The 111,399-nt window shown below is 39.0% G+C and overlaps 2 protein-coding genes and 1 long non-coding RNA gene across 13 annotated transcripts; 1 reads left to right on the top strand and 2 right to left on the bottom strand.

Annotated features, from left to right (window-relative positions):
- Nucleotides 1-216: 216 nt before the first annotated feature.
- parvg (parvin, gamma) lies at nt 217-35,721 on the bottom strand. 8 transcript variants are annotated; one of them, XM_073059163.1, is made up of 16 exons: nt 35,605-35,721; nt 32,955-33,174; nt 31,452-31,540; nt 29,228-29,309; nt 28,751-28,823; nt 25,480-25,544; nt 24,585-24,687; nt 21,784-21,927; nt 18,225-18,340; nt 14,778-14,833; nt 13,723-13,754; nt 12,003-12,061; nt 9,810-9,878; nt 7,459-7,560; nt 6,364-6,436; nt 217-583 (listed from the first exon to the last, which is right to left on the bottom strand). In XM_073059163.1, exons 5-16 carry the CDS (start codon nt 28,812-28,814, stop codon nt 510-512), a joined length of 957 nt encoding a protein of 318 aa, XP_072915264.1. In that variant the 5' UTR covers nt 28,815-28,823; nt 29,228-29,309; nt 31,452-31,540; nt 32,955-33,174; nt 35,605-35,721; the 3' UTR covers nt 217-509. The 8 variants fall into 8 exon arrangements, with proteins under 8 accessions (XP_072915264.1, XP_072915265.1, XP_072915267.1 ...); XM_073059164.1 differs by lacking the exon at nt 31,452-31,540 and adding an exon at nt 30,481-30,601; XM_073059166.1 differs by lacking the exon at nt 29,228-29,309.
- A 3,967-nt stretch (nt 35,722-39,688) lies between these two features.
- Nucleotides 39,689-109,928, bottom strand: LOC140734743 (beta-parvin). 4 transcript variants are annotated; one of them, XM_073059157.1, is made up of 13 exons: nt 109,703-109,928; nt 72,287-72,376; nt 71,916-71,986; nt 69,946-70,048; nt 67,235-67,375; nt 65,146-65,261; nt 61,376-61,434; nt 59,654-59,673; nt 58,076-58,137; nt 56,380-56,448; nt 50,110-50,211; nt 48,093-48,165; nt 39,689-46,255 (listed from the first exon to the last, which is right to left on the bottom strand). In XM_073059157.1, the coding sequence occupies exons 1-13, from the start codon at nt 109,818-109,820 to the stop codon at nt 46,179-46,181; spliced, it is 1,101 nt and encodes a 366-aa protein (XP_072915258.1). In that variant the 5' UTR covers nt 109,821-109,928; the 3' UTR covers nt 39,689-46,178. The 4 variants fall into 4 exon arrangements, with proteins under 4 accessions (XP_072915258.1, XP_072915261.1, XP_072915259.1 ...); XM_073059160.1 differs by lacking the exon at nt 109,703-109,928 and adding an exon at nt 92,183-92,296; XM_073059158.1 differs by lacking the exon at nt 109,703-109,928 and adding an exon at nt 80,129-80,217.
- Nucleotides 80,339-87,741, top strand: LOC140734118 (uncharacterized). Its single transcript, XR_012100481.1, has 3 exons — nt 80,339-80,454; nt 80,951-81,026; nt 87,319-87,741. It is a non-coding gene; the product is annotated as an uncharacterized lncRNA (long non-coding RNA).
- Nucleotides 109,929-111,399: the final 1,471 nt, after the last annotated feature.

The following is a 111,399-nucleotide window of genomic DNA, read 5'->3' as shown; positions in this document are numbered from 1 at the left end:
AATTCCTCACGTACTCGGCTAGACAGAACAGTCTTTAAAAATGCTATTTTAGAAAGTCACAATACAATTAAACTCATTGCAACAGAAACAGAGAAAATAGAGGTGTGTTAAATCCCACTGACAATGAGAGAAAAAATTAAACAAAGACTGAATTATTTACTTTTGTGAAATGTTATTCAGCTCTTAATGATCTTAGATTAACTTCTGCACATTAACTCAGTAATTTGCCATTAGATTTTATTTAAAATAGATTTAACTCAGTTTGTATAAAATTTATATGAATTATACATTGAAGCAAATTTGTCCTACAGTTAATTTCAACCAGTTGTGGGGAGATAATTAGGTAATTGTTTGAATATTTTAAGCAGAGGATGCATGAAACCTTACACCACAAAAATGTCTTTAGCATTTTATAACACAAGTCTCTTTCCTTTCACTCTTCTTCTGATGATCTTCAATCAACTCAAATGAAGTTTCCTTTCATTCTGCTTGAAATCCTGAGTCCGTCTTCACTTGTCCTTATACTTAGCAAACAAGCAATGCAAGATCCGCATTGTGGCTTTGACGTCCAAGTTTATAATGTCTGTGAGAAAGGAGAAGGGAGGATTTTAAAAGTTTAATCACAAGCACAAAGGGATGACTAAGCCCATCTTCACTTCTCTGATCAATAAGAATCTCCTGCTGATCAAACCATCCAGCTCGCTATATGGTTTACTCATCACCAAACTCACCCCTAATGACTGATTATTTGTTTCACAAGTGAACATGTTCTGACCTCAAACCTAATTTTGATTTTCAGTCACGTCCCCATAACTTGCTTATAAATGCCTTATAAAACCTTATTTTTACCATGGACGTCCAGTCCCTATATACCTCTATCCCCCACCAGGAAGGTCTCCAAGCTCTCCATTTCTTCCTGGATTCCAGACCCAGCCAGTCACCCTCTATCACCACTCTTCTCCGCCTTGCGGAATTAGTCCTCATCCTTAACAATTTTGGCTCCTCCCACTTCCTCCAAACTAAAGGTGTAGCATGGGCACCCGCATGGGTCCTAGCTACACCTGCCTTTTTGTCGGCCATGTGGAGAAATCTATGTTCCAAGCCTACACCGGTATCTGTCCTCCTCTGTTCTTGCGTTATATCGACGACTGCATCGGTGCTGCTTCCTGCACACATGCTGAGCTTGTCAACTTCATTAACTTCGCCTCCAACTTTCACCCCGCCCTCAAAATCACCTGGTCTATTTCCGACACCTCCCTCCCCTTTTTAGATCTTTCTATTTCTATCTCTGGAGACAGCCTATCCACCGATGTCTACTACAAACCTACAGACTCTCACAGCTACCTAGACTATTCCTCCTCCCACCCTGTCTCCTGCAAAAATGCTATCCCTTTCTCTCGATTCCTCCGCCTCTGCCGCATCTGCTCTCAGGATGAGGCCTTTCATTCTAGGACAAAGGAGATGTCTTCCTTTTTTAAAGAAAGGGGCTTCCCTTCGTCCACTATCAACTCTGCCCTCCATTGCATCTCCCGTATTTCACGCACCTCTGCCCTCACCCCATCCCCCCCGCCAGCCCACCAGGGATAGAGTCCCCCTGGTCCTCACCTATAACCCTACCAGCCTACAGATCCAACGTATAATCCTCCGTAACTTCCGCCACCTCCTACGGGATCCCACCACCAGACACATCTTCCCCTCCCCCCCACTCTCGGCTTTCCGCAGGGATCGATCCCTACGCGACTCTCTTGGCCCTTCATCCCCCCCATCCCTCCCCACCAACCTCACTCCAGGCACTTATCCCTGCAAACGGAAGAAGTACTACACCTGCCCCCACACTTCTTCCCTCACCACCATCCTAGGCCCCAGACAGTCCTTTCAGGTGAGGCACCACTTCACCTGCGAGTCAACTGGGGTGATATACTGTATCCGGTGCTCCCGATGTGGCCATTTATACATTGGGGAGACCCGCCGCAGACTGGGAGACCGTTTCGCCGAACACCGGCACTCAGTCCTCCAGCAGTGGCGGGATCTCCCTGTGGCCACACACTTCAATTCCACAGACCACTCCCACTCCAATATGTCTGTCCATGGCCTCCTCTACCGTCAAGATGAGGCCACACGCAGGTCGATGGAGCAATACCTTATCTCCCGCCTAGGTAGCGTCCTACCTGCCGGCATGAACATTCAACTCACAGACCTCCATTGATACCCCTGCCCCCCCTACCCCATCCATATCTATAATTTTAGTCTGGTTCTCTTTCTCTCTCTTTTTCCCCCCTCTCTATAATCTCCCCCCAGCCCTACCTTTCTTTCTCTTTTATTTCCCATAATTCTCCACCTTCCCCCAGCCCATTTCCCTTCAGCCTATCACTTCCCAGCTCTCTACTTTATCTCTCCCCCCACTTCTTATCCCCCCTCAACCATCCCATGTTACTTCACTCCCAATGAAGGGTTTCGGCCCGAAACGTCGTCACTACCTCCTCCCATAGATGCTGTCGGGCCTGCTGAGTTCTGCCAGCATTTTGTGTTTTCCTTATAAAACCTCTGCCTGGTTCCCTTCATTAATGCATTTCTGAGCAAAATACACAAAAGCAATCAAACGTAAAACTCCTCTCCATATCTTCTCATGAACTTGCTGCCAAAATCAGGTCTACATTTTGACCCATCTGTAGGCCCTGAGCATGGAACTTCAGGCTCTGTTGCATCTCCCTCCACTCATCCCCAAACACCCCTTTCTGTTTGTCAACGTCAGAATCTCAGACCTTGCAACCTTGCACCACCACAGTCCTTTCTACAACGCCAGCTGGGAAGATTGATTAAACTGGTGGGCAAAAAAGGTGAGGAGTGCGATAGGTTAGGGATGTAGTGTATAAATATCAAGGCAGAGACTGAGCGAGTCTTGGGGAAGCAGTGTGGGTGTATGAGGAAGATCACTTTGTGGTCCAGATAAAGAGGTGCAATGTCAAGTCTATACTGTATTATATCGGACACTACAGCATCAGTCAGTTTATAAATTGACTGATGAGAGAATAATCTGGCACATTGAGGGGACACATAAAATGATCTCTGCTATGGATATGCTGTTCAGGGATGAAATGTGAATCCACAGTGACAGTGAGTATGGTGGTGCCTCCTCCTTTGTTCACAATGATGTCTCATGTGGTCCCTGAAAGCATTTTTGGTGGGAAAGCACTCAGTTACAAGGGACAAAAGGCACAAGATCAGTTTAATAATGGTAGAAGATGATCATAGGGTGGGGGGAGTGCTCAGGGCCACAAAACGGTCTCAGAAATGGATGGAGGTCAGGTGGATCCGTGCCACGGCAGTGCATATAACACTGTTCAAATGAACAGCCGTCCCGTGAGAATGGTGGTCAACACACAGATGAGTAGGTTGAGATTCCACAGCATATTTCACGCGTGTGATCCAGGGTGATCATACAGTCTGTAAAAGGACGTGGTTAGGAAGTTACATTGAATTGGCACAAATTACATAAGCCAACAAATATTGATGAGGAAGGACTGGCTGGAGAATTCATAAATTGGATAGAGCTAGAGTTGTACAGCACAGAAACAGCCATTCGGCCCACCATATTCATGCTGACTATGGTACCTATTGATATAATTCATGTGCACACATTTTGCCTGCATGTGTCTAGGCCTTGCATTGTCAAGTGCCTGTCTAAGTGTCTCTTAAATGTTACCTTCTTATCCACTTCTATTACTTCCCCTGGCATTCCAGGCAGCTACCTCAGCTGTGCAAAAAACATGCCTCACAAATCTCCTTAAGCTTTCCTCTTCACCTTAAAACTATGCCCTCTGGCAGCTGATGTATCTACTCTTAGGAAAAAGACTGACCAACTATCCTATCTATGGCTCTCATACCTCAGTTGGTCAGGTCACTCCTCAGTTTCCAACTGTAACCCAATCGACGTTTGTCTCCTCTTCTTATCGCTGATACATTGCAACTACCAACTAAAGCACTCTTAACCAAAGCCCACCCAATCAATGCAACACCCTGGTGAGTCTTGTCAGCACCCTCTCTTTCCGATAGCACGGCAGCCAGAAATGCATACAGCTAGGGGAAGGTACCAGAGAGTTTGCAGAGTTTTTGGCATTTCTCTGGCAACTGACCATTGAGTTACAGGGTTGTTGTTGACAGAAAGCATGCATGTACATTATTCCATAGTTCAACCCCTCCATTGACAGCTGAGACGAGGTGACTATGCACTTTAAGTCACAGGTGAGAAGCTGTACTAGTTTGAAATGAACGGGCAGTTGAAGGATCCATGTGGCAAATGGACACTCCATTTAGAGTAGAAAAGATGCTGCAATTATACAAGGTCATTCCGAACAGAACTGTTGATAATGAACAGCACTTCACAGCATTCGCTTGAGGAGCTAGCAAATTTTCAATTGTTTTTTAAAAAGCTGTTTCTCCTTCATGTCAACACAAAATCAGGGTTACCTAATCATTAACACACAGGTCGTATGCTTACTATCTGCATGACTTTAACCTTGAGGCACTTTGTTGTTACCTCTGGATTACTCCATTGAATACTGCGCATTCAAGTGGAACTGTGGATATGTTGCCATGGCACCGCGTATCATTCCAGAATATTTTAATGCTATGGTGATTTGTGTCATCAGCTATATAAGCAAGAGGAAAGGGAATTACTAAAGCACTAAACAGTCACTGAAATTGCCTGACACAGCCATCCTCAGATGTCATTTGGAAGATCAAAAGATTAATGGCTCACTCAAATTCTTTATGTTTGTAGCTAATTACATGGATATGACACTATCATTTTGTTGTCCATCAAAAGCAATAAAAATGATTGTTGTAAAAGGATTTTTAAATATTATTTTCTATATGAAACCTTTCCATTTCTAATATTTCACACATTTCCTTGTCTCCCAGAGCCATCCCATCCCTCCCATTTATTTTCCTGTAACCTATTTTGTCACACATGCCCATTAACATCATCAATTTTTCTGTCAACACTTAGTGCAGTTTACAGTAACTCATTAACCTTCCAATCTGTATGCCCTTGGGATTCAAGATGAAACCTGGGAACACGGAACAAACCCTTGAAATCAAAGGAAGAATGTGCAAACTCCACAAAGTCCACGGCAGAGGTCAGAATAGAACTCAGATAATTGGAGACAACTGCACATATTCAATTTGGAAAGATCGATTAGTCCATTGTCAGATAATAAATAATTCCTCAGGTATACCAAAAAAACCACTTGGGTAGAAACAAGCATATTGTCTTCATTTTCTTAATCAATAACTAGGCTTCCAGTAGGCTCAAATCGGTAAAGCTACATTTTACTCAGATAAGGCAAAGATATTATTCATTGCTACTGAAATATTGACAGAACCCAGCAAAGTCTAAAGTTGTTGTAAAATCTTCATATCACATCATTCGTTAGGGGAACAGGTTACGCAAATATAAAGAAGCCTGGACTGACACCTTGCCCTATTATCCTGGTTCTTATTTATTGTAATGCCTGCACTATTTTTGTACACTTTACGCAGTCCTGTGTAGGTCTGTAGTCTAATTTAGCTTTCTCTGTGTTGTTTTTTTTTACGTAGTTCAGTCTAGTTTTTGTACTGTGTCATGTAACACCAGGGTCCTGAAAAACATTGTCTAATTTTTACTATGTACTATACCAGCAGTTATGGTCGAAATGACAATGAAAGTAACTTGACTTGACTTGAAGAAAGCGTAATAACAATTGTTCTATTGGCAGTGTAATAATAATAATGAACTTAATATTGAACAAACAAGAGTGAAAAATTACCATCTTTCTTTTCTAAATGTAACGCGCTGTAATGCTTCATACTAATGCAAGGCTTCTCTTGTAGCAGCAGTGCTTGGGTTATGACTAGAGATAACGGAATGTGCATGGGCCATTGAGGGAAGATGTCTTCCTTTCTTGTGTGCCCGAGTGAAGGCTTTGTGGTCTTTTGTTCTGCCGAAGTTGGAGAGAGAAGATGCCAGAACAGGGAAGTCGTAGTCTGCAGGACGGAGTGGACTTGGAACGGGGTCAGGAGTCGACACCCAAGAGGAAAATCGATGAAGAACGAACAGACGGGAAAACTGTCAGCTCCAACATTACGCATTGCACTGTTTCATGAGAATGGGCTCTTTTTCTTTTGTGTTTCTTTACTAACCTATAGTCAAATTAAAAATTACAAATCACAATCGATATTGCGTACTGTTTGTTATTTCAGGGTACTGATTTGTAACGGGGGAACACATCACACAGTGTCCACCCAAACAAGATTTCTCAAGTTTGGCTGGGCCCCTAGATTAAGCCACTAGGCGAACCGAGAGTTAGATAAATCTCCACTGACCTTGAGGATTGATTGGATAATTTAACAGTCCTCTGTCTTCAAGAAGCTCCAGCACAAAAGAGATGTTGTGAAGCTGCAGTGAAGGAGAACAGATAAATAAAATCTTGACTTAAATCAAATTACTGGCCAGGTGACATCCATGGGGAAACAGCTGAAATTTCATTTCAAGAACCACTCAAAACTGCTTCCAGCATTTTCTATTTTTGTATAAAATCTCAGAGCACAAGGGAGGGTAATTGGCCAGGATTTCACTCAAGAACTGTAGAAATATTCAACAGAATTTAGATTAAAAATCTGGATTGACTCCTAGGCATTGCACTGAGATTTTGCAGAACTCATGGATAGTTTAATCAATTAAGCCATGCAACTAAAGAGGAGGGATTTTAGACTGAAGGTATGCAGTCCTGAATTTAATTGCCATAAAAGAGGTATACTTTATAGACTTCATTCCACTTCCACTTGCCGTATCATCGATATGTTCCCACAACCTATGGACTCATTTTCAAGTCTTCATCTCATGTTCTCAATATTTATTATAATTATTATTAAATATTTATTTTATATTGACATAATTTAAAGCCTTTTGCACACTGGTTGAACACCCAAGTTGGTGCAGAATTTCACTGATTCTATTATGGATTTATTGAGTATGCCCACAAGAAAATGAAAGTTAGGGTTGTATATAGTGACATATATGCACTTTGATAATAACTTTACTTTTAACTTTGAACCTTCATCGTTTAAATCTACAACTGAATGGGTGAGCTGGAGAAGTCACATATGAACTAATATTTTCAACTGCGTATCAAGTCTGATCGACATGGTTTGCATTTGTGTATTAACTTTTCCCAAGGGAGTTGCACTCTTATCTTGACCACGAGGCAGAAGGCTATGAAACCGAGCAGAAGGATAGGGGCTTCTTCCCATTCAGGGTGTGGCAACGTACCAAATTACTCGGTACACACGACACCCCCATCAGAAGACTACTGCAGAAACTTGATGGAGGTTTTCCTTTCACCTGTGCAGTTAAGCACTGTGGCAAAAAGCCTAAAAGAGACAGGTGCAAGGGGGTCAGGACAATTTTTGTCAACTCACCTTTTCTTTGTCATCTGAGGGGCTTAAATAGTATTTGCTTAGATGAATGAAATAGCCTTCCAGCTGTCCGATTAATAGAATCAAGATTACTCCATTGGAAAACTGGTAAAATAGTTAGAGAAACAATTAGGAAAGGTCAAACAATTTATTTTTATATAATGAAACAACTGTTTAGATGTGACAAAATTCTGCTTGGATAGAAATGGGCAAGCCATAGAGTATTGTTGGTACTGAGTTAAACAATGTACAAGTCATATAGAAATTAAAACTATACTCAAACACTATTAGATAAAATCAACTCTCTTATAAAATAGTTGTGTAGGAAAGCCTGCAGGAAAAATGACTAAATATACAGCACTTGCAGTAATGGGGTTATGTGAGTCTATATGTGCTCGACACCAGGGAAGAGGATGTGCCATAATTACCAGAAGCAGAATCAGATTTATTATCACTGACATACAGCATGTAGTGAAATTCATTGTTTTGTGGAAGCAGTATTATGCAGTACATAAAATATATCACAAATTATAATAATAAATATAATTTTAAAACATATATAAATGGTACAAGAAGAAAGCAAAAATAATGAGGGGGTGTTCATGAGCTCATTGTCCATTCAGAAATCCAGTGGTGGAGGGGTCTTACTGACTAAGTGCAAGGTTGTTCTTGCGATACCATTCAACCAACCGATCTATCTCACTCCTGTATGCTTCCTTGTCATCATCTGAAAATCAGATGTCTAAATCTTTTTCCCCCAATCCTTTCCAGTCCTGATGAAGGGTCATGGCCTGAAACATCGATGGTTTATCCCTCTCCTTAGGTGCTGCCCGACTTGCTGAATTTTGTGTGTGTTGTTCTGGAGAGAGTGCATGAAATTTTGTATTAAGTCAGAGTGGAAGTTACAGTTACTATTGCTTATGGCTGTGTAGTTTACCCTAAGCTTTTTGGAGCTTAGAAAAATAGAGGGCCATGGGGAAGTCTAGTAATTTCTAAGGTAGGGACATGTTCAGCACAACTTTGTGGGCTGAAGGGCCTGTATTGTGCTGTAGGTTTTCTATGTTTCTAAAACCAACACAGAAGAATGATGAATTGGTCATGCCTTATCAGATGACTGGCATCTGTAAGCAGATGAAGGATTCAGCTCATAGCAAGGTGGGGTAGAGAAAAAGGAAAGGTTATCCTTCTGTTAGATGCTACATTCAGAATACTCTAATCTCTTAAACACGAACAAAAACATTTCACCACAGAACTTTCCTTTTTGCTATTTATTCAAAGTTCCTGGTCAGCATTTCTGTGCAGCAGTCCTACAGTGGACCTTTTAAAAATACTATTCTATAGTTTATTTCTTTTTCATGACCAAATATCAGTGGCCTGTAGTATGGAAGCACCCAGGAAATAAGGTGTGTACTGGAGTAACCTCCCAGTTCATACTTACAGATCACTGATCTGTTCACACCTTGCTCCAAATGCACAATTTCTACTTGGACCAAGATTCCTCTACCTTTCTCTGTTGCTGAATGGAGATGCACCATAAATAAACTGTGCTGTGTGTGAGATGCAATGAAGCATCTAAAAGCATATTTTTAAGTCAAAAAATGAAATTAGTTTGGTGTCTTTCAAAAATCAATGGAACATCTTTATGGAGTCAGTCTGAAAATATAAAGAAGCAAAAATGTTGATTCTTTCACAATGAATTCTGGGGTTGGTTATCATGACAACACCACACTATAATCTCTTTTTACTTCCACTGCTGGCAGACATGCTTTGGAAGTGCTCTCTAAATTTCAACTCCACCTCTCTGCCCCTTTTAAAGATGCCGCCACCACTTTTGGACACCTGTCCCAATGCCTTGGAGTGTTTTGATTTGTTAAGAGTTCTACATATACCTGTCTGGACACGCCCCCCCCCCCCCCCCTGCTGACTGCTCCTGTGGCTCCTCCCACAGACCCCGGTATAAAGGCAATTGGAGCCACAGACCCTTCCTCAGTCTCCAGGATGTTGTGTGGTGGTCGCTTGCTGTTTGTGCTTTCTTCCAGCCAATAAAAGCCTACCTTAACCCACGTCTCTGAGTTATTGATGGTGCATCAATATGAATGCATGTAATTGTTGTTTCCTGTCATTAGAGAAGCAGTTCTAGAGATTACTGGATGCATTTACTATTTGTCTATACTGCTTCCATCATAATATTTCTGAGCTAAAAGTATAAATCTCTTGCTGGAGTCACTTCCAAAAAAAGTTTTTACATTCAGTGTAGGAAGTCCCAAAGTTACAGCAGAAATGTTAGACCTTCCATGGGCTTAGCTGTGATTAACTGTACAAGCTCACCAAACATTTCTAAAGGACATACAGACCTGTGAACCAAGATCCTTCACAGTCACACCAAGCCTCCCCACGTGCTTGTTGACAAAATGAAGCAATGCCTAAAAAGGAAAACAAAACAAGCAGTTCAGCTCTGCACCAATACTGACTCAGCCAGATCATTAGTGCCTCTCAGATCTAAGTTAAACTATAGTGGTTTCAAAGCTTCAGTGACTTCCAAGATCACGGCCATTTACCCAACTAAACAAAGTTAAGTCCACGTTAGCTCCTTGTAGAGCAATCCAGAGAGGGCTATTGTATTCCATGGTCCTGAAAACTATTTTCTGTATCTACTAACTCTGATTTGAAAGTATTGATTCAATATCCACTTCCCTAATAGGCAGAGAGAACCATTCATAACATCGTCTGTCAAAAAGTGTTTTTCTCCCATTTATTGTCCATCATTCAAACCTATGCCCCATCTGCTGATGGGGTCAGCTTCTTTCCGTTACCATCAAAACCAGCCATCACCCAAATTTCCTTTCAACCTTCTCTGTTGCAAGGAGAAAATCTACAGCTTGTCCAATCTTATCTTGTAACAGAAGCCCTTCATCTCTGGGACAATACAAGTAAATCTCTACATCCTCTGTTCTTAAAAGGTCACTCAAGAGCAATAATGTCCATCCTGAGTCTAGAGCCACAGATTTCACGGCTGGACAGGTAGTGGTGGACCATGCAGGTGGATGGATACATTGTGAGGTGGTCCATTCCTTCCACCACAAACACCGGGCCTCGTGCTTCTGATTCACAGTCCCAACATTCTCAGAACATTCCCAAATCCTACTTGTCCGCTTTAATTAATAATGGGGTAACAGAATTCCAGAACTCAGGAGGCATGATCATGGGGCAGAAAATTCCAGGACTCAAGGGGTTTTTAACATGACTTTAAATCTATTCCTGTCACACAACTTGGAATAGAGAGCCTTTCTGTGAATCTGGCATCAGCCTTGTAAGTGACAATAACCTGAACAGCTGGGTGTAACTAGGGCCTTAGTACTGGGGGTGTTGACCTTTATTATCAGAGGATTGCAAGACTACAGGCTCTGCATCTCTGCCCCTACGTTCCCAGCAGTTGGGGATGCATCCTACGTCGATCAGCTGACTTAAAACACAAAAATACAACTGCAGATGCTGTGGATCAAAGAATATGTACGCAACGCTGGAAGAACTCAGCAGGTCAGGCAGCATCCGTGAGAAAAGAGTAGCCAACGTTTCGGGCCGAGACCCTTCATCAGCTGACTTATTTATTTGAAACACAATCAGCATTTCCTGTATGCATACCCTAACAATTCCAACCCCCTCCCGTGCATTATTTCTAACACTCAGTATTAAGATAAGCTGCCAAAGTCTCTGACAATAGTAGTCACACAGGATGGAAATGAGCCCTTGGACCACATTTCCACACTGGCCACCTGGAATAACACTACAAAAATCCCATCAAGTCTTTCTCCTTCTTGTCGCTCTTGACCCCCATGATTCTCCCCCTCTTTCATTACACTCAGGGCAACTTATGAAAACCAAGTCCCTTCCAACCTACTCAGCTTTAGCTTTTTGGAGGAAACTGGTGCACCAAGTAGAAACCCACAAAGTTACATGCACAATAAATAAGCTGAGGGTCAGGTCTCTGGAGCTGAGAGGCAATAGGCCATCCCCAGTGCCAAACTGCCACTCATCAAAACAAGCAAAGGACATTGATTGGCAAAAAGCCCTTAACATTTTGACTTTGGCAAGGCTATGTACATTAAGCATGAAGGACAGTTGTTACTTGCAGGAATAGATTAATTTGTGCAAACATTTCACACTTTGCCAATTCTTTTAAGTAGGTTTAACTCGAGAAAGGGGAGGGAAATGACCTGCAGAGTGTACCCAACAACTGCTTTATTCTAAAATCATCAGGTTTTAATTTGATCTCAGTACAATTTCTCTGCCAAGTGGATGTGTATCTGAATCAGTGTGTATGGGCAGGATTAAAGTCAGCAAGTGATTGATTAAGTGACTTCTCAGTGGTCACCACCTAGGCACGAGTTACTCGAAGGCTGCTGTTATCCAAGGAACTGTACACAAACAATAATGTGCACTTCAACATAATCAGAAGTCAAAGAGTCTGTTCTTAATGTGGAAATGGGGGGGGGGGTGAGAATAACATTAAAAAAGGCATGAGAAGATTTAAAGTGAAAATACAGTACCTGTTGCACTACTTTTATTTTGTCAGGCTCGAGCTTAAATAGGTCGTTAATGTTGTCTGCTTCAAAACATAAGTATAACAGTGAGAGTAATATCTCTACACAGAACAAGTACATTTTATACGATAGTTCAAATAGTCAGAATTCAATGTGAAAGTAGCAAAGTTTCTAATTTGTAAAGCAACTCCTATAAACCTATTATAGAACCAGCTATCCTAAGCTTGTATACTTATAAAATACTAGCAAATCCACGTTAGTAGTCATTGCTTGTAAATGAGACGGACATAGGAAAATGTTGTTTGAAGCAGCACATTGCATCACAGCTCAGTTTGTTTTAAAATATTAATTAGCTAATACTAAAACCGAATTTGAGGAATCATACTTGAACAGTTTCTTGGCAATATGGGTATGTTGCATTTATTCTTGTAGAGTTGTAAAGAAATGGGCCCTTCAGCTCACTACGTCCATGCCTACTTTTTTGTCATCAACAAGGTCAATCAAAAAACATTCTTAAATTTATCTCCCTCCAGAGTGTGGCAATGAATGTCAAATTCAATGCTTAACATTTCTCCCATCATCTCACACATCACAGTATTAAACTGACTTTATTTCTTACATCCTTCACATACATGAGTAAAAATGTTTACGTTACGTCTCCATCTAAATGTACAATGTGCAATCATAGTAATTTATAATAAATAGAACAGTAAATGTAATATAGAGTACACTCAAATCAGCATGAGTTCATCAGTCTGATGGTCTGGTGGAAGAAGCTGTCCCAGAGCCTGTTGCTCCTGTCTTTTATGCTGCGGAACCGCTTCCCAGATGCTAGCAGCTGAAATAGATTGTGTTCGAGCCCTTTTTACACACCTGTCCTTGTAAATGTCCTGAATCATGGGAAGTTCACATCTACAGATGTGCTGGGCTGCCTGCATCACTCTCTGAAGAATCCTGCGGTTAAGGGAGGTACAGTTCCCATATCAGACAGTGTTGCAGCCCGTCAGGATGCTCTCAATTGTGCCCCTGTAGAAAGTTCTTAGGATTTGGGGGTCCATACCAAACTTCCTCTAACGCCTGAGGTGAAAGAAGCACTGTGGTACCTTTTTCACCACACAGCTGGTGTGTATAGACCACGTGAGACTCTCAGTGATGTGGATGCCAAGGAACGTGAAGCTGTTTGCCCTCTCAGCCCCAGATCCATTCATGTCAATAGAGGTTAGCCCATCTCCATTCCTCCTGTAATCCACAGCCAGCTCCTTTGTTTTTGCGACATTGAGGGAGAGGTACATGTGCAATTTGGAACCCATGGCCATCTGGATACTCTGACATGGCAAACTTCAGTGAAAATTAATCCAGCCACCTGGTAAGATACCCCCTCATAACACTCCAACAAGTATCAAAAAATCAAGAGAAAAAGGCTCTAGTTCTATTTCATACAGATCTAACATAACCATGAACCCTTTATTTCTTAAACATTCAAATCCGACATTGCCTTTAAAAAAATATGAACAGTGGACCTACATTCTGCAGCAAATAAAACATAGAAACAATATCTTCTACAGGGTTTGTGGAGTGGAATTCTGCGTTATCATCTATGCTTCAGTTCCTGTGGGAATTTTTTTTAAAACTTTGTTCTCTAGTTTAAAGTTTTCGATTTGATTCTAGCTTCATTTTCTACTTTGTAAACAACGAAGTTTGGATCAGCAAAATGTTAACATCTTACCCTGTATTTGACTTTGTTCTTTATCATCTGCCCTGGAAAACAAAGTTGTTTAAAAATGAAAATCCATTTCAACTTATTTTGTGGTCTGTGAACAAAACATAAAACATTTACAATCAGAGTGCTTATCAGTCATGCTCAGAATGCACAAGGGGAGCACTCAGCAAGACTTAATACTGTACTGATCCTCATGACCTGTGTTATAAAAAATACAGTTGAGTTCTGAATTTACTGAGGAAGTTTTGGAAATTTATTGGCTTTTGCTTGTTTAAGCGAATACATTTTATCAAGGACTTGCAGCTAATCTACAAGCTTCAAAGCAGATCAAAGGTTCACTTTGCTCAAACTCAGGCACAGTCCCATAAATTCAGAAATTTATCATGTACCATGCTAGTGTGATACTTTCTATTTCCCACATTAAAATTTCCACCGGCAATCTGAACAAAACTGCCTATATGAAGCAGACTTAAGCAATCTAAAAACAAATACTTTTTTACCTGTGATTATATTTGCACAAGGGGAAAGGTTGAGTCTGCCAACTCCATTTCACGACTAATGGTTTTAAACATTATTACACTAATAGAGCAAGGAGATTTCCAGTTCATCACCTCAATGATAAAAGGATCAAGTTTGTGAGAGTGCAATAGGTCAAATATATTTGAGTCAGATTCACAACTAGCACCTTGGTGAAAGGATATAATCCACTGAATTACTTAGTTTACCTTTAACATATTAATGAACAAACTTACAAATTAAAACCAATATGGATTAACTTTCATCTGTGATGCTTACAAACTGGTTTATTTATACTGAAGAAAATATTTAAATTCAACTGGAAAGCTAGGTAAATAAACTCAAGCATAAATATAACAACAGGAAATGGCGGAAACACTCAGCAGATCAGATAGTATCAGTGATAAGAAAGGATCAGCATTTCGAGTGAATGACCTATTGGACTCAGCTTTTTCATTGTCCACCTTGAACAAATATATTTTTATTCCAATCTGACAGGTTGAATTTTCCATATTTATGAAATGACCATTTAGATCCTATTTTACCTTTCCTCTGTGATATATTCCAAGTCTTTTGTTGTTTTTATTCCTGTTTTGTCAATCTAGAAAAACAAAATTAACAACCAGCTTAAATTATTGTGGACTTGCAAGTACTTCAAAATATTTCTCTTTATTTAGTGATTAGTTCTTATGCTGCAGAGTTCCCTATAAATCTCACTTGTCAATGAACTATGTAAAACTCCTCTGGATGGAAATGATGGAATATTCTAATATTGGATTGAAATTCCTTATTTTTTAGTCTCTGTTCCACAATTTAGTCACGTTACATAATTTCTCTTCAGGATCATTAGTAAACTTCAATATGCCATTTTTTATGATTGGAACCTAGGATGAATCCAAACTTCATGAGAACAAGTTCCATTCAGCAATATATCAATGCTGAGATGATTATTTGTTGTCCTTGATAAGGTAAACTGACCATTTCCTTGAATGTGTAGAGTTTCTTTATTGAAGTTATCTTAGAGGTGTTAGGAATTTCAGGTTTATGACTCAAAGAAAATGAAGGAATGACGATATATTTTCAGTTCAGGATGTTGACGACCTTAGGAAGACTTTCGAGATGGTGCTGTATCCATTAGACTGCTGGCTCATCAGTCTACATCTTGCTGCTTGTGAATACAAACTGCTTATTGGACCGGTTGGAAATTAAACTAAAAACTGGCCAATAAGCAGTGAGCACTTTGATTTCTGATCATACTAAGGTCATTGCAGAAGTGGCAAAAGGCAAATGGATGTAGAATATCATTCTGAGGAGCTTGTGCATTGTTGCCCACACCTACCCTCCGACACACACAGCTACCTTCCTCGCCACTAGATATGAATCCTGTTACGTTAGTGTTTAACACCTGCTTTATGGTGATTTCAATTTTACCAGGACTTTTTGTACGCCAATGGTACAGATATTTACCCATCAGTTCTGAAAATCATACTTGGATCGGTAAAGGAATAAAGTCCAAAACTGTGTGGACCTGTTGTACCCCTGAACCCAATGAGCTGCACGTGGTTGCTGTGTAGCAAATTCTGTGATATTTTCTTCATTTTTCAATCTTTTTATTGATTTTCAAATAAAGAATATACAAATCAGAGGAGGAGTTTAGCAAACAGATAATATAAAAGACATAAACAGCAATTAAAAAACAGAAAATATATAATGTCAAAATCAGATAGGTAAAATATTACACTGTTATATATACAATGGTCAAAAAGAAACTACAACCCCTCATAGCAATCATAAAAAAAGGATTGGAAATTTTATTTGATAAAGGAAAAAAAAACCCACCAACTAACTAAGACGAAAGAAAAGAAAAAGAAAAAAGAAAGAAAAGGAAAGATTGGGCAGCCCAATTGAGGATAAAATTTAAAAAAGAGAGAGAGGGGGGAAAAAAACATCCTTCCAGTCATCTCCGAACATTCACGGATAAGGATTTTCCGAAAAGAGTAAAGAAAAATAAATATATAAAAAAATAAATAAAATCATCTGAAAATATTGAATAAAGGGTCACCAGACTTGTTCAAAATTAAAGGATGTATCAAATGTCCGGCTTCTAATTTTCTCCAAGCTTAGACATGACATAATGGAGGAGAGCCAATAGAAAACAGTAGGTGGGTTAGATTCTTTCCAGTGTAGCAAAATAGCTCTCCTAGCCAGTAAAGTTGAAAAGGCTATCATATGTTGAGTGGAAGCAGACACTTTGCTTGCTTCCTCTGGAATAATCCCAAAAATTGCTGTAAGTGAATTAGGTTGAACATCCACATCTATAACTTTAGATAATATTCCAAACACATCCCTCCAAAAATTGTTTAAGCTTACACATGACTAAAACATATGAGTTAGAGTAAACATGAGGAAATCTGCAGATGCTGGAAATTCAAACAACAACACACACAAAATGCTGGTAGAACACAGCAGGCCGGGCAGCATCTATAGGGAGAAGCGCTGTCGACGTTTCGGGCTGAGACCCTTCGTCAGGACTAACCAAAAGGAAAGATAGTAAGAGATTTGAAAGTAGTGGGGGGAGGGGGAAAGGCAAAACGATAGGAGAAGACCGGAGGGGGTGGGATGAAGCTAAGAGCTGGAAAGGTGATTGGCGAAAGTGATACAGAGCTGGAGAAGAGAAAGGATCATGGGACGGGAGGCCTCAGGAGAAAGAAAGGAGGAGGGGGGGAGCACCAGAGGGAGATGGAGAACAGGCAAACAACTAAATATGTCAGGGATGGGGTAAGAAGGGGAGGAGGGGTATTAACGGAAGTTAGAGAAGTCAATGTTCATGCCATCAGGTTGGAGGCTACCCAGCTGGTATATAAGGTGTTGTTATATAACAGTAGCCACTTCTGCGTTACATCTGTCATAAATAGGGCTTATATTAGGAAAAATATGTGCCAATTTATCTTTGGACATATAGGCCCTGTGTACTATCTTAATGATTAATAGCTATCATTTATAAACAGTTAATGAATGCTCGCATGTCGCCTAATGATAGGGTTCAACGCATCTGGGAAGTAGAACTTCAACACTCACTTTCAGACAATCAATGGAGTAAAATTTATTATCTAGTCAATAATTCATCTATCTGCGCACGCCATATCTTAATTCTGTGATATTTTCTATCACTTTACTAATGAATGGCTGGGAATTGATTCAGATTTTTTCAGGCACATCTTCATCCTCATTGCATAGTGCCACAGTACTAGACCAAATTGGCCAGCGGCTATGATAAGAACTGCAGAAACCCAACACTACCCTAAGACTGTATCAGAGCCTGCTGAGCAAGATAAGTTGGAACACTTGATACTGAGATCGCTTGCAAGGTTCAAATTTTCCATAGCAGCAACTTTCCTCTCGTTATCAACTAGATTTAAACTAATTTGCCAGAAAGGGCATTAGAAATGAAGATTTCAAATGGCAAGTAGCAACTAGCATCTTTGTTACCATTTAAAATCATCTACAGAAAGTGAAAGGGAGGATATTTCAGGTCTACTTTATCCTCTGATGAAATTCATTCTATTTGTCTCTTCACAGATAATGTCTGACATTTTGTTATTTTCAGGTCATCTGTTTTCATTGTGTCAAGATCTTCTTGCAACTTTTAATGTCTTGTTAAAAAGGGACTGGTCAGGGTAAATTTTCAGGAGAATCCCAATAACATACAACAGCTCACAATATCCATCCTGTTGAAGGAAACCTCACTTAGAGTAATGAAAAATTACAAGCTTCAAGTCATTTCTGTCAATGAGGTATGTGGAGCAGATGGCATTGAAACCATTTTACAATAATGCATACTTTACTTGCAGAAATAAAACAGCCTGAGGGGATGCATCTTTCTGTTAGCGTTGCTGTATAAAGAAAACTAATGTTGAATGAGCAGTAAGATTTTCAGTAATCTGGAATCAAGATCAATCTGAGCCAGCTAATCTATTTGTCAGCGGAGTTACCTCAAGAATTATTGTTTCCACGCACACGTTTTCTGGGAGGTGAATATCAGGTCTGAAATGCTTTGCAATGGCAACCAAGAGATGCAAAGTGGCAATCAGGTCCTTGTTATGGATCACTGAAAGTCAAAGAGAACAACAGCTTTCAATGGAGAAATCAGAAGTTTTCAGTTGTGGTATAAGCGAACATTGTCTATGAATGTGTTAACAAGTCCTTCTCTACATGGTCCACCCATACAGGAGATAGGAAATGGTATCAATCCACTTGTTATTGCTCAGTTGCAAAGTATGAGACTGATATTTACAGTTTAAAAAGCACTATTAAAATGCAGTGCTTAGTCTAATTGACTTTTTATTTAGCACTTCAGTCTGTTGGTACTTCCATTTCACTCAGCAGGGTGATTAAAACCTGAAGCTTGACATTTGCAAAGTTCCATCACACCCTGGTGCATTTCAAGAGTACTAATGACACTAAGGCATGCAGCTTGAATAGTGGTTCTTAGGAATATTGAGGAACGCAGGGATCTTGGTATGCAAGTTCAAAGAACCAAGGAGGTGGCCGTGCAGGTATATAATGTGGTTAAGATGGCATACGAGTTGCCTCTGAACACAAGAACAGGGAGGCTATGCCCTAACTTTGTAAATCCTTGATCAGAGCTCAGCCAGCGTGTGTGTGCAGTTCCAGTCATCACACCATAGGAAGGATATGATAGTAATGGTGAAGGTGCACAGGAAATTCACCAACATGGGGCAGAGCATTTTAGCTATGAAGAGAAACTGTAGAGGGTTGGTCTGTGGAAAAAATTAAGAGGGGACATAACTGAGGCATACAAAATTCAGAAAGGGTAGAGATAGGATAGACTGCAGTAATTTTTCCCCTTATCAGAGGCAGAATAAAACTATTTTGGGTAAAGGAATTTAGAAGAGAATTCAGGAAGATTCTCAGAGAGGGACGTTAACCTAGAATGCAGAGTAGTAAAATTAGAGCCGTTAACAGCATTAGGAAGTACCTAGATGTGAAATTGAATAACCTTGACATTGAAAGTTATGGATCAAGTGCTGGACGATGTGATTAATACAGATGGATGCCCCTGGTCAGTGAGGACATGAGGAGCTATTGATCTGTTTCCATGCTACAAGAACCTTTCTTCCTCTATGATGTAACTTCCCCCAGAGAGCTAGCAAACGAAACACAGACTGGGATTTTGATTCTAAACCAAAAGCTTTAATGATTCATTAGTGGGATGTGTTCTTCAATGACAAGGTCATCATCTACTGACCATCCTTAAACACCACTAAGACGGTAATGAACCAACTGCTTTTGGCCTCAGTTTATCTGGTGAAGGAACTCATACACTGGCTTTGAGAAAGGAGTTCTAGGGCTTTGCCTCAATGATGATGAAGCACAAGCAAAGGAGCAGCAGATAGTCTGATGTCTGAGGTGGAGGGGGAGCTGCAGATACTGGTCTTCCCTTGGACCTGATGTCCATGTCCTAGGCAGTAGTGATCATGGGTTGGGAGGTGGTGTTGATGCAGCCCTGCTTAGTAGCTGCAGTCTATCATGTAGATGGGATACACACAATCACATGGTGTGCCAGTGGAGCTAAATAAGTGTTGGAAGAGTGCTAATCAAGAAATTTGCATTATCTAGGATGATGTTGAGCTGTTCTTCTTGGACATAGTTCAACCCAGACATCTGGTCAGTGATTTCACCGCTATAATCAAGATAAATCAGGTGATTAAGCAAATATATTCTCATGAAGGATGATAGCAAACCACAGAAATAACATTACAAAAAATAAAATGGTTAAACTTTACAATTTTCACAATAATACTTACCCTGACGTAACAGGACAAGCTACACAACTTTAGCAATGATCCTGTGATCCTAATTATTATGCATGACTTTTTTAATATGCAAGGAAGCTAAGGCAAGACTCAAAGATGATAACGTTACCTTTGACAAGTGTTACTCAACTGCATGTAGGATCCCATTTTATTCAAGATACAGACTGGCTCAAATCAAATATTCAATTTATTTGCATTAAAACAGAAACTAGTTTAAAATACAAGTATACATTATTGCTGTCAATACATGAATAATGATAGCCTGCATTATTTAAAGATATCGACATTAGGCAAATTTCTTATGCAAAGGCATGTCCTTCACTTCGTTGTTTTGGTCAGTGTGATTATAAAATAGAGAAATCTGCTGTGCGCATATGATGAGGTTAGCAAGATACATTCTATTCCATCAATGCAGATGTGAACTTGGGCAAATTAGTCACATAGCATGGAAACAAGCCCTTCTGCGTATAAGTCTGCACCAACTAAAAAGCACCCATCTACACTAATTCTTCCTTCTTACCCATCAGCTGCCCTAGATTTTACCACACACCTATATACTATGGGTAATTACATGAAATTAACCCATGTGTGCCTGTTTAAAGGACATGCCGTAAACTCTTCAGATTTAAATTATTGTACAGTATATGCACCTTCATAGGACAGTCCTCAACAATTTCACAGATTCCTACAATAACAAAATTTAAATCGCTTTCAAGACATTTAGAAAGAGGAACAAATAACTTTATCTCTCAGTTCAGTGCCATGGGTCAGCTGTCAATTGTTTGCAGTTTTTTTTATCCCCAAGTATAACTGGCACTTCCATCAGAGAATGACGACATCTCACAGCTTGACCATCTGTACTTAAACTGTGCAACTGAGAAAATTAAATAAAACACCACATAAGCATTAAGGAGCCATGAAGCGTTTCTTAGATGCAGTGAATTTGGACGTCACCCACTTTGCATGCCCAATTTTCTGCCCCTTTGCACAAAGCAGCTAGCCTACCTTAATCCTGGATGACCTGTTTTACTGTCTTTATGAACCTTTTGCAGTTGTAAGAAACACGAGTGAAAATGATTATGCAGAAAAAATTTAGACACAGAGACAGGTGCACAGATACACAAGGAGTACTTAACTATGAAATACAAATTCAACATTTGCACAGATTTGTTTCAAACTTAGAATCAGAAGCAGGTTTCTTATCACTGACATACTGCATGTTATGAAATTTATTTCACAAAATATGCCAATGATAAACACAATTCTTAGAATTTGGTTCACCAGACAACCAGCTGTACTTTCAACCTTGCTATCCATACTTCATTCTCCACAGCCAAACGCTCATCTGAACTGTTTCTGTTAAGCGCCACAAAAGAGATCTTCAGCTGCTACATCTCATTCTTTCCTTTACCTTCATTGCCAACGTCACCCATTTCCATGTTGGTAACCTGTATGACTTATCTTCCAGCCTCCTGCTGACTCTGTCCACTACCCATCAAGACTCTACCCCTTCTATCCATCAGCCACCATGTGGCTCAGAGTTCAATAGGGCTTGAACTCCCTTTCATGCTCGGTGTAACAAAAACCAGTTAACGCATCAAGGCATTTAGCACACTTGCTGCCCGGCATTCAGCATCTGTTTAACTATTCAATTTCAAATTAGAAAATTTATCATGTGTAACTAATACTCATCAGCATTCTGCAGTGTACTTACAGTCTACACTCCAGTTCGGACTGTCATCCTTTGTAACTTGGAGAAGCTGATTGATTTTATCCAACACAGCATTCAGTTTCTGTTTCTGTGCACCATCAGACATTGCAATTTCTTCTACATCCAGCTTGACTTTACCCAAATGCACTAATAATAAAAGAAAATAAGCTATAACAAGAATCAAAAATGCGTACACATTCCGAATTCAAGTTTGACTACAGTATATGCAAGTGCCTATAAAAAGTGTATACCCACCCTTGGAAGTTTTCATGTTTTATTATTTTACAATATTGATTAACAGAGACTTAATTTGGCTTTTTTGGCACTGATCAACAGAAAAAGACTGGTATCAAAGTGAAAACAGATCTCTACAACATGACTAAATTAATTACAAAACAAATATAAAACACAAAATAATTGATTGCATAAGAATTCCCCCCCCCCTTTAAAATAACACACCAAATCATCACCGGTGCAGCCAATTAGTTTTAGAGTCACATAATTAGTCAAATAGAGATCACCATGTGCAGTCAAGGAGTTTCAATTGTTAGTAGTAAAAATACACCTGCATCAGGAAGGTCAAACTGCTGGTGAGTCAGTATCCTGGCAAAAACTACACCATGAAAAGAAAAGATCACTCCAATCAACTCTGCAAAAAAGTTCCTGAAAAGCACAGGTCAGGAGATGGATACAAGAAAATTTCCAAGTCACTGAATATCCCTTGGAGTAGAGTTAAGTCAATCATCAAGAAATGGAAAGAATGTGGCACAGCTGTAAATCTGACTAGAGCAGGCTGTCCTCAAAAACTGAGTGTAAGTGCAAGAAGGGGACTAGTGAGGGAGGCCACCAAGAGACCTATGAAAACGCTGGAGGAATTTCAAGCTTCAGTAGCTGAAGTGGGAGGGACTGTGCATACAGTCTCACAGATGCTGCCTGACCTGCTGAGTTCTTCCAGCGTTGTGTACATATTCTTTGATCCACAGCATCTGCAGTTGTTTTTTTGTGTTTTGAACTGTTGCTCAGGTGCTTCACCAATGCAAAGAGAAAGCCACTGTTGAAAACAAATTCAAGTGAAATCTCGGCTCGAGTTTGCCAGAATGCATGTGTAAGACTGAAGTCAGCTGGAAAATCGAGCATTTTGGCCAGACTAAATGCTATGCTTGGCATAAGCCAAACACAGTACATCATTAAAAACACACCATCCCTACCGTGGAGCATGGTGGTGACTGCATTATGCTGTGGGGGTGCTTCTCCGCAGCAGGCCCTGGAAGGCTTGTGAAGGTAGATGGCAAGATGAATGCTGCAAAATACAGGGAAATCCTGGAGGAAAAGCTGATGCAGTCTGCAAGAGAACTGTGACTTGGAAGAAAAATTGTTTTTCAACAAGGCAATGACCCCAAGCATGAAACCAAAGCTACACAGGAATGGCTTAAAAACAACAAAGTTAATGTTCTGGAGAGGCCAAGTTAGAGTCCAGACCTCAATCCAACTGAAGATTTGTGGCTGGACTTACAAAGGGCTCTTCTCTCATGATCCCCATGTGCTCTAGCAGAGTTTGAGCAGTTTTGTAAAGGAGAACAGGGACATTTTGCAGTGTCTGGATGTGCAATGCTGATAGAGACCTATCGCACAGAGTCAAGGCTGTAATTGCTGCTAAAGGTGCATCTAATAAACACAAACTTGAAGGGGGTGAATACTTATGCAATCAATTATTTTGTGTTTTAATTCTGTAATTAATTTAGATCACTTTGTAGAGATCTGTTTTCACTTTGACACAAAAGAGTCCTTTTCTGTTGATCAGTGTCAAAAAAAAAAGCCAAATAGTCCTACTGGTAAATAAGTGATTCACTTGAACTTCTTTAATTTTAGCAAAATGCATTTGGTACATTGAGAGAGGGTGACCATTCTACAGACAGCACCACTCATTCCACACTCACTTTGAGCTCTGTCTATGTTTCCACAACAATGCCAAACATAAGCTCACGGAACAGTATTGCTTCTGTCGAGCTCAATACAGCTCTTGGGACTTAATACATAATTTACTAATTTCAGTTATCCACCCTTTATGCCTTTCCTTCTCCATTGATGTGATTGTCCTTCTATTTCTATTTATTCTTCTGCCCTAAATGCTGCTTTGTAAAGTAACTGTTACCTTGTCAACCTTGGTCTACAGTCGATCAGAGACATTCCATCTATTCTATTCCCCTCCCAATATCCCCCTCCACAACTTAATATGTCTGTGTTCTTAATTTTCCCATTCTGTAGACTGTCCTTGACCTTAATAATTGACCATTTCTCTCTCTTCACTAATGCCATTTGACCTACTAAGTACTTCCAGCATTTTGTTTACCTCAAATATAGAATTTGTTATTCTTATTAAAATACTAACATACTGATGACAAATCAGAAGATAATATTCTGGAAGGACAGAAGTTATATCTTGTAAAATACCTTATATGATTCTGGTGCTTCACTAACAATATAAAAAATAATTGTTCTGTATTCTTGAAATTATTGTTTTTTTCCTGATCCTTATATCAAAACTATTTGTTCATTTGTTCCTAATTATTATACGGTATTGTTTACTTCACCATTATCCAGCAAAGTCAAGCAACTTTATGTAAAAACATGATCCAGCACATCCCAAAATGTATTCTCCAGTGTGCTTTCGTATTTCCTCTTCTCAAGCTGAACTTGAAAAAGCAATCCACAATACATCTGGCAGAGTGTACCAGGGGAAAAATGAACATAATGCATCAAATACACTACAATACCTTTAACACTGTGGGTATCGATTTGTTTACCTAATAGATGGTGCAGCACTAATCCATCATACAGGTCTTCCTCCAGCGACTTAACAACAATGTGATCTTGCTTCAATGTGGCATTGATCCAATCAATGAGAAACTAAGAAAAGGAGTCAATATTGATTCATAGTTAAATATCGTAAACCTATTATATTTATTAATTAAATGGCATGGTGTCACCAAGCTAATCTAGTACCCTTAAAGGTGTACCTTCTGCTTCCCTCCAACATTGGACCGTAAATAGCCCAACATCATTTTAGCTCATCATTACATCCCAAGCATGTGACACAAAAACAGCTTTAAGTGAAGACAAAATTCAAGTTCAAGCTAAGAGGTATAGGCACTTTGCCAGATGACAAACAAAAGGAATGTAGTTGACCTTTTTTGGTGACGCAGGGTGATCTCGGAATCAGATTTTATTATCACTGACTTATACGATGTAAAATTTTGGGGGGCTTTTTTTGCAGCATCGGTGGAGTGCAAAGCAAAAATACAAAAATAAATAGTGCAAAAAAAAAAGAGAAGAAGTGAGAAATCACAGGAATGGAAGGGCTAAGAACAACTGTCAATTAGCAGGGGCTCAGAAATTTAAGCAGCTAAGAACAGAAGTGTAGTGGTAGAAAATTAAAATTCAATTAAAAATACTAGTTTTGAAAACATTTTGTAGATTATCATAATAGGCTGACTTTGGATATCATTATGCTTTTTATGCTGTCAGCCAGGTTTGTTGGATTGCTGAAGTTTCAGAAGAACAGCAGCATCCCTTAATTACATGTCAAATTATCTGGGACACGAGTAAGCAAATCAAATGGCAAACGGAAAAGTGTGATGTTCAATATCTGCAACCAAAAGACAGAAAAGTAGAGACACAAGCAAAGGAATAAGTTTCCACCGTCATTAATTCTTCCAGCTTAGGGTTCTTCAGTGATGCTGGCTGTATGAACTTTCTTTTTTCACCTGTAAAAGTCAAAGGAAATATTATTAAATAACCAGAAAATATGAACATTAAATGTTGGAAACACTTAGTTAAGGCAAAGACAGGGTTAGTGTGGGATAAGTTTAGAGGTTGTCCAGTTAATGAGTAAATAGAGATATTGGAGAACAAGAAGTGAACAACTATGAAATGAGGGCAGATAAAGCAAAAACACAAACGAACTGAAAATTTGTGAAATGCAGAGCTGTAGAACATCATCAGAACAATCCTGGTCTTGCTCTTTCAGAAGTATTTCCTTTGTTTTAATTACCCTTCCTCTACTTTCCCTTTAACTCAAAACTAATTTGTTTTTCCCCTCTATCAGTTCTGATCATGATCTTCAACTAAGAACATTAAACTGCATCTCTCCTCAACTCCATGGTACAAGAGGTTCAGGTACAACCTCCAGAAAGCCATCTCACAGGTGAAGTGACAATTCCAGACCAAAATTGAATTTCAGCAGCTGTGGCATGGTTTGAATGCTATCAACCTCCTCCTATAAAGTAAAGCCAAGTGACTGAACTGACAAAGGTTTCGCTCCAATAAGCTCAATGCATTTTATGCTCACTTTGATTGACAAAAGATGGAGGAAGCTTCACAAACTCCCACAGCCCCTAGTAACCCTGTGATGAGGGTGAACACACAGAGACCGTCTAGCCAAGGTGGTGTGCCTGGCCAAGTACTGAAGACCTGTGCTTATCAACTGGAGTATTTACTAATATCTTTAGTCTCTTGCTTCTGAGGTACCCATTCGCTTCAATCAGGCTTCAATTATATCTGTGCCCAAGAAGAATGTGGTGATATTGAACATCTGGCTGAATAGTGCCAGAATAACAACCTCTCACTGACTATCATTCGTTAGCACTTACATCCACGATGAAGTGCTTTGAGAGGTTGTTGATAAAATATATCAACTCGTGCATGACTTGGATCTGCTCTAATTTGCCTATTGTCACAACAGGTTAACAGTGGATGCCTTTTCACTGGCTCTTCACTCAACCCTGGAGCATTTGGACAGTGAAGATGCATACATCCGGATGTTCTTTATTGACTACAGCTCTGTATTCAACACTCTGAGCCCTTCAAAACTAATGAATAAGCTTCAAGACCTTGGTCTCAGTGCCTCCTTGTTCAAATAGATCCTCGATTTCCTCACTTGCAGAAATCAGTCAATTTGGTTTGACGACAACATCTCCTCTACAATCTTCCTCAGCACAAGTGGACCACAAGGCTGTGTGCTTAGCCCCCTGCACTACTCACTTCCTACTTATGACTGTCAGGCTAAGTACAACTCTAATGTCGCATTTAAGTTTGCTGATGGCACCACCGCTGTTGGCCATATTAAAAGTGGTGCTGAATCAGCATTTATGAGAGATATTGAAATTCTGGCAAAATGGTAAACAACAACTTTTCACTCAATGTCAGCAAAACCAAAGAGCTGATTATTGACTACAGGAGGAAGAAACTAACGATCCATGAGCCAGTTCTCACTGGGGGGTTCAGAAACTTTAAAGTGCTTGGTGTTAACATCTCAGAGGATCTATCCTGGATCCAACACACAAGTACCATTGAAAAGAATGTCAGTGCCTCTACTTTCTTAGGAGTTTGCCAAAATTTGACATGTCATCTAAAACTTTGACAAACTTCTATAAATGCATGGAGAGAGTATACTGATTGGTTGCACGATGGCCTGGTATGGAAACAGCAAATCTCGAACTCAAAAGACTACAAAAAGTAGTGGATACAGCCCAGACAATTACAGGTAAAGCCCTCCCCACCATTGAGCACAAGGAGTATTATTGCAGGAAAGCAGTATCCATAATCAAGAACCTTGACCATCCAGGCCATGCTCTCTTCTCATTGCTACCATCGGGAAGAAGGTACAAGAGCTTTAGGTCCAACACTACCAGGTTCAAGAACAGTTATTACCACTCAACCATCAATATTCTGAACCACAGGGCTAACTTCACTCACCCCAACAATGAACTGCTTTCACAACCTCTGGACTCACTTTTAAGGACTCCACAACTCAGGTCCCAATATTTATTATTTATTTGTTATATATTTTTTCCTTTTGTATTTGCACAACTTGTCATCTTTTACACATTGGTTGCTGGCCTATCTTAGTTTATGTGCAAGTATTTCACTGACTCTATTGTGTTTCTCTGTTTTTACTGCGAATACCCACAAGAAAATGAATCTCAAAATAGCACTGTATATGGAGACATACATGCACTTTGATTATAAATTTAGCTCAATTTTGGTGATTAGAGCTCTGCGTAGAGCAGTAAATAATTATTATACTGTTGTATAACCTTCATGCACGCACTCAAGATATTTGGTGAAATTTTGATTTCTGTCTAGTTCAAACCTGCAGTCAGAGATCTCTGGACTATACCACACATTCTAACTTTTGCCTTTTTTGCTGCCATTTATGGCTTTCTGTGACTGTGTCTTCTCTACAAGACTACCTGATTCTTGGGATGGCTTCCAAATGCAGAAAGGTAGATGCTGTCTGATAGTCAAGCCCCTTTATTGCTTCTGCCTTGTCTTTTCCTATCATCCTCAACTGATCTTATATTCTTCAACATTTTCTTTGCCTTTGTTTACCTTTACCACAATAATCAGAGTTTCTCTTCATCTAATTATACTATGTTACATGTGCAATTATATATATCAGTCATCATAAGAACTTCAAAAGGAATTCTCTCTTCCTATTGTAATATTTGTTTTTTAAAGCCAATCTAACATCTAAAAGCTAATTGCTGAATTAATTCCCTTAAACTCTTTCTTTTAAATTTTGGAAGGTAAACTCCACAAAGGTGCTGAAAACATCACTTAGGTTTTTCAAAGGAACAGAAATCACAGCAGCTTTTACATTTTGTTACAACCATCTACAACCTGGGGCAGTTCAAAGTTTTGGGAATGGTTGAATTCCAACCAAAATGTAAAATGTCCATTTCTGAATCCTGCCTATTCTTTGTTATAATGTATTGTGTCAGAACTTGGAGATGAGGCATTCCATTTCATAAACTATTACTGACTGATACCTCCACTGTTGTTGTTTTACTTTTAGCAATTCGTGACATGGAATTGAGAATTTAGTAACTGGACATATCCCATACTTTTAATATAAAGATTTTTTTTACTGTGCAGGAAAATCAATATTGCAAGAAATGTACAAACCTACCAATTTTTGTAGATTCTTTAGATTCTTCAAAGGCAGCAACAATATTAGCAAAAGAAGAATCCATTTCCTTCACCTGCAGGTATAAATATATAAGATATGCATGATTATCTATGAAACATCCATCTGTAGAAGATTTTGTACAAAATTGCAAGGGAGATGTGAGTTCTTCTGGCAGAGTCTCTGCAGTATGGAATATTATAGCATAAATACATATCTCAATTCCAATGAATGGTTATTGGTGTGAAATATTAACTCCCTCTCCACAGATGCTGTCTGACCTCCTGAAAACTTGTAGCATTTTTTCCATTTGTAAATAGACTAAGTTCAAAGTATAATATTGAATATCATGACATTAAACCTATTACAAAAGGGAGGTTTTAAATGTGGGATTTTCTTTATCATTGCTTGCAAGATATGATCATTTATCTTTAAGGTTAAACATGAATATAATCTTGCAAAGTTTCTTTGTTTACTTACATATGAACTTTTTAGGTGATGAAAGGATGGATGGAGGGATAACCTTTCCCTTGGCTAGGGTTATCTCAAACCAGGATCACAGCTGCAAAATAGAGCAATAGCTATTCATACCAAGATGAGAAGAAATTCCTTCACCCAAGTTATAGTGATTCTTTGGAATTCTCTTCCTAGGACAGCCTGGTGGTTGTTGACTATTCATTCTAGACTAGGATCGATAGACTACAGTATATTAAGTGGAATCAAAGGGTACGAGGAGGAAAATTACATTGAGGCAAAATGTCAACCATAATTTTATTGTATTAGGCCAAATGTTCTGCTCCTACTTCTACTTATATTCCTTATGACTAGCATATAGGATACAAAAGGGTAGCGAAGTGGTTAGCACAAAGCTTAACAGTACCAGCAACCCAGGTTCAATTCCCACCACTGCCTGTCAGGAGTTTGTACATTCTCCCCATGACCACGTGGGTTTCCTCAGGGTGCTTCAGTTTCCTCCCACAGTCCAAAGATGTGCCAGTTGATAGGTTTGTTGGTCATTGTAAATTGTCATGTGATTGGGCTAGGGTGAAATGGGGGGTGGGGGGGGGGGGGATTGCTGGACGGTGCAGTTTGAAGGGCCAGAAGGACCTACTGCATGCTGTATCCAAATAAAATAAATACAAACCAAATTATAGGTCAACTTTTATTTCAGAATTCCCAGCAATATTTTATGTTAGACAACTATACAAGGTGAATTATGTTCATTAAAACAAATATTATAGTGAACTAAGAGTACTGTCATGAATGCTTAATGATATTCAATGTTCCACAGGTAATCCCTGCATCCTTAAACCATTTGCAACAATAGTTAAATTACATCATAATGATAATTTTTAACTCCATAATACCTTCTATCACCTTAGTTGATCTGATGATGATATCCTCTTCTCCATATTTGTAACTCCCAACAATAGCTTCGTTAAGATTCCCATTCACTATTCATGCAGCTAATTAAAAACTATGCTGCCTGTGTCCTTTCCCACATTGGGCCCCAATCACAGATTAGCTGCAGGGATAATCTTTGCTATTTCACTCTCCCTAGTTGTCCACCTTCACCCTAGCACTAACCATTCCACATTGAGCAATCTCAACCCAGTCTTCAGGAACGCCCTCACCAAGTTTCACTGCTTCAGTACCACATCTTCCTCCTTTAAGACTTTCTTTATTTAAAACCAACTTCTTAACCGAATGCTTGATCACTTTTATTTTCTTACTTAGGCTTAATGTTGAGTATGGCTGAAACATCCTTCTATGAAGTGCTTTGGGGCAGTTTCCAAAAAAAAGGCATCATGTAAATTCTTTATTATGAGCATGATATTTCAGAAATTCAATGATCTGCAAGAGAAAGTGGTTGTATGCTAAATATGCCAACCACCATACTATTAAACAATTCACAATCAAGCGTTCATTAAACAAATTTTGAGTTCTTTCTTAAAAGAAAAGAGTTATTATTGGAAGTTTCTTTAATGTACAGTGGTCAACGTTGCCATATTATCGGTGAAAATTAAGGATGCAGAGAGAATTCAGTGTTTGAAAACAGGAAAATTTTCACTCCATTGAAGAGGACGTAGGGAAAGTTGCTAATGTGTAAGCAGTATTACCACAAGGTATTTTCAAAAGGAGCAAGGGTAATCAAACAGCTGCAAAGATCTCAAACAAAAGTGCATATCCTCTTTTGTGTCCTTAGCAACTTAACAGTCCAGGCAATTTCTTAAAAGTCCTATTCAGTCTTTTTCCATTTTTCTGCCCCCTCCTACTATTCTCCTTTTCATTACAAGAAAATCTAAAACAAAACTTGGAGAGATGTGGAAATGGTGTTATCTAGTCATGCATTATACATTCATATCTGTATTTCAAATACTTTTTTTTAAAAATCTCACAGTCCTCAACTTTTTTCAAAAAAGACAATACTCATTGGTTATGTGCTTCTGTTGAAGCAATCTTAAGTGTCCTGCTGAAGGGACAAATTCATTTTAACATGAAACATTCCAAGATTCAGCTCTACTGAGTAAATAGCACTTGAAAATTATGTCTACCGAAGCCATTGAAAAACAAAGGAAAGGTGATGCAAATTTGCAAGTTTGATCACAAACTTAAAAGCCATCTTAAAAACTGTTTTAAAAAGGATATAGTGTGCTTTATTAAGTACATACAGAATATACACCACAATATTGCTAAAACTTACCTTTGATGATCTAACACTGGAAATATAGTTTTCAGAGAAGGCCCTTCGTGAAATTTTACACCATCAAAAATAAATGGTCATCATTCTTGCTGATCATTAGAGCATGGGAAAAGAAAAAAAACTGTTGCATGTTTGTACGTATAGGAAATTCAGATTTTGTGGTAAGGACATATTTAGCATTTTACTTTTAATTCTAGCAACGAATGTTGAGAATCTAATAGTCATAAATACGGATTCAAATCGCATACGCTAAAAACTATGTTAAAAGATCAGCAAAAGCTATTTTTTCTGATATCATTGTAGCTTCCTCTTTTATTCTTTGTGGTTTTAACTGGAAATCACGCAGACTTGTGTATAGCGGAAATGATATCAGAGTTTTTAATAGTACACTGCCATTGTAACAGAACTGCAACATTGTCACAGTAGCTCAACGGCTATATGTCACTAACCCAGTGCTTTATTTGTTTTTAACTGAACTTCCCCCCCCCCCCCCCCCCCGGGAGAGGAAAATATATAACTGAAGTGTACTCAAATGTGCACGTATATCAGCATTACAGATATGAATCTAGTCACGCTGGGTCTAACTATGAATCTGTTCGAGTTTTGCCATCAAAATTAGATGCACCAACTCCTTTCTAGTCTGGCTGCATCATCTCAGGGGAGGTGGTTTCAACATACAGTACACAGTGACATCTACAGTTAAGTAGATTGCCAACATTGTTCTAATTAGTTTGGTGTGATAAACTGCCTAAATTACATTTAGCTCTTTTTGGAATCATGGGGAAAACAATTACGATATTCATTCCAATGTTGTTACAGTATCCAGGAACAGATACATCTTTATAGTTAGTAGTCAATAGCAAAATCAAACATTCAATGTCATAAGAGAACAGGACTGTGCTCTTTTCCTTTTTACTTATCTTCATACTTATGATTATTGTAGCTGGCAATTAGAAAACAGTTGCAATCATTCCACTATCTTGAATCAAACCAATATTCACTGGCTCAATATGATTCCTATTCATCCTAGTATTCTTTATTTGCTTTATTAAAAAAGTCATAGACGAGTGGAAAATCATCCAAGTCTTCTCTAACCAGAAGCCCTGGATGAACCGTAAGATTTGCAATTTGCTGAGGGCCAGATCAGTGGACTTAACTCTGGTAACCAAGTTACATACAATGGGTACGGGCACAGTCTCCAGAAAGCAATCTCATGTGTGAATTGGCAATTCCAGACCAACCGTGAATCACTGATGGATGCTCGACAGCTATGGCAGGGCTTGAACACTGTCACCTCCTACAAAGTGAAACCAAGTGACATGGGTGACAACAAAGCTTTGCTCTCAAGTGAGCCCAATGTCCTTAATGCTCACTTTGACCATCAGCACGATGAACCCACAGAAAACATCCGGCCCAGCAAGGTACCTGGCCAAGTACCAAGCAACTGGCTGGAATACTCACTGATATTTTTATCCTCTTGCTTCGGTAGTCTGAGGTACCCACCTGTTTCAGCCAGGCTTCAATTAAACCAGTGCCGAAGAATTATAGCTGCCTCAATGATTATTGTCCAGTAGCAGTTACATCCACTGTGATGAAGTGCTTTGAGAGACTGGTGATGAAATGTATCAGCTCCCTCCTAAGAAATGACTTGGATCTCCTCCAATTTATCTACCATCACAACAGCTCTGCAGCAGATGCCATTTCATTGGCTCTTCATTCAATGCTGGAACAGATGGACAACAAGGTGCATACATCATGATGTTCGTCACTGACTATAGCTTATCATTTGATGCTATCATCCCCTCAAAGTAATTGACAAACTCCAAGACCTTGACCTCACTACCTCCTTGTGCAACTGGATCATCGATTTCCTCACATGCAGACCCCAGTCAGTTCAGATTGGCAAAAGCATCCTCTCCACAATCTCCCTCAGCAGAGGTGCACCACAAGGCTATTTGATTAGCTCCCTGCTCTACTTGCCATATACTGATAACTGCGAGGCTTCGCACAGCTTCAATGCCATATTTAAGTTTGCTGATGACACCACTGTTATTGGCATAATCAAAGGTGGGAATGAAAGAGCACACAGAAGGGAAATCCGGCTGAGCAACAACCTCCCAAATGTCAGCAAGACCAAGGAGATGATTATTGACTTCAGGAGGTGAGAACTGGAGTTCCATGCCTCAGCCCTCATTGGGGGATCAGAGGTGGAGAGGGTCAGCAACTCTAAATTCCTCAGTGTTATCATTTGAGAGGATCTGTCCTGGATCCAGCACGTAAGTGCCATTATGAAGAAAGCACGGCAATACCTCTATGTTCTTATAAGTTTGCAGGGATTCGGCATGACATCTAAAACTCTGACAAACTTCTATAGATGTGTGTCTGAAAGTATACTGACTGGTTGCATCACGGCCTTGTATGGAAACACCAATGCCCTTGTACGGTAAAGTGGTAGATAGGACTCAGTCCATCACGAGTAAAGCCCTCCCCACCATTGAGCCCAACTATACACAACACTGCCGCAAGAGAACAGCATTCATATCAATGGCCCCCACCTTCAAGGTCATGCTCTCTTCTTCCTGTTGCCATCAGGAAGGTGGTACAGGGGTCTTAGGACCAACACCACCAGGTTTGGCAAATTATTACCCCTCAACCATCAGACTCTTGAACCAGAGGGGATAACTTCACTCGCCCTATCACTGAACTGATCAAAGACTCGTCCTCTTATGTTCATTATTTATTGCTTATTTATTATTATTAATAATATTATTATTTTATTTTTCTAATTCTTCATTTTGTATTTGCAGTTTTTTGCCTATTTGGTTGTTGTCAGTCTCATTGGATGTGGTCTTTCATTGATTCCCTACTCGACTCCCTTGTCTATTCATTCTTCCCCATTAATCTCCCTCCCGGCACTTACCCTTGCAAGTGAAACAAGTGCCACACCTCCCCCTACACCACCTCCCTCACTACCATTCAGGACCCCAAACAGTCCTTCCAGGTGAGGCGATACTTCACCTGTGAGTCTGTTGGGGTCATCTACTGTGTCCAGTGCTCCTGGTGTGGCCTCCTGTGTATCAGTGAGACCTGACGTAAATTGGGAGACTGCTTCGCCGAGCACCTATGCTCCATCTGCCAGAGAAAGCAGATTGTACCAGTGGCCACCCATTTTAATTCCACTTCCCATTCCTATTTCAATCCACTGTCAGATGAGGCCACACTAAGGTTGGAGGAACAACATCTAATATTCCATCTGGGTAGCCGCCAACCTGATGGCATGAATGTCAATTTCATGAACTTCCAGTAATGCTCCCCCCCCCCCCAACTTCACCATTCCCCGTCTGCTTTTCCCTCTCACCTTATCTCCTTGCCCGCCCATTGGCTCACTCTAGTGCTCCTCCCCCTTTCTTTCTTCCACGGTCTTCTTTTCTCTTCTATCAGAGTCCCTCTTCTCTAGTCCCATATCTTCTTCACCAATCAACTTCCCAGCTCTTTACCTCATCCCTCCCCTTTCGGGTTTCACCTAACACCTTGTGGTTCTCTCTCCCCTCCCCCTACCTTTTAAATGTACTCCTCTGCTTTTTCTCTCCCATCTCAGCCCAAAATGGCAACTGTACTCTTTTCAATAGATGCTGTCTGGCCTGCTGAGTTCCCCAGCATTTTGTGTGTGTTCCTTGGATTTCCAACATCTGCAGATTTTCACGTTTCTTTCATTGCTTCTATTATGTTCCTTGTATTTACTGAGTGTTCACAAGAAATTAAATCTCAAGGTTATATATGGCGATGTACTGTATATGTAGTTTGATAATAAATTTACTTTGAACTCATACTTTTTTGCAGCCTGAAATTAATGGCAAAAACATGATTTTGACGGGAATGTATAACAGAATCCAAACAATTGTGTCTTGGAAAACAGTGACTGAAAATATTCCCTAAATCTAAAATTGAATACTGTATTTTAACCACTCCTGTTGGAGACCATTTTTTAAACCTGCTGCAGACAAAACCCAAACTGACCATATTAACAAGGTGCCGAAACAGAAAGACAGAAGCATATGAAATTGCTAAATTAAAGAAGGGAGATTTTAAAGTGAGCTTTTTCCTTTCCACAGCTTCTCATTTATACTGATACAAAAACTTTGAAAATACTTACCATTCTCTTGTTTTTAGCTCCTCATTTTGCAAAAATGGAACCAAAATGAAAGTATCACCGTTGAGCTGGTCTGCAATGACGTTTCTAATTTACATTCTTCCTCTTTTCACTGTGTAATACGCAAGCTTTGCTATGGTCATTTCCACAAATAGATTGCAATAGTTCTACCAAACTTCCTCTAAACCTACTAAACCATGTTACAGGACAATTCTGTTTTCTATTAAGGCTTCTAATGTAGGTATTCCCCCCAACTATGATTTTCCTACAAGCAGAGCAGATTCTATGATCACCTGACTTCAAGTGGCTTTTCCAATATCTTATTGCAAACATAATGAAACCAAGCCTTACCAATTGTCAGTAGTCGTAGTGCCCAATCCCCACAAATGGTGCTTTCTCAATCATTGGATAACAAGTTTCTAAAACAAATATCTATGGTACAAAACCATTTAAACCTCATTATTTCTACTTACAGCAAGCTCTTTTAAGGATACAACCCAATTAACTTTGTTGACAACAACTCTTATAGACAAAAAGCTTCAATACTGTTTTTTAAGCTGTTCTAATTTCACGCAATGTACAACACAAGATGTAATTAGCATGCATGGTCCAGGAGAAAAGGATACAAAGATAGCAAGATGGTAATACATGGTCTTATTGGACTAAGTTGCAGCGTCATAATGAACTCAAGGGGATTGAAACTTCCCATGCATTCTAATGGAATATTGTGACTTTAAGCATTAAAGACAGCCCTGGGTACCATCAACAATTCTTAACTTTAAGTCAAAGTAAATTGTATTATCAAAGTACATGATATATACAGTTGCAAGAAAAAATTTGAGAAGCCTTTGTAATTTTCTGCATTAATTACTCAAAAATTGTGGTTTGATCTTCATCCAAGTCACAATAATAGACAAACACAATCTGCCAAAACTAATAACAATTGTATCTTTCATGTCTTTATTGAACATATTTCGTGACTCATTGATAGTTGAGACTGGAAGAAGTATGTGAACCCTTGTTGTTAAAAACTGGTTGAACCTCCTTTAGCAGCAATAACTTTCACCAAACATTTCCTGTAGCTGCTGATCAGACACACACAAAGGCAAGGAGGAATTTTAGTCCATTCCTCCATGCAAAACTGTTTCAGTTCATCAATAATTCTGGGATACCTCTTCAGGTCATTCCACGGCATCCCAATTGGGTTAAGGTCTGGACTCTGATTTGGCCATTCCAAAACATGAAATGTCTTCTTTTTAAACCATTCTGTTGTTGATTTGCTTTTGTGTTTTGGATCATTGTTTTATTGCATCATCCAGCTTATATTAAGCTTCAGGGGATGGACTTCTACCCTGACATCCTCCTATAAAATGTCTTGATACAATTTTGAATTCATTGTTCCCTCAACTATTGCAAGCTGTCCAGGCCCTGAGGCAGCAAAGCAGCCCCAAACCACGATGCTCCTTCTACCGTGCTTCACAGTTGGGATAAGGTTTTTGTGTTAGTGTGCTGTGCCCCTTTCCTCCTCACATAGCAGTGTGCATTTCTGTCACAAAGTTCAACTTTTGTCTCATCTGTCCACAGCCCAGGAAGCATTGTGAAGGTCTTTTGCAAAACTTGAAACTTGCAGCAATTTTTTTTTGGAGAGCAGTGATTTCCTCCATGGTACCCTTCACAAACACCATTCTTGTCAGTGTTTTTCTTATAGTGGACACATAGACAGAGCCTTTAGCAAGTTCAAAGATTTCTGCAGGTCTTTTGCTGTTGCCCTTGGGTTTTTTTCTCACCTTCTTCCGCATTGCGCATTGTGCTCTTGGTGTAATCTTTGCAGAATGTTCATTCCAAGGGAGAGTACTAACAGTACTGAATTTCCTCCATTTGTAGAAAATCTCTCTTCTTCTGAACTGATGAACACTCGGGTCTTTAGAAATGCTTTTGTAGCCTTTTCCAGCTTCATGCATCTCTACTATTCTTCTTCTAAGGTCCCCTGAAAGTTGTTTTAATCAAGGCATGTTGTATATGAACAGATATTTTTTGATAAGAGCAGGTTCTGTCAGTAACCTGACTTTGTGTATTATATATATAGATAGATAAAGCAGGGCAACTCTACAACCCACACCTCCAACCTCATCTCATTGATTGGAACACCGGACTCCAAATAGCTTTTGTAAAAGGCATTACCCCAAAGGTTCATGTGCTTCTTTTGAACCTAGACTGTGAAATAGTGTACTCAATATTGATGAGAAGTAGTACAATTGTTTGTGTGTTATCAGTTTAGGCAGATTGTGTTTGTCTATTATTGTGACTTTGGCAACGATCAGCCACATTTTATGAGTAATTAATGCAGAAAACCAGGTAATTGCAAAGTGTTCACAAACTTTACCTTGCAACTGTATGTCACCACATACAACCCTGAGATTCTTTTTCCTGCAGGCATACTCAGCAAATCTATAGACCAATAACTATAACACGATCTATGAAAGATCAAGTAGAGCATAGAAGACAACAAACTGCAAATTCAAATATAAATAAATAGCAATATATAATGAGAGCATGAAATAACAAGATAGAGTCCTTAAAGTAGGAACATCTCAATAGATGAGTGTAGTTATCCCCTTTTGTTCAAGAGCCTGATGGTTGAGGGATAGTAACTGTTCTTGAAGCTGGTGGTGAGAGTCCTGAGGCACTTGTACCTTCTACCTGATGAACAGCGAGAAAAGAGCATGGCCTGGATGGAGAGGATCACTGATGATGGATGCTACTTTCCTACGACAGTGATTCATGTAGATAGAGCCTTTTCCCATCTTATTTACCAACAATCTTATAAAACTGATGGCAGAAGAAATAATGTGAAGTTAATGCTCACAAATGGCTGAACTCAATCCACTTTAAGTGTTTGTCTATCTGAAGCATTCAGGAATTTGCTGCACAAAGTCATGTTGTTTGCTTTGTTGTTGCTTCCTTAATAAATGGTCCCTCATTAGCACTGGCACTGTGTTACTTCATAAGCTTTTAAATAAAGCAGCCCAATTCTACCACAGATGAACTGGATGACATACAAACCTAGAATAATAAGTGATAGGGAAGTATTCATCATGAATAAGAGAAAGCTCTAACTTTCAATGTCACCACTAACAATGTGTCACATCAATACATTAGAAGCCACACTGATCAGGAACTTTAGTGGACTCTCCACACTAACAACGATAATACTCAGGTATTCCGCCACAAGTAATTCCTAGGAACCTCTACATTATGAAGGCAGCTCAGCACCAGCTACCCAGGTTCAATTCTACCCCTGTCTTTAAGGAGTTTGTGCCATCTCCCCATGGCTGGGTTTTTATCCAGGCGTTCCGGATTACTACTACATTCTAAAGGTGCACAAGTTGTGGTAAGTAAGCTGTGGGCATACTATGTTAACTCTAGAAGCATGGCAACAGTTGCAGGCTGCGCTCAGCGCATTCTCAGTTGATGACAGTATGCCATGTAACAAATACAAATGATCTTATACCTAGTATTAGTTCAATCCCTTAATTCACCCTTGTTCCATAAAATTCTCACAGCAGATGCACATAGTTCTGCATCATTTGTTCAACGTGTCCCAACAAAAGCTTTGAGGTAAACATTATCTGTCTTTAAAATTTTCCTCATTCTTTGTACTCTTAAAGCAGCTATGTTAATAAAATGAGCAACTGTACAGTATTTAGTTTGATTAGGTAGACACTGTCATCTCCTCTTTTAATATTTTTTTTAATTCATACAAGCTTGTTTCAAAATCTAAGCACATGCCCACAAAAAACTTGTCACTATTTCTGTATCTGGAACAGAATAAAGAAGCACATTCAGAGCATCCATCCCACTTCATAAAAATGTATCTGCCTATCTTAAACAAAGAGATTGCATTTTTAAAAGACTTTAACAATTAGAAAGAATAATTTGGCAGAAACTATGAAACTGAGTGAAATCATTCGCAAATTCAGCAGAGACACAAATTGGACATGTTGAAGGGGAAATCATTTGTATCTCAAAATAAAATAAATGCAAACCCTCACAGTTAAAATAATTAGCAGCAGCAAAAGAACTCTGATGCATATCAATGTTCTGTTTATTCATTTCCTTCACTCTTGATTACATTGATAAGTAAAGCACACATCTTAACTGGCAAAGGGTAAGGCCAGTGGGATTTTAATAAGCAAACAGTAACATATGGCTGCTAGTAAACATTTATTAGAATAAATAACTGTTAGTCTTTGACAACCATGTCTACATTAATTTTCTTTCACATGACCACTATTTTGTTTGCTCCCAGTATTTCTTCTATACTCATGCAAACATTTACTGACTTTATATGGTTACATCACCTTGAGGGAAAAAATAATTTTCAACAACATGACAACCATTGTCATTGAAAGGTGCATGAGATTAAATAAATTATCAGCTGTTAAAATGAAGGCACAACTCTGCAACCACGTACTTATTTTTCTAGTAACTGGCAAACACTTCTCTAGGATGGTTCAATATAAAATGGAATTCTTCCCAAAAGAGGAAAAAAAATGATAATTTTCCAGCAATGTGAGGCATTTTCTTTCAACTGCTCAATTATGTAGCTTCCTCAAGACCAGGAAAAGTAATGTACTTCTTTTTTGGTTCCAATATCATCAAGAAATGCAAGTTAAAGCATTGGATCGGTGTAGAATAAAGTTAAACAGTGCACTATTGCAGAGGCCTGTATTTAATCCAAAATAGATCACAAATATTGCCGCTACCAATGTCTTTAATATCCAGTTAAAATTCACCACATAATGCAAGCTACATTCAGTGGTTTTTACATTAGATACAAACGTTTGTAGATTTATCGTTAATTAGAACTATTTTCCACCGAATATGTGCAAACTCAGTTGGACCAAATTTCAACTCAGCAAGATACAGAAAGGCAGTTTTTTTAACCTAACATTATATATTTCAGCACTGTAATGCACAGATCTAAGAATACATCAGAATTTAAATCTGGCAGAATTTACAATCTCAGATTACATCCAAAGATTTTAATTTAATTGATTAAAGCACTTTAGTATGCATTGGCTAGAAGTAATGTGAGGCATGAAAATTTTTATAATCTAAGTTAGAATGCCACAGATGCTGGCAGATTCAAGATCATTGCTCCTTTCGGTCTCCAGTCAATCATGATAACTTGGGGAAAGATAAAATTTGTCCTTGACAATCCCATTCCTATGGAAAACACGCTGAAAAACATTTCTAAAAACTGAACTTCTCTTTGTTAATTGCCAACTAAAGACCACCAAATTAATATGGAAATAATAACAATGGAAAATTTAGATGAATACATTGAGGACATTACAAATGCAAATTTTCCATGAACAGTACTGCAATTGGGATGACAAAGGCAGCGATCAAATACTAATTCTATGAAGACCTCCAAATTTTGAATGACAAACTTAAAACACATCTGCAGTTAGTGACACAGATGTTTACTCTTAGGATTATTTGATATTTGGACCAGAAACTTCATCTGTGTCATATTAATTTAATTTTGGAAAATGTATTGAAATATATAATCTTCCATTCAAACATTAAACACTCCAGTTAGGTTGTTATTGATAGTGGTTCTTGTGGTTATTGCACTGTAGTTCATTTAGCAAAGACAATTTGAATAAATTATAATACTGAACTATAACTATTATTTGAATTTCCCAGTTCATCAACTTTTCACACCTCATGCCTTAGTGAAGTGACATTAGCAAACCACATTTTTCTCTATAAGATGTAGCTGCTCAGTTAAAAATGAGTCAATTTTTACAGTTTAGTTGAAAGTCATTGCATCGCAGTTGAATGCACAGTAGCCCAGCTATCTGCACACTGTTGACACTTATTAGTGATTAAAATATCTCTCACAGCTATAAAAAATGTACTATTAGTATCAAAGTGAGGTCTCAGAAAACTTATCTGTAAATGGCTTCTATATAATTTTACAAAATAAAGTTGCAAATATGCTGTTACAGATAAAAGTTAATGTTAGCAAGCAATGTCAAGTCAAGATTCTTACTCCAGTTCTGTAGTTCGGAAGATTAATTCAGCTTGAATTCAAACAAAACTTAAATTCAGTTAAGCATAAATACTTAATATTTAACATTGAAATAAAATTATCTAACTTAATACTATTTGAATTCATACCAGCTACACACTAGGATAAAGAAAATACAAACAATTAAAATTCTCCAACTTCTAACAAAGGTATTCCCTCCCCCAATTTAATTAAAAATTCTAACCAGATTCCTAGACATCATTTTGATCATATTTTTAATTACAGCTGTTTCTGGCACCTAAAAATATTCCTGATGCTTAAATCTTTTAAACATTGTGTCAAAGTGATTCAAGAGAGTGTTTTAAGGAATAAAACACTATTGGTAAACACAGCTGCAAAGATTAATGCTCAGCTGCTTTAAACCTTCAGCAAAACTGAATCATCAGTAATTTGCTCTATGATTCTGAAACCTTTCTTTATATTCCTGAAGAACATGTTGAGTTATCTAGATAAAGTTGAGGATACCTTAAAAGATTTAGTATCACAAACACATTAAAGTGACTCATGGATTAATTCTGGCAAGAGTGATTAAGTGAACAAGAACAGTTGAAGACCACATATAATTTGGTTTAGTCTCATGTCTGCTTATCAGACTGGTGGTGGCATCCGTCGGTCTCGAGAGACCCTGGATCTGCGCCTGGAGTTTCCAGGGTGCAGGCCTGGGCAGGGTTGTATGGGAGACTGGCAGTTGCCCAAGCTGCAAGCCTTCCCCTCTCCACGTCACCAATGTTGTCCAAGGGAAGGGCACTAGGACCCATGCAGTTTGGCACCAGTGACGTCGCAGAGCAATGTGTTGTTAAGTGCCTTGCTCAAGGACACAAACACGCTGCCTCAGCTGAGGCTCGAACCAGTGACCTTCAGGTTACTAGGATGCCTTGCCCACTAGGCCACGCGCCTTATCAGACTAAAACCACAAATTGCATTGGTCTTAAGTTTATCAAATCTTACCCAAAAGGGGAAAACTGAGAACAGCTTCCCTTGACATCAATGAAACATGGCACAAGAGAGCCCTACTGTCATTATCACCGGCTCAAATGAAAAAAACAGCTAAATGAGTTCAGAGAAGCATAATGGGAAGCAAATAACACTGCTTTTTGAATTATCTTCCCTCCTAAAGCTAGTACACTTCTTTCCTTTTTAAATAGGTACCTATTGGCCCAATGAGTCCATTTTGGGTCTTAGAGCAAACCTTTGGCTCACTTGTTCTATAGTAATTTATTCCTTTTCGCATATCCATAAGCTTCCTTCAGTTCTTTTGCCGCAACTCGCCTCCCAATAGGAGTAATTCACAGCAGCTTACTAAGCTGCACATCTTCGGGAAGCAAATGGAGAATTTGGCAGAAGCCTATGCTATAATAAGGTGAACATACAAATTCTGCCCATGCAGCATTTTAAATCAGAATATATTTGAATTGTGAGGCAGTATTTCTACCTGCTCTGCCAATTACGGTGCAACTCTCTGTTGATTATTTCATATTTTTCAGCTACGTTTATAATTCCCATAATAATCAAGCAGCCTACCTCCAGGCTAGGAGAGATGAATGAACAAAAGATTAGTCCGAAGAATTTAAAGTGCTGGGGGGCTGGGCAACAGAGCATCTACAAGCTTACAAAGATGTGGAAGGGTGAAAGTTTGGGGCAATTTAAATGCATTACAAAAACTGCCAAATTTAGAGCATCAGGAGCTAATGCAGATAAGTGAGCACAGGGATGTGTGAATGGGATCTGATGTAGAACAAGATACAAAGTTACATTAGTGAAATTTAAGAAGAATGAGATAACAGTTCAAACATGATGCTTGAAATAAAAACTGGAAAAGCTGGAATCACAGCAGATTATTCAGCATCCACAGAAAAAGAAATAGAGTTAATCCATAGGGTTGGAGACATCTTGCCAGAATTCATGATTATGCTTAGAGTACAAATACCATAATTTGGAAATAACCCAAGGTGACCTACATTCCAAAGAAATTGATGTCTCATATGAAATCACTTACAATTTAGAAGTTTGGAGAAAGAAAATCCATTACTGATCTTTCTAGTGCAGTACCTGAAAGGGATCAGAACAGTCCCAATGTACAAATTTCAAGTAATATGCAAGGGTCCAGTGACTATACCATGTAAAATTAGCTAAGTCTTACCAACAATATTTAAAATTCTTTTATGAAAATGTACTTCAAGTTACCGCTAATCACTGCAAGTAAACAATTGATTAGTAATTTCCAACTAGCTGTTCAGCTGGCAATCATGCTATTGCAGCATTTTATTACAATTCAGAAAGTGTTATTTTTTAATTGTCAAGGCTGCAAAATGATCACTCCTGATACTTGTTTTGCACACTATTAAATTTAGCTGTAATTGTAAGCAATATATTTTTCTCCAATGCATTTGAGATTATTTTCATGTCAGCCTTTCTGTATCGATTTTTTAAACTTGTCTCTCAATTATGAATATATAAAACTTGCCAAACAGGAGTTTACAATGACTCTAGAGCACATTTCATTCAGTTCATAATTTCTGAAAGTATTCCCTACGACTGAAGTTTTTGTTTGCTTCGGTCCTATGATCGCACAAAGCTTTCTACATTTCAATTGTGGTTTATGAGAAATCAATTATATCACTTCCCTCAACTTTAGTCCTGACTGTTTAAGGACCAATCATTCAGCAAGAAGAAAGCACTAAAATCAGTCACACTCTAGCTTGGAGCAGTTCAGAGCGTGCATCTTGAAAAGCCTTAACAGCCCTCGGCCAGCGGGTAACATGTTTATGACCTTATCTACATGAGAAAAGACAATTGATTATAAGTAGGAAGATTTCTCTTATCTACAACTTTAGCAATGTATTTTTACTCTCCATCAATGACATCAAAAGAAGTATTTTGACTCCAGAGCACATTTCATCAATGTACTTCTAGAGTTGGAGCTTTGACACCAGGCATATTGACAACCCTGAAAATAGGTGGTTTTCTGTAATATCAAGATTTTTTGAAACAAAATTTCATGGTGGAGTCTGCTTGTGCTACAGCACCACCATCTGGTTGAAGAACACATTAATTCTTCAGTTTCCTCTGCAGAATTCATTTTCATTTTCTTGTTCTATATTCAAATTAAAAGTCAATAAAATTGTGTAATGGAATACATTGATGCAATGAAATGATTAAGCTCTTTTTACATTTAGTTTTGAGTATATATTTAATCACTATTCTCAAATCACATCTTGTTTATTAAATCATGATTTGCGAAATGTGGAAACTGCAGCAGCAACATGAGGCATTCTTAGGCTCAAGAGAGAGCATGAAGGCCAAATATTTGAAGAGAAAGTAAATGTGTTTGGGTAAAAATTTTAACAATAATTGTTGCAATAATTGTTTGTCCTTTCATTGAATTGTGACAGTTATTTTTGGATCCACGATCAGCTACTCTTCAATGATACTTGTTTATTTTTCTCAACCTTCTTACGGACTGTGAACATATTCTTAAAATTAATGGGTAGGTGACACAACTGTAAATTATGATCTATCACTGCAAACAATTATATATTATTCACTGATTACATTAATAATGAATTAACTATATGGTGCTGTGATGAGGTACCCCTGCTTACAGTAATGCTGAGGTCCCACTGGCTGCTTCTTCAAGTTCTAAACCTCATCTGAAGTGCTGTAAACTCTGGAGATGGAGCCTTTTATCACAATGTCCAGACTTAAAAGGATGTCTGCTCACTGTTTCATCTGAAAGGCCTCAATAAGAGAACAAAGCAAAATGCCACGGTACCAGAACAATGCTCATTGCTCACTGTTCTCACTTATCTCCAATTGATCAAGGGTGGATGATAGGCAAGCTGAATAAAGGGGAAAAAATTTTAGAACATTTTCACGAAAGTAAGGCATTGTAGTAAAAGTGGTAACTTCATTCACGGTTTACTTTGACTTTGGCCCAGAGCACTACTCTTACATTAAATATCAGGTATACCCATCCCTTGTCAATCATTGCTTATACAATTCTCCAATTATAATCAGAATCAATAGCTGAAGAAATGTTCTTACACTATGAAGGAAGTCTGTGTTCTGAAAGATTGCTAAAACCTCAGAAGGTCACAAAGAAAGAGATTATACATTTTAATCTCAATTCTCTCAGGCCTTTTAAGGACCGCATGAAGAAGCGTTTATGACAGTAGAGCCCTACCACATAACATACAATGAAAAGGGGAAAAAAGTCAATAGCATTATGCTTGAAACTCCTCTAAGAAAACCAGAATGATAACATCTAATTAAATAAAGAAACTGTTTGAGAGGAGGGAATGGACCCAGAGACAGAAAACACTGCTCATTGAAGAACAAATAAAACATTACCATAGATTTTAAAACAAAACAAGAAACCTATACTAATATAAGGTAAGGCACAGATACATTGGAGTCAGTCTTGACAATTGACTGCTGATATTTCCAGTTGAACACATCTTGGATATTCAGGCAATCACTCCACGTTTTTGTATTTTGTGAACAGGTTGTAAAGCACTCTCAACGTTGACTTCAGATCCAAATTTACAACATCTGATGAAAGAAAATGCAATTCAGTTATGTTGAAACATAGCAAAATGTAACAATATTTAAATTGCAAAGAAGGAACCTCAAGTTAAATTAGTGGAGAAAGAACAGAAAAGGGAAAACTAGGCCAGCAGCTTATAATACTGCAGTATTTAGCAATAGTCATTTATTACAATTATGTGCAAGAATTTACATCATAGTGTTCTAGGTAGAATAGTACAGGCCCTTCAGTTCTTGATGCCTGTCCCAAATACTACAAATTAAACTACATATTTTCTGCCTTTACAGGATCAAAATCCCTCCATTCTCAGCAAATTCATGTGCCTATCCAAAATTTTCTACAACACCAGAATTATATCTGCTTCCACCACTAATCCAGCAGGCTGTTTCAGGCACCTACCACTCTGTAAACTCCCCAGCACATCTTGTTTACACTTTCCTAATTAAATGCATGCCCTCCAGTATTTGATTGTAGAACTTGGGGAGTTACTGCCACATGGTATTAAATTCTTATGGTCAACAGGAAACAAACATCACAGGGAATAAAGTCAACAGAGCCAGATTTTATCCTTGTCCACAAAATGAGCCATATTTGCACAAGGCTACCTATCAGACCAGCTGATATTCTACCCTTGGTTATTATTAGCATGTGTGACATGATTGTTTCTTGCCATATTTCAGCCACGCCTGAACATCGTCTAGTCATGCACGCAAGCAAAGACTACTTTGTGAGGAATTGTGAATGGAATTGAATGTTACATAACCATCTGTGAGCATTCCCAGATCTATTCTTATGATGGAAGGGATAAAAGAAAATTTGTTGATGAAGCGGCTGAAGATAAACTGGGTTAGGACTCTGTCCTGAGGAATCCTGACAATGACGTTGCGAAGTTTAGATGATTGAATACTACAGTTAACTTCTTTTGTTTGAGGTATGCTCTCCACTGGTGGCAATTTTTCCCCATTATTGCCCATTGGTCTTCAGTTTCACTAAGGTTCCTAAATATCACACTTGGTTAAACAAAGCCAGTGACTCTCTCCTCATCGCTAAGATTCAGCTTGTCACTCCACATATGGATCAAGGCTGTGAAGAGTCCAGAGCTGGGTGGTTCTCATGAAACTCAAACCAGATATGATGAGCAGAATATGGTGAATAAGTGCCTCTTCGTGGCATTGTCAATAATACTTTAAATCGAAATGATTGGATAGATTGGATTTGTCCTGTGGTTTGTGGACATGACAGAAATTGACACTGTTGGAGGTTGCCACTGCCTCGACTATCCTGGGGCACTCTGGCTAGAGGTACAGCTACCTGTTAAGTGCAGGAACTCACTGCTACATCTGGGATGTTAACTGGTCTTGGAGCCTTTCTTGTATTTGGTGCTCATCTGAAGTGAATCAAGTTGGCTGAGTGCTGGCTTCTGAAATCGTGTGGCTCTCAGAAGAAAGTTAATCTGGATCATCCACTCAGTATTTATGGCCAATTACAGCTGCAAATCCTAAACACTGCAAAATTTACAAAATGTGAGTACCAAACGGATCTAAACTTAAACAAGTTTTACTCTGTAAACTGTTACAATTGTGAACCCTATTTACTTATTTAGAGATACAGCACAGTACAGGCTGTATATCCAGCCTAATGAGTGTGAACTGCCAAAATACATTTATGTGGCCAATTAACCTACTAACCCGTATGTCCTTGGAATATGGATTATCCTTTATTTCTATGGAAATATAATATGGCCAGTAACCTTGCTTCTTGAAGATACTGAACATTATTTCATGATACAAGATCTGAGCTTCCATAGTAAAGGTGATAGTTTTCTTTTAAATTGAATTGTACCTTCTGGCCGAGCTTTTGGGTTCTTAAGCCCTCCGTCCTGCATAAGCTCAAAGGAAAATGACACGTTATGGACCTAAACAAAACAAATTAATTATATTAGTCCAATAAAGTCATCCCCAAGAGAAATAATATAATTCTTATTCTGGCATAATTCATAGCTCAAGCTATGTCCCATTCACAGCCTGCGTTGGACGACACAGATATAATATCAACTCACAGCTTGTGCAGTAATCTCACAGCTTTGTGTATTATCTGCTACAATTGCAACATTCTTCTAAACATGGGTAGAAAGCCAGTCATTAGGCTGAGACCAGAAAAACAAACTTTCAAGTTACATAACTCACATCCAGAGTCAAGAATGAAAATCAACCCATATTAACCAGAGTAAGTCAGTGTAAATGTCATATAAAATAATGCAGCAGAACATTTAAATAGAAAAGTAACAATCATTTTGCATCCTCAACATTGAAAATAAAATGTTTAATCACAGGTGCCACAAGGTATATAATTGAAATATATTTTTTGATTTCTTGTGCCAGCTACATTATTAAATGATACATTTAGAGTCAAGAACAAGATACTCAACACTCTTAATCATCTCCCACAAAGATAACCAATTTAAAGACCTTGTTTTTAAGAATTTCCATCATAACAATTCCCAAGGGATTTCATCAGGCACAAGGGAAAATAATACAGGCTCAGTCAGGGTCATGGCTCAAAAGAAGAGAAGCAGAGGTTTGGAGGTGGGAATTCCAGCAAACTCTAAGCCTTAGAAGTCAAAGGCTTAGTTCTTACTAGTGTAGTTATTGAAATCAGAGTTATACATAATCATAGGAGGAAATTACAAGAAGCTATGAGAGCTGAGATGAAAATTTTAGGGTTGTGATACTAAGGCAATGATGGTATTTAGCACTGGAGTGATGGATGCACACTTTGTGCAAGATAGGATATATGCAATTTTTTTAATGATGACCTAGAGAAGAATGGAAAGGCAAAGAGAATTGGTAAAATATCTCAGAATCAACAAAAGCACGTATGCGGGTTTCAGTGGATGATGTGAGGGAGTGACGGGATAGCTAATACTGGGGGGGGGGGGGGTGGGGGGAGTATAAATTCTTTAAGATGCTGCCACCATGTGGTCATTAGTTCATCCTTGTGTCAGCCTTGTATGACTGCCATCGAACAAGCTTAAACTGACATTATCACTTTTTGGGGATAATCTTGCTTAAGTATTTGAACACCTTTGAGTTATAAAGCAGTGTGGTCACCCACTTCAAGCACACGTCCATATTGCAAAAATGTAAAAGCAAAGAAATTCGGAGTTCATTGGTGGTGCCAGCATATTCCAAGTCAAATATCAGAATCTGGTTTTACTCCAGTGGCTTAAAAAGCAAACTCCTTGGAAATAATTTATTTCTGTGTTAATTCCAGGCTTAAGACTCTATCCGTGCCATAGAAATCCAGCAATGGCCACCTCTAACCTGTTGGTGTTTATGTTTTCCAAGCTGACTAGTTGCCAGATAAACACCTGAAATTTAAATTTAACCTCGAGAAATGTGGTGCAAGTGCAGCTGCATCATCGTCTCATGACAGACTGTATTAATACCTCTCATAAAGGTCAAGTGAATTAGAAATAATACTTCTCAGGAACTAGAAAGATTTAATAAGCATAAAACTAAATCAGAGTAGGTCCAATTTCTGACTAAGACATTTCACAAGTTTGACATTTTTGTGCAGTGTCTGTAAAACAAGACGCACAATTCTACCATCAGTGTTATTGGATCTTATCTACTTCCACTTTAAAAACCTAGATCCTTCCAAATACTGGAAAATACAGTTTGTTCATGTTTACAGTACCTCTCCAATTAAATAATGCACAACAGGAGGAACCATAAATGAGATGAAAGATTGTAACACATGAATGCTTGCTACCTTCATTGTCTTATTAAAATCAATATTCTCATGAATTTCACAATCTTTTTACTTGATTATGCTTCATTACAATTGTTATACTAACCTTCTGCTCAAAACTTTCTGGTGTCAGATAAAAGTTGTACAGAGGAACAAAATAATCTTCAAGAAGTCCCATAAGCAACACAAGGTACACACCATCTGCAAACTGACATCAGGCAGGGATTTTAGAACAACAGTGTTTTTAATCTATAAAGCAAGCAGTTAATCAAACTCAATCCATACTACTTACAACTGAATATTAGTTATTTATTTTACGTCAACAACACAATCAACATTAAAGAGATACAAGTTTGGATTTGATTCTGATTGAATTCACTTTTGGGACCTAGACATTGCAAGTAAGGATCCCAAATTCTAACTGCCTTTAAGTAGGTGACAATAAGCCATCTTTCTGAATTGCTGCAGTGCTTCTAGAGGAAGCACATCCACAATCCTGTTTGATAAAGAGTTCAAGGATTTTGACCTTGTGATGATAAAAGATGACATTATATTTCCACGTGAGGATGGCGTGTCAACTTGATGGAAACTTGCAGGTGACTATGTGCCCATGCACCAGCTGCCCTTGGCCTCCTTGGTGTTAAAGGTGCTTTTGAACTAGCTGAGACTGGTAATTCTAGTGCATCTATAGATGGTGTGCACTGTTCCAATTGAATGGCCGTTTAGGGTGGTGAATGGGATGCCAATCTAGTGGTGAACATGCTGCACTCATCGAGTGGAGAATTCCCATCACCCGCCTGAATGATGCTTTGCAGATGGCAGAAATGCCTTGCTCATCACAGGACACTTGGCCTCTGACCTATCACTTGTTGCCACAAGTACTTATGCAGCTGATCCACTGAGCCACTTGAGTTTTTAGTCAAAGGTAGCCTCCCCAGAATATTGATGGTGAAAGACTCATTGACAGTAATGTCACTGAAGGGTAGGTGGCTAAATTCTCCTGTTGGAAATGGTCATTACCACACACTTCTGGGGAACAACTGTTACTTCACACTAACAGTAGGCATGGGAAACTTTAATTGCTGAAGAGCCGCAGATGGAAATAAACAGTGTACAATCATTCTCAACATTCCAGCATTTCCTATTATAATGGAATAGAAGTCATTAATGAAGCAGGTGGCATGAGCCTAGACACTATTCTGGGTAACTCCTACAGTGACATTCTCCAGCTTCAATCATCCTGCTTCATGAGGTATGATTCCACCCACTGGAGCACTTTTCCTTTAAATATCATTTTCCTCAGTTTTACAAGTATCCTGATGCACACTTAGTCAAATACTGGCTTAATATTGTTATGTACCCCATAACTGGGTGTCTAACCAGCAGAGAAAGAAGAATCCGTTGGAGTCTGGTGGTACCAAACTAAAGGTGTTTATTAATAAAAATAAGCAAAACCATATCAATAATGCAAATATACATATAAAACAAGTTAGCAGTAATAAACCTAAAAGTGTAGGAATAATAATAATCAATAATAAACAAGCTCTATCGATGTCTAGGGGTAAATAAATTGTCATCGAATATAAAGTTCAGTTCAGTTCATGAGTGCTGATGTAGTTATGGTTGTTGAGTTGCAATCGTTGGAGAGAGAGAGAGAGAGAGCGAGCGAGATGTAACAGCTACAGCAGCCAAACCTTCCTTTGCTTTCTTAATCCGTCGTATCTTTGTTATGGTGGTCATTCAGTTATGACCCCTCTGGTTTTCAGCCAGACCGTTCTTCTGTGGTGGACTCGTCACTTTAGCATGAGTGGACACACACACAAGTCCCCACCGGCCCTGCTTTTACACTGATAGCCTTGCTGACCGACCTCCTGGTTCGGTCTTCGAAGGCCCCACCTTTCTTGTGGGTTCCAACATTCAATCAGTGTCCACTGGCGTGTCTGAAGGGTGTCTCTCCAAACCTGTCTTTTATCCCTAATCACGGGGACTCAGCTATCCATCACTCCTGAATGACTGTGTCCATCAAATAAGGCCACTCCTTCAGTCCACTGAGGAATGTTTATGAGCAAACTAGTAGAAGATAAATAACCCTTGCAGAAGTCATAATACAGTAACATCAACAGTCTCTCTCCCCCTCCTATCTGTAGCAAATGTTCTTGCCTGTTTTTCGTCTCTCTCTCATGGTCAGCATAGCAACAGTAATAGTTCATGTTTCTCGGGGGGGGGGAATGGTTAACTCTGTACCCCATTGTCCATCAGGTCTGTCATCACTCATAACAATATCAAAGACAACCTTCACTCACATCGACCCCCTCTGACTCTCAACACAGGAGCCCTTCAGAGCACTGAACTAAGTCCCTTCCATTACTCCCTGTATACCATGACTGTGTTGCCACCCACAGCTCTAATCTGCTAATTGAATTGCCGATGACACTACATTGATGGAAGAATCTCATGCGGTCTGTACACACCAGCTGTGTGGTGAAAAAGGCACAAGAGCACCTCTTTCACCTAAGATGGTTGAGGAAGTTTGGTATGGGCCTGCAAATCCTAAGAACTTTCTACAGGGCCACAATTGAGAGCATCCTGACTGGCTGCATCACTGCCTGGTATGGGAACTCTACCTCCCTTGATCACAGGACTCTGCAGAGAGTGGTGCGGACAGCCCGGCGCATCCGTAGTTGTGAACTTCCCATGATTCAGGACAGGTGTGAAAAAGACATTACAAAGACAGGTGTGAAAAAAGGGCCCGAAGGCTCACTGGGAATCCAAGCCACCCCAACCACAATCTATTCCAGCTGCTACCATCCGGGAAACGGTACCGCAGCATAAAAGTCAGGACCAACAGGCTCCGGGACAGCTTCTTCCACCAGGCCATCAGACTGATTAACTCACGCTGATTTGAGTGTATTTCTATGTTACATTGACTGTTCTATTTATTATAAATTATTATAAATTGCTATGATTGCACATTTAGATGGAGACATAACATAAAGATTTTTACTCCTCATGCATGTGAAGGATGTAAGAAATAAAAGTCAATTCAACAATCGCTCGCATCTCACTTCAATAATCCAGATCTTTGATCTGTGTTTCTAAAGTGGTAAGGTCTGGAATTGACTAGTCCTGGTGAAGTGAAACTTCGTTCAAAATATACTCAATAAGTAGGTTATTCACAACGAAGTTCAGAGTCCAGAATAAATATATTATCAAAGCACATATAAGTCACCATATACAGCTCTGAGATTCATTATTTATTTATTTAGCTACACTGCACAGAGTAGTTCCTTATAGTCCTTCGAGTCACACCATCTAGGAACCTTCAACAAACCCAATTAACCCTAACCTAATCACGGAAAAGTCTACAATGACCAATTAACCTGACTGGTATGTCTTTGGACCGTGAGAGGAAACCAGAGTACCCGGAGGAAATCCACGCATTCCATGGAGATGATATATTCCTTACGGAACGGCACCAGATCTGAATTCCAAACTCTGGAACTCCAACTTGTAGTAGCATCGTGCTAACCATTACACTACCATAGCAAAAACACTGTTATTCTGAAGCAATTTTCTTGCAGGCATACACAGTAAATCCAAGAAACACAATAGAATCAATGAAAGACTGTGCCCAATAGGACAAACAACCAATGTGCTAAAGACCACAAACGTTGCAAATGCAAAATAAATAATAACAATAATAATAATAAATAAGCACTAAATATCAAGAACATGAGATGAGTTCTTGAAAATAAGTCTATAGGTTGTGGGTACAGTTCAGTGATGGGGCAAGTGAAGCTGAGTGAAGTTATCCCCTCTGGTTCAAGAGCCTGATGATTGAAGGGTAATAACTGTTCCTAAACCTGGCGGTGTGGGTCCTGAGGCTCCTGTACCTTCTTCCTGATGGCAACCACAAGAAGAGAGCATGGCCTGAATAGTGAAGGTCCTTGATGATGGATGCTGCTTTTCTGCGACAGCACTCTGTAAAGATGTGCTCAATGGTGGAAAGGGCTTTACTCGTGATGGACTGGGCCATATCCACTACTTTGTGTAGCATTTTCCATTCAAGGGCATTGGTGTTTCCATACCAGTCCATGATGTATCCAGACAATATACTCCCCACAACACATCTATATAAGTTTATCAAAGTTTAAGACATCATGTTCTAAGGAAGTAGAAATGCTGATGTTCTTTCTTCATAATGGCACTTACGTGCTGGACCTAGGAGAGATCCTCTGTAATGATGGCACCAAGGAATTTAAAGCTGCATACCCTCTCCACCTCTGATCCCCCCGCTGAGGACTGACTCATGGACCTCCCGTTTCCTCCTCATCAAGTCAGTAATCAGCTCCTTGTTATTGCTGACATTGAGTGAGAGGTTGTTATGTCACCAGACAGCCAGATTTTCAGACTCCCTCCTTCACCAGACAGCCAGATTTTCAGACTCCCTCCTATCTACTGATGTGTCATCACCTTGATTCAGCCAGTGACAGTGGTGTCATCGGCAAACTTAAATATGGCATTGGAGCTTTGCTTAGCCTCACATTCATAAATATAAACCAAGTAGAGCAGGGGTCTAAGTACACAGCCTTGTGGCACACCTGTGCTAATGGAGATTGTGGAGGAGATGTTGTGTGCAAATCCAAACTGATAAGGAGGTATTGCGGCCAATGTCTTGAAGCTTATTAATCAATTTTGGTGGGTTGATAGCATTGAATACTGAGCTGTAGTCAATGAAGAGCGTCCTGCTACATGCATCTTCTCTGACCAGATGTTCTAGGGTTAAGTGAAGAGCCAGTGAAATGGCATCTGCTATGGACCTATTGTGACAGCAGGCAAAATGGAGCAGATCCAAGTCGCTTCTCAGGCGGAAGCTGGCACCTGCTAGATCGTCCATGAGACCTTCCATCACTTTGCCATTGACGGAAAGTGGATTGCACTTGTCCATTTTTTTGTGAAATGATCATAAAGCCTTCCATGTTGTTGGGCAGAATGCAGTAATATAACTGCCTTGGATGAGTTTGGTGAGTTCTCAAAACCAGCTTCCATAAAAGATCTTCACCATTCAAGCCATGCTCTTTTCTCGCTGCTGCCATCAGGTAGAAGGTACACTAAGTGCCTCAGGACTCACACCACCAGGTTCACGAAGTTATTACCCCTCAACCATCAGGCTCTTGAACAAAAGGGGATAACTACACTCATTCTATTTCTGATTTCCAACAACCAATGGTCTCACTTTAAGGACTCTTTATCTCATTATTTCATACTTATTATTCATTGCTATTTATTTATATTTGTATTTGCAATTTGTTGTTCATTGATCCTGTTTAACAGTTAGGGTTAGATTTGCTGAGTAAGCCCGCAGGAAAAAGAATCTCAGGGTTGTATGTGGGGATATGTATACACTCTGATGAAAAACTTCACTTTGTGTTTTTAAACTTCAGTATTGTATTGGGATGTTGTTTTATCCCAATCTTTACAGTAAGTACCCAGTGCTCTTAGTTATTTCTTGGTATTGCTTGGAGAAAAACAGATTAGCCGAAGACTAGCCTAGATGATGGTGGGGATGTCAGGAATTAACTGAGTTAAGTCTTCCACTCAACACTTCTGGGTGAGTGTGGTTGTAAGTGCTTCAGTCTTTTCTTTTACACTCACTTGCTTGGCCTTGCCATCGGTGAAAATAAGGATGCTCTTTTCTCTGGTGTTTTAACTGCCCATCAACATGATGTTGCTAGACGTCAAAGCTTAATGTGATCTTTTAGCTGTGAGAGCACAAAGCTCTATAATACTTTTAAGTATCCCAGCATTTAATCATAGAGCACTTCCATCACTGTTAGCTACACTTGGTACTGCCCCCCTCATGTCCTTCTGCAGCATGCCCTTCAGAACCCCTGGCTTGACAACAATGACAGAGCAAGGGTAATGATAAAATACACTGTGATGGAGTACAAGCCTGCTGCTGATAATTGTCCTAGTTTTGAGCTGCAAGATCTGTGCCACACAACAGAATGGAGGGCATCGTCAATGTGAAGATGGGCTTTATTTCATTAAGACTGTGCTGTGGTCACAAATGCTGTCACAAGCAGATGTATCTTCCACACACAGTGCCACCAAACCACGCTTAGTGATGGATACTGAGATCCCCCACCAAGAGTATATTCTGCACTTGTACAACTTCCAGTGCCTCCACTAGCGATGTTCGACAAAGAAGTTGATCAGCTGAGAAGCTGAAGCATAAATAGATATGAAACATAAATAGAAACATTTTCTATTACTGAAGGAATCGTGCATAACGTGTTCTTCATCAGAGGCAAGGGTTCCAGACAAGAAATCAATTGCTTTCTTTGTACAGCTTTATGAAACATAACATTTCTACCTGTGTCTCCAGTTCTGTTACTTCCAAGTTGAGTTTGTTTAGATGTTTATTCACAAAGGTGATGAGTGACTGGGAAAATAAAATGACAAAAATTAAATCATTGCTCTGCAACGCAACTTGTAGAAAATAGAATTTTAATTTTGAAATAACCAACATTGCTCTGATTGCATATCTGACTTCATTGATCTGACTGTGTATCTGATTGTATGTATACAATCTTAGTGTTTGGGCAATACCCTCCCACATTTCCCTTCTTTATTACTTGTACATTGCAACGGAGACACAACATAAGATTTTTACTCCCTTGGATATAAGAAATAAAATAAATCAAATCAAGCTAGGAAGTATGTGCGGACAGAGGCAGAATTAATATTTCAAATCAATGCCCTTTTATCAAAACTGGGAAAAATAAACCGGGATAAATTGCAAAAGAATGTGTGGCAGTAATTGGTGGGGGATATAAGCGTGGGTGGGAGCAGGGGAAGTTGCTGAGAGAGCAAAAGGGAAGATGTACTGTATGGTAGGGAACTAGAGAAATTAAATGACGAAAGTGATGATGGTACTCTGGAAAGGTGTAAATAGGAGAATACAAGTGCAATCTGACATTACCAGAGAGAATGAAAACTATAAATAATGGAATACTAAAAAATGTAAGGTACAGTGTCAGAATAGGTGATAATCTGAAGTTGTGAAATCAGTATTCATCTACACGGTTGCAATGTCCTTCAAGATCAGGTTCAGCTTTACTGGAATAGGAGGTCAGTTCCTGGGATTGAGAAGGAACTTAGCTGTACATTTTCAGTAGGTATGGTATGAAGAGGACTGTGGATTAACTGAAGGGAAAAGTATCAATGAAAGCAGAAAAGATATGCTGATATCAGTATCAGAATTTACAGAAAGTGGTCTGTTGAACATAGAAGACTGGTAATGTGGAAGGTGGGTACAAAGAAGAGGGAGCGAGAGCAAAAGGGCATGAAATTAGTCATGTACTTAGAGCTAAAATAGTAAATAATAAATAGTAAATATATGTCAAGTTACTGTGCACTGTCAGCGAAGATGCACCCAACGATGGTAAGCAAAATTGGTCAAGCAGTATAATGAGCTGTATAAAAACTCAATAGCACCAGCTTTTGCTTTTAATGGATGTTAACCATTATTAGACCAAACAAAAATCTTAAAACATAAAAAAATTGCTCTTAGTAAATCACTTAAGGTAGGTGGTTTTGATACTATATCAGCAACGGAAATGTTTTCTGTTTTGATCTCAACTATTTGTTTAAAATCAATTTAAATGTTCAAATTATTTAAAAAGTAGTAAATTTTAAGGAAGCAGAGATTGAGGAATATTAGTACAAGAACAAACAACAGTATTAACATTACTATCCACACAATGGGCTTTCAGAACATGAAGCACAAGCAAGCAGTGCCAAAAAGAAAATGAGGCAAGTATTTAAAAAGGAAAGAATATAAAATGACGCAGCAGAGAAATGAAAAGTTAAAAGGATTATAGTGGTTGGTTCCAACTGAAAACCTTCAGCACTGGCATTACATTTAACACTGCCCTTCTGTGCACAGAATATTTGACCCAAGAGTCATACGTTTTAACTCTGCATTAGAAATCATGCATCATTACATTTTTTTCAAATTGTTGATAGCACAGTCTAAAAAAATTTTTAAAACTTGATTTGAAATTTACCTTCTTAACAACACTGAGTTTATCAGGAGCATGGTCAAACAGTGTATCGAATGCATCCCGTTCTGGAATAATAAATGACAATGCAATTCATATATTCTCACAATAAATCACAAACCTAAATGTAATTTCCTCACTACTTACTCCAGCAAAGGCACCCTCTGGTTCAAGTGCACCCTTTTATTAAAGGTTGGCATTGCAATAGAGAGCTGAAATTTTAAAAAAAACTCCTCCACTTTTTTGTCTTTACAAAAAGGTTTTTGGGGGTGGGGGGGGGGGGTGGGAGACTGCATTTCTGATCCTGATCTCCACTGCTGCACGCAGAGTTTGCACATTGTCCTTGTAGCGCACATTTTCTGGTTTCCTCTCATGTCCCATAGATGTGCTGGTTAATTGGACCCTGTAAGTAGCTTCGAAGGGTGGCAGAAGATTTGTGGAGTTAAGAATGAGAACAGGTATTTGTGAAATAAGAGGGTGAATGGCATAGATTGGATTGCTTTTAGAGCTCGCACAGATTTGATGGGCTGAACCTTCAATCTTGCTGGAAATACAAAACTACATTTTTAGAGCCTGAAAACATGCTTCTACAAACATTGTGTCAGTTCTTTCTTTGAAGTATCCAGGAAAAGTCCTGAAAACAAGGAAAACATATGCCTGTGCTTTAATAAGGCAAAGAAAAAAATAAAGCTCTGGATGGCGGACATTACGAACTTTAAACCAATATGACTAATGTCCTTTTTTTGTAAGTTGACAAATTAAAGCATGGTGTTGGGTGCCAGATCAGAATATCACTGATTCGTGTTGTGATATACATTGTTTTGCACAAGTACTAATGAGCATGTACTGTTCATTCAAATGTATCTTTCAGCACATTGGCAAACTGCATGGCCACAAAAGTCAATGAAAAAAAGAGAGAATCACAACAAGGTTGGTTGGGCCTCTGAATTATCTGAATCTATATACTTGCAGTTCCCAGCAGGGCTCTCTAAACCTGTTATTCCCAGTAGAAACTTTCACGAGACGCTGCTTAGGTCAAAATATGGCAATCACACTGCTCCAAAGGAATCTCTGTCTATTTCCCGTACTTCCTAATTCTGTAGTGGAGAGACCAGGAAACATTCTCACACTCTGGATCTCAGCTCTGATAGCAAACATTTTCCTGACCTCTCATGTTCGGTACCCCAACACTGGCTCCAGTACACACCCTGCTCGAGACCCCAGGTTCACGCTTAAAATTAATAAATGAGCCAGTAAACTCTCAGCGCTTCTGAAAAATTGAATGTCAGATTCATACATATTGGAAAGGACCAGATTGCAAAATCACCAGACCAGTCGGGTCTACACTCAACTTGTGATGCATTTATGCATAATCTATTAACTGCTTAGACTATGTTTGGCCTAGCTTGCTCCATCTGCAAGATATTCAAGATGATGTACTCCTTTGATTTGGGTGGTACTGTACACCCCATCTTAAACTTCAACATAGGAAAAGAACGTCTTCTTAAAGGTACAATATCATTTTATATTTTTTTTTCAATAATAGGTGTAACAATAACTGAGGTTGTTTAGCTATTTACTTACCAAACCTCCCCATCATCATCCTGCAATATAAAAAACAAAAGTTAATAATTAAACTCAACTGTTTTAACATTTTTCCTCATTACAAAAAGGTTGACTTAATGAAATTCCTGAGAATTTTATTAATACAATACTATATAAAGAAAAATTATAAATGGATCCAATTGTAAAAGAGTTTACATCATATTATTCTCAAAGCAACAAAACAATAGTACAGTGGATTCCAGTTAATTGGAACACTTCGGGACCATTTTGGCCCAATGAAGGCATGCATGCTCCAACCATTTGAAGTTTCATGGAAATAGATTAAAAAGGTATAAAGAGACATACTACTGTTTCATTGAGTAACAAATTATGTATTTAAATGAATTACAGAACAAATTTTTAAAACTATCAATATGACTATGGTACTATAAATTATGTATTAGTTCCTAATAGCAATCAACAGAGGAATTCATACAGTGTATGCTGCCAGGTTCTTTTGATCGACTGTAAATGACCAAAATCAACGCAGACACCTAGTACAATGTCTTCATACAATGCTTTAGGCAACTGCATCCTCCAGATCTTCATTTTCATTTTCACTTTCAAGCCGATTGCCGATACCTTCAAATTCTTTGTGGTTCCTAACTTGCTGAAGTATTGAAATTGTTTCGTTTTCACTCCTGTTTCTGGCATCTCCAAACCTGAATACTTGAAACCGCTGTGAGCAACAGTTCTGAATTATCTTACTCCTTATTTCTTGCCAACTATCAGTGACACGGGCAACACTATTTAAAAACTGTTCATTCAAAGCATGCTGTAGTAGCTAACAGACACACATGTGCACGTGACAAACGCTAGTTGGAAGCTTTTTGCCAATAGTCTCCCGTCTCAATCAAGCAGCATAAAGTCCCAAATAAACAAAGGGAATCACAGCTAAATTCTCGTTTAGTTTTCGTTCTTTCAGTTGTCTCAAATAAGCAGCTGCCCCAAATAACCGGCATTCACTGCATATGCTACCAAACAATTCTAAAATAGATTTTATAGTGACAGAAGCAGCTTTCTTACAAATAACTTCAACTTTTTTAATAGACATGGTTAAACCAACAGAATGGGTGTGAGACAAATGATAGTGCTCCAGAGTTACTGCACAGTTACTTGTGAAAATTAAACCCAGGAGGAAAGTTAATTCTGACTTTAGCAAAAAGCTAATACTGAAGTTTCACACCCATCTTCATAACTTGGCCAACTAATAATACACCTGTCACCATTTCTTCCAGAATGCAGCCAGAATGATGGCATATTTTCTTGCTGCGAAAGCATCATGAGTAATTATTTCAATTCCAAACAAGCCCAGATCCGTTAGTCACATGTGAGAACCAGCTGAGATTGTCTCTGGAAGAAACCACACAGAATCTGGGTAATGGAATTTTAAATGTCATCTGGAAAAGGTATGTACATTATACACTCAGCAGCTTGCACACTGAGAGCATGTTGCCTCCCAGACTGCTTTTTGTCTTAGATCAAATTTCAGCTCTTCAGCATGGGCTGGTTGGTGGAAAAGGTAAATTCATTAGGCGAAACAGGAAAGCGAACACTCCAGAGAAAATGACCATACCTGGGAAGTTTTCATAAATATTTAACAATGAACCTGTTCTAAAAACATCCGGAATTAATAGTACACATTGCTTTATTTCTCTTCAGCTGTACAGTTTGTTTGATTCATGGTTGAAATAAACTTACTCTGTCGTGCTGGTCAACTCCTCTGTAATGTGGGATGTGTGAAGTATCCCTTCTCTCTTCTGAAACCATAGAAAAAGTCAACTATTCAGAATAAAAAGCAACTTAGCCATTTAGATATTCACTTTATGCCCATAATATAATCAATTTTGTTTCATTTGCAGGTGGATAATTATGCAATAAAAACAACTGGATTCCGGTTTCACAGCTTGAGTTTGATGGGTCATAACTGTGTGTGTGCATGTCAGGTTCAGGTTAGGAATGTAACATGTTCTTGCCATTTGGTCAGAAAAGGTTAGTTCTTTATAATTAAATGTGTGAAGTATCAGTATTGTGGAGTGTGATAGGACCGATCATCTTCATAGATCTAGGAAGGAGCAGATAGCACAAAAACAAAGTAGTTCTGTTTCTCAATGTAGTTTCATTTTAGAGCCAGAGTATCTAAGCCAATCTAGAAAGGACAAAATTATATGCATCAAGTTCAGATTGGATCAAGTACATCAAAAAAATATTGAATCAAGTCGGAATTGACTGTTATCACTTGGGTTTGGTATGTGCTTCAATTTTACATGCAACAAAAACACTAAACACAATTAAGCAACATCAGTGCAAATAATGAAGAAAATGTATCTTCAAACATCAATTAAAACATTGAGTGATACTATACATGTCTCCAGTTCCCTCTCTAACAAGTAAATTATCAAACACAGTCGATAATAAGTTAGGTAATCAAAGTCAAGTGGCTGGTTGAGGGATTAGAATTACCATTAGCCTTAGGTCTGAAGGAAAGGAAGGGGAAATGAACTATCCAGCAATTGTGTTAACTCTCACTGTCATTGGCACACAACGGTCCAGTGCATAACGTCCACAAAACGGTACTGTTGCTATCCCAAACACTACCTCCCAAACCTGTGAGCATCTCCCTCAGGGAGAACACAAGCAACAAGCATCTCTAAATGCTTTCACGTTCAGGACCTCTCAAATCACATCAATGTGTCGAAATTCTAAAACTTTCAGTAGAATTATGGGAATTTATCAGAAGAACTGCAATGGCTCAAGACATTCAGGAAAAACTTTTTCACCCAGAGAGTTGTGGATCTATGGAATGCTCTGCCTCAGAAGGCAGTGGAGGCCAATTCTCTGGATGCTTTCAAGAAAGAGTTAGATAGAGCTCTTAAAGATAGCGGAGTCAAGGGATATAGGGAGAAGGCAGGAACGGGGTACTGATTGTGGATGATCGGCCATGATCACATTGAATGGTGGTGCTGGCTCGAAGGGCTGAATGGCCTACTCCTGCACCTATTGTCTAATGACATTGGCTCTCCACCAACTTCTCAAGAACAATAAATGATGGGCAATAAATGAAGAATTTTTCAGAAATACTTATAAAAACACTTAACAATTAATAAGTAAAATATTTATTAAGTTATAAAAACCTGTTGGGAATGCTGGGAAAAGGCAAAGTTAATCTAATAAACTTGATTTGCTTGGTAATATTTATTTATTGAGATACAGCGTGGATTTGGCTATTCGAGTCCTTTGAGACACACCGCCCAGCAATCCCCCAATTTAATGCTAGACTAATCACAGGACAATTTACAATTACCAATTAACTTACCAAACAGTATGTCTTTAGACTGTGGGAGGAAACCAGAGTACCTGGAGGAAACACATGTGGCCACAGGGAGAACGTACAAACTTCTTACAGGCAGCACTGGGAAGTGAACCAGGGTCACCTGTACTGTAAAACTTTGTGCTAACCACTATGCTACCATGTTGTTCTCATATGGGGCAGTGTGCCAGGGAGAACAGCATACCAATAAGCAGTTAAAAAACTAAAATAAAGAAACTGTAGAAAGAGTCATGGGAACCATTGATTGCAGTTAACCCCTGCTGCAGGACTTCATACTATAAACCCAGGAACCACCATCACATTCTGATAACTAATATCCTTAACAGAATATTAGCTAACTCAAATTTTTATAAGATATATATAGAAAGAGCTACTTTGTCAGTTCTCCACGTGTCTGCCTTAGAGAAACTCAGTTTTAGATGTTTAAAAAAGGCCCTATGTAGCTATGCAAAATTTTGAACAATCAACTGGTTTCTTTTTTCCACCAAAACCACTCACGTTGTATTAGTAAGTGGCTTTGTGAAGGTAAAATTTTGTAAAAGGTGCAAAGCAAGAATAGATGATGGAACTTGTTGGTAAATGATACTAATATTCAATTTATGTTACTTTGTTCAGCTTAACTTGATTTTGGGAGCATGGCAAAAATTGCTACTTGGGTTATTTGGTTTGATTCCTTCAAACTCTTCAAAAATTTGGAAATCTTTGTCTACAGAACACACCTATACATTAGTTGGTTGTTTATTAAAATTAATAATGATATCTTTATCAAGTCAGATTGAGAAACAGGTAGACACAGGGGCAGAGAGGGAGGGGGAAACAAACGGATGGGGGCGCTGGAGAGAAGGGTCTACCCTGACTAGAAGATTGTAAATAAAAAGGGTCTGCTTCAGCATGATTGCCTGCCTGCATGTCTCCAAAAAAACAAAAAGATCTCTCTGAAGATTTTGACAGCCTGATCAGGGAAAATAATTGAGTGAAATCACCTTAAAAGTCAATGAAAATACAAGGTGAGAGGAGGACTACAGCAGATCATAATCAAATAGATGCAGAAGGAAATAATGCTCTGAAGCAGTCAAAATGAATTAATAGACAAACCAGACAATAAAATGTATTTACATCTTTTTTCTAATATATATCAAAGATAGGAATTGAAGATACAATAGAAGTAGATGCAAAGCAAGTTCAGTGAATTGATTGAGGTGGGGTGGTTTCAAGGCTAGCTCTGAACAAAAAAGGCCATTATCTAAATACCTATACCTTTCTTCATTTTTATTTTATTTATTGTGCTGTGCTACATAGCAACTCCCTATTTAACCCTTGCCTAATTACAGGACAATTTACAATGACCAATTAGCCTGCCAACCAGCACATCTTTGGACTGTGGGAGGAAACTGGAGCACTCAGAAGAAACCCACACGGTTACGAGGAGATCGTACAAACTCTTTCCAGAACGGGGCATGAATTGAACCTGGGTCGCTGGTACAGTAAAGCATTAAGCTAACCACTACGCTAACGTGCCTCTCTGCTTAGATGTAATTTCTAGCAAAAATTCCTCCAATTTTTCTTGCAAGCGAGATGCACGACAGAAATCAAACTGATTTTGCAAAATACAGATCTCCACTGAATAAAGCTAACCATATTTCCCTTAGACACAAGGAAATCTGCAGATGCTGGAAATTCAAGCAACACACACAAAATGCTGGTGGAACGCAGCAGGCCAGGCAGCATCTATAGGAAGAAGTGCAGTCGACGTTTCAGGCCGAGACAGTCCTGACGAAAGGTCTCGGCCCGAAACGTTGATTGTACTTCTTCCTACAGATGCTGCCTGGTCTGCTGCGTTCCACCAGCTTTTTGTGTGAGTTGCTCATATTTCCCTTAGTTTTACCTTGTAAACAATATTCAAGTGCTACCTGCATGTTTATTTTTCTTATTACAAGTTGAGAAATTGCTGCAAAATTTTCATTCCTTTAATCCCAAGTGAAGAAACTATCAGTATTTTCAAAAAAACTGACATTTCCTTCTAACATCTTGCTCATTACTCCCCAACCTTTTGATATTTTAAAATTTCTAGGCCAAACAAGTCTAATAGCATAGAATCAATAATTACCTCACAATGTTTAAAATTTGAAGTTTCACTTACCCGTACAACCACTAACTGCACAGCGACATGCTCTGGTAATCTAACAGGGGCTCGAAAGTGCATGGCCAAAGCCACAAGAAGGTGAAGAATGGCCACTGTGTTTTTTGTGTGGATCGCTACAAAAGAAAATGATAATTTTATTACAGTATCACCAAATTTAGTTTTCAAGAGCTCCAACTCAATTATATAACTGTGCCACATTAGGTTATAAAAGATAAATGGGTCACTTGGCACAATGGTATATGCTACCAATGCTGCTCCCTTTCCGATCTAATCAATCTACCAAGCTACTTCCAGGCCGTCAACATGGATGACCCGAAAACAGCAGCTCTCATTGAAAACAATGGAAATAGTCAAATATTCTCATTTTAGCCTGCCACTGCTAAGAACCATAAATCCATCTATGTTGTGTACAGTCAGTGAAGTTTTAATGTGAAGGAACAATCTATCACTGCTTAAAACAAACATAAATAGACCAGACTGTGGCCAGCACACCGTCCCTTTAAGAAGCAGCCAGCAAAAGAGGGATCGATGTGCTGGTCTCATGGCGTGTTTATAATAAAAAGGAGGTTTTTAACTCCCAATACCAACTATCTTGCTGACAAACGTACAGTCTCTGTAAAATAAGACTGACAATCTCAGAGCTAGGGTGCTGCATCAGAGGGACGCTAGGACCTCATGCGTCCTTTGTTTTACAGAATCTTGGCTAATCCATTCCGTGCCAAACACAGTGATTCAAATAGACGGGTTTGCAATACATTGTCAAGATAGGGTGGTTGAGTCTCTCAAAAGCAGAGGTAGAGGCGTATGCCTCATGATCAACACCTGGTGGTGTACTAATATGTGGGTGATGTCCCAATATTGTTCACCAGACTTGGAGTACCTTGCAGATAAATGCTGGCTGTTTTACCTGCCACGGGAGATATCAGCAATCATTTTGATAGCGCCGTACATTCCACCTCAGGCCAATGTCATACAGTGCGACACACAGCAACAACCTTGTGCTAAATGTCAGCAGGATCAAAGAGCTGATTGGGGACTTGAGGAAGGTTAAGACGAGGGAGCACAAACCAATCCTCAGAGGGATCAAAAGTGGAGAGAGTGAGCAATTTCAAGTTCCTGGGTGTCAATATCTCTGAGGACCTAACCTGATTCTAACGTATTGTTGCAGCTATAAAGGTGACAAGACAGTGGCTTTATTTCATTAAGAGCTTGAGGAGATTTTGTTGGTCAACTAAAACATTTCAAAACTTCTACAAATGTACCATAGAGTGCACAGTGACTGGCCGTATCACCATCTGCACAAGATCGAAATAAGTCATAGAAAGTTCCATCATGGGTACCAGCCTCCATAGTATCCACAACATCTTCAAGGAGCAGTGCCTTAGGAAGGCAGCGTCCACCCTAAAGGACGCCCACCATGCAGGACATGCCCTATTCACACTGTTACCACTGGGAAGGAGGTGCAGAAACCTGAAGGCTCACACTCAGTGATTCAGTAACTTTTCCCCTTCTGCCATCCAATTTCTAAATGGACATTGAACTACCTCACCTCTTTTTTCATTTCTGTTATTTTGAACTACGTATTTTAATTAGCTATTTTATTTATATATATATATATATATAACAGGCAATCTCAGTAAAAGTAAAAACAGAAGTTTCTCCTTAAAATAGAATAATATTTCTCACTGACTTAATAAGCAAGAAATTATGAAGCTTTAACCGAATTAATCAGCATTGACTTTGAAAAGCTGATGTAAATTCTGCATTTAGTAATATTCCACATGTGTACTTCAATACACAAAATGCCATTAATTGTTAGAAAGGACAGTACTTTGTGGGCATAACAAATTATATTTACAATTTCCCTTTTATTTTCTCTGAATCCAATTTAAACTACAATTTACAAGAAATATAAAATATACATATTGCATAAAAGTTAGATATTTTAATCTCAAAGTTCATCCACTGGAAAACTGAACAAATGTGCCAAAGTGTAAAATTTGCATCAATTCAGAACTACCTCAGTGACCAAAAGTCTAAAAATTTTGTATAGACGTAAAGTCAAATTTAACAACTTCACACTCACAATCAACACTCCATTTGATTGCCCACCCTTGAGGTCGAAGTAGATTATTTACAGATTCCAGCACTGTCTGAAGTTTCTGCTTCTGCCCTATTTCAGACTGCGTCACTTCAGCAACATTCAGTTTACGACCTGCAAGTTTTTCTGCATAAGCAAAGAAAGAGATTAAAAGATAAAGTTTCCGAATATTCAAAAATAAATTAAACTGCAAGTACTGACTTCAATGTAAACCAATATGCAATACCATCTAACATTACAGTTTAACAATGGTAGAAATTATGTAAAGCAGACAATCCATAATGAACATGCACAAAAAATATTAAGATTTTAAGTGGAAAGTTCCATAAATATGTTTGTTCAAAAATATTATTAGCTTAATAATTTATAATATCTTCTATTAATTCCAGACTTAATTCCTGCTTGCAAGCTGCTTTTTCCAGAAACCTTTGGCTGCAATGCGGTGGCCTTCTTCAACGACTGCAATTATTACATTCTGTTTTGAATTGACGATTTATTGATATTGTGATGACCCACTTTCCAGCGCACTCGAACCGGCTCACAAAATGGCGCACGCCGGCAGAGAGGCCGGCCCCAAAAAGGGCACCAGGCCTTCTTCACCAGCGAGGGGAAAAGCCCGCACGCGGGAAGGGACTGTGAATATGCGCCCCCAACAGCATTCCCGCTTGGGGAGGGCGGAAACGGGAAGGCTTAAAAGCGAGGCCGCGAAGTTTGAATAAATCTTTTACGCAACTGCAACTCACCGTCTGCGTGTCGTTATTCCAGCGCTGTGTGTAGCACACCGCTACAATATGCTATTATAGTTTTAAATGGTATTCTTCCCATGTACTCTGCCATTTATTTTAGCAAGGGGGTGAAATAAATGGCAGAGTAACACAAACACAAAAAGTACCTGCAACACAAACTTACTTGATCAAAGCTTAGGATGCACAACTGCTGTGTGAAATAAAAAGGCAAAGGAGTAACAATTGGATATTTGAACACAAATTAGATCGCATTTTCCTGTGGGTGGATGAAAAAGGTAATTCAAAATGTTTTTTTCAGTTTTCAAAACAAGAAATCAGAGTAGCCACAGGATCAGCCAAGATGGTGCTGCAAGTCATGAACAGAGCTTAAATGGAGGGAAAGAATGGGATGTCAGGTAGATAGCAAACTCACAACACGGGGATTTGAGAAGGAGGTGCATAAACAGAGCAAAGAATGGAAGGATTGGAAGGTATTGATCAGAAAGGGTTTAAGCAAAGCAGCAGACCTGGAGCGAATCTGGGCACTCAAGGCGGAGAAAGCAATGACAACAACAATAAAGACAACCACAGAAATGATAAGAGTGACACACGGTAGTACAGTGGACAGCAGCTTGTCAAATGGAGTTTAATATGGAAAGGAGCATTTTGTGTTTTGTGGAGGATAGGGGTGAAAAGAAATATAAATGGAAGGACAGTACACATTTTAGATGCAGAAATCTAAAAAGTTCAGCTGAGCCAGAGCTGCTTATCCCTATACCCAAGACAAGATGAAAACATGATGAATAAAGCACTAGGATTACTTGTATTTACACATATTTAAATTCTGTTCTTAAAGGTTAGCATTTTATCTCAGAACTGTACTGCACAGAATGGACCCTTTTGGGCCACTTCATCCATATACAAGTTAATCAAAAGTTTCATTTAAGTTATTCTTGTCATTAAACTTCAGAAACCTGCAAAGTATATAAAGTTCCAAAATTTCCAGCAGTTTATCAAGGACAAAGGATTTCAGATCTCAGAAAAAAGCAGAGTTGTTTTCCTTGGAACAGCGATGATCAAGAAGTGAACTAATACTTTTCATGAGGTTTGATGGAGATGAAAAACTCCCCTCTGCATGGATTAATAACACTGATGGCAAATGACACAAATGCAACCAGTTTCCTTTCTCAGAAAGGTCCTTAACCTCAAGAAATGGTGGATTTCACTACTTTAAAAAGGCGTTGGCAGCTACTTCGATTTGAGGAACTTAAAAGTTGCCGAAAAATTAGGAAGCACATGTCCAGGAATGATTAGTCTTTATTAACCAGCACATGTACAACCGGCTAAATGGCCTCCATCGGTGCTATGTTGCAATGATCTTATGAAATTGAACATTCTCTCAGGAATTCTTCAGTTAAAAACCTGAACAGTCATATGGTTTACTGTAGTGAAAAGTTGAAAAACTGCAGGACATTGTCTTAGAAAAGAGCACAGTCAACATTTCAGGCCAAGACCCTTCAGCAGGACTGCCCTGATGAAGGGTCTCGGCCTGAAACGTCGACTGTACTCTTTTCCATTGATGCTGCCAGGCCTGCTGAGTTCCTCCAGCATTTTATGTGTGTTATCTGGATTTCCAGCATCTGCAGATTTTCTCTTGTTTGACATTATCTTCAGAATGGCAATTCATGCTGAATCTTCAATATACAAAGAAAGGCTATGATGCACATTGTGCAAGAGTGTTAAAAAGATAACTATTTATCTGACGTCATTCCCACGGATGCTGTCTGACATGCTGAGTTTCAGAATTTTGCATATGTAATAATTTGTCTGTTTGGAAAGAAAATCATTTAAAAAGAAAAGGGCAAGATGACAGGTATAAAATAAAATGACAAAAACTGACAGGCTCATATAATTTAATGCTCATCTCTTCATCACTAAAAAGTATTTTCATGTTACGATTGCTGTTCTCACCTAGCAATTTCTGCAGAACCTGACCATCATAAAGATCTTCTTCCAGTGACTTCACTATTATTCTTTCTTCAACAAGAACATCATTAATCCAGTCAATTAGAACCTAAAGAGGGTTTAAATAATTATTTCATAAATTAAACAATGTATAAGCTAATAAACTGAAATACTGTCAGCCTAACTATCAACAATTAAGGGCTTTTAAACAATTCCTCAGTTTGGTGGCTTTACTTTGATTTCTTTCTAGCATCACTATAATCATCCACCTGTGAGGTTACCAAATGTAATAACAGCAGTCTTGATGAAGGAGAAATCATACCATCATCTTCATCATACATAGGATCATCTTAGAAATAAACCCCAACATTTGTTGGCATTTATTATAGCATCAAAGCACTGTTTGTAGATCGGTAACTGTGTGAAGCTTCACTTCCAGTCCTCCCTCCCACATAAACATTACTTTGAAACCATGCATATAAAGTCCACCATGGTGCCAGGATCTCACTGTGGTTTCTTACTCTCATCAAGATTAATTGCTCCACCACCATTTTATGTCAGCTCCAAACTTCTTGATGCTTTCATTCAAATTACCGCCAAAGGCCGAAGAAAACAATTGCAAAATCAATTTCATTAGACTATAATAGTAATTAGTCCCCTTGATAATTTATGCCTCCGAGACCACCAATTATTCTGTCTAAAAACATTCATCCCAAGGTCTTCCTCAAATTGCAGAGACATACAATTTGAAAATTTGAGTATGTATTTTTGACCCAGCTTTCTGTAAACCACAGCTGCAATACCCAAAAATTCAATCAATGTGATGTGATATGGCCTTTTTTAGATGTAACTTATATTCTTGCCAATTTTCTAATATACACAATAACTTTCATAATTGATCAAGATAAGCTGATAATGATAACTAAAACATTTTCTATCAACAAAAATTGATAATCTTCCTCAACAACATATGGATGAAGTCAGTCATACGAAGAGAAATAATTATGCTATACAACAAAGAATCCTCAGGCAATTTACAGTGCTGGACATTTTATCACATATTGTAGTTTTGCAAGTCATTACAGAATGGCTGTAAAATAACCAAAGTTAAAACAAGATAGTGTCATGACCTCAGCCCCCTCCTTCAAGAGAATCGCAAGATCGCTATTAATTTGGGTCTTGGACCCAGGAAATGAGAGACAATGCCACAGAGTTGACCATTGTTCTTAGAGGCACCTGTGTGAATTGCAACTCTCTAGTACGTGCCAGATATCAGGGACATGGACACCCTCGGGCAATGTGGTGTGGGGATGGCCTCACCCTACCTTGATTGACATCTACAATCCTGCCAGTCCAGATAAAAGGTGGGCTGCCGAGGCAGGGCCTCAGACGCACCAAGGAGACACACGAAGAAGACACGATAGTGCTTCCCGTCGGAGCGGGACGCCATTCTGAAGGAAGCCACGTGCGTTTGATTCCGGATCGGGAGTCTGTGGCTGGAATCACGGACAATCACTTTTAACTAACAACCGGGAAGCCTGCTCTTCTGATTCCACGGCGGTGCTCCGTAGGGACCCGGGCAGGTGAAGCTGTTTAATGACATCTCTCTCTCTCTCTTTCTAACAAAAGTGCACCAACGTGACACCACAACCGACGGCGGCTGGTGGAACTCCAGTGATCTAAAAGACCTTTAGATATCCAGCAAACGATATATATCTACATTACCCCTAGACAACGATAGAGCTTATTTCTGATTGATTATTACTATACCTGTGCTTTAGATTGAGTTGTGACGACGTATATGATCTGAATGTTTTGAATTAACCATACGTTTGTGCCCCTTTATAAATAAAAACGTTTGAAAATAGTAGCACCAGGCTCAGCGGACCCATCTATCTTTGCAGGTAAATTACCCGGTTACTGGGGAACGTAACAATAGTTACATATTGGAATTACATTTCATTCTGGTACTTTACCTTTACAAGTTCTTTAAACTTTGCTTCTTCCTTAGAATATGGCTCAATCATCGTGCGTTCTTCATTTTCCTCTATAATTGAAGCCAAGTGAATAAAAATAAGCAGTAGTAGGTAAACAAGATAGTTGTGTTTGTCAGATAAATCATAATTCATTATGGAATAATTTTCAGAGCCAACAAGGAAGGCAACAATAAAGTACTGCATGTGTAAAGGAAACGTAAGTTTTTAAGTTATCATAAATGTTAGCACAAATGATACTAGCACTATAAGGAGGAAAACCAATCAGACATTGAAGAAATTATTTTAAGAACTTTAATTGTAAACAGTGGATATTTATATAAAAAAAATAAGGAAAATGGTTTCTTAAATACCTAGCATGGTATCCTCTGGGTGAACGTCTGCAGGTGTAGGTGACAATGGAGCGTTGATGGCATTTTTACCTTCTTCTTGTAGGTCACTCACTAAAGAGGAAATAGAAGTGTCCGAATTAGATGAAATATTTCCAATAGTCAATTAAATCTGACAATGCAATAGTTCCAAAGAGCAGACATTGATGGTGAGCTGTCTATAAAATAACTGTACAGAAATATACTCAGCTCTCTCTACTGCCCTAGTATTACTTTGGATCTAACTACAAAATAATATTTTCTTTAATTATCCATTTACAAATTCATCATAGTTATCAGACTTATTTTGTAATACTCACAGTCAGAGATGACTCTTGCGTTCATGCAAAAATAGGGCCATGTATATTACAAAACCTTCAGAAGCTGAAGGAAATACAGTAGATGCCAGCTAATTGGGTCACATCAGGACTAGTACATTTTGGCCTAATTAAGTGGCTGCCCCAATTAGCCAACGTTTCATGGATAGTTAAAAATGTATTTTAAAAAACTGAGTAACATATTACGTATTTAAATGAAATACAGAACAGATTAGAACACTATTATAAAACTATGTATTAGATCCTAATAGCTATCGACAGAGGTATTCATCTAGTTATACGTTTGTACATTGCCGTATTCTTTTGATTGACTGTAAATGAACAAAATCAGCGCAAACACCAAGTACAGATAACACTAGACAACAAATTTTTTTGTAAGTGATGCTTCCTCAGAATTTTTTTTTGTTTATGACAGACCACTTGAAGCTGAACACAAATATGTCACATAGGAATTCTGGAGAACCAAGAAATTAACTTCCAGTGAATATATAGGTTTAATTGCATAACAGTGCTGACACTTGGCAATAGTTTAACTAAGCTTAAAATATTTTGTTGATGATTTCCATTAATACTCAGTGTCTGAGTATTGGGCTTCTCACTTAAGTGCCCAACAATAATCAGCCAGCAGTGATGGATCCCGGTTGCTCTGATACCATGACCACAATTATAACTATAGGTGATTCCAGCATCCTGAAATCCATAAGAAACATCCAAAAGTATTCAGGAAACAAAATCTTTGTTGTCCAGTGTAATGGACAGCCTTCATACAATGCTTTCCACGATTGTATCCTGCAAATCTTCATTTTCACGGTAACATTTGAGATGACTGTCAATACCTTCAAATTCTTTGCAGTTGTGAATTGCTGAAGTAGTGAAATTGTTTCATTTTCACTTTCGGCCAGTTCTAGCATCTCCAAGCCTGATTGCTTGAAACCACAGTGAACAACATTTCTGAATTTTCTTGCTGCTTATTTCTTGACAACTCTAAGTGAAAAATTCACTACTTTTTGAACACAAACACACACAACCTATGCTATTTAAAAACTGTTTGCTCTAAGCACATACACAAGACTGACGCTAGTTAGAAATAGCTCGGCAACAGTTTCTTATCTCAATTATGCGGGATATTGTCCCAAATAAATGAAGGGAATTCCAGCTATTTTCTTGATTAATTTCAGTTCTTTAAGAGTTGTCCCAAATAAGTACTGCTCCAATTAAGCAATGGCCCAATTAACTGGAATGCACTGTACTTCCATCAGCCAATCACTCACTATGAACAATTCCTCCCTCAATGATTTAAAAATATTAAATGTTAAAATAAGTAGAAATTCTACAAAAAAATGACTGAACTTTGTTTCCATCATTAGAATATGAGAAAAAGTTAGCCAGCTGGTCTTCCAAACCTGTCTCACCAGTACATATCACTGTGGCTGATCTACACCATTCCCACCTGCACTCTGGTGCCTTAACTTAGCTTATTTCTCAAAACATGTATACAACTCCTCCACAACTACCTCTATCGATCTCACCTCCACAAAACACCAGGATAGAGAGTCCCTGCTGTATAACAAGTGATCAGTTCCAATGCAAAATCATCAGCCTGTAATATGAACTCTATCTTTCTTTTTCCAGATATGCTAAGTGACTGGCTGTATTTTCAAGAATTCTCTTTTATTTCAGGGACCCAAGCAGTCCGTTCAGGTGAAGCAGCAACACATCTTATAGCTGGAACACATTTTTTTTCTCTCTCTCCTCTATCTTCACTGAACTCTTACTGTTCGGCCAGACAGATCAGCTATGACTAACTAACAAGCCTTCACTGCTCTCACTTAGATGTTAACAAATGCAGATATTTCCTCGGGTAAAGCTTCAGGTCCAGATGGTTTTTCCGCAGAATTTTTTAAATCCTTTTCTTCTATACTTTCTCCTTGGCTTTGTAAAATTTTTAAAGATGCATTAAGTATAGGTAAATTACCACAATCTTTTTATGAAGCTTCTATTTCTTTAATTCTTAAAAAAGACAAAGACCCGACTGAATGTGCATCCTATCGTCCTATATCTTTGCTGAATACGGATTTTAAGATTTTTAGTAAAATTTTAGCTATTAGATTAGAAAATATATTACCTCGGATTATTTCTGAGGATCAGACCGGATTTATTAAAAATCGCTATTCATCTTTTAACATTAGAAAATTAATTAATATTGCTTATACCTCTACATCTAAAATCCCTGAATGTATTATCTCTTTGGATGCCGAAAAAGCATTTGATAGAGTCGAATGGTCATATTTATTCAACACATTGCAACATTTCAATTTTGGATCAAAATTTATATCATGGATTAAGTTAATATATCATAAACCTTTAGCTTCGGTTTTTACCAATAATCAAAAATCCCCTTTCTTTCAATTATTTCGCGGTACAAGACAAGGTTGTCCTTTGAGCCCTTTATTATTTGATATTGCTTTAGAACCTTTGGCTATAGCTATTCGTGAATCACCCAATATTTTAGGCATTACCCGTGGAGAGGCGATGTATAAGGTATCATTATATGCGGACGATTTATTATTATATATATCTGATCCTGAAAAATCTATTCCTGCTATTTCTTCTTTACTTGCTCAATTTAGTAATTTTTCTGGTTATAAATTGAATTTTAATAAGAGTGAACTTTTTCCATTAAATATGTATATTCCAATTTATAATCATGTACCATATAGAATCGTTACAGATTATTTTACCTATTTAGGTATTAAAATTACTAAAAAACATAAAGATTTGTTTAAAACTAATTTTTTCCCTTTAATAGACCAAATTAAGCAACTTGCTAATAGATGGTCCCCACTTTCTTTGTCTTTGGTAGGCAGAATTAACGCCATTAAGATGATGATATTACCTAAATTTCTATATTTATTTCAAGCATTACCAATTTTTATTCCTAAATCTTTTTTTGATATGGTTGACTCTAAAATATCTTCCTATTTGTGGCAGAACAAAAATCCTAGATTAGGTAAAAAATATTTACAGAAGTCAAAGAAAGAGGGCGGCTTGGCTTTACCAAACCTAAGATTTTACTACTGGGCAGTTAATATACGGTATTTGATATTTTGGACACAAGAATTGACTACAGTAGCTGGCCCACAATGGGTAAATTTGGAATGTAAATCTGTGCAAGATTTCTCATTGATCTCAATCTTAGGATCTTCACTTCCTTTTTCGTTACTCAAAATTAATAAACAGATAACTAATCCCATAGTTAAGTATACATTACGAATCTGGTTTCAATTTCGTAAATCTTTTGGCTTGAATAAGTTTATACTGTCAAGTCCTATAACATCTAATTATTTCTTTCGGCCATCATTTATAGATCAGGCTTTTTTCCTATGGAAAACAAAAGGTATAAAATGTTTTCGTGACCTGTATTTGGATGATAACATTATGTCCTTTGAACAGCTATCTAACAAATACAATTTACCTAAAACCCATTTTTTTAGATACTTACAAATTAGAAATTTTTTATATAATGAATTAAAGTCTTTTTCGAAAGAATGTCCACTGGACATTACAGAGAGAATTCTAACTCTTAATCCTTATCAAAAGGGTTTAGTAGCTATCATTTACAATATGATTATGAAGATACAGCCGGATATATCAGAAAAAATTAAGAAGGAATGGCAGGAAGAATTGCATTGCCCTATATCTACTGAGCAATGGGAAAAATTTTTATTATTGGTAAACTCATCCTCTATTTGTGCTAAACATGCTCTAATACAATTCAAGGTTGTACATAGAGCCCATATGTCTAAAAATAAAATTGCTCGATTTTATTCTTATGTTAATCCAACCTGTGATAGATGTCATTCTGATATTGCTACATTGACTCATATGTTTTGGTCTTGTCCTTGTTTACAAAGCTATTGGAAGGATATTTTTAATATCATTTCAAGAGTTTTAAATATTAATCTTCAACCACATCCTTTTACTGCAATTTTTGGTCTACCTATGATAGATAATATGTGTTTATCTGCTTCTTCTCAGCGAATGATTGCATTTGCTACACTATTGGCTAGAAGATCTATTTTATTGAACTGGAAAGAAATTAATCCTCCAACTGTATTTCAGTGGCTCTCTCAAACCATTTCCTGTTTGAGTTTAGAAAAAATTAGAAGTGTGGTCTTTAACTCCTCAGTTAAATTTGAGGAAACTTGGAGACCATTTATTCAACATTTTCATGTGAGTTAAATGGTCTGATCCTGAACCTTATTGCTACCATCCTGAATTGTATAAATGGAGGTTCGGAGTCATTGGCACTGCTGTGTGTACTTAACATTATACAATTGCCCATGTTAGTTTTTTTTTATATATTGTTTTTTTTTCTTCTTCTTTTTGGGGTTTTTTTTTGTGCTTTTTGTCTTAAATTCTTCATATTAATATTATAAGTTTGGGAGACTTTTTACATTGATAATATATAATTGATTATTAATGAATCTATTGTGTACTCTCAAATGTTTTTTGTACTATATTTTACTTATGTTATGTTCTAAAAATCAATAAAAAGATTTAAAAAGAAAAAAAAAAAAAAACAAATGCAGATATTTCATCTAGTTTCTCTTTGTTTCCCCCCCAATACATACATCCTTTTACACTTTCCACTCACACCCCCTCTCGCAACTTCAAATATCCTTGTCTTATTAGTTTCTTGTTTTGATTTTTAAAAATAACTCAATTTCTCTCTCCACAGATGCTGCCTAATCTGCTGTGTGGTTCCAGCCTTTTCTCTTTTCATAGTAGACAAAAGCTACATATTACTGAGCAACCTCTCTAATCCTGAAAATTAAATTTTATTAACACTTTTCCTCTCAGGATTTCACTAAGCATCAAAATAATACATGCAATGCCAATGGACTCAAAGTAACAAGAAGTCAGTGATGCAATGATACAGACCAGCTCATCACCTAATTCTCTGAAACTCACTCAGGGGCGTAGGCATCATATATGTATTATATAAACCCAATGGCCATTTTATTAGATATACCTACTCATTAATGCAAATATTGTCTCAGTCAATCATGCGGCAGCATCTCAATGCAAATACACATGCAGACATGGTCAAGAGGTTCAGTTGGTGTTTAGACACCAGAATGGGGGGAAAAATGTGATCAAAGTGACTTTGACCACAGAATTCTGGTTAAGGTGGTGCTGTTGAAGATGAGCAACTACTTACCGGTGGTTATCAAAACAAGAAATAAAACTAAATACATTACTAATAGCACTTTTTTCAGTAAAAAAAAAAGGTACGCAATCACAACAAATAATGAAGAAGCAAGCAAAGATGAGGTTGAGTTGAGAGCTGACATGTGCATGTGCAAGCCAAAGCCCAGGTGAGGTTGAGGTATTTTTGAGGCAAAGTGGGGCAGGTGGAGAGGAGGAGAAGTAGCTTCAAAGCCACTCCACCTAAACAGAGGGTGAGGCTTAACTGGTCTAAGCACCAGGCCGATTTGGAGTGGTTGTGTATGTGCCGAAGTGTGGCTGTGGGATCCAGGCCCTATCGATGTCACAGGGCCTGGATCTTGGAACGAGGAACAACCCAGTGTTAGGACGATCTACCGTAGATTCCGGACTACAGAGCGCACCTGATTAAAAGCCGCTGGCTCTAATTTTAGAAATAAAATCAATTTTTTACTTGTAAAGGCCACACCGGATTTTAGGCCGCACCGGATTTTCGGCCGCAGGTGTCCCACGTTGTAATATGAGATATTTACACAGAAAGATATTACACGTGAGGATTTTTTAACTTTTAATTAAATCCATATGGTAACAAAAACAAATACATATTGCAAATGCTTTTTTTCGAACCGTGCCCGTAACGCGGCTACTTTTAAATATACGTTGCGTATACTTCTTTACTGAACAACATTCCAATATCTCCTAACGACTGGTAAAAAATATATATACTGCAGCCTACCAGGAAAAGTTATTGATCGCCTTTAACTTAAAAGCAGCGTTTTCGCTCCGCCGCTCGACGCCCTCCTTCCCGTTTATCGCAAACCGGTATCCCACAAGACGCGGCGAAACCGGGTGTGACGTCATAGCATCCCGCGATGTAGTACAGAAAACAAATATAGTTAAAACTCTTCTAACTTTAACTAGAAAATGAATTACTAAGCGAAAATATTATAAACTAAATAACTGCCATAAAGGCAGCACAATGCTTTTCTTCGAGTGTTTTCCATGTTGATGAGGGTGAGTACAAATGACTGATTTACAATAATTTAATTGTGAAAGTGCGCTTGATTTATCGTACAATTTCATTGGACCTCTGTGAACTACTCATCAATTTTATTGGTCTACTGTTACGAGGCAAAATGTTTACGGCGGCATGAAAAAAAAAATGCATTAGCCGCTCCGTATTAAAGGCCGCAAAGTTCAAAGCTGTTCAAAATGTGGGAAAAAAGTAGCGGCTTAAAATCCGGAATCTACGGTAATCACTGTGCCAGATGGATTGAAATGGCAGGGTGCCAGGACCAGAGGCGAGGGTTGAGCTGATTCTGTCTACTACACGGTGATGTTTACTCTGCTATGCGCAGAACCTATACTGAGGATTTAGCCTGCTTGCTCAGGCTACTCCAAGCTTTGTGTCTGCAGGCTCTTCGACATCTACTCTGCTATGTGCTGAACTGAGGCTTATGTGCTAAATGCTATTTATTAATCTTATTGTTTACAAGGTTTGTTTCTTCTCTCTCTCAACACTGGGTGTTTGTTGGTCCTTCTTGGATTTCCTTGTTTTGTGGTTGCCAATACGGAGACGGATCTCAAATTGCATAATGTAAACATGGTTTGATAATGTACTTTGATCTTTGAACAACTGTGCCAAATGTGGTGGTCAGTGTTTCTCAAAAACTGCTAATATCTTGGTATTTTCATGCACAACAGCCTCTAGAGTTTACAGGGAATAGCGCAAAAAAAACAACCAAAGAGCAGCAGTTCTGTAGATGAAAATGCTTTAAGAGGTGAGAGGAGAACAGCCAGGCGAGGAAAACGACTGCAACTCAGACTTCCACACATTTCAACAGTGGTGTGCAGAAAAGCATCTCTGAACACAATATGTCAAACCTTAAAGTGGATGGGCTACAGTAGAAGACCATGAACATACACCAAGTGGCCACTTTATTAGGTACAGGAGGTACCTAATAAAGTGGCCATGAAGTGTACAAGATTGTTAAAGCAGTGATTCTGATCATTAAAATTTATTAGGCTTGACTTACAAAAGTTTAGATATAATATTGACAAAAAAAAATTGCTGTGGCTGCTAATTACGGCATCTAATGGTACGAGTATGAATTCTCAATCCTACCTACAGTTTAAAGGGTAGAAATGCACTAGAACCAGGGTGATTTTACCCATTATCAGCAATAAATATCCGTCCTCTGCTTGTTATTTCACTTCCAAACACAGAATCACAACAAATAAACTGAAGCTGCAACCTTACCTTTGCTTCCACTCTTTTTGGTTCCGCACAAGAACCCTGCCATGTTTTCACTAACAGACTGTAACACAACTGAGCAAAGTTGCGTGCCAGCCCAGCTGCAGGGGGAGAGGTACAACTGGGCCAAGCACAAGATGAGTAACCAGGCACCACATGTCGTTTCTGTCACTTTGACAGGAACGAAAGCGGTAAGATAGTAGGATGAGTCGCATGCATTGATAAATGGTTTCTAAGTAATCCTGCCGTAGAAATCTTGAACAGAGTCTTCATACTGGCCTTCCGATTTCCTTTTACCCCAATGGAATGTATAGTGAAACAGCAGTTTGCAGGTATGGGACACAATGATTAAATGGTTTAGTAGATAAAATAATGATATTCTGAATACAAAGATAACTTCTGATGAATTATGGTCTGATAATTTTGAACTATTCACTATATCTAAAAGTAGCAGACTCCTACAGTATAAGCAATGATTGCACTTAATGTCTGCTTACAATGCTTCATTGATGAGCTTTAATTGTATTTTTTTCAGATTTTGTTGCATGTTTGACGGCATTTAATGTGGAAATTAATCCTAATTAGGAAAACACAGTAGGACACTATCTTGAGTACTAAATGATTCTCATTCTATTTTGACTTTTTTTCTTGTTGATGGGGTGGAAGTTGAGCTGAAATATCTGAATATACGTCTTCTACAACAAATCCACAAAGTCCAAATTCATCTGCAATATGACTGAAATTCTCAACTTGCTTATTTAAACAAATGTTCAATACAGCCAAACCTAGATTAAAATTAACACGATTGTAATTTCTGAATATTTTTAGATGAAGAATTTGAATCTAAATATCTGAAATGGAAATCGCGACACAGTGCCAAAAAGAGACAAAGGATTGATTCAAGGTAGCTTCAGTTCTGAAACCACATTCATGTCAAACAGCATAATCAGCATATGCTCAGATATAATTTTGTTTATAGTCCTCTCTAGCTCTACTGCGTTATAGACATAATTACAGCATTAGTCTTAAGAAAACAATCTGTAGCAGCACAGATCATGAAGTACTGGTAATGCAAATATATACAGCTTTGCATTTTTTTTCTTTTTCATGTACGTATATCAAAGACAACTTGAATCTATGTTAGTTATGTCAGTTCTTTGGTGATTAGTGAGCCACTGTGGGAACTCTTCATGGTGGGAAAGATGCACGGGTCATTTGTGAGCTAGTGTATTTGCTTAACAGGGCTCAAAAGCAGACTGCTTCAAGAGCCTGGTGATGTTCAGATGAGTGATAGCCTGCCTAACACAAGCAGCTGAATAACTGGGTCCTTGGTGTTGGGGCCCAAGAGGATATTGACTGCACGTTTACCCCTCTAGTGAACTCACAGGATTTTCTAGCGAATTGACTTTATTTCTTACACCCTTCACATATATGAGAAGTAAAAATCTTTACATTATGTCTCTGTCTAAATGAGCAATGTGCAATCATAGTAATTTATAATAGTTTATAATAAATAGAATAATCAATGTAATATAGAGTACACTCAAATCAGTGTGAGTTCATCAGTCTGATGGTCTGGTGGAAGAAGCTGTCCCAGAGCCTGTTGGCCCTGGCTTTTATGCTGCAGTATCGTTTCCCGGATGGTAGCAGCTGGAACAGACAGCATTGAAGGGTATTTTGCCAGTGCCTGTGTTAACCTGCTGCTGGTATTCCAGTTCTGAGAAGCAGAGATTTGCTAGATCATGAGGTAGAAACTACAGATCTATCTGGTAGGCCATGAGTTTTCTGGCAGGCCTGAGGTCTTGATCCTCACAAACCTTTTTCCTCAACTGACAAAAGTCTGTACTTGATGCATTAAAGGCAACATATCTGCTTTTACCACATGGTGGTGCCTGGAAATGACATGTCACAGTCTCACGATGGATCTTTACTGGCAGAGAGCTGTACAGTACTGTTGGAGAAACTGAATGTTGGACCTCTGTCTCGCAGATGTTGAGTGCAAAGCCATCCTCCAGCACACATCAATGAACAAGTCATATCTTGGAGCTCAGCTGCCATGAATGTACAATACTTAAGTATTATCTGCACACAGTAGCTCCTCTACTGTACTTGGGATGACTTGTTTCCAGAAGATTGAAACAATAGACTAAACAGTTTCCCATTAGCTCCACTCTAACAAGAAGTTTCTTGGAGGTGAAGAACGAACAGGAAAATCGCTGAGGTAATGGCCTTCACTGTGATTGGTTTTGCAAACTCATTGGACAGCATCAAGGCTTGCATGCCATTGTAGAGCAAATTAGGATGGAGAAGGTGGTTAGTAGGCAACTCACTGTCAGGAGGGTGTCCCACAGTTCCTCCCAATTGATGGAGTAGTAATTTGCCACTCAAATAAAGCAGCTTCACTGTGAAAGCTGAGATAAGGTATAAAATTAGGTCTGCATCAACGTTCAAACAGGGAACATTTATTGTAAAGTGTTTCCCCGGTAGCAAGTTACTAGGTAACCTTGTTATACAACTAATTACAAATAGCAACAGTGCTCCTGAATCCTAATACAAGTAACCTGGAAGCAGACAATTGCTCACTCCCAGGGATCAATAAGTAGAGGATGAATCACGTCAGCACTGTCTGCACACTCCTGGGCAGGAGGACAGTAACATCCTTAAAAGGCAAAGAACAAGGTAGCTGTCCTCCCAGGAAAACAGTCCAACTGGGAGAACTAAAATATGGCAAATACTTAGGTGAAGCACAACTCCTCTGCATTGAAAGAAAAGATTAGCTTTATTAATCATGTGTATATTGAAATAATCAAAACATACGACAAAATTCATCATTCATCAGTACAGCCCAATGATATGCTGGGCAACCTCCAAATGTCACCATAATTCCTGCCCCAAAATAGCATGCCCACATATCACTTTCTCTAACCTATATGTATTTAATGTGGGAGGAAACCGGAGCACCTGAAGAAATCCACACAATCACACGGATAGTGCACAAACTTCTTACAGTTAATGGCGGGAACTGAACTCTGGTCACTAGAGCTGTAAAGTATTAAGCTAACTTCTCCGTCACTGCGTCACCCAGTGAAAAACAGAGCAGTGGAATCATAGCTTAGAAGGTAGAACAAGAAAATTGTATTTTTAAATCCATATTATACAACCTCTGCAATAGAGTTGGTCACTTCTTTTTAAACAGTAAATAGCACTGAAGTTGAGTTGGAACTCATGGAAGTCCAAAAGTAAAATAGTCAACAGCAATATATACAAGATACTGAGTGCTCAACGTTCTCAATTACAGTGTGCAGAAAATGGCTCGTCACAAAGTCTGCAACAACATAATCTCCCTGACAGTGCAAGAGTCAGCAGCAGTAAAAGCAGAAAATGAATTGGTATCAAGTGGAGACGGGGAAACGACTGGCAGCCAGTGCTACATAAATTTAGTTTTACAGGAATTCAAGTCTGGAACATCTTGACACCATTTTTGGGGATGTACTTCAGGCTACAGTGTCAAAAGAACAATTTTTCACCCCTTTTACTTTTGGTCTTGCCCACACTTCTGGTGTTGAAAGAAAATGATGCATGACTCCACACAAAGTGTGTGTGCCAGGAGTTTTGAACTGGCAAACATTCCACAACAGTATAGCAGAAAACCGCCCTGCCAAGAGCAAGATCTTCTCGCCGCTGTATGCAAGGAGTTTGTATGTTCTCCCTGTGAGCACATGGGTTTCCTCCGGGTGCTCCGGTTTCCTCCCACAGTCCAAAGACGTACTGCTCAGTAGGTTAATTGGTCATTATAAATTGCCTCATGATTTGGCTAGGGTCAAATTAGGGGTTGCTGGGTTTTAAGAGTTGGGAGGGCATACTCCGCACTGTATCTTAATAAATAAATTGAAGTAACAAAAAATAAAGTAAATGGACAACAAAGCATCTGATGGAATGCATAAAACAAGTTGATTTTCAGCTTAAACCATTTTCCTTTCTTCTGAGTCGCTCAACAGGCCAGACCAATATTGAAAGTCAACGACCCATTTCCCTCAATCAAAGTAGAAAACAGGAAATCAAGAATATGCTTGTAATGTGCCATCTTTTGTACAAGGAAAGAGAGGAAGAGAGGTTGATGGTAGAAGGGAGAGGGTATCTCAAGAGTACCTGCAATCTCATGGCTTACCACAATATGGTTTGCTTTCAAATTACAACTGAGTTGAAACCTCATGCAAAATTTTGCCATCTCCTAAAAGCTCAAGATTGAAGCAAGTAAAATACTCACTATCCACCATGGAGGATGAAATGCTTCAGCAATCCTTTAAAATTCATGTACATCACAGATGTTCATTTTAAATTATGTCTGTAAAGGGTTGTGAAACATTTATACATTCAGCACTTGAAATTAACACAGTACACGAGAGGATTGTCCAGTCATCACCTACATCCACTGTGATGAAGTGCTTTGAGAGGTTGATCGTGAAACTTATCAACTTCTGCCTGAGGGGTGACTTGAATCCGCTCCAGTTTGCCTTCTGTCACTACAGGGCTACAGCAGATGCCATTTCTTTGGCTCTTCACTCAACCCAGGAACATCTGCACAGTGAAGATGCATATATCAGGATGCTCTTCATTAACAACAGCTCTGCATTCAACACTATCATTCCCTCAAAACCAATCAATAAGCTCCAAACCTTGGCCTCAACACCTCCTTGTGCAACCAGATCGTCAATTTCCTCACTTGTAGATCCCAGTCAGTTCAGATTGGCAACATCTCCTCCACAATCACCATCAGCACAGGTGCACCACAAGGCTGTGTGTTTAGCCCACTGCTCTATTCACTCTATGTTTATGGCTGTGAGGCTAAGTACAGCTCCAATGCCATATTCAAGTTTGCAGACAATACCACAGTCGTTGGCCAAATCAAAGGTGATGACGAATCAGCCAGCATACAAGGAGATTGAAAATCTGGTTTAACGACACCACCATAAGAACCACTCACTCAATGTCTACAGAACCAAACAGCTGATCACTGACTACAGGAAGAGGAAACTGGAGGTCCATGAATGAGTGCTCATTAGGGGACTGAAAGTGGAGGGGGTCTCTAACCTCAAATTCCTTGGGCATTATTATTTTACAGGATCTGTCCCGGGACTAGCACAAAAGTGCCATCACAAATAAAGCATGGCAGAGCCTCTACTTTCTTAGAAGTTTGCTCAGATTCAGCATGTGGTCAAAAACTTTGATGAACTTCTATAGGTGTACAGTGGATAGTACGCTGACATGGTTGCATCACTGCCTGGTATGGAAACACCAATACACATGAATAGAAAAGCCTACAAAAAGTAATTGATACAGCCCAGGACATCACAGGAAAAGCCCTCCACAGCAATGAGCATATCTACAAGAAGTGGTGCCACAAGAAAGCAGCATCCATTATCAAGGACACCCCCCATCCAGGCTATGGTCTCTTCTCGCTGCTGCCGTTGAGATGCTGGTACAGGAGCCTTGAGTCCCACACCACCAGGTTCAGGAAAAACTATTATCCTTCAACCATCAGGGTCCTGAACCAATGTGGATTAACTTCACTCACCTCAAACTGAACTGATTTCCACAGCCTACAAACTCAGTTTCAATTGAACTGAATTGACTTTATTACTTACATCCTTCACATACATGAGGAGTAAAAATCTTTATGTTACGTCTCTGTCCAAATGTGCAATATGTAATTTACAGTAAGTTGTAATAAATAGTATGTACAACAGGACAGTCAATATAACATAGAAATACAATTGTACCAGCGTGAATTAATCGGTTTAATGGTCTGGTGGAAGATGCTGTCCCAGAGCCTGTAGGTCCTGGCTTTTATGTTGCGGTGCTGTTTCCTGGATAGGAACAGTTTGTGGTTGGGATGTCTCAGGATCCCAATGATCTTTCGGGCCCTTTTTACACCCGTCTTTATAAATGTCTTGAATAGTGAGAAGTTCACATCTACAGATGCGCTGGGCTGTCCGCACCACTCTCTGCACAGTCCTGAGATTGATGAAAGTACAGATCCCATACCAAGCAGTGATGCAGCCAGTCATACTTCTTCCTCTGTAGAAGGTTCTTAGGATTTGGGGGCCCAAACCAAATTTCTTCAACCATCTGAGGTGATAGAGGCATTGTTGTGCTTTTTTTCACCACACAGCCAGTATGTACAGACCAGTAAGATCCTCGTTGATGTGTATGCAAAGGAACTTCAAGCTGTTCACCCTGCAAACCCAGATCCATTGATGTCAATAGGGGTTAGCTTGTCTCCATTCCTGTAGTCCACAACCAGCTCCTTTGTTTTGCGACATTGTTTTCTTGACACCACTGTGTCAGGATGCCTCAATATTATTTGAGATTAGGCTAATCACTGTAGTGTCATCAGCAAATTTAATTAGCAGATTGGAGCTATGGGTGGCGACACAATTATGGGTATACAGAGAGTAAAGGAGGGGGCTTAGGACACAGCCCTGAGGGGCACCTGTGTTGAGAGTCTGGGGGCAGAGGTGACGGAGCCCACTCTTACCACCTGCTGTTGACCTGACAGGCACAAGGCAGGGTGAAGGCCAAGTTCTCTGAGCTTCTTGTCGAGTCTGGAGGGAATTATGGTGTTGAATGCTGAACTGTAGTCCAAGAACAACATTCTCACAAAAGCATCCTTCAGATGTGTAAGGACAGTGTGTAGAGCTGTGATTATTCCATCATCTGTCAATCTGTTGTGTTGATAGGCGAATAGTAGGGGGTCCAGTATGGATGGTAGCATGCTGCAAATGTAGTCCTTGACCAGCCTCACAAAGCATTTGCTCATTACTGAGGTGAGTGCGACAGGATGCCAGTCATTCAGACACGTTACCTTGGTCTTTTTTGGTGCAAAGACAATGGCGAATGTTTTGATGCAGGAGGGCACTCTACACTGGGAGAGGGAGAGATTAGAAATGTTTGTAAATGCATTTCCCAGTTGTGCTGTGCATGGCCTGAATACCCACCCTGTGATGCCGTCCGGTCCCACAGCCTTGTGACTGCCCACTCGATGACTCTACAACTCATGTTCTCACTATTATTTATTGCATTTGCATAGTTTGTCTTTGCATATTGGCCTTTGTGTGAAGTTTTTGATAGTAAAAACCACCAAGAGGATCATTGGGTCTCCCTCCACCCTCCCATTTGTGACATTTGCATTGCAGATAAAGGATCTGAAACCTTATTGAGGATCCCTACCACCCATCCCACAATCTCTTTGACCCACTACCATCAAGAAGGAGGTACAGAAGCATCAGGACTAAGTCTGCCAGACTGAGTAACAGCTGCATCTCTCAGGTTATGAGACTAATGAATACCCAGTCACCGTTTGCCTGTGTTGCACGCTACATGCGTTTTGAATTACATTTTATTAACTTATTTATGGTAATATGTTGGTTTAAGTGTTATGTGTGATGTACATTTTGTGGGTGCACTGTGGTCTGAAGGAACATTTGGTTGGATATGTGTACAGTCAGATGACAATAATTGTTTCTTTGTACTTGTGAATGGCCACAAGAAAATGAATCTCAGGGTAGTATAGGGTGATCTATATGTATTTTGAGAATAAATTTAAATTTACTTTGACTATCAACAAAATTAAAATCCAGCTGTGGAATGTAGGCAACATTTTTATTGACAGGTGCTCAGGAATGATCAAACCATATTTTGAATGCAGCTTTTGTATGGTATAGACACAAGGAGGAATTGAGGAAATATTATTTTTAATTCATATAACACATCAAGAGTATGTTCACTGGCAGAGATGTGAAATGGCTTTTTTTCTGGTTGTGTGGTAAGAATTGGGAGAAATACCAATTCCATATGCTAGAATACTAAAACATCTTCGTTGACAGCACAGTTCAAAGTAAATCTATTATCAAAGTACATATATGTCACCAAATGCAACACCGAGATTCATTTTCTTGCGGGCATACACAGTAAAACCAAGAAACACAACAGAAATAATGAAAGCCCATCAGGACAAACAACCAAGGTGCAAAAGACAACAAAATGTGCAAATATAAAAGGAAAAAAGGAAAAAATAATAAATAATAAGCAATGAATATTGAGAACATAAGATGAAGAGTCCTTGTAAGTGAGTCCATAGGTTGTGGGAACAATTCAGTGTCGGGACAAATGAATTACCCCCTCTGGTTCAAGAGCCATATACATATGTACTGTATACGTAGTACATTTAGTACAATGTGTGCTTCCATTCAACATACTGAATTGGATTATCTACCAATGCATTGTGGTCAAGTTCTTTTGGCAAACAGGGCAATAAAGGGCATAAGCAACATGGATTACACACGGGAGCTACCAAACAAGATGTAATACAGGAACGGCAAATTCTATTTATAGGTCATTCTTGTGATGTTGACTGCACCCAAAATAAAAATGAAGATTTTTTGTTAGCTTTCACTTCTGTATTGCAAAAAAACTGAACTTTGCCTAATGAAAATGTCTTACTATTTATTTATTTTTCATGATGGGGACATCACTAACTTTAAACAACATGCAACAATAGCTTAAGTGCCAAGAAGTCTTCATGAAGGAGGATTCAATAATTCAATTATACAATTAACTCAGCTTTGTATCTGATTACAAGCTTTTGAATTAAACCTACTGGCAGCTCTACTGTAACACGTTTCCATAATTCGAATTGACTATAGTGCGATTGATGGATTAAGGAACATTATTTGTCTTACCTGGGCCACATTGATTATAATGCGATTATAATCAAGAAAGCCTGTTTAAATCTGTGCTTTAAAGACAACTACAACCTGTTCTGTGATAATGCAACTTTTTATAACACAAGGTTTCTTAGGATCACTTTATAGCAGAACTACCTGCACTACTGTGGAAACCCTGTCAAAATCTTCTGCATTTTTGAGTCTTTAAAACAGCTAAATATACATTTCAATATTTATCAATTACAGCTCATCGTTCAACACCATCATCTCCTTATGATGAATCAGTCAGCCTCAAATATGGGGCCTCTATACCACCCTCTGCAAATGGATCCCCAACTTTCTCATTGGGAGACCACAGTCAGTGCAGATTGTTAATAACACCTTGTCACTGACAATCAACACAGATATACCTCAAGGATGCATGCTTAAACCACTGTTCTACATTCACAACTTTGTGGCTAAGCACAGCTCAAATACCATCCATAAATACACCAGTGATATTACTGTTGTAGGCAGAATCGCAGATGGCAGTGAAGAAGCATACAGGAGTGAGATGGTTGAGTGGCATCACAAGAACAACCTTGCACTCAATGTCATTAAGACCAAGGAGTTGATTGATTGTGGGCTTCAAGATATGGAAATTGGGAAAGCACACACCAGACCTCATTGAAGAGTCAGCAGTAGAAAGGATGAGCAGCTTCAAGCTCCTGGGTCTCAACATCTCAGAAGATCTATCCAACACATTGATGCCATCACGAAGAAGGCATGCCAATGGCTCTACTGCATTAGGAATTTTAGAAAATTCGGTATGCCATCAAAAACTCTTGCAATTCTATAGCTTACGGTGAAGAGTATTCTGAATGGTTGTACCGCGCAAGCTCCCCTGCACAGGATTGAAAGAGGCTACACAGTGTTATAGGTGTAACAGCCTGGGAAAGATTTCATTGCTAACATAACGATCTTTCTGTAAAAGCAAGTGTTTGGGCGAGAGATAACGGGTGCTTTGGAATGTGAGCTGGGTCCTTTGTTCAGCAGGAGATGAAGAGGGAAGAAGCTGGAGAGAGCAGGTGGTAGGATTCAACCCGGTGGGGGACCTTGATTCGATGGAGCCAGGTGCCGAGATCGACTGAGGATCAGTGAATTTGATTTTTGGGAAAAGTTCAGCTCCAACTTGTGGACATTTGACTGTTAATTATAATGGGCCCTTTTATTTTTTTCCTTTACTAACCCTTCAGTTAAGATTCATAAGTATAAATCGTATCCAGTGTGCTGTCTGTTATTTCTTGGCACTGAGTTGTAACAGGGTAGCAAATTACACAGCATCCACACAAACCGGGGTTTGGGATGGGAGTGCCATCTCAATCTCACTGCTTTGGCAGGACTGGAGTGTGTATTCCCTAGACTTACACAGCCAAGGAAACCAACGGGGTTTCATAGGCTGAGGCAGTTCCATCACTGGTACAAACCTCCCTGCCACTGACGATATCTTCAGGAGGCGATGCCTCCAGAGGGTGTCATCCATCATTCAAAACCATCAGCATCCAGAATGCCCTCCTTGCAATACTACCATCAGAAAGGAGATACAGAAGCCTGATGAACAGTTTCTCCCATCCACTATCAGATATCCGAATGGTCAGTGAACACTACCTTATTATTCACCTTTTATACTATTTAATTTTGTAACCTATAGTAATTTTTATGTCTTGCACTGTACTGCTGCCACAACAAATTTCAGAACTTATGTCGGTGAACCAAATCCTGATCTTCTAATTGTAATAATACAGAATAAACATACAAATAATTTGTAAGCAAAATAACAAATTTACAAACATAGGAACTTGATAAATATTATTTCCTTCTATCAATAAGAAATTATATAATTTACATAATTACCTTTTAGTGAATGCATTAAATTTTCTTTGGATTTCTTTCATATGAACCTTATTCTATTGCCCTCTAAAGTACTCCCTCATGATTACATATGATAGCAACACACACAAAATGCTGGAGGCCCCAGGCAGCATCAATGGAAAAGAGTACAGTCGACGTATCAGACCAAAACCCTTCAGAGTTAAAAGGAGGGGTGAGGAAAGGGAGAAACACAAGGTGAGCGGTGAAACCGGGAGGGGAAGGGGTGAAGTAGAGAGCTGGGAAGTTGATAGTTGAAAGAGATACAGGGCTGGAGAAGGGAGTCTGATGGAGAGGACAGAAAGCCATGGAAGTAGAACAAAAGGAGGAGGAGCATCAGATGGGCAGACAAGAAGATAAGATGAGAGGGGGGAAAGTGGATAGGGAATGGTGAAGGGGGGTGCAGGACATTAGTGGAAGTTCGAGAAATCAACGCTCATGCCATCAGGTTAGAGGCTACCCCGACAGAATACAAGGAGTCCAGCCTGAGTGTGGACTCATCACAACAGTGGAGGAGGCCATGGATAGACATATCAGAATGGGAATGAGAAGTGGAATTAAAATGGGTAGCCACTGGGAGATCCCCCTTTTCTGGTGGGCAGAGCATAAGTGCTCAGCAGAGCAGTCTCCCAACCTACGCCAGGTCTCACCAATATACAGGAGGCCACACCAGGAGCACCGGATTCAGTATATGACCCCAGTCGGCTCACAGGTAAAGTGTCGCCTCACCTGGTAGGACTGTTTGGGGCCCTGAATGGTGGTGAGGGAGGAGGTGTAGCTCTTGTTCCGCTTGCAAGGATAACTGCCAGGAGGGAGTTCAATGGGGAGGGACAAATGGACAAGGGAGTTGTGTAGGGAGCGATCCCTACGGTAAGTAGAAAATGGAAGGGAGGGAAAGATGTGCTAGATGGTGGGATCCCATTGGAGGTGGTGGAAGTTGCACAGAATTATGTGCTGGATGCAGAGGCTGGTGGGGTGGTAGGTGAAGACAAGAGGAACCCTACCCCTGGTAGGGAGGCAGGAGGGAAGTTTGTGCACTAAGAATTTATTAATGGCAGTTCAGGTTTGCGGCCCTAATTTTCTTTCTCTACTCAGGCAGCCAAAATCTATGCTAGCATCAATTCTTTCCTTCTCTGAAAAAAGATACACAAGATATATAATATTCTCCATTATATAATATGCCAAGAACTTTGCCGACACAATAGCAATGGTGGTGAATTTTGTCTTGCTATCTACATTCACTGAGAATGGAAACTACTAATTTCTAGAGTCTTGCTTTGCTCCTTGACTGTCAATGGCAGTGTGAAACAGCAGGTTGCTTGAGGATGTCAAGTGTAAGTCCCACTCTTTCCTATGTTTTAGGAGAATCGACAATAACCTGAAAATCAATCACAGAAAATCACATATAAAAGCATCAACTCCTTACTGTAACTTGACACTCAAACTGGAAGGAGCTTCATGCTTAAATGGAATCAGGATAAAGAATAATATTTGTCTTGTAAATCAACTCCACTCCAGTAGAAAGCGCAGTACAGTAGAGCAGCGAAGACTGACAAGAGGGTCAATGCGACAACACAGCCTCCAATCTATACTGGGATTCAGTCTGTCATGGACAAACTAGTTAGGATTGTAGTATGTCATCATGCTGCTGGTTTAGAATGGCTATTTAAAGCATTTGAGGTCCTGTGACTTCAGAGTCACAGAGTATTAAAGGAAAACTATTTTGTTCATTGTGGCAACAAACAGAGTACTATGTCCACTTCTGGTCACAAAACTTCAAGAAACAGGTAAACCTCACAATCAGAGATAGACAATTATACGAAAGTGAAAGTAGAGAGATTTCTTGACAGAGCAATTATTAATCAACTCAAAGTCATAATGGACACAATGATTTTGCATTTAGCCTCCAACTGGCCCAACAACTACAACACATGCAGAGACCAAAAATTTAGAAGTTGTCCATTAAAACCACTTTCTGGGATCAAAAGGTGGATCTGCAACAAAATCTTAAAGGGTATTTCAGGTGCAGTCAGCTGGGTTTTAACTGCCATCCATTTTAGATAATAGATCTAACTTGAAATTCTCTTTTCCAATGTTAATTGTTATCCTATTTTTCTTGTATTTTCTAGCCTTTTTTAAGTATAACGTTTGTAATAGTTTGCTCAAGTACAGGTTGAATCTTCCATAACACAGTGTCACCTACTGGACAAACATGATAACATCAATGGACACCAAACTCAAAAGTGATGTGAGATGTTGCATGATGACAGATGAAAAACTAAAACTACCCCTACAAATGTATAAAAGGAACATATGACTTCATTCAATTTGTATTTCATGACATCTTGATCTTTTCTCCTACATTTTACTCGTACAGATGAGTTTGCTATTGCCATGTCTTTCTTGAATATTGAGGTTGCATTAAGCTTTGACTTTGAGGAGCAATCCAGCACTTTGAAAAAATTTGCAATATCATGAAAGATCCTAACCTTTTTAGTTATAACAACACCATTAAACAATTAACCAGAGTAGGGAAAGGATGCTCCAAATTGGAACAGTGCATCTTCACCCCACAGCATGTAATTCTAACCAAGATCACAAGATTTACTTGACAAGATAAATGATTTAAAAAGAGGCATTTGGGATGACTCAGGAAAGATTTTACTATGATTAGCACAGATTATGATGTCATGCCTTCTGGGGACAGGTTGAAAAGGTAAAGTCAATGTTCCAAGGTTTTAATGATAAATACATGGAAATGATGCTCCCATAAAGCTAGAGTTTGAGGCAATAAATGGAATACAAACAAAATCAGAGAACACTTGATCAGGGATCAAACTTGGATCTGTGACAACACAAAAATATAGGTATGCGTGTTTGTCTATTGATAATAGATCTATTTTTTTAAATCTGCTTAGTTTTTTAATGCCACTCTGTATTTTATATACTTTCTATCAATATTCTGAGCATGTAAAATGTTTTCAAGTAAAGGCTCAGTTTTCAGGTTAATTAACTATCATCACAACTAGAATACATTAGATGTAAAGTGGTTTTAAGGATAAGACTAAATTACAAATAGGAAGAGTAATGGGCAAAATTTAATTATCAAAGGACACGTGAGGATGAGTAAAGAGAATAAGACAAATCATTATCTGAAATTACAAAAGAAAAGTACTGTGGATTTTGAAAATAAAATGTTTAAATGCTGAAAATGCACATTTTCTTAACTTGCCAAATTGTTTTGGCCAACCAAATGTGTCCAGTCAGAACCTAATGTGGTATACTGCAAACTTACCTTAAACTTCATCTTAATAGTATAGAAGGCTTGTTGTTCAATGTAAGAGTAGGGACAGGGCAGGCAATTAAAATTGCAGGTATTTCACCTATCCACAGCTAAAAGCTGTGGAAAGAACAGTGCACACCAGCAAAGGCCTGCTAAACATTCCTAACAATTTTTATTTTCATTTGCGACTTCATCTGTGATTTGAGAGGATGCTGTCCAAGTTGCATGCCATCTTGGACAATGTCTCCCATCCACTCCATAATGTACTGGTTAGGCACAGGAGTACGTTCAGCCAGAGACTCATTCCACCGAGGTGCAACACTGAGCATCATAGGAAGTCATTCCTGCCTGTGGCCATCAAACTTTACAACTCCTCCCTTGGAGTGTCAGACACCCTGAGCCAATAGGCTGGTCCTGGACATATTTCCACTTGGCATAATTTACCTATTATTATTTATTTATGGACTTATATTGCTATATTTCTACACTATTCTTGGTTGGTGCAACTGTAACAAAACCCAATTTCCCTCAGGATCAATAAAGTATGTCTGTCTGTCTGTCTGTCTGTTCTAGCATTTACTGTATTTTATTTTTGGCTAAAATAGAAGGGAGTTACTAATAAATTCAAAAAGAAATTCAGGCATAATTTCTTCACACAGAGTATGGCATAGTCCCTCAAAGAACAGTTGTGACAAACTGCATAGATATGCTCAGGAGGTTAGATAGGTATTAGGGAGAAAAGAATAAAAAGCTACATTGATGGGCATGGTGGATGGAGGCTCATGTGGTACTTAAACAAAAGCAGGGATCCATTGGGTCAATAAACCCAAAAGACTTCTGGTGTAATCAGAACTTACCAGAGTTTATTAACACTGACATTTGCTATGAAATTTATTGTTTTCTGGCAGCAGTAGAAGACAAAAACTTCTGGAAGTTACAAAAATAAATAAATAGTGGAAAAGACAAAGGACTTGTTAAATGTGGTTTCATTGACTGCTCAGAAATCTGATAGTGGAGGCGATGAAGCTGCTCCTTAAACGTTGAGTGTGCGTCGAGTGTGGGTCTTCATAAATGGTCCATAAGGCAAAAACACTGCACTACTCAAACTTTAGAAACAGAAATTTATTTTATCCATTATAGAATTAGTTTCAAAGTGAACAGTTGTGGATGTGACAAAATATCGGTTGCTATATTGAGCAATGGGATTCATGTTATGACCAGAAAGTATGCATCTTTATTTCTATAGCACTTTTCAAACACAAGGCAGTTCAAAGTGCTTTACACAGAACAAGATTTAAACATCAAAATTAAAATTTCAGACAATATAAAACAGAATAAAATCACACAAAATAGGTATGATAACTAGAAGTTACTGCAGGAGATTCAAATTAAAAGCTACAGTGAAAAGAAAAGTTTTAAGGCTTAATTAAAAGAGCTTAAAGTTGGGGCAAACTTCAAATCCTCTGGAAGGTTATTCCAGATATGTGGAGCACAGTAGCCAAAAGCTGCTTCACCATATTTAGTTTTGACCCTGGGGACCCGCCCCAGACGACCTGAGAGTTCGGAGAAGGTTCATCATGCAGCAGAGATCGGAGATGTATTTTGGCCCCAGACCATTCAGTGCTTTATAAACCAGTGGTAATAATATAAAGTCATTCCTCCGATGGACATGAAGCCACTGCAGTGATCTGAGAACTGGAGTGACAAGTTTTACTTTCTTGCTCCTCGTGAGGACTCTGACAGCAGCGTCCTAAATGAGCTGCAGCTGTCTGAGGTAATTTTTACAGTGACCTGTGATAAAGCCATTACAGTAGTCAAGCCTACTAAAAATAAATGCCAGGACGAGTTTTTCTAGATCTTGCTGAGATACAAGCCCTTTAACTCTCACTATATTTTTAAGATGGCAGTAGACTGACCTTTAATTGTCTTAACCTGGCAGCTAAAATTTAAGTCCGAATCCATCACAACACCAAGGTTTCTGGCTTGGGTTGTGGTCTGTGTAACAGGGATTCTAATTGAGCACAGACTTTTAATCATTCTTTTTTTGGCACCCAAGAACAACTATTTCAGTTTTCTCTTTGTTTAATCCCCATTCTGGTCTACAATACAATGTAAGATGCACAATGGCAACTAGTCACAGTAAACTTATGAAAACATCTTAATTTTTAAACAAAATCCATATATATTGCTACTAATTAAAAAAAGTCAATGAACAAAGAACACAGTGTAGGACTAAACATACTTCTCTTTTTCAGAACACAGTATTTCAACTTCAGTTTAAAGTATTATGAAAGTTCAAATTAAAGTGTCATTTAACCCAATCAATCAAATTCATCCACAAAGCATCCACAGTAAAATAAATATTGGATTCATTCAATCAACAAAGTAACAACAGAGAGTTATTACAAATCTTTCAATATATATTGAAGAAATTTAAATCTGCATTACCTCTTTATGCTACATTATGAGAATAAGTCCAGAGGACTTCTTTATACATATAATCTGTGAATTAGGACTTGGAGTAAATTGTTTGGCCCCTTGATGCTGCTCCCACATTCAGTGAGATCTGGGCTGACATGACTTCAACTCCATTATCTACACCCAGTAAACCTGCACAATTCTATCATGCTCACTGCTTGAACAAAAATATTGAAAGTAGCCCAGCATAAGAAACAAAAAAAAAATCTAGCAAATATAACACATCTAACCTATAAAATGAGTCTTCCCCCCCCCCCCCAAATTGTACTGTGTAACAAACAAATATAACTCAAGTCAAGTTGCTGAAGCCGATCATTTAGATTACTGGCATACTTACTTTTATTTAAAGACCTGTCTTCAATACAGTGGCAACAGTTTAAAATGGGACTGGTGGTAGGACAATAACAAGCTTCTGTTTCCCCTTTTTGCTGCCGTACACTGAATGAAAGTGCACATTACTGTCAGGCATTCTATAAGTGTCGTGGTATAAAAAGTATTCTTTGCATATCTGGACAAACACAAGGCGTTTACCAAAATAAACAGAAGTCATCGGTGAGATAAATGAAACAGCATAAAATAAGGAAGACTGCTACGATAGAAAATGAAATTTGTCTTAAAAGGTTACTGAGGAAACAGATTAACTCTAATCTATGCATATCATTCTATAACACTTCTGAAAGAAAATCTAAAAACAGCTTTAACTTCATGTAGTGAAATAGCCAAAAACACGTCTCATGAGTTGAAAGGGTTCAGGAATTATGGAAGCATGTAAATATAGCCGATATTAATTCAAACGAGAACCAGTCTTTAGAAAATAAAACTTATACACAATTTAACTTCAGCTGATGCTTATGATTACGGAAGCCAATCATTGGGCGTGGAACATTCTGATTCTGTCTGATTGAAACAAAGCAGAGGAAGACAACAGATGAATATTTATAAGCACAAGAGATTCAGTGGATGCTGGAAATTTTGAGCAACACAAAAAAAATAACGAAGGGACTCAGCAAGTCAGACAGCATCTATGGAGGGAAATAAGCAGTTGACGTTTTGGGAAGAAACCCTTCATCACGACTGGAAAAGAACAGGGCAGGAGCTAGAATAAGCTGACGGGGGAGGGAAATGAGTACAGCCCTCACCCCAATTCCCTTCTTTCAGTTCCTCCTCTCTGCTGTAACAGTTCTCAGGATGAGGCTTTACTTTCTAAGACATCTGTGGTCTCCTTTTTTCCAAAAGAATGGGGTTTCGCTTCCACCACCATCAATGCTGCTCTCACTGCATCACCTCCATTTCCAGCACATCTCCCCTCACGCCATCTGCCACAGGAACTTGTCTGCTCCTGTGCTGTGTTGTTCTACATTTTAGATGTTGTGTCAATATAAAGCAAATGGAACAGCATGGTTTGTCCTGTGTGCAGTATTTGCAAATTATATAAATAAAGTAAAATTCTTGAAGAAAAAATCAAGTACACATGGGAATAGACACCACTGAATGATCATTTGGGTGAATCAAGTTCAAAAGTGTCATTGAGTAAGTTTCACCTTGGGGTAGTGACAGCAAGATCCAATAAAAACAGCAAGTCTCAATGTGAGTGAGATTTACCTGATCCAATTAAAAAAAAGTAAGATTTAAGCAGAGCAGTCATTGTTGGAGTGGGTAGAGTTAGAATGGAGAACTGTAGCTTTGGCTCGAGAGGTTTCAGCAAGGCAGAGGTGCATAGCAGGAAGGAACAGCTAAGAGTTTTTTTTCTTTTGTAGGACTCTCAGTACCAGTAACTGTGGTGTTAACTGTTCAGGCTAACAAAATGGCTTCTCTGTAATGTTACTTAATGCTGTAATGGGTTTCTGTATCTGGAATGTTTGGGTTATAACTGTAGATGGGGGGGGGAACCAACCAATGGAAAATTGTTTAGCTATCTTGTACGTGTGAACTGAGTGGGAGTTCACACTCTTTTTCGGGAGGCGAGTGAGAAGGAGGGATGTGTGAGGAGCAGACAGCGGTTCCAGGGTGGCGGATACTGGATGTCGGCGGTTCGGATGGTGGCCGAAGGCTCGGAAGGTCGTTGTGGATGGAACTGGAGGCGTGAGTTCCAACGTATTAAAATATTATGTGCACAAACTGATAAACTTACTGATTTGGTGCCTTTAGGTTATCTGTTTCTACTAACCCATGACTAAGAAATAACTATAAAGTTGCAATTATTTACTCGCCTTTCGTGTATTGTCTGGTATTTGTGTTGCAAGCGTGTACTGGGGGGTGGGGGGGCTATTACACTGTATTCACACCAATGTATTGCACTATTGGCGGGGCGATGGCAGTTAACCCTAGGTGAACAGGGGTAAATTGGGGGCACGGATGCTACACTTTAATTACATTTAGTATTAGTTTTATATAACAAAAAGGATAGCAAATTGCAAAATTTAAAATAAAATAGGGATGCAGAATCAGGTGATGTGCTGTAGCTGGTGGACACCATTACATTACCTAGTGACCATGTCTGCAGCAAGTGCTGGAAGCTCGAGGGGACTTGGGATCAGAGTTAATGACCTGGAATGTGAGCTTCAAACACTGTGATGCATCAGGGAGGGGGAAGGGTTACGAGTTTCAGGAGGCAGTCTCACCTATTAGATTACTTACTTCAAATTTGGTCTGTAACTAGGGACAAGAGGGTGTGATTGGAAGTGAGGCAGGGGGGTCCAGGAGGAGGTGCTGGAGGAGCCTCGCCACTTGAGTTTGCCCAGCTTGTCTAAGATGGTTGCTCCACGTGAGGTTGACAGTGGGGACTGTCAGAAGGACGAGCAAATGAACCGTGGCATCATGGTTCAGGGAGTCATTCAAGAAGGGGAAGAGAGGAGAAGGGTAGTTATAATTATGGGTAATATAGTCAGGGGAATAGATACAATTCTCTGTCACAAGGATTAGGAGTCCCGAAGGCAGTAATGTCTGCCAGGTGTCCAGGTTTGGGACAGCTCATCTGACCTGCAGAGGAATTTCCCTTCCAAATTAGGAGGGAAAAAATCCAGTCATGTCCATGAGGGTACCAACAATGTAGAAAGAAACAAGAAAAGAGGTTCTGCTGAGGGAACTTGAACAACTAGAGATTAAATTAAAAATGCAGAAATAAAAAGGTACTAATCTCTGGATTGTTACCCGAGCCATGTGCAAATTGACACAGGGCTAATGACATCGGAGGGCTAAATATGTGGCTCAAAGTTTACTGTAGCAGAAATTTGTGGGACATTGGCGCCAGTATTGGGGAAGGGGGGAACTGTTCTGATGGGATGGGCTCCACCTGAAACATGCTTGGACCAGTGTGCTTATGAATCAGATACCTAGGGCTGAGAATAAGGCTTTAAACTAAGTAGGGGATTCGTCAGGGGGTGGAAGTATGGATAAAGTAAAAGGGAAAGAAAGGTTACAGAAGACTCCAGAATAAAGATTGAAACAAAAGTTTAGAAAGGTATGAGAATATAACATCCTGTAACATGGAGACAAAATTGAAAAGGATGACTACAAGACTGAAGAAGTTGTCATATTTAAATTCACACATTATACAAGATAAGGTAAATGATTTTGCAGCAAGTTACAAACTGGCAGGAATGACGCTGTAGACATCACTGAGCAGTAGTTTAAAACCAATCACATTCGGAAGCTTAACATCTGAGACACATTGCATCGAAAGGACGGGCAAGATGGCCCTGCTGATAAAAAATGAAATCAAATCCTTAGAAAGAAGTGACATAGGATCAGAAGATATAGAATACTTGTGGATAGAGTAAAGAAAATGCAATGGTAAAAAGACCCTGATGGGAGTTATATACAGGCCTCTGAAACAGTAACCAGAATGCATGGTGCAATTTACAAAGGGAGATGTTTTAAAAAGCATGCAAAAAGAGCAACATTATGATGGTCTTCGGGAATTTCAATATGCAGGTAGATTGGAAAAATCAGGTTGGTGCTGGATCCCAAGAGCGGGAGTTTGTAGAATGCCTAAGAGATAGATTTTTAGAGCAGTTTGTGGTTGGGCCCATGACGGAAAATGCAATTCTGGATTGGGTGTTTTGTAATGAACCATATTTGATAAGGGAGCTTAAGGCAAAGAAACCCTTATGGGATTCAGATCATAATATTATAGAATTTATCATTTTTGAGAGGCAGAAGTTAAAATCAGATATATCGGGATTATAATGAAATAAAGGGAATTACAGAGGCATGACAGAGGAGTTGGCCAAACACCGATCTGAAGGGTATACTAGCAGGGATGACAGCAAAGCAGCAATGGGTAGAATTTCGGGGAGTAAATCAAAAGGTGCAGGATAGAAGAAGCAGGTTTTAAAGGGAGCATGAGGATGTGGCTGACAGGGAAATCAAAGACATTAAAGCAAAAGAAAGGGCATACAATATAGCAAAAAAATAGTGGGAAGCTAGGGGGTTGGGAAGCTTTTAAAAATCAACAAAAGGCAACTAAAAAAGCAATAAGAGGACTGCTGAGAATTGGCACTGAAGAGGTAGTAATGGGGTACAATGAAACACCAGACAAATTCAATAAGTATTTTGTGTCAGTTTTTGCTGTGGAAAACTCCAGCAAAATGCCAAAGTTTCACGAGGGTCAGGGGCCAGAAGTGAGTGCAGTCACTACTATTAAGTAGTGAGGAAGACAAATACAATGTTAGCATTCATTTTGAGAAGACTAGAATATAAAAGCAAAGATCTAATGCTGAGGCTTTCTAAGGCAGGGGTGTCAAACTCATTTTAGGTCACGGGCCGGATTGAGCAAAATGCAGCTTCATGCGGGCCGGATCAGTCGGACGCGTGCGAACACAGCTTTCGTTGCCTCCGTTTTTTCAGCCTGCTCTCATGTGTCTCAGTCTCTGCTATAACTACAAAGTGTTTCACTTTACAAATTCCGTTTCTTATGAAGAAGACTGCCGAGCAAGACTGCCGAATAAACTCTAAAAACCCTGAAAACCTGGTACCTGAATAAACTCAGCATTAGCCATATCATACGCCATAGGCGCTTCGATTACTGGGGCCATTTTTAATAGTAATTAGATATTATCTCGCAGGCCAAAGATAATTCCACCGTGGGCCGGATTTGGCCCGCGGGCCTTGAGTTTGACATATATGTTCTAAGGCATCGATCAGGTTGCACTCCAAGTATTGGGAGCAGTTTTGGCTGCATATTTAAAAAGGAATGTGCTGGCATTGGAGAGGGTCCATTGAAGATTCACAAGAATGATCTCAGGAACAATAGGGTTAATGTATGAGGAGTGTTCGATGGCTCTGGACCTGTACTCGCTGGAGTTTAGAAGAATGTTAGAAGAATGAGGGGCGAGCTCATTGAATATTGAAAGGCCTAGATAGAGTGGACATTGTGAGGATGCTTCCAATAGTGGTGGTGTTGGGGGGGGGGGGGTGCGCGGGGAGAAGAGTCTAGGACCAGAGGGTACAGCCTCAGAATATAAGTATGTCCCTTTAGAAAAGAGGTGAGAAGGAATTTCTTTAGCTAGAAGGTGCTGAGTCAATGGAATTCATTGCTACAGAATGCTGTGGAGGTCAAGTAATTTGTTACATTTAAACCAGAGCTTGATAAGCTCTTGATTAGTAAGGGCAAAGTTTAGAGGGAGAAGGCAGAGGAATGTGGTTGAGAGGGATAATAAATCAGCCATGATTGAATAGCAGAGCAGACTCAATGGGCCAAATGACCTAATTCCGCTCCCATGTCTTATGGTCTAAAAAAATCATCTGGAGTTAAGGACCTCTATACATAGGAACAGTATGTTAAGTAAACTGTTTTTCTAAGTACTTCTAAGTACAATACCTAATAAAAGGTTATTGCTATGCTTTCTGAGCTTTGAGCAGTTTTATTCCACTTCTGCTTGTTCAGTTCAAATTTAAGAATTATACTCACAGCAATATACCACAGAAACAGGCCCTTTGACCCTCTCGGCCTGTACCAACAATAAGCACTATTTTTGCTAATCCAGTACTAATTCCTATTTTAATCTCCCCATATTCCCATTAAGTCCACCCAGGCTGTACACTCAGCCACACATTAAGATAACTTAGAGTCTCAAATTAACCTACCAACTCCTAAGTATTTGGAGTAAAGTGACAGTCACAGACAGAGCATGCAATCTCTGTAAACTCAACATTCAATCGAGGATTAAACCCGAGACAGTGATTCTGTGAGGCAGCAGTTCCCCTGTGCTAGAGAGAAGGTAAGGATCACCTACCCTTTGCAACCTGCTAAACAGAAACAAAAATCACATGGTCACTCAAACTCAACATGCAAAAGATTGCACAAGAGCTGTCAAATTTAACATCTCTATTTTTTTTAATCCTCTTGACATCTCAAGGTACTTAACTCATGAATTACCTGGAAAATGTGAATACCATTGGGTGTTGAAATACGATAACCAACTTGCACAACACCAAGTTCCATAAAAAGCAAACAACATTAATCATCACAACATAGTCTATTTTGATTGTTCTCGGTTAAAGGCCTGTATAGTTCCTCTATCAATGCAGAAGTTTGACATAAAATGATGAACTAGATATCAGAATTTAGTTTTTCCCCCAAATTATGACTCATTTACCATGTATTTGTAATATGTCCAATAATTATTTTAAAAATTATGTAGGATTTAAAGAAGAACTTAGTAACTTTGTATATGAAGTTTCAGATCAATGAAACAATGAACTTCTTACTGGGTACAAGAATGATTAAGTCACTTGCATTACAATGCTGAGGGCAGTAACCGCTAATCCAAAATCAGAATCAAATTAATTATCATTGACATGACTTGAAGGTTATTGTTTTATGGCAGCAGTACAGTATAAAGACATACAAATCTATAAAATTACAAAAAATAAATAAATACTGTGCCAAAAAAAAGGAATAGCTAGCTAGTGTTCATGGACCATTCAGAAATCTGAGAGCCTAAGGAAAGGTGTTTCTAAACCATTGAGATTAAGTCTTCAGGCTCACGTACCTCCTCCCTGATAGTTTCTTAAGGAACTGCGTGTTGAAGATGTGCTCAAGGGTGGGAGGATTGTGGCCACGATGGAACTGACTCATTCTCCATCCCTCCACAGCCTTTTGCAATCCTGTGCATTGGAGGGCCCATATCAGGCTATGATGCAACCAGTCAGAATGCTCTCCAGCATACATCAATAAAAATTTGCAAGCCTTTGGTGACATACTAAATCTCCTCAAACTCCAAACAAAGAAGAGCCATTGGCATGACTTCTTCATGACTGCATCAATGTGTTCGGGCTAGGCAAGTTCCTATGAGGTGCCGATGCCCAAGTACTTGAAGCTGGTCACCCTTTCCACCATCGACAAGAACTGCTGTGTGTTCTCTCGACTTTGTCTTGCTTAAACCACAATCTGATCTTTGGTTTTGCTGATGTTGTGTGGCAGATTATTGTTGCAACTCCATTCAGCAAGTCGATCTATCACATCCCTGCAAGCCCCCTCATCTACCTACAGGAGTACAGTAGTGGTATCATTGGCAAATATATAGATGGCATCTTAGCTGTGCTTAGCCGCACAGTTCTGAGTGTAGAGACAGCAGAAGAGGTGTAGGCTGAGTACACACCCTTGAGAAACACCTGCCTTGATAGACAATGAGGATGAGACATTGACTGAGGCCTCCTCCTAAGGTAATTGAGGATCCAGTTACAGATTGCAGTACAGATGTCCAGGTTTTGAAGCTTGGTTATTGGTCCTGAATGCTGAACTGCAATCGATAAAACAGCAGTCCGACATTTATCTTGTAATGTGCTCCAAAGCAAAGTTGAAAGCCAGTCAATTCCCACAGTTTCAGTTCTAAAGACCACTAGCCTCAAGCAATTACATTGTTTATATCTCCATAGATACTGCCAGACCTGCAGAATATTTCCAGCATTTCTTGTTTTATTTTCAGGATAGAAGTTCCTTTTCTATAAAAAAAAATGCCAAATCCTCTCTCAAAATGCAGCCACTAAAAATACTTTACAGTAGTCAAATATGAAATAGAATCTAAATGGATCCTGATTCAAACAAAATATTAATAGGCATTTAAAACAATTTGGATTTGATTAAACTAGCATCAAAGTAAAAATCTTAAATATGAACATTTTAAAAATGAGACTCAAACTAAAGAGGACTAATGCATTTTCTTCAAGAAATTAAGAAGCTCTTCAAATGAAAACTAAAATGAGCATTTCAAAACAGTTAATTCTGGCTTTAAAATCACATTTGAAAGCTGAAAAAAAACAGCAAAGACTTCATTTTAAAGGAGGCAAAATTGCTTCAGAACTGAACATAGGAAACTGGAAAAGGTCATTCAGCCTTTTGAGCCTTCTCCACTAAGATCACAGCTGGCATTTAATCTTAATACCATTTTCCTGCTGTATTCCCATATCCCTTTAATATCCAGAAACTGATTAATTTCCTGATTAATCAGTAATTGAGCCCCCACAGCTGTCAGGGGAAGAAATTTTCAAAAGACACACCACTTTGTATGTGAAGGCATCTCTCCTCATTTCAGAGACACAAGCAATTGCAGTTGCTGAAAAGTGGAGTGAAAAAAAAACTCAGTAGAGTGAAAAAAAACTCAGTAGGTCAGGGTAGCATCAGTAAAGCAAAATGGACAATCACATTTCAAGTCTAAACCCTTCACCTGGACTGAAAGACGAGAGATAGCCAGAATAAAAAGGTTGGAAGGGGCAAATGTATCCAGCTAAGAATGGGTGATAGGCAGATGGAAAAGGGAAGTGTGGAGATACAGGTTGATTACCCCTTATCTGAAATTCCAATATAAGAAAAACTCCGAGATCCAAATTTTTCTGAGCACGGACCTGATGTCACAAATGGAAAATCCCACAAGACACTGGGAAGGTTCTATAGGTCTCTGCGTACCATAGACAGTTTTAAGAAGTGGCCTCATATATGTAATAAACAAATGTTAATGAAAAATAGAAAAGCATTGCGAAAAATGAAGATTTCAATTGTGTTTTGAAAGAATGAATTCATCAGTGTCAGAGGGAACACATGCCACTTACCAGCATGCTGATCATAAAACAAGCAAAGATCTATCATGACAAACTGAAAATTGAAGATAATTGCCATATTCAGCAGGCCGGTTGCAGAAATTTAAGAAACGGCATGGCATTAAATTGTTTAATGCAGCCATTCTCAACGGGAGCCATATGGGGCCCTGGCACATCTGAAGGGGGCCAATGACTGAAAACTGTGAGAAGGGGAGCCCCAAGTGTTTATGGGGGCCCTGGTAACTGAACCGATGAAATAACCAATCAGCAACCTTTATTGGAGTCAATAGTTCCCCTCCTATTTATAATATTTTTCCAACACACCGTTTGAATTCCGCATACCTGGTAAGTTCATTGCTTAAGCTCCTCCCACACAGCCTCACCTTCGAGTCAGTCGCGAATCAGATTGCATTGGGTCAACGTATTCAATCAAGGGTTCTCGTATCCATTATCGCCATACTTCATTCTACAAAGATCAGCATGTCTTGCTAGGCCTTTTGTTAGCCTAGTAACTTTAAAGTATATGTGCTTGGATATATTATACATTAAGGTAGGTTATGAAAAGTGTTTATTACTGCACATGAAGTCACCACATGGTTTGTCAGTAATGTATCTGTAATTCGCGTGCTTATTCCCAAGTCAAAAACGTTTAGGCAGCCTTCCGAAACCATTTCCCACTCAATGTTGTCAATTTAGCTAGAAAAAAAAAGCAAAATCATGCCTCATGATTATTTTTATTATTTTCAGAAACAATTCTACCCATGAGTTAGTTCCTTGGCGAGAAAAAAGTGTCAGCAGTATTCAGTGGAATACTTATCGTGTGGTTTCATCGCATCCCTGCAAAGCCATCTTTGCCCATGTGTTTGAACTGCATGACAGCATTGCATCCAAAAAGAGTTATACCTTATAACCATATAACCATAACCATATAACAATCACAGCACGGAAACAGGCCATTCCGGCCCTCCTAGTCCGTGCCGAACTCTTAATCTCACCTAGTCCCACCTACCCGCACTCAGCCCATAACCCTCCACCCCTTTCCTGTCCATATACCTATCCAATTTTACCTTAAATGACACAACTGAACTGGCCTCTACTACTTCTACAGGAAGCTCATTCCACACAGCTATCACTCTCTGAGTAAAGAAATACCCCCTCGTGTTTCCCTTAAACTTTTGCCCCCTAACTCTCAAATCATGTCCTCTCGTTTGAATCTCCCCTACTCTCAATGGAAACAGCCTATTCACGTCAACTCTATCTATCCCTCTCAAAATTTTAAATACCTCGATCAAATCCCCCCTCAACCTTCTACGCTCCAATGAATAGAGACCTAACTTGTTCAACCTTTCTCTGTAACTTAAGTGCTGAAAGTGCTTATGTCTTTACTATTCATTGCGTAATTCACAGGGAGCACCTAGTAGCTAAAAACTTGGGAGGAGTCTCAATCTTTCGCTTTCAGTTCTCATAAAGGCTGTAAACTTCATCATATCCCAGGCCCTTCAGGATCATCTTTTCCGGCAGCTGTGTGAAGAAAATGATGAAGACTTCCAGATGCTGCTGCTGCATACTGCGGTGAGGAGGCTTTCCAAGGCAAACTGTCTTCAACGTTTTGTTACACTCTGGGACACCACAGTTTCCTTCATGTCTGATAAAGAGCATGGAGAAAGACTCGTTGATGCTAAAGCAGACATATTTTATCTGGCAGATATCTTTCAGAAACTTAATTTGTTAAACAAGACCTTACAGGACAAAAACAGTAACCTTGTAGATTGTAAGGAAGCCATTGTTTCTTTCCTTAAGAAACTTGAAGTCTATTGCCACAATATGGGACGTCGGGAATTTTACAATTTCCAAACCTGAAGACGATCGCAGAGGCACTGAAGGACGATGACCTTACCATTTATGTGAAACATCTCAACCAGATACACAAGGATATGCAAGATTTAATGACCTGTTAAACCTCAGTATCCGGGATTGGATTTTGAATCCATTTGAAGTACAACCCACCCAAGTTGAGGCAGAAATTCAAGAGAGTTTGATTGATCTTCAGAGTGATATAACTGCACGTCGTCAGTTCAGTCAGTTTCAAAAAGATTTTTGGATCAAGCATGATCTGCCGAATAAAACTACAACACTGTGGGAAAAAGCCTAAGTCTATTGCCTTTCCCTCAACATATTTGGTTGAGACCAGATTCAGCAAGGTAGCTTCCTTGACAAAATCCAGGAACAGAATTAATATCGCAACAAGAGGTGACCTCCCACAGTCACTGTCTAATTTGGAGCCCTATTGCAGAAAAGCACCAAGCTCAAGGATCGCATTAAGCCTGACAGATGTTTAATTTCATAGTCTTATTAAAGGTTTGTCCAGTATGCCAGAATGTTAAAGTTTTCTTGGTGTTCAATAATAAATGATTTTCTATCTGTTCATGTTGTATTCCCGTTTGAAAGGGGGGCCCTGGAACCTGAGACGAGCTCCTAAGGGGGCCGTGGCCAAAACACGGTTGAGAATCACTGGTTTAACGTGTCCGCTGATCACAAAAATCTAGTGCCAGAACAAGTCTACGATGCAGATAGTTTTTATAGCTTACATAACAGCATTAAATTTTTAAAGCATCACTGATGAAAAGTAACACCAGAGCAAGTCTGAAGTGCTGATTGTTTTCATAGCTTACATAAAACCTAAGAAAAAGTAAAATACAAATAGAGTGTACTGTAAACTTTTGCAGGTGGAGACTGAAAGTCTGCCATTGACTGTTGTTGTTCAATACTTGAACAGCTACCTGATTAGGCATTCTCCCAATGTTGCTTTTGTTACCTTGTACACATATTTTCATTACATTAATAGTACATAATTTTTTTATTGTTAAGTAATGTGTGATGAACAAGTGCAAGACAAAGACTGCATTACTGGTACAAATTCAGCATAGGAAATTATGGCGATCCCAAGCTATCTCATTACATATTCTAAAATCAGAAAAAAAAATCTGATATCCAAAAAATTTCTAGCCCCAAACATTTCAGATAAGGAGTTCTCGACCTGTAGCAACAGAAGCTAGAGGTGATAGGTGATAGGTACAGGGCTGCAGATAGATAGAGGAATCTGATGGGAAGAAAAGGTGGAGCATAGAACTAACTAGAGAATATGGGAAGGCAGATGGGAAGGGGGGGGAACATTGGGGAAAAGTGAGAGTGATAGCCTGATGGATTGTATGGAGGAGGGGGAAATGTTGATCAGATCACTGAGTTGGGCGGGTGTTGGAGGAATTGGACAGATCAGGAGAGAGGGAGAACAGATTACCTGAAATTGCAATCTTTCACCTCAAGTCCATTTGGCAGTGACAGGGTCACTATAGATATGGTGGATTGATTCCCAGAGCAGACTGTCCAAACCATCTGGCAGAATGCCTCATCACCACATCTCACCAACAAGCAACAAGACCCTCACTTGGCTGGTGGCGAAAGGAGTCTGGCAGTCAGATACTTTCTGTTACAACTTGTCAACCCTAACGCACACTGCACTCGGAACGGCAGAGATGAGAACGGGACGGTCACCACTTTTTTTTTGCAGATTGAATTTACAAAAATGTCCGGATCCATCCTCACCAAAAGCCTAACAGAAAGGACATTGATCACGGAGCTATTCCCAAGGACACACGCCGAGACAGAAAGTTATCAATTTAGTGAAAGACGCCATTTCTCTGCCCAAAACTTGGTCTTCTGGCACAATGAGATGTCCATAATGAATGCTGCAGACTGGCACAGTCCAGGCTACAGGAGTGCATACTGAGGGATGTACTTAAAGCTCGATGCAGCTAATACTAAGGGTCAGTGAGAGAGACCACAACACAAGTTCCTTCCGCTACCGCACAAGGGCGGGCGACTTTGGTGGAGAAGTCGCAGCAAAAATGAAAAGGGGTACCACCCCAGTGAGTCATATAAGCGCCATGGGGCTACGTTTGTTTTTTTTAAAGGGTTTACACCACTGAATGTAACGGCCATGAACGTATATGCGTTTGCATTTCTTTCTTCTTTTGTGTATATTTTCTGAATTAAGTTTATTTCTGAAAATTAAAAAAAACGAGAGGCTGAGACCATCCCACCTGTTCCCCACACCCGGTCCGTGCTGGGATGAGTGTGCTAACCTACCTTCTCGGGCCTTTTTCCTTCTTGCCAATGTCCCTCCCAGCTTTCCCAGGAATGACTCGTCCTTCTTCATCCTACTCGTGTGCTGGACACTCGGCGATCGGACCGGCGTGGTGGCCATTGCCCTCTCACTCCGATGCACGGCCGTTTACACTCTCCAGGAAACGGAGCCGGCGACCGCCCGCACTACAGGATGCGGCTGACCGCTCATTCACCCTCCTGCAACAGCGACGCCCGCACAACAGGATGCGGCTGACCGCCCGCAGCCGCTCGTTACCGCAATGAAGGGGAGCTCTAGGTCCATTCTCTAGAAGTCGAACAATATAGTACGAACACGTTTCTCTATAGTTCTATTTTTGTACCCCTCGTGATTCTATCCGACTCTTTGCGTCCACTTTCTGTTCTAAACTCTAACCATTGGGGCAATTACATCTGCGAGGGATTAGGAGTCTGGAAAGGCAGGACAGATGTCTCAGAGGACTACTAGATTAAAGGGATAGGGGGAAGGGAATAATAAACTGGAATTTTGAAAGAACAAGGCTAGGCTTTGCTTGATAAGAAGTCAACACCAATCGTGAACATCATAGGTGATAAAAGGGCTGAGTGTAAGTTAGAATAACTGCTTCAAGTTTTCCACTAATTTAAATTGGAGAATAAACAAAGGCACTCTGGAATGTTCGACATGTGGCAAAAGCTTCCCAGATGAGAGGTTCAGCAACAGATGAGCAGAGGCAGCAAGTGGAAAATGAAGGAATAGGAAGAAGCAGCTTTCTCATTTGCTGCGGATATCTACTTAGAAGCTTATTCTGGATAACCGTAACACTCTCAGGTACTTGGTAAGAATGAGAATGGAATCGATGCTTAAGGAATAGACTTTATGTGAGACCAAAGACAATGGTGATTCGTTCTTCTCAATCATGTGCTGTCTCACCTTTCAGAAATTCCAGGGTTTTTTTTTTGGCATCCAGCTCATTGAATGCTGATTCCCCACTAGGAATCAATACCCATAATTCCCTAAAACTCACTGGGAGTTAAAGTTTATCTGTAAACCTAGCAGGGACCCCAATTCCCGCACTCCTTGAAGTTTAGTGAACTACATAATTCTACGGTGTAACACAGTACTGTGTCACATCCAATAATTCAGAAAATCTGCTAGATTGGCACTAATGTTCCCAACTAGTCAGATTAATATTATTTTACTGTACTATCTTAAAAGTAACTTATTGTTCAACAAGTTGGAAACAATAGAACAATCAGGATTTTGGGTCCCATATCTAAGAATGGATATGCTGGCAATGGAGATGATCCAAAAGTTTGCAAGAATGATCCCAGGAGTGAAATGATTAATGTATGAAGGGCATTCAATGGTTCTGGGTCTGTCCTCACCCAGTTTAGTGAAATGAAGGGGGATCTCATTGACTATTGAAAGGCTTAGATAGAGTGGAAGTGGAGAGGATATTTCCAGTAATGGGAAAGTCTAGGACCAGAGTCTTAGAATAGAAGGGCATCCTTTTAGAACAGAGATAAGGAATTCCTTTAACTAGAGGGTGATGATCTGTGAAAGCCAAATCAGATAGTATATTTAAAGCAGAGGTTGATAGGTTCGGGCAGATGGGACTCATCATCTGTGGTTGGCTGCTCATCTAGGACAAGGATAACTCTGATCTCAAACTTCTGCTGCCTTACAGCTATACCCACTC

The sequence above is a fragment of the Hemitrygon akajei genome, chromosome 10, assembly GCF_048418815.1.
Source record: "Hemitrygon akajei chromosome 10, sHemAka1.3, whole genome shotgun sequence".
Lineage (NCBI taxonomy): Eukaryota > Metazoa > Chordata > Chondrichthyes > Myliobatiformes > Dasyatidae > Hemitrygon > Hemitrygon akajei.
This window is presented reverse-complemented; position numbering and strand designations above follow the sequence as displayed.

What these genes read in the sequence shown, in the direction of transcription:
- parvg (XM_073059163.1), bottom strand. Translation starts at nt 28,814, where the DNA reads ATGGATTCTTCTTTTGCTAATATTGTTGCTGCCTTTGAAGAATCTAAA. An exon ending in TAAAGAATCTACAAAAATTG is followed by an intron (nt 25,545 to 28,750) that starts GTAGGTTTGTAC and finishes TGACTTTTACAG; the next exon opens with GTGAAAAAAGAAAGTTCATA. An exon ending in TGAAGGATCTTGGTTCACAG is followed by an intron (nt 7,561 to 9,809) that starts GTCTGTATGTCC and finishes CTATTTTACCAG; the next exon opens with TTTTCCAATGGAGTAATCTT.
- LOC140734743 (XM_073059157.1), bottom strand. Translation starts at nt 109,820, where the DNA reads ATGGCCACCACGCCGGTCCGATCGCCGAGTGTCCAGCACACGAGTAGG. An exon ending in GGTTCTGCAGAAATTGCTAG is followed by an intron (nt 67,376 to 69,945) that starts GTGAGAACAGCA and finishes TTGCTTATGCAG; the next exon opens with AAAAACTTGCAGGTCGTAAA. An exon ending in AATCAAATGGAGTGTTGATT is followed by an intron (nt 65,262 to 67,234) that starts GTGAGTGTGAAG and finishes TTTCTTTTGTAG; the next exon opens with CGATCCACACAAAAAACACA.